This window comes from Canis lupus, chromosome 27 (genome assembly GCF_003254725.2).
Source record: "Canis lupus dingo isolate Sandy chromosome 27, ASM325472v2, whole genome shotgun sequence".
In the NCBI taxonomy this organism is placed as follows: Eukaryota; Metazoa; Chordata; class Mammalia; order Carnivora; family Canidae; genus Canis; species Canis lupus.
Genome location: NC_064269.1, coordinates 24788443 through 24932621, shown reverse-complemented (window position 1 = coordinate 24932621; position 144179 = coordinate 24788443). Strand labels below are relative to the sequence as shown.

Sequence of the window (144179 nt, the reverse complement as noted above, 5' to 3'; positions counted from 1 at the left end):
TATTCTGGTTATACCTCTGTCAGATGGGCATTTGCTTAGCCACAAACAGTGAGGATGTACTTACACATCATGAAAACATTTTCAGACAATTAATATCAGTGTTCTGATACTTCAATTTGTCTTTTTAAAAACAGAATAAGCTGCTTTGTGAGTAGTAAGTTTCTTTTCACAGGAACTACTCAAACAGAGGCTGTTGAGGTTTACCCTTGAAATATGAAAATAGGGATCCCTGGGTGGCGCAGCGGTTTGGCGCCTGCCTCTGGCCCAGGGCGTGATCCTGGAGACCCGGGATCGAATCCCACGTCGGGCTCCCGGTGCATGGAGCCTGCTTCTCCCTCTGCCTATGTCTCTGCCTCTCTCTCTCTCTCTCTCTCTCTCTGTGACTATCATAAATAAATAAAAATTTAAAAAAAAAAAGAAATATGAAAATAAACTCCTTGTTAATTTACATTTGATAAGATCTACAGCCCTGTGGAATCTCAATCCAAAAGAGCAAAGAGACAAAGCCAGTCCTTTGAATTTGGGGATGAAAACTCATGTCATTAAAAAAAAAGTTTTGCTTTTAAGAATGGAAATATATTCAATAATTATTTCTATAACCTCAACAGCACAAATATCAAACACCTCAACCTCCACCAGGAATATCAGCATGACATTACTTTATATGGAGCCAGTTAAGGGTGATTAGATTTTTTTCCACATCTGCTGAGCATTCGTAGTAATTTCTATTTTAGCAGCTTCCAGTGATCTAAAGTGGAATAGAAGCCACTGTGCATCTTTTGAAAAAGTATAAATATCCAAAATGTTGCTGACTCAGGAGAATTGCAGATGCCCTCAAAACCTTGTACTGTTGCATGTCCCCCTCCCAGCTCCTGGGCCAGCCACCCGCTTCCTCTCTCACTACCTTGATGCCTTGCATTAACATCAGTCATTTCTTGTTATTGTTGTCTTGTGGTTTATAGCAGGGTACCCCTGGGGAGAAGCACTTGTTTGTTCTAGAATATCACTCGCCCTTTTTGTCTTTTTCTTGTGACAGAAGAGGAAGCAATATAAAAGGATATTAAAATTAAAAACAGAAGCAGCTGTTGGTCACTCGTGTTGGTAAAATGGAGCCACAGAGCTCTGTCCAGCCTTTATTGCAATAAACTCAGTTTAAATTGAAATGATAGTTTTTCTACTACTAGCTGTGTGACTTTGGGGAAAATAATTTTCACTGTGCTTCACAGAAAACATGAAAAAAAAAAGTGAGGAGCGTATAATCCTTCCTTCACAAGACTGTTGTGAGGATTAAAAATGTGATAGATGTAAAGCGTTCAGAGTAGCATTTGTATATAACAAGCATAATATAAATTTCAGCTGTATTTGCTGTGGTTTGTTCAGGTGGAAATAAAGGACAACAAACATGGAGCTGATGTCCTATCTTCTATTATGATTTTAGTGTATTTCTTCTGAGTTACTTTTCAGGAAAACTACTGATTCACTCAATTCACCGCAAGGCACTCAAGTCCCCTTTCCGATGATTGCATTTTCTTATACCTACCCATCAGCAAATTGAGGCAATTATTATATGGCTCCTTAGCTTTCTTCACACTTGACAGTTTGACATCCCTAAAAGCCATCTATTTTCATAGTAAATGGAGGATTATAAAGTTAATACGCTAAGGTTAAATACAGCTCACAAATTTAACACCAATAACACTGTAGAAGCCAGGAACTATCCAAATTACAGAGTCAATAAATAATAACCAAGAGTTAATGCTAATAGAATTAATCTGACAACTCCAAGAAACCATAAAAATGTACCTTTTCTCTGTCCAAACTACATGAAGCAACTATATTCTGAGAAATACTTAAATTTTCGTGCAACTGAGACGTGAATCTATGTGAAATATGATAATGCCCAATTAGACAGGATTTTTTTTAAACTGGCCATTTAAAGTTCCCTAATTCTTTTCTCTTTAGATAAACGCACGTTTTCAATTTGGTCAGCATTTTCATTATTCAAGAAAGAGACCTGAAGGCTCCATGACTCACAGGTTTTTCACAGGAATGCTGAGTGGCAATGACAGAAGTAATAGCAGCTGAAAAATGAGTCTCCCAATGGATTTTCAGAGTCTTTGGTTCCTTCTTCCCCTGGGCCCTAGACAGAGGTGTGGCCCCTCTGCACTATGTAAGCCTCCAGGTTCTTACACATTTGATTAGAGGACATTAGAACTTGAGTAAATGAGGTCTGAGCAATTACTATGAATATTAAAGGATGTAAGGTTTTTGAGAAAGTGATGCCATAGAAGCCCAGAGAAGATAGGGGTCCATGCAGAGCAGAGTGGTAAACAGTGTCCAGAGCTGCCGAGACTGGAACAGAATTGCTCAACATGACCAATTTTTTTAAAGATTTTATTTATTTATTTATGAGAGACACACAGAGAGAGGCAGAGACATAGGCAGAGGGAGAAGCAGGCTCCCTGTGGGGACCCCAATGCGGGACTCGATCCCAGGACCCTAGGATCATGACTTGAGCCAAAGGCAGATGCTCAAACACTGAACCACCCAGATGCTCTGCTCAACATGCTTTTTAGTCAGCTCCTGGATCTATAGTTTAGGTCATCAACCTTGTAAGCACAGCTTCAGTGGAAAGGTAGAGGTAGAAGTCAGATTTCCATGGATAGAAGAATGAATAGCAAGTGAGGAGGTAAAGAGGACTACTTTCTCAAGAATTTTGTCTGAAGAAGGGAGGGCCAGTAGCTAAGGGCCAGCATAGGGAAGAGTGGGAACAAATTTATGTCAAGATCAAGATAGGAAAGTTGAAAAATAAGAGATGGACTAGAATTGGGAGGAATTCCAGGAGGAAACTCATGAATGAGATTTACAACTGAACAAAGAGACTGTCTAGGGAAAGGAGGAGGGCATCCCCATCGTCTGGCAAAGTGGGGAGGAGTAAATAAAGTTTGAAATAGCTACTGAGAGGAAGGAGAGAGGGAGCCCACCAGAGACGGGATGAAGTCTACTATATATTGTTTGCCATCCAACTGAGATCATTATAGCACCAATTTTCAAGAAAAAGGTAGATGGCTAGCCTGGCCCAGGGCTGGGATCTTGTCAGCTGGTGTGGCAAGAAAATAGATTTCAAATTTTCCTAGCTAGGTCACACAATCATGTAATTCCTAGAAATAGATCAGTTTTCTGTATGTGTGTGTACGTATACACTTACGTGTAGATCTCCTAGTAGTTCTGTTTCTCTGGCAGGTCCCTGACTGATAGACATTAGTGGTTTATTCAAGGGCACACTGCTGGTTAGGGATAGAGCCATTCTCCTGACCTGGGCAGTCTGAGCCTTGAACCAATGTTCTTAACCCACCACCCTACTCTGCCTCCCTGTAATTTGAGTCATTAGTGGTCTAATTGAGTATTTGGGGCTTGACCCTGAGGAATAAAACAAAGAAAAAGAAAAAGAAAAAGAAAACATACGTGAATGAAGAGGGATACAATATAAATGAATTCACTGAGTGAAGGGACATGTAGAGCAAGGAGAATAGTACTAGATCCTGGAGGGGAGATTTTGGGTTATGCTGGGAAATGAAAATGAAGAATATGCATTTGCTTAAGAAGAGAAGAGCATTCCAAGTGAAGTGTATGATCCACAGAGAAGCCCAAAGCAAATCACATAGAGCATGGCTATGGTAAGCTTCCAAAATGAAAGTTAATGAGCAAAGAGCATGAAACCTATATTACTTATCAATTGCTGCATAACAAACTGAGGTCTGGAATCAAGTGAAAACTGACTCTCACACAAGTCTAGCAGTAATGCTGGCTGTCTGCTGATGACTGCTTTATGTGGTCTCTTCATATCAGCCATTTTAGCTTCTTTTTTTTTTTAGATTTTATTTATTTATTCATGAGAGACAGAGACAGAGAGAGAGAGAGAGAGAGGCAGAGGGAGAAGCAGGCTCCATGCAGGGAGCCCAATGTGGGACTCAATCCCGGGTCTCCAGGATCATGTCCTGGGCTGAAGGCGGCGCTAAACTGCTGAGCCACCTGGGCTGCCCCCATTTGAGCTTCTTTAAAACATGGTGGCTAGATTCCAAGACTGAGTATTGACAGTGAGAGGGAAGAGAGAGAAAGAGAGAACTGACTATATTACCTTCTTATGATGAAGCCTCAGAAGTTGGGTAATATCTCCTGTATTTATTCAATTTATTCTATTTCCAATTTCAAGTGGAAATCAACTAAATCACCTCTTGGTGGGAAAAGGCAAGGTCTGGAGAGCATGTGGAACTCAAAACATTCCAATGTCAAATTTGGAAACTACAGTGTGCCACACAATAACTTACAGCAGATTAGTCCCATTGTGAGCTGGACCATCAGGTCTTTTAAATGCTTACTGATAAAAACTTTGTGGGGCGGGGGGAAAAAGGCTATATCATCCTCCTGTTTGTTTATAGTTCCTTCATTCAATATTCTTCAAAAAGTGGTCCAGCTTTTAAACCAGATCATTTTATTTCACACTTGAATCTCAGAAACCTGTAACACATAGGCACTTTCTCTTTGAGTTTTGTCATCACAAGTGAGGGAGGGAAAGCTCAGAGCTAAGCAAGTGAGCACAGCTAGTGTGGTCAACACCCAGCTCATGCTGTAGGCTGAACTTGGAGCTAGGATGAAGCAGGTAAGGTAGTTCTCACTCGACCTAGAAAATGACTTCCATTTATGGCAGAAGCATAAACAGAATCTGAACATGTATGTTAATTCTTCTTCCTATGGGGGGCACATGAGCCTGGGTTTTCTATTCTCATTAAGTGGTGCCATGATGGAAAGTTCTATCATTACCTTCAAACAAGAGAGGCTTAGAGACACAACAGACTTCTCTTTTTTTTTTTTTTTTTAAGATTTTATTTATTTATTCATGAGAGACACAGAGACAGAGAGAGAGGCAGAGACATAGGCAGAGGGAGAAGCAGGCTCCATGCAGGGAGCCTGACGTGGGACTCGATCCCAGGTCTCCAGGATCCCGTCCTGGGCCGAAGACAGCACTGAACCGCTGAGCCACCCGGGCTGCCTGCAACAGGCTTTTCAATCTAACACGCGTGATTTTTTGCTCTTGGTCTGAGGTTGTTGTCAGTGCTACACGAGATTTCTAAATGCATTTTCTTCGTCTTACACTAATTGAATCTTGGCCAGCTGTCATTCCATTCAGTATCTGTGCACTTTGACTCACCTTGTCTCCAGGACTGTGCTAAAAATTTCACATTCTGTCTAACTTTTCTAACTGGAGTCACTGACTTTCTCATGTATTTTCTGACAGCAATAAATGAACTTTTCCCATATATTTTTGTACTAAATTATTTTTTTCAATGCCTCCAACACCAGAGTGATTGACTTGGCTTTTTTGCTTAATTACTTCTACCTACTGCTAATGTTCTAATTATTAATATCCTAATAATAATCTAATATCAAGAATATGGGAGTTTTTAGAGAACTGATAGAAACTATCAGAAAGTTTCTGGAAACAAGATAAAAATCAAAGGAAACAAGTAAAAGTATTTTGAAAACTATAATGCACCACTATTCAAATAATCACATACACATATGTACATGCAAACACATATTATATATTTTATATAGATGTGCACATACTCAAATGTATATATGAAACTTCTCCATTTTCTGTAGACTTGCATAAATATTTATTAAATACTATGTAAAGGAGACAGTGATTGCAGCTACCTTCTGGTAGTTGAAGCAGAGGAAGCCAGGAACCCTAGGAGAGAGTGGTAAGAGCTAATAGAGTGGGAGGGGACAATTCATATAGACTCCTGCAGGATTTTAACTGCATTCTAAATGTAATGAGACATCAATGCAGGGTGGTGGAGTTAATGGAGAGAACTTGATTGGAGGAAACCTGTATTCTAGATATTGCTATTACAATAGCAATAGCTGGTTTGGGGTGCCTGGGTGGCACAGTCAGGTAAATGTCAGACTCTTGGTTTCAGCTCAGGTGATGATCTCAGGTTCCTGGGATCAAGACCTATGTCAAGCTCCATGCTCAGCGTGGAGTCGGCTTCAGACTCTTTCTCCCTCTTGCTCTGCCCCTCCCACTCACGCGCTCTCTCTCTAAAATAAATAAATCTTTTTGAAAAATGTTACCTGGTTTGTTATTGTTTAACTTTTCTCTATATTTGTTCTGCGGATGATAATATTTCAGGATTTCCCAGGGTTTCTGAACACTTGTATTTGAGACTAGTCTTGAATATCCTTCCCTAAAAACAAAGGATGAACTTAATGACAGAAGACTGGTCCAGATGACCTGAAAACCCTTTCTAGGCATATAATTCAATATATTATGCTTCGGGAAATCTCCACATATAGGGAGCAGGGCACCTAGCAAAAGCATCCCATCTCATCCTCTCAACTGGTGGGTGGTGTCTTTCATGTCCCCAATCAGGAGACAAATCTCTTATCACTTCCATTTCATGGATAGCAGCTATACAGAATCAAAAGCAATAAAGACTTATATGTTAACAGTTGATTCAGCATATAAATCTCTTACCCATCCTACATTTCACTTACTCATCATTCATCTAATAATGAATTGCACTGAATCCTTTGTTAGATTTCTCTAATTTGTTGTTCTTCTATTTTTTAAACTTTACCAAAAAATGTCCAAATTAAAAAAAAAAAAGAAAGCAGTTGACCAATGAGAGATTATTCAAAATATTCATTATATACATTAGCATACATGTGTTTTAAAATGTGACACGTAATTAGTTTTCCATAATGTAGGATTCTGGAAAGCTAGTTTATAATGAATAATGTATCTGGAAGTGCATGGCCATTAACTGAACCTCTGGGGCTTTGCAGTTTCAAAGGAGAAAATATATTCTTTATAAAATTGCATGGCACTTTCCGTGGCTGCAGAAATACCAGTAATAAGTAACTTTGATTATAATAATAACAAAAATTTGGCAGCATACTTAGCAATTTTTAGTAAATGCAATACATTCATAACTGGCAGGATATGATAAGTATTCCTAAAGAGGTCTTTAAATATTAAAATGGACTTCTTTCTAACCTTGTGATTCTGATCTAGAAGTAGAAATTCAAATTTTGCTGGGAAGAGAAGATTCCCACACCAGTGTGAAGCATTAGCATCATGCCATGTATATGAAGGAGTCCTTAAGACAGCTTCTCCCTGTGTCATGTAACCAAATGGAAGGTTTCCTGAGGCATCAAACTACGATAAATCATCCGTTCCAAAATGGTTTAGAAAAAAAACAAAAAAGGAATGCCCTGATTTTAGTTAATAATGTACTCTATTGTTCTTCCTCAGTTCTCTGGGGAGTATCTCATAACTCAGGGAAAGAAACAGGCAGGAAGCAATTAATGACAATAGAGTCAGATACTTTCAGTAAGAGAAGAAACAAAGTAGAAACCAATCCTGATTTTCCTTACTCTACTTTCAGTTCTTTGACTGAAAAAGCACGTCACTATAGCCAGGACAAGGCCTCCTGAAACACAGTGAGATGTATAGTTTAGTTTGAGGCCATGGAGATGAATGGGGTAAGTAGCCATGCTGAGCACCGCCTCTATATATTTTCAGCTGGATAGTGTGCATGTATTCAGGCTATCTGGGGGTTCATGGAGTTACTCCCCCAGGTTGTAGGCACTGGCTTCAGGCTCAGAAAGGAGCAGTTCTGTATGTACAAAGTGGCAATTCAGCCACACCTGGAGATGGGATTCTGAGGGCTGTGCACAGACAGATCTTGTTTGACAACCAAGATTTTCAAATTTTTGCCCAGTGGGTCATCCGCAGCTAAGCCAGATACTCCCATGTTGGCTGGAGAGTCTGTCTGTGGCTTCAAGCAGAGGTCTAGTCTCTATTTGGCTCCTCTGAATATTTTCTAACCTTGCAGAGTCCAGAGGCCATCCCTTCCCTACATCCTAGGAACTGAGCTATATAAAGTTTAAACATACGTTTCTTCTTCCTGCATGTAAATCCTCTCAAAAATCCTCTATTTTTTCTCTCTCTGATAACAGTGTTCTACCTACTGTATACCAACCAGTACAACCAGAGAGAGACAAGGGCCAGCTAAATGTGGCAAAAATCCTCATACTTCACATAACACATCCTCTGACATACGGCTTTGCACTTCTCATCAATTATCCAAGGAAGGGCTGGTTGGGAGTCTTACTGTTTGACCTGGATCTTGAACCCTCTAAGACTAAGTTGAACAGGAACACCTGGGTGACTCAGTGGTTGAGCATCTGCCTTTGGCTCAGGGTGTGATCCAGGGACCCAGGATCAAGTCCCACATCGAGTTCCTTGAGGGAAGCCTGCTTCTCCCTCTGCCTGTGTCTCTGCCTCTTTCTCTCTCTGTGTCTCTCATGAAAAAATAAACAAAATCTTAAAAAAAAAAGACTGGGTTGAACAGAGTCATTGTGTTTTTTTTAATAGTTCAAAAATAAGGCTCAAGGAAAAACTGGCTTGCCCAAGGACACAGAGTATAGACAACAGTTATTTATTCAAGTATTCAAAAATTATTTATTTATTGAGTACCCACATCCTATTTTTGAAACTTCAAGATGTATACTTTTTCACATTTTGACATTTCTGAAATGGAGGTTAGTCTTAGAGTTGCTGTCTGCCAGACATTAACTGCCATACACACCAAAACTCACAGAGGGAATTGTCACCATCAGAACAGAAAATCTCAGAGAAGACAATAATTAAGCCATCTTTTAAGAAATACTGCTGCACCAACACTCCTGATGGCTCAGAGAGGGATAACTACGTGGGAAATAGTGTATATTGGCAACTTGTCATTGAAAATTGATACTGAGGACATGGGCTCACAGGGAGAAGTTGCTTCAGGAACAGCTTAACCAATTTATTTTGCTTATGTCCTCATTTTTAGAGTGTGCAGTAAGATATATGATAAATGTCTGATCTTTCTAATTAGAACTAAAAGATCTCTTCAGTAAGTTAAAACAAAAAGTCTAAAGTGACAAGATGGCATTGTCCCATAACTTACATGGTGGCATTTTTATTTCAGACATACATGAAATGGTGGTGAATCTTACAACTGATGTCATCTTAGATTCAAAAACATATGGTATATTCCTGGCTCTCTTCCAGATGCTGGATATTCAGCCATAAAGAAAGACAGAGTAACGTCTCCAAAGTTTAAATACTAAGAGGATAATTAAAAAACAAAAACAAGGACAATCTCTAATGAGTAGTAAGTGCTAGGTAGAGAATTAGAATTAGGCTTCTTCAGATGATCAAGTTTCTCATCTTGTGGAGGTGACTTTAAGCTGAAGAAATAATAAGAAGATGGGTGGAAGAGCCAAAACCAGAAGAGTTTCCTGAATACCTGTATTCTTGCCAGCATACCATGGCTTAATGATAGTGCCAAAGCCTATTTTTAAAATTTCACTCTGGTGGCATTATTTTTATGTCAAAGTGAATGTGGACTTTAGAGCAAACTACTTCATCTGGTCATTTCAAATGGAAACATAACTGTCTTAGAGAGGTGGTATTTTATGCAATGAAACCTATCCAAATTTCAATACAATAAATCATGTTGTGAGAGTGAATCTTGGACATCTCTGTGAGAGGGAGAGAAAGAAAGAAGGAAGGAGGAGGGCAAGGGAAGGAAGAAAGGAAAGAAAGAGGAAGGAAGAAAGGAAGGAAGGAAGGAAGGAAGGAAGGAAGGAAGGAAAGAAGGAAGAAAAAGAAAGAAAGAAAGAAGAAGAAGAAAGAAAGAAAGAAGAAAGAAAGAAAGAAGAAGAAGAAAGAAAGAAAGAAAGAAAGAAAGAAAGAAAGAAAGAAAGAAAGAAAGAAAGAAAGAAAGAAAGAAAAGAGGAGGGAGGAGGGGGGAGAAGAGAGGAGAGAAGAGGAGAAAGGAAGGCAGGCAGGCTGGCTTAATGCCAACTTTCTTACCCATTAATACTTTTGCCAAAGTTTTAAATAATTAGAGGAAACCACTATGATAATTGAAGATTATCAATTTGGAGTTTGGGCAAAGGGATAACTGACCTCACTTGGCTTTTTATTCTTTCCCAGATTGATTATTGTTTAGGTAGCAGGTATTTAAAGCCAGGATGTTTATAAAAGAAATCAAATAAAAGCTTCTTGGTTAGTGACCTTTTAAAACATCACACTGAGATCCCAAAAACAAGCCTACAAAAGAAGTGATAAAATGTTCAAAGACTTTGGAATACTGATCAAAGAGTAAAATATTAATAAAAAAGATAAACAAGGTAGCTTCTAGATAGATTAAAATTCAGCATGACACTAATATGGTAACAAGCTATTAAAGATACATCTTTATGCTTAACCGTTTATCTTGGACCCTAAAAAAATAGCATTTCAAGCTTTTTTTAAAAAGAAGAAATAAAAGCTTTCATTTATTTTACATGTAATAAATATTTACTTTCCCCTATTATGTACCAATCACTGTGCTCGCTTGGTGGAACCCTGAACATGCCAACATTAGTGGAAGCAATATGAAAGCCACTGTAAAGAAGTTATTAATAGTTCAAGACCTAAAATCTGAAGGGTAAAGTTGTACTTGTGTCCATCCAGCTGAGTATCAAAGGAAATTGGTCTATAGTGGGGGCCGTTAAGTGGCAATCCCTTAGGTTCATGCCTTTGCAACATGATGAGAATCAATCTGAAAGGCCTCTCTGGAAAATGCCCAAGGCAACAAACAGCAATCAGCCCGATGAACCCAGCTGCTACCCACCTCCTTTTACCCATTATGAATTGATGCTTCAGCTTTTATTTCCACTGTTACAACCACTTTGGTAAATGATGTGTTTGTGCCATTGTGCAGAAGAAAGCCTTATAGACCAAGAAGTATTTCTAATATCTATACTGGGCACCAACAAGAGCTGAGTACTATATTTCAAAGTGGAGGATTAGGAAACTGATTAATTTAAATTCAGAGGAGGCCCATCAAACACAACTAAGTGTGGCCAGGCAAAAATAGAAATTAATTTCTCCTCAATTTCAGAGACTGACAAAGAGATGGGGATGAGATCTGCAGATAAGCCAGTTTCCCTAAAGAAGCCTAACAAATGCCCCCAAAGCAGACAAGAATAATTTAACTAGATGACTCTGCTATTAAAACCTAATATATATGCGCTTGTGTCTTATAGGGTATGGAATAGTTATCTTTGTCCTTATGCCAAAAAGAATCCATCTTATTCCCTCAACCTGATCTCTCGTAGTTTCATTGAAAATCTTATCTGCGAGGATAAAATGCTTATGTGACTGACTGCAATGCAAAAGGAGAAAAACTTGTCCTTTTTTTTTTTTTTTTGAGAAAAACTTTTCTAACCATCATAGATTCTGGATCATTATTCATTCTAGACTTCATCTGTCATCTTCTCTACAGATATAATCAATTTTCTTAAACAATCTCAAATAAATAATTTCCTGTAAAAAAAAACATTATTGCTAGGAATATCAAGCTTTCCAATTAACCATTTATACTTAAAGTTATTTTTAAAACCATAATGAGGGGTGCCTGAGTGGCACAGTGGATTGATCGACCAACTCTTGGTTTCAGGTCAGGCTGTGATGTCAGCATTGTGAGATCCACCCCCACATCAGGCTCTGTGCTCAGTATAGAAATTCTGCTTGAGTTTCTCTCTCCCTCCCCCTTGACCCCTCCCTCTAAAATAAACAAATCTTTAAAATAAAAATAAAAACCATAATGAAAACACTATATTGATATACTGGAGGAAAATCTTTAAATATACGATATCTATTTTTGCTGTGGGCAGTATACTTTTTACTAATTGATATAATTAAATTCTACAGGTAAGAGTTAGGTCTGTGAAACATCTAAAATAATTCTATTGTTTAGCAACAAAAAATAAACCAACCTTATCAAAAATTCTAAATAATTTTCAAGGCACATTACCAACTCAATAAGTGGATATAGATTTAAATCAGCATTTTGGAAATATTTGTCAATTGATATCAATTACCCTGTAATAATTAATCAATTACCAAGAAATTATACAATTTGACAAGAAATAATTTTCAAATTCATTATTTTCATTTTATTTTGAAATTCACAAGGATGTTGTAAATTAGGATCCTATTTTCAAGTGAGATTATTATGCTAAATGGCTTTGCCAAAGCTTAATTGTAATAAGTAGAAGATCTGGCATTAAGGCCAGTTTTTCTGACCCTTAATCCGGGATTTTTTTCACTATTCTGTTCTCCTACTATCTCTAAAACTCATTCATTCATCCAGTGGTTCTGGTGCTCTGCTAGAAACTATGGTACAGTTCTGAGGAAAAAATATTGTGAACCTAGAATTCTTTTTTTTTTTTTTTTTTTTTAGGAGGAAGGGGGAGAAAGAATCTTAAGTAGGCTCCACATCCAGGGAGGAGCCCAATGCAAGGCTCCATCTCATCACCCTGAGATCATGACCTGAGCTGAAATCAAAAGTCAAACACTTTGGGATGCCTGGGTGGCTCAGCGGTTGAGGTCTGCCTTTGGCTCAGGGTGTGATCCCAGTTTAGGGATTGAGTCCACATCAGGATCCCTGTGAGAAGCCTGCTTCTCCCTCTGCCTCTCTCTGTGTCTCTCATGAATAAATAAATAAAACTAAAAAAAAACAAAAGTTACTTAACTGCCACCTAGCTTCAGAACCTAGAATTCTATAGTCAAATTTTTTTAATAAATTAATTTTTTATTGGTGTTCAATTTACCAACATACAGAATAACACCCAGTGCTCATCCCATCAAGTGTCCCCCTCAGTGCCCGTCACCCACTCACCCCCACCCCCCGCCCTCCTCCCCTTCCACCACCCCTAGTTCGTTTCCCAGAGTTAGGAGTCTTTATGTTCTGTCTCCCTTTCTGATATTTCCCACACATTTCTTCTCCCTTCCCTTATATTCCCTTTCACTATTATTTATATTCCCCAAATGAATGAGAACATATAATGTTTGTCCTTCTCCGATTGACTTACTTCACTCAGCATAATGCCCTCCAGGTCTCTCCACATCGAAGCAAAAGGTGGGTACTTGTCGTTTCTAATGGCTGAGTAATATTCCATTGTCTACATAGACCACATCTTCTTTATCCATTCATCTTTCGATGGACACCGAGGCTCCTTCCACAGTTTGGCTATTGTGGACATTGCTGCTAGAAACATCAGGGGGCAGGTGTCCCGGTGATTCACTGCATCTGTATCTTTGGGGTAAATCCCCAACAGTGCAATTGCTGGGTCGTAGGGCAGGTCTATTTTCCACTCTTTGAGGAACCTCCATACAGTTTTCCAGAGGGGCTGCACCATTTCACATTCCCACCAACAGTGTAAGAGGATTCCCTTTTCTCCGCATCCTCTCCAACATTTGTTGTTTCCTGCCTACAGTCAAATAAATTAAATTGAAAGTGAAGGTGGAATAAAAACAATTTTAGATACAAATTTTTTATCAAAAGATACAAATCTGAATAAATTTACATCTAAAAAATGTACTTGAGATGCAAGAAAGGAATGATATGCAAAAACTAGTAAGTAGACATCAGAAAAGTACATTGGTAACATCAATAAATATTTATAATATAAAAACACTATAATTTGTATATATTTTAAAATGTTAGAATTAAAAATTGTAGACAACATTAAGTCCTGGCTTATTTGGGAGAAGGACAGAAAGGCTCTAAGTTTAGACTTGTTAGAGAAATAAAATGTTAAGTATATGTATGTGTGCTAGGCTGAATAATGGACCCCAGAGATAATCATTTCCTAACCTCCAGAACCTGTGAATAATATTTTATATGACAAAGGGACACTAAAGATAGAATTAAGGATCTTGAATTGGGACAACACTGGACTGTGCACATGGCTCTTAAACGTAATCAGAAGTGTCCAAATAAGAGATCTGATGAGAACAGAGACAGAGGCAATGTAATGATTGAAGCAAGATGCTAAACATCTGGCTTTGAAGATGGAGGACTCAAAGGTAGAAATGGAAAGGAAACAGATTCACACCCTAGGGCACCTGGAAGGAGCACAGCCCTGCTGTCACCTAGGTCTCAGCCCAGGGATGCTGCTGTCAGAATTCTGGCCTCCAGATCTAAAAAACAATAAATGTGTGTTGTTTTAAACCACCAAATTTGTGTCAATTGTTACAGCAGTCATAGGAAACTAATACATGAAAAATGTTGGCATGATAACTAAAAGAAAAATGTGGAATATATTATTTATTTTCTAAGAATACATATGCCTCCACTTGTGTTTCTAAGGGTGATTTTTATTAAAAGACTATTTCTGGGCACTCAGACCACTCCTTCCCACTCTTGTTTGGTAGAGACAAAATTACTTCTCTGAATGCCAGTTTGGGAAAGGCAATTTGTTGGTTTTCAAGCTGGTCCCTGCATACAGAGAGAAAGGAGAGACTGAACAAAGAGGCAGCCCACCCCGGACTGGCAGGGGATGGTTAGTAAGCAAGGAATCTAGCACAGGAGGCCTACTGCAAGATGAGAAAATCCCTGCACCTGCCCACCAGACTCTTAGTTTATATGGAGGACTTAGCTGGGTTCAGTCATGGATATTGTCCAGATGGTCTCAAAAACCCCTATTCTCTAGAGGCTATGTTCTTGGAACAGCTCCTACTGTAGGAATGGTGGGCAAAACATACACTCCAAGGACAGGGTGGGGAGGTGAGGAGCCTCTGACTGCCCGGGTCCAGCTCATGAGTCAAGCAGTGGTCAGATCCTCTCAATGACCTCCTCCAACAAAACTGAATACTTAGCTCAGCCACTCTTCCAATCTCCTTCCTCTCTTGGGATCTGCTTATCAGGAGAGAACATACATTCTGCTCTGCTCATCCCCCTCAGCACTACTAGGAGCCAAGTAATTCTGCTTCATTCAGAGACATGGATTAAAGTCACATTCTCCAAAACCTTCATGAGTAGTAAAAGTGGCATTTGACCTCCGTCTGCCTCACTCTCTTGTCTCTCTCAGTTGCTTCAGAATATACATGGGGAAAAACAAGATATTACATATTATATTATATTATATATTATATTTTTTGAAATCTGAATTTTCAAACTGATAGTGAAAGAAAAAAGTGGAGGACTTGATGAATTCAACAGAAAACACACAGAGAAAACAAAAAGAAGCAAGAGAATGGTGGACCACACATAAGAAGACATAATCAGAACAAAAATCCACAGAGAATTTAAATATAATGGGTTGGAAATGTTGGAGAGGATGTGGAAAAAGGGGAACCCTCTTGCACTGTTGGTGGGAATGTGAACTGGTGCAGCCACTCTGGAAAACTGTGTGGAGGTTCCTCAAAGAGTTAAGAATAGAGTTACCTTGACCCAGCAATTGCACTGCTGGGGATTTACCCCAGATACAGATGCAGTGAAAAGCTGAGACACCTGCACGCCAATGTTTATAGCAGCAATGTCCACAATAGCTAAACTGTAGAAGGAGCCTCAGTGTCCATTGAAAGATGAATGGATAAAGAAGATGTGGTCTGTATAGACAACAGAATATTCCTCAGCCATTAGAAACAACAAATACCCACCATTTACTTCCAGTGGATGGAACTGGAGGGTATCATGCTGAGTGAAGTAAGTCAACTGGAGAAGGACAATCATTATATGGTTTCATTTATAGGGGAAATATAAAAAATAGTGAAAGGGATTATAAAGGAAAGCAGAGAAAATGAGTGGGAAAAATCAGAGAGGGTGACAAAACATGAGAGACTCCTAACTCTGGGAAATGAACAAGGGATAGTGGAAGGGGAGGTGAGCAGGGGATGGGGTGACTGGGTGATGGGCACTGAGGGGGGCACTTGATCGGATGAGCACTGGGTGTTTTAATATATGTTGGCAAATCAAACTCCAATAAAAAAAATAGTAGATAAATAAATAAACAAACAAACAAACAAATAAAATGGGTTGGGGAAAAAAGCATACCAGACAAAAATTAACCCAAAGAAAACTGGCACACCAATTTTCATATTGCTCAAAATATGAGATTTTTAAGAAATGCATTTGTGGGAATATATTTCACATTTATTAATAAAAGACACATTTACATTGGTAAAAGATATAAACAACAAAAATGATATGAAATCATAAAATTACATAAACCTAAATTCCTAGACTCAAAATACAAAAAGTAAAAGTACCTAAATTATAAAGATAAATCAACAACTGCATAAGTACAATGGAAAATGTTAATGCTACATGTCAGTTTGTTATTGCTGCACAAAAATTACCCCAAAACTCTTTGGCTTAAGATAACTGTCATTATTATTCATGAAACTGCTCATTAGCTAATTAATTCAATTGCAAGATGAACAGTTAAGATGACTTATCTTTGCTCCATGAAGTCTCTCATCTTCTAGCAGACTAGTCCCGGCTTGTTTGCATGGCATGGTAGAGGTTCCAGACAGAAAGCAGGCATACAGTACGCCTGTGATCTAGGCTCAGAGTAGATGCATCAATACTTCTGCTGTATTCTGCGGGCCAATGCAGGCACAAGGCCAGCCCAAACTGAAGACATGGAGATATAGATTCCACCTTTTCATGGGAGGAGCTATAAAGTCAGAGTTTCGCAGAGGTCATTTTTTAGGGCCATCAATATAATTGATACACCACATTTACCTCTCTTAGAAATTGATAATCAAGAGGACAAAAATATTGGTAAGGATGTAAAAGAATTAATAATTAGTTAACAAGCTCCATTTTATAGATACTTGCTGATAGATGATAAATGGATGGAACAGAGGTATATATAAACTTGTATGCAACAAATAAACAAATTTTCTTTCCAAGTACATGTGAAAGTTATACAAAAGGAACAGAAAAACAAGGAATTTTCAAGAATTTCCAAAGAATTTGTCATTTAGATCATAATATTTCATCACCGTGCAACTTAATTAGAAAACAACAAAATAGGGCAGCCCGGGTGGCTCAGCGGTTTAGTGCTGCCTTCAGCCCAGCACGCAATCCTGGAGATCTGGGATCGAGTCCCATTTCGGGCTCCCTGCATGGAGCCTGCTTCTCCCTCTGCCTGTCTCTCTCTCTCTCCCTCTTTCTCTCTCTCTTTGTGTGTGTCTCTCATGAATAAGTAAATAAAATCTTAAAAAAAAAGAACTAACAATAATAGCTATAAATGTTCAGATTTAAAAGAAATAAAAACACCGCATACAACTTGTGGAATGATCAAAGAGCAACCACAGGGAAATTTATAACTTTAGATACAGTTATCACGAACCAAGACAATAAACAAGCTTAAGCATTCACCCCAGGAAGCTGATAAAACATAAAGAAAGAATGAAAAAAATAATAATAAACTTGATTGCAATCATTCAGAGAATATTCTCTGACCACAAAGTAGTTATGCTAGTTTATTATTTGAAGTAAGACATACTATAACATATACCTAAGTACTTAATGTATTTTCATACAAATCTGTACTTTTTTTTGTAGGTTGGGGGGAGTTTCATACATAAGTACTTCATAACCTAATACTTAGGTTATTTGAAGATAGACTGTGATAAGTTAAAAGTATATATTAAAAAGTCTAGAACAACCACTACAACTTTTCTTTTAATTCATGAGAGAGAGAGAGAGAGAGAGGAGGGAGAGAAAGAGAGAGAGAGAGGCAGAGACACAGGCAGAGGGAGAAGCAGGCTCCTTGCAGGGAGCCCAACATGGGACTCCATCCCGGGTCTCCAGGATCATGCCCTGGGCTGAAGGCGGCGCTAAATCCCTGAGCCACCCAGCTACCCTAAAACTTTTTTTAAAAAGAAACATAACTAAAAAAAAAAAAAAAAAAAAGAAACATAACTAATATGCCAATAGGGAAGATATAAAATGAAATCAGAAAGAACTTAAGGGGGGATCCCTGGGTGGCGCAGCGGTTTGGCGCCTGCCTTTGGCCCAGGGCACGATCCTGGAGACCCGGGATCGAATCCCACATCAGGCTCCTGGTGCATGGAGCCTGCTTCTCCCTCTGCCTGTGTCTCTGCCTCTCTCTCTCTCTCTCTCTGTGACTATCATAAATAAATAAATAAATAAATAAATAAATAAATAAATAAATAAATAAAAAAGAAAGAAAGAACTTAAGGGCATTATGCTAAATGACATTAAGTCAAACAAAAAAAGACAAATATAACATTGTGTTACATTACTTACATGTGAAATTTTTAAAAATCAAACTTCTTAAATTCCACATATGAGTGAAATCATATGGTATTTGTCTTTCTATGACTAACTTACTTCAGTTAGCATTATACTTTCTAGCTCCATCCGTGGTTGCAAATGGCAAGATTTTATTCCTTTTTATGGCTGGAAAATCTTCTATTGCATCCATCGATATAGCTATAGATATGGATAGGTACCATATCTTCTTTATCCAATCATCAGTCGATGGACACTCTGGTTGTTTCCATAATTTGGCTATTGTAAATGATGTTGCAATAAACCTAGGTATGTATATGTCTTTTCAAATTAGTGTTTACATATTCTTTGGGTAAATACTAAGTAGTGTGATTACTGGATCATAGGGTAGTTCCATTTTTAATTTTTGAGGAACTTCCATATGTTCTCCACAGTAGCTGCACCAGTTTGCATTCCCACCAACAGTTCACAAGGGTCCCTTTTTCTCCACATCCTCTCCAACACTTGTTGTTTCTTGTGTTTTTAAGAAACAAAACAAATGAACAAAGGAAAAAGAGAGAGAGAGACAAACCAAAAAACAGACTCTTAACTATGGAGAACAACAGGTGGTTACCAGTGGGGAGATGGGTGGGAGATTGGGTGAAATAGCTGAAGAGGAAAAAGAGTACATTTACCTTGATGAGTACTTAGTAATATACGGAATTGTTGACACTATAATGTTTATACTGGAACTTTAAAAAATAATTTTAAAATATCAAACTTTTACAGTATAGCAATCATAGGCAATAATACTGTATTATGAACATTAAACTTGCTAAGAGACTAGATCTTAATTATTCCCACCAGAAAAATGAGATGATAATTATGTGAAGTGAGAGGGTGTTAGCTAACACTACAGTGGTAATCAAATTGCAATATATAGGGATGCCTGGGTGGTTCAGTCAGTTAAGCATCTGCCTTCAGCTCAGGTCATGATCCCTGGGTCCTGGGACTGAGACCCATGTCTGGCTCCCTGCTCGGTGGGAAGCCTGCTTCTCTCTCTGCTCTGCCCCACCCCCCATGCTCTTTCTCTCAAATAAATATGTAAGATTTTTTTTTAAGTTGCAACATATAAATATATCAAATAAACATGTTGAACACCTTAAACTTATATAATGTTACATGTCAATTATATTAATAAAATTAATTGTTAATAAACTAATAAAATTTAAAAATAAAAACGCTAAATTCATAAAAGCAGAGTAGTATAGTGGTTACCAAGGGCTGTGCATTGGGGGAATTGGGGAGATATTGCTTAAGGGCACAAACTTGCAAACAGTAGATAAATATGTCCTGGAGATCTAACACAGAGCATAGTGATTATAGTCAATAATACTGTACTACAAACCTCAAAGTTGCAAAAAGACTGTATCTTAATTGTTCTTACCACAAATAATATATCTGGAAAATCCAAAACACTTGGAAATTAAACAACATTCTTTTAAATAAACCATTAGTCAAAGAGGAAGTTCAAAATAAATTATAAAATATTTTTAATTTAATGTAAATAAGAAAATACACCAAAATTTGGAGAGCCTATTAAAGTTTAGAGGAAAATGTATCAGATTAAATATTTATATTAGAAAAGAAGAAAGGCCTCAAATCAATGATCTGTTTCCACCTTAAGAAACTAGAAAAATAAGGGCAAATTAGACCAAAAGCAAGTATAAAGGAAATATTAAGATAAAAGTAGAATCAAATAAATTTGAAAACAGAGGAAAAACCAATAGAGAGAAATCAATGAAGCTGAAAGCTGGTTCTTTGAAAAGATCAACAAATGAAATGAACTTCTAGATAAATTGATCAGAAAAAAGTGAGAAGCCACAAATTACCAATATTGGAAATGACAGGGGACACATCACAACAGAAGCACAGGTATTAAAAATAAAGAAACAATATTAAGTTTTTACCAATAAATTTGACAAATTAGAAGAAATGGACAAATTCCCTAGACACAAACTACCAAAGGTTACATAAGAAGAGATATATACTGATAAAATCAATTTATAGTCACAGACAGACCAACAAAGAAAACCCAAATTTGCCAGCTTTAAGGCAAATTGTCTTACACATTTATGGAATAAATAGCATCAATTACAGACAAACTTCAGGAAAATAGAAAAGGATGGAGCATTTGGTTTAATATTTGAAAATTAACAAGCATAATCCATCACATCCACAAACTAAAGAAGAAAATTAATATGATCATCTCTGTAAGAGAATAAGCCTTTGACAAAATTCAAAGAAAGTCTTGGGAAAATGCACAAGTGACATCCTACTGAGTAGTCAAAGACTGTATGACTTTCCCTGAAATCTGGAAGAAGACTGTGATCCCCATTCCTACCGTTCCACCTTCTACTTAATATTTAAACCATTTATATTACCCTTAATATCTTAACTAGGTAATTATTAATAAGGCCGATTTAGTAAGGACCAAGAAAAATAAAATTCCTTCGGAGTCCCCCTGCACAATCACAATGACTGCCTACATAAAAATCCCATATGCTAACCAAAAAACCCCCCAAAAACCCAAAAAGCTACTAGAATCAATACATAGCTGAAGAAATCAAGATCAATGTAAAAAACCCAATTCTATTTGTATACACTAAAAATAAATAACCACTGAAAAATTAAAAGTAAGGCAGTGTGCGCCCTGCGGTCCTGAGGTTCTGGGTCTTCAACAGTGTTTACACAGAAGAGACCCAAGGACATTCCTCCTACCAGCCTCCCATCACCCTGCACCGTTTTATCCCAGTGGCAACCTTCAGAGTCATCTTCTTGGTCACCCTCTGCCTCTGGGAACACCCTGAGCTTAATTCCTTATTACCTATCAAGCCCAACCCATGAGCCCCCAGGTTCCTCAGAATCATTCGGAGGTGGAGGCTGCCGCCCTCCACCTGGCCAACATGCACCTGCAGGCCTCCAGCACCCACCTGGCTCTGGGCTTCTCTTCCCACTGCAGCAACCAGGGGCTCTGGAGTCGGTGAGGCCAGTTGGCCCTGAACGTCCCTAGAAGATGTAAAACCAAGGTGAAAGCCGGCTCTCCTCCATGGAGACCACTTCCTGGGTGCGGAGGTGAAACTCATCAAGGGGGTGACCACCTGACTCCCCTCCGCAGGCCGGTGGGTGTCTCTGCCTCCTGGGGAGCCTCCGGAGCCCGGCGGCCTCTGAGGGGCCCCTGAGGCATCAACCTGGTGCCAGGCCTTGTGCCCAAGCCTCTCCCTGCAGCCCAGAGGCAGCATTTTCCCCACCCTGGGGCCCTCCTCTCCTAAGCTGTGGACCAAATGGAAACAATAAAGCTTTTTGCAGAAAAGAAAAAGGAAAACTAAAATAGTACCACTTATAATAGGACGGAAAAACAGAGTGCTTAGATATAAAGCCCCCCAACATACACACAACACACACACACACACACATGTGCAAGATTTGTGTGTTGAAAACTACAAAATATTGATGAAAGAAATTAAACAAAACCCAAATGAAGAGAAATAGCATATTCATGGATTGAAAGATTCGGTATTAAGTTGTCAATTGTCCTTCAACTGATCTATAAATTCAACACAATTGCAATTTTAAGAAGCAGGTCTTTTTCATATAAAGTTATTCTAAAATTTATATGGAGAAAGAGAGGAACTGAAATCATCAAGAATATCTTTCAAGAGTGTGAATTAGGTTTTAAAACTCACACTCCTTGATTGCCATACGTACTATAAAATTAGAAGAATCAAAAAAAATTGGAAGAATCAAAAAAAAAAATTGGAAGAATCAAGACCATGTAATATTAGAAAAAGGATAAGTATGTAGAACACATGAGAGAGTCTAGAAATAGACCCGTACATCTATATGATGTGGTCAGGTAATGAATTTTCAACAAAGATGCCAAGTCAATCAAATGTAGAGAAGTTCGCCTTTTCAACAAATTGTGCTGGAGCAATTGGACATCCAAATGCAAAAATGGGGGGATGCTTTAACCCATACCTCACACCATATATAAAATATAACTTGAAAAGATCGTGTACCTAAAGGTAAAGCCAAAACCTGAAATTTCTAGAAAATCTTTGCAATATTGGATTAGGCAAAAATTTCTTAGAACACAGAAAACACAAACTACAAAAGAAAAAAAAATGAAGCCGACTTCATCAAAATTAAAAATATCTGTTCCCCAAAAACAATGTTTGAAGAATGCAAAGTAAACCACAGACCAAGAGAAAATGTCTGCAAAGTACATATCAAAAAAAAAAAGCAAAAAACAAAAAACCTCTGATATCTAGAATTTATAGGAAATTCTCACAACTCCATTGACAATTGGGTTTGAGTAGTAGGAATTGAAACTTGGCAGGCTTCCTTGGATGGACTAGACATGGAGGAAATAGACTACCTGCTAAAGAATCATGCAAAGCGTTGCAGGAGTCTTGGCTACTTGGACGTCATCGCGGCCGGAAACCAGCCTCTTCTGTTCCACCGTGCGGAACCCGTTCCAACAGCGACATCATGTGGCAGCGAGAAGCAAATGCAACAGTGTACCAAAGAGCCTCCTGTACTCTTGGGTGGGGAAGATGCCCTTAAAGTTCTGGGGACTGCATTGAGCCCCTAGGGGTCTCGGACATTCTAGAAGTGGGAACGACCTCAAAGGTGGAAGATTCTGATTCATCCTAATTGGTTGGGTGGGTATTCAAAAAAGTTAATTAGAAAAATAAGATATTCTCAGTACTTAGAAATCCTGAGTTTGTGAAGCATTTCATCTTACTATAAATAGCACTCTATTGTAACTTTATACTTTATATATAGCCATAGTTTAAATTTGTAAGAGTTTTGTATTAGTTTTCTATTGCTTCCGTAACAAACTATGGCCAACTTCGTGGTTTAAACAAGTTTATTATCTCACAGTTCCATAGGTCGGAAATCTGATATCTCACAAGGCTGAAATCAAGCCATTAGCAGGGCTCTGTTCCTTTCTGGAGGCTCTAAGGGAGAATCCATCTCCTTGCTCGTTTGAGTTGTTGGCAAAATTCAGTTCCTTGCAGTTGATAGAACTGAGAACCCCATTTTCTTGCTGGCTGTCAGCTGAGGGCCATTTCTGGAGTCTAGAGGCCACCTACATTTCTCAGCTTGTTGCTCTGTTTTTCCTTCTTCAAAGCCAGCAATGACAGGTTGAGTCCACCTCTCATAGAATCTCTCTAACCTGCTCTTCTATCTTCCTCTTCCACCTTTGAGGATTAATATTTAGAATCTAGGAACCTTGCAGATAAGCATAGATAATTTTCCCATATCAAGTTCTTACATTTTGATCACATCTGCAAAGTCCCTTTTATCTTGTTAGGTAATATATTCACAAGTTCTGAAAATTAGGCCGTGGACATCTTGGGGGTGGGATTATTCCACCTACTATAGGTTTATTGGTGGTTTTGCCCCACAAAGATTTTTTTAAGTAATCTCCATACCCAATGTGGGGCCTGAACCCACAACCCTGAGATCAAGACTCATGTGCTCCACCAACTGAACCAACCAGGCACCCCTGGATTTTTTAATATTTAAAAATCTAATCTTAAAAATATTTTTACTTTCCTGCTGGGGAAAAGGCAAATTTCTAGGATAGCATTTACCCATTTATTCCTAACCCTTACTTCGGCCTATTCCTTATTCTCCTCCATTGATTCTATACTAAACTGGGGAGCAGTGAGGGGGTTTCAATGTTTCAAATTTCATACTCCTTAAGTAGTATAAAGTTCTGGGGACTGCATTGAGCCCCTAGGGTTCTCGAACATTCTAGAAGTGGGAACGACCTCAAAATTTGCAAAATATGAAAAATTTCAAGTATATGCCTATTTTTCTGGGGAAAAGTTCAAGTATCTAGATCAGATTCTCAAAGTACTCTGTGAAAGACACCCCCCCCCCCGGGGCGGGGACAAACTACAAAACTGTAAATAAATGTTATTTTCATAACAACATACATTTTCATGCCTCCACACCCACGAATCTTGTTCCATGAAATTGAGTGGTGTAGTGGAAAGGGTATAGGCTTTGGGTCTCCCTCAGGTATCTGACTCAAGCTAAGACTGGCTGCGTGTGATGGCATTTATCGAGTAAGAAATAAGGAAGGGTATCAAGTTTAATGGGGAGCCTCTAAGATGAGAGCAATTCAGGATGTGTTTGATGAACCTTCAAGATAACCAAAAAATCAAGGGGAGATCATCGTAACTAAGGAAATCTAAGAAAGAAGAGACAGTCATATTGTCCATAATAAAATTAAATGTTTGGTTATGGTAAAAAGGTACCAGAAACTATGTTGATGGACAACATACTTGTCACACACCTGGCGAATTATCTACAAGAAAAAGTCAACTCCCAAGAATAGAAATTCAATTTTCACAGAAAACAGCAACTCAAATTTTTTAAATTGCTTTATTCAAAATAGCCAAAAATGTTGTCCATATGTAGATGCACCTAGAAATCACTACACTAAGTGAAAGCTATTGAGCCACAAGACCCCGTTTACACAGAAGGGGAAGTGGACTGTTTGCAAAAGGACAAAAGGAAAACCTCCTGGGGTGATGGAAATGGTTTGTTTTTTTCATGTGTGTGCATGTGTGTGTGACAGAAATGTTCTCTTATGTGATGGGGATGTTCTTTACTTTGGACAGCTGAACCTATTGGTTATAGCCCCATGAACTGTACACTTAATTTTACTGAATGTAAATAACTCCTTAGTAGATTATTAATAGAAATATGAAAAAGCTTGTCAGCAATCCAATACTTGTATCATTGTCATACAAAAGGCAGAGGAACTGGAATCCATATGGTAATGGGTTAGGGAAGAGGAGGTAGAGGACATGGGGTAGCAAATCTAACATTGGTTAAGTTGTATAGTTTACCTTTGGAGCAGCTAGCAAATTAAAGAGATAGATAGGCCTCAGTCTTTCCAAAAGAGTAAGTCACAGCCTATCTGTTCAAAATGATCATTTTGAGAGAATCCACATAAAACAGCAGCAGCTCTTGGGGTATAGGGCAACGTTAGCTTTTCTGGAAGGAGCCCATCTTGGCATGAGCTGATTAAGCTTCAAAGGTAGAGAACATGAGCAAATGGCCCATGTGAGCAGAGAGCAAGCCTGAGTAGTTAAGGAAACTCTAGTTTTTCTAGAAATCAGCCCAGGCCTTTGTTGAGCATACAATTGTTCATATCAACTGGAGCTAATGCCACCCAGCTACTTTAAGAATTAGTAATAATGTTTGAAGTGCCTGGGTGGCTGTTGGTTTTAGGTATCTGACTTTGGCTCAGGTCATGATCTCAGGGCCTTGAGATGGAGCCCCCAGTTGAGCCCCACCTTGAACCCCACATTGCATCAAACCCCCAGTTGGGCTCCACACTCAGCAGGGAGTCTGCCGGTCTCTCTCCCTTTGCCCCTCCCCCTGCTCGTGTACATGTATGCGCTTGCTCTCTCTCAAATAAATAAATAAAATCTTTAAAAAAGAATTAGTAATAATGTTTATCTCTATGCATAGGATATGGCACAAAGTACTCAATTAGTGATATAGTAGTATTCCCCTGCCTAGAAAGAACTCTAAAACATATTCAGCAATGTTAGATGAATGAATGGATGGATAAAATTGGAACAGTCAATTCCAATGAACTGTGTATTTTTCTGAACTCAATTTAAATATTACTTCCTTTTGGAAGCTACCTTCATCCCAAGCTACACACATTTTCTCACTTAATAGTGTAGTTTCAAAGCCAGATTGCCTCTGCTTGAATCTTGACTCTATTTATTGTGTCTCTGGGCAAATCAAACTCTCTATTCAGCTTCCTCACCTATAAAATAGGGCTTAACTATAACATCTACCTCTACCCCACAGGATTTCTGTAAAGATTAAAAGTATTAATACAAAAATATGTTTTTTACGCTGCCTGGCATAGAGTAAGCATTCAGGAAACATTAACAATTGTTACTGTGTGTGTGTGTGTGTGTGTGTGTGTGTACATTTTACAAATTATTTACTTGTGTAGCCACTGAAAATAAGCTCCATGATCATAGGAACTTTGGTGTGTTTTGTTCACTGTCTAAAACTGTGCCCTCAGATCTAGTAGGCATTCAGTGGTTGCTGAATGTGAATACCTACCTATCAAAGACAATGGAAGTGCAACAAGAATAATTACAGTAGAAGCTAACTGAATGAATGTTTGGTAACTAAAGAAATGAATAGAGATGATCATATGGAAAGTGATTTCAGACTTCCAGCAGTACTACACTACACAAATGAGGCAAACGAAATTTAGGAATATTCCAGTTTATAAACTTTTTATTTAAAAAATAAAATTATAAACAAAATACAGAAAAATATTGACACCTGTGATAACAAGGAAATGACTCCTAATCTTTTGGGTAGTTTATTATCCTGAAAGAGCAAAATCATGAGTTTTATAAAGAAATTTTATTGTGCAAAGGAGGAATGTACTTTTTAAATTTCATTTATAATAGGTATTTGGCATTGACAAAAAAAAGTATTTGTATGTATACATTCAACATTTTGCAGCATATTTACATTCAAGTTACATTTCCAAATTCTATGCCAAATATAATCTAACTCACCATCAAAAATCCCTAAGATATAATTCTGTTTATTTGGTAAGAGTGCAGTATGATTCTATTAGAAATAATTTTATGCTCCTACTAGGTCAATTGTACTTAGCTACTTTGACCAAATTCACTGACCTTTTCTTTCCAGTGCAAGCCAAGCTTATTTTAGACAAATTAAACACTAACAAAATTTGGCCAGTTACAAAGTTATATAGTTAATTTTCTTCTCCCTCCTTACGTTAAAAAAACTTTCAAAGGAAGGTCACGGGCTCTAATAAATTACTTCTTCTTTTACAGTAGTTAGGACATAGTATGGATACAAGTTGCAGAATTTTAACTTCTTTTTAAAAGATGGCTGAAGCACTCTTCCCTTTTGGTTGTTACTAAATTCCGAATTCAGTTGTTATCAAAATAAAACTTGTTAGGAAGCCCACATAGTGTTCTCAAAACTTTTCTCCATTTTTTCCCACACATTCCTCAAATCAGATTATTTACTCATTGACAATTTGGAAAATTTCTTGCTTACTTTCTTTCAATTACACTAGGATAGCTATTATAGTTTCTTGATAATCTTACCATTTGTGTTTCAAAGTATGATTTAATTAAAGTCAACATAAATTACAAATAGCTTCCATCTACAGTTCTCTGAGAAATCTATCTGAACTTAGTGAAGGGTCAAGATTCCATGGGGCCTGACCAGGCTTGGCGAACAGAAAAGATTTGAAAATTCCCATGCCTCCAAGAGATCCCAGATAAATCAAATCTACTCATAATATACCAATTTCTTCTTAATTATCTCAAATTAAGTTCACCTTTAAAAGTCCAGTAAGATAATTAAAGACAAAACAATGGAGACAGATGAATTTCATTTACTTGAGCTCTTTCTTTCTAATTTACTTCAGGTTGTAACTTCTCCTCCAGTACATGATGGCTGGCAGTTGGCAGTAGGCTGCTGAGTTGACACCACTTCTAATTCGGATTCACGAACAAAAACCACTGCATCACCACTTACATTTATAAGACACTGTGCCTATACAAACAATAGGACATGTTCAAGCACCAACTCAACAATCTGCTCATAATTTTCTATTATTTTAGGAGCAACGCTACATAGTTGAAAAAGATAGACAACCCAGGAGAAAAATGAACAAAGGAAAAGAAGGCAACTCATAGGAAAGGACACTCATACAACCCCATTGATAAAATTACATTTTCCAAAAGAAACTTTAACAATTCTAAGTCAGTTAATATGAAGAATACTGGTAAAAGAAATTTATCCTAAAATTAATCCTAAACAACAATCCTTTGGCCCTACTAACAGAATTATTTATTGGGAATAATAATTGGAATGTACTCTTCACCAGTATACCAGTTAGAACTGGAGAGATAACAGTCCAAACTAAAGGGTGTTTTTCACAGTAACTTAGGAGCAAAAGTTTTATAGGTACTTAAGAATACTCAGGATATGAAACCAGCATCTGATCTACGTATGACCATTAATATATTCGTTAAAACATGTTTTAAGCATCTAGAAAAGGTTCTAAAGAACAATTCTCTTTGGTGGGGGATAGGGAGAGAGTGGTAGATGAGAAAGCCATGGAGGAAATCCTCAGGTTCCCCCAAAAGAAGTTTTTAACTACAACTCACCTGGTTTTTATTTGGATTCTCCATGAAGACACACTGCTTCATTATGTAGGAGACAACAGCATTCCCTCCTAATGCAGCAACATGAGCTCTCACCATTGCAAACACTTCAGCAATAAAAGCGTGGAGAAAACCACTGACTCCTCCTTCCTGGAAAATAATATACAAGAAAATCAAACTATGTATATAAAATGCCAAGTAATTTATATTAAAACATATTAAATGATCTTAATATAATGGATGATCGTTTTAATTTCATTTTAATTTGTTGCATGAATGAACAAACCTTTACTGAACACATATCTGTGATGGGGATTTTTTTTTTGAAGATTTATGTACTTATTTATTCATGAGAGACACAGAGAGAGAGGCAGAGATATAGGCAGAAGGAGAAACAGGCTCCAGGCAGGGAGCCTGATGTGGGACTCAATCCCGGAACTCCAGGATCACACCCTGAGCCAAAGGCAGACACTTAATCGCTGAGCCACCCAGACGTCCCTGTGACGGCGATTAATATCCTACAATACAGATAATGAAACTGAAGTCAGAAATGTGTCATTTGCCCTTGACTAGCTAGGACCATGTAGCTACCAAAAAATGGCAGAGCAGGAATTCAAACTGTTTCTCCATCTTCAACATTTCCATCAAATCATTCCCCTCACTCACAGAAATTGATGGTAAATATAAATAATAAAACTTGTCTGCTCTCCTTATCTCCCATTCTGAAGCATATTCCAGGTACACTTGGCTTTGTATCCATTTCTCAAACATATCAAGCACTTTTCCTGCCTCAGGGTCATTATGCATGCTGGTCCGGAAGGCTCCTCACCCAATTTTCCACCAGGATAACTTACTCAATTACTCAGGTCCCTGTTTATATGTAACTTCCTCAGAAAAACCTTCTCTAACTATCAGATCTAAATTCAGTTTCCCTATCATACTCTGATAACCTCTGTGGTATTTCTTTGTATTACTTACTAACACTAGTAATTATACATTAGTTCTATGATTATTTGCTTAATGCTCACCACACTCCAGTTCCACTACCCTGTAAATCCCAACAGGTCAGAGACTGCTGCCTGTTTTGCTCATAATTATATGCTAACACCTAGTTCAACAGGTGCACACACTGAGTATCCCACACATATTTTTCAGGGAATGAAATCCAGTAGTTTAGAGAATGTTTTCAGTGTTCAAAAATAAAACAGAAACCAAAGTCTAGCTGAGAGCTTAAAAAGCTTTACAACCTAAGTTTTCCATGAATTCTACTGGAGGTTATTTACAATCTAGGAAGAAATTTCCAACTTTAAATTGGAAGTTAAGGGCAAAATTTAGTATATGTGCTGCAGAAGTGAGCACATAAGGGCAAAATTTAATGCACTGTTAGAAAACACATTTGACCAGATCATACATTTCTAAAAAAGCCCGAGGATCCTACATATAGATCCTACACATAAAGGCAGTTCTCTTTGTAATTAAGGAATTGAGGTATTTCAGCTTACTTCCAACTCAGTCATAGCTCAGTACATGTTTTTTTTTCTTTTACGTATCTGTTTTCCTCCTGCCTTTTAAATCTCAGAATTCTGATAACAGAGTAACAGAGACTACAGAAGTGTAATTCTTAAAAGATTACATAATTGAAAGCAAATAACGTATCAAGCAGTGAATAAATTTGGGATATTATGCCATACAGTTACTATTACAAAATCTCTGTTGAAGGGAAATGTACTATGAAGTAACATTTTGGGATATGGCTGCGTAAGCAGTAGAGGAGGCACTTAGGATATACAATATTATGGACTAAAATAACGCAATATCCATGTACTACTCGGAGCAATTGGAAAATTAATTCACCAATCTATCTAGCTTCTCACGCCCAACTTTCTTTGTCAAACTTAAATGGGCTCAAAAGTGTTACCTATTTTAATTCTACATTAAAAAGGGTTTTGAGAATATACTGATAGTGTCTTTTCCATTTCAATACAATTAGAATATGATTTAAAAACTAATTTATCATAAAGGAAACATCTATCAATCAGTCTGCCGGAAGTCACTGCCTCATTTACACCAAAGTACTTATGTCTATTCTGCCGGGCACTGTGCCAGGTACAGGATGGTGAGCATGACATTAAAAAATTGTATGAGGGATCCCTGGGTGGCGCAGCGGTTTAGCGCCTGCCTTTGGCCCAGGGCACGATCCTGGAGACCCGGGATCGAATCCCACATCAGGCTCCCGGTGCATGGAGCCTGCTTCTCCCTCTGCCTATGTCTCTGCCTCTCTCTCTCTCTGTGTGTGACTATCATAAATAAATGAAAAAAAATAAAAATAAAAAAAAATTGTATGAGAATACTCGTAAAACAATCAATGTGATTCATCATATCAGCAAGAGAAAAACCAAGAACCATATGATCCTCTCATTAGATGCAGAGAAAGCATTTGACAAAATACAGCATCCATTCCTGATCAAAACTCTTCAGAGTGTAGGGATAGAGGGAACATTCCTCAACATCTTAAAAGCCATCTACGAAAAGCCCACAGCAAATATCATTCTCAATGGGGAAGCACTGGGAGCCTTTCCCCTAAGATCAGGAACAAGACAGGGATGTCCACTCTCACCACTGCTATTCAACATAGTACTGGAAGTCCTAGCCTCAGCAATCAGACAACAAAAAGACATTGAAGGCATTCAAATTGGCAAAGAAGAAGTCAAACTCTCCCTCTTCGCCGATGACATGATACTCTACATAGAAAACCCAAAAGTCTCCACCCCAAGATTGACAAAACTTATACAGCAATTTGGTAGCGTGGCAGGATATAAAATCAATGCCCAGAAATCAGTGGCATTTCTATACACTAACAATGAGACTGAAGAAAGAGAAACTAAGGAGTCAATCCCATTTACAATTGCACCCAAAAGCATAAGATACCTAGGAATAAACCTAACCAAAGAGGTAAAGGATCTATACCCTAAAAACTATAGAACACTTCTGAAAGAAATTGAGGAAGACACAAAAAGATGGAAAAATATTCCATGCTCATGGACTGGCAGAATTAATATTGTGAAAATGTCAATGTTACCCAGGGCAATTTACACGTTTAATGCAATCCCTATCAAACTACCATGGACTTTCTTCAGAGAGTTAGAACAAATTATTTTAAGATTTGTGTGGAATCAGAAAAGACCCCGAATAGCCAGGGGAATATTAAAAAAGAAAACCATAGCTGGGGCCATCACAATGCCAGATTTCAGGTTGTACTACAAAGCTGTGGTCATCAAGACAGTGTGGTACTGGCACAAAAACAGACACATAGATCAATGGAACAGAATAGAGAACCCAGAAGTGGACCCTCAACTTTATGGTCAACTAATATTCGATAAAGGAGGAAAGACTATCCATTGAAAGAAAGACAGTCTGTCTCTTCAATAAATGGTGCTGGGAAAATTGGACATCCACATGCAGAAGAATGAAACGAGACCACTCTCTTTCACCATACACAAAGATAAACTCAAAATGGATGAAAGATCTAAATGTGAGACAAGAGTCCATCAAAATCCTAGAGCAGAACACAGGCAACACCCTTTTTGAACTCAGCCACAGTAACTTCTTGCAAGATACATCCACGAAGGCAAAAGAAACAAAAGCAAAAATGAACTATTGGGACTTCATCAAGATAAGAAGCTTTTGCACAGCAAAGGATACAGTCAACAAAACTAAAAGACAACCTACAGAATGGGAGACGAGATTTGCAAATGACATATCAGATAAAGGGCTAGTTTCCAAGATCTATAAAGAACTTATTAAACTCAACACCAAAGAAACAATCCAATCATGAAATGGGCAAAAGACCTGAAGAGAAATCTCACAGAGGAAGACATAGACATGGCCAACATGCACATGAGAAAATGCTCCGCATCACTTGCCATCAGGGAAACACAAATCAAAACCACAATGAGATACCACCTCACACCAGTCAGAATGGGGAAAACTAACAAGGCAGGAAACCACAAATGTTGGAGAGGATGCAGAGAAAAGGGAACCCTCTTACACTGTTGGTGGGAATGTGACCTGGTGCAGCCACTCTGGAAAACCGTGTGGAGGTTCCTCAAAGAGTTAAAAATAAACCTGCCCTACGACCCAGCAATTGCACTGTTGGGGATTTACCCCAAAGATACAGATGCAATGAAACGCCGGGACACCTGCACCCCGATGTTTCTAGCAGCAATGTCCACAATAGCCAAACTGTGGAAGGAGCCTCGGTGTCCATCGAAAGATGAATGGATAAAGAAGATGTGGTCTCTGTATACAATGGAATATTACTTAGCCATTAGAAACGACAAATACCCACCATTTGCTTCAACGTGGATGGAACTGGAGGGTATTATGCTGAGTGAAGTAAGTCAATCGGAGAAGGACAAACATTATATGTTCTCATTCATTTGGGGAATATAAATAATAGTGAAAGGGAATATAAGGGAAGGGAGAAGAAATGTGTGGGAAATATCAGAAAGGGAGACAGAACATAAAGACTCCTAACTCTGGGAAACGAACTAGGGGTGGTGGAAGGGGAGGAGGGTGGGGGGTGGAGGTGAATGGGTGACGGGCACTGGGGGGGGCACTTGACAGGATGAGCAATGAGCACTGGGTGTTGCTAAATTGAACACCAATAAAAAATAAATTTATTTAAAAAAATAAATAAAGCCTCTCTCTCTCTCTCTCTCTCTATCATAAATAAATAAAAATTTAAATAAATAAATAAATTAATTAATTAAATAAATAAATAAATAAATAATTGTATGAGGATCCCTGGGTGGCTCAGTGGTTTAGCGTCGCCTTCAGCCCAGGGCGTGATCCTGGAGACCTGGGATCAAGATCCACATAGGGCTCCCTGCAAGGAGCCTGCTTCTCCCTCTGCCTGTGTCTCTGCCTCTCTCTCTCTGTGTCTCTCATGAATAAATAAATAAAATCTTTAAAAATAAATAAATAAATGTATGTATGTATTTATGTATGAGGGCTGGGGGAACCTGGGTGGCTTAGTCGGTTAAGTGCCTGACTCTTGATCTCTGCTTAGGTCTTGTTCTTGGGGTTGCAAGTTCAAGCCCTGTGTTGGGCTCCATGCTAGGCCCAACTTAAAAAAAGAAAAGTAAAAGGGCTATTATTTTTAAGGAAGTGTAGAAACACTGATGGTGAAACAATGGGGAAAAAAAGCATAATTAAGTCATCTTTATAATGCATACACTTAAAAAAGAGTTTTTTGACTGAAGAGTTTATTGGGTTTCATACGTATTCAATAAAAAATTTCCCTATTCACAATATTAATTTGCTCTAGCCTTATTTCATAACCTAAGATAGATGTAAATAAAATGTTCTTGAGTTTAAATTCCTTTGTAATAAAAGATATAAAAGGCTGACTTTGATTCTTAAATTTGACCACATCAAAATATTGTAACTACTGTTACCCAGGGTAAGGTAGAATTTGAATAAATGGTTTCACATGTACTTTTGGAGGGATGTGGAATAAAATGAGCAGCTGCATTCTTTTTCAGGGGAAGCAAATAACAGAGATAAACTATTCCCATAGACATCCATCTATAATATAGACCCCATGATTTCTAAATGCAAATCCTTAAAAACTGTTATTTAAATGTATCTGGCAAAAAAAAAAAAAAAAGTATCTGGCAAGTAACTTACTTGAGAAAACTAAGCTGTTCTTTCAGGCTGTTTCAGTATATGTGTTGCCAAAGCAAGCACTTTCAGGCTGTTTTAAATCTCTAATCAAACATGGATCAATTTGCTTATTTTATTTATCACCTGATAAGGATCTGGGATTTCTAATAATAAATGAAATTAAAGCCAACATAACTCTTGTGATAATACTGTGTGCTATATGAAATTTAGTTAAGTCTAATCCAGAATCAATCTATACAGGTTATTGCAAAATAACAAAAAAAGTGTGTGTGTGCACACAGGTGTGTGCTTTGGCAAAAAATAACGATCTGAAATTTGCTTTTGTTACTAATGTCTTCAATCAGAAAATTCACAAAAACAATGTTATAAAATTACCTCACGAAGAGAAGTGGTTTCCCGAATAAAAAACATGTTAATTATCCCAAGATATTTAGTTATTTTTGCTCCAGGAATGAAAGAAAGAGGTGTCATCTTAACAACTCCAACTGTAGAATTTGCACAAGGTGGAGCTGAACGGTTCCGGAAATTTCCTTCACCCATAGGACTTGCTTTTTCAACTGTCACAGCTAAATTTGGAGAAAGAAAAAAAACATCAAGATCAGGTGTTGGTAACTTAATTATTCCCTAAGGTTTCCAAATAAGTGGTGACAACATTCAGCTGTCTGTGAGGCTAAGCCATGTCATGAAAGTAAAGAAATTATCATGCACTGCATGCAATTAAAAAGAGAGGGAAAGAAAAACTTAAGTAGAAATGCTGGAATGGAATTCTTTTGGAAGAAAAATGGCATTCCTGCAAAAGAAAATGTTGATGCGGTGTAGCTACACACACAATGATTGTTATAAAGTGAAGAAAAAGAAAAAGCGGTAGAGCATTAAAAATTATCTGCTGTAGGAACAAATTATTACAAAGAGAGTGTGAAAGTTGTTATATTTCCCAGTGCAGTTTTTTCCATCTTTTGCAGACGACTTCTTCATTGTCAACTTGTAGATAAACCTTACGTTAACTAGTTGTAATAGGTTTTTTTCTCCAAAACTTTCTGATCAAACTCATAATTTTAAAAACTTAAATGACCTTGGCTGTTTAAAAGTTGACTGCTTATAAAATAACATGAATAATAATAGCTACCACTTAACAAGTAACTACCATAAGCCAGATATACATATATGTATATGTATCTAATCTTTACAACAACCCAGCAACATAGGTATTATTATCCCCATTTTACACATGAGGAAACTGTGGCTCAGAGAAGTTAAATAACTTGACCAAGGTCACACAGCTATTAAAATGACACTTCTAGGATCCCAAACCAGATCTGGCTGGTTCCATATCCTGTGATCTTTCCTTTAAAAGATCCTTTCCTTCCTTTTTAATGGAAATTCTTTTCACTCAAATACATGGACTCAAAGTCTACCAAAACACATGGAGTATAAAGAACACATAGTAATGATCCAGATTCTAGCAGTGCGATAAGAGTTAACTCCTTTTAATTCAGAAATACCTCATTCTTTTAGCCCTCTGGATATCACTCTTAGTAAACTAACACATGCCATCTACAACATATTAGCTTGGACCCTGGAAGAGTATCTCTTCAGTAAGAGAGCTCATTTCCTTCCATTAGAAGGATATAATATCTATTTATACACTTTGAAGAATATTTTCACAAAAAAGTAAAATTTTGAAACACAACTGTACAGTTAAAAATGAACAAATCACAAAGCTCTTCAATAACTTTTGCTAAGTGACCATGAGAGTCTGCAGCTTTCACACTCCATCATGTGACTGATTGGCAATGTTATTACTGGGTAGTAAGGTCTAGCCTTCACCACTGGGAAATCAGGGATATGCTTCTCAGATCATAATGTGGTAGAAACATCCGCCTACTTGTCTTAATTGATCCGCGCCTTATGGTCTGAGCTTTCAGTTTAATGAGCTCTATCCAGCTGCTGCATCTGTCTGCAAAGGAACTGTAATCAACTGACGTTGCTGAAAACACAGACAGAAAACAAAAGAAAAAACAAAGAAAAAATATGGATGACGTCTCTTACTCGTCATAACACTCCTTCTGATGATGTAATTTAACTGTAACTTAGAAAAAGAATGGTCCTTTTCAAGTCAGATATGAGAGACAGTAAAGAGTCAAGCTTTAGACACTGATTTGTCCAAAACCAAGTTCTCAATTAGCTGGCTGAGCGTTTTTGGTAATGTCATAGTTGTGTGGTCTCTTAGGGGAAATGGAAGCAAGGCCTAATAGAAATAACAGTGAAAGGACCATATAGTGCTTTAACTAACTTTATTTCCCATTTTTTTTTAACTTTACAATGTTTTAACTGTCTATATTTTAGGACTTTATTTATAATCCAAACTTTGTGAATAATTCTCTTCCCTACTTTTACTCTAAAATCAAAAAAATAATGCGAATCAAATGCTGAAGAATACATTTTAAAAATCACTAATTGATTTATCCTTTATTAAAACACATTCTTTCTACCATCAGTTACAGGAAAGCCAAAGGGTCACTTTGGTCAATATTCTGTTTTCACATCTAATTTTGGCAACAAAGCTTCTGATGACATTGACTGGGAAGGCAGGTGGGAGTCTAACAAGTTATCCTTTTTAAAAAAAGTCTTTTACCACTACCGAGCTAAAAAATAATATTAAAGCGCTAAAATTTTATTTTTAGAAACAGGGAAACTATTAAAATGCTAAAAATGTTATTGGTTTAATTAATTAATATTTTTAAAGACACATTCTAACTACAATAAAGCCACATTTTGGTGTCTATTCCACTGTCCAGTGCATTTCTCCAATGTCTGTATGTTTATGCACCACACTAGAATTACACACCTCTGGTGACTATTTGCTTAATTAGACAAACTCACCTCTCTGTGCAGCTGGTATACCTGAGTTAGAACTTGCACTATCCAGGTGTTCTAATAAGACAATATGAACAACATTAGCTTGAATGCTAAGTACAAGCCGGTATCTCTTCTTTGCTGTTTGTCAATACCTCTATTAGCCAGATGAATACAAGGAAATATTTAGGGCTTCATTATAAAAGCAAACCAAATAGAAGTATTTAGGTTTTTATGCAGTTTCTACCGATATATGAAAGCTAGCTCAGTTAATAAATATCATGCCAAGGAAGATTACTTGTTACTGTAACATAAAGAGTTTAGGAAACATTATAGACATAAGAACATATAGACATAGTAACAAATGTTAGTAGGATGAAAGCAGGGTGAGAAAACTGAGCAGAGAAAAGCATCAATGTATTAGGAAGAAAATCTGAAATGAAACATGGAGGGAAATGTTTGTTGGGGTGGGGGAGGGAAGAGCCAGTAATATTAAAAATTACAGACCAGGCAATGACCTATGTCTCACAGATAAACACAAACTGCTTACTAGCCATAACCTTTCCCCTCACCACCAAACCCCCTCATTCAAGGACTTCACTATCAACAGCTCCATCTGGTAGCATCAAGACATCACAGAACTAAAAAGTGATGTACCCCACAGAACAAAACTAGATCCCAAACTGGAAATCACTCCCTTTCCAGTAACCTCATAAAAGGAACATCCAGAATTTTCCTTGGTATTTTGTATTTTTATTATTGCTATTTAAGGTATTGTACAAATTTAAACAGTACCATAACAAAAACTTTCATAATCTATTTGTAAAGTTCTGACTCTACCTACACTACCATACTTGAATTTTGATTCAAAAATTTTTGTAACTGAAAAAATAGTGTTGCCATGTTAGAAATAACACCTAAAAAACACTGAGGATGATTTCGGTCATCCAGTTTTCTTAGAAATTTATAAATTAAGTAAAAACATATTTTTATCTGTTTAATGTGTTAATCTTTAGGTAATATTCTTAAATTAATAAACATTACACCTTTTTAAGATAAGATTTATACAGGTTTCTGCTAACTAGGTGCAACTGGATGCAATGTTCCATACTCTCTCCTCTTCCCATTTTTATAATGCAACTGACCACTAGGTAATACTGGAAAGTGTATAGTGACTGGCATTCCTCTTATAATACCACAACGCAGGGTTCACAAAATGACTGTAAGGATACCATGCTGTGGCTGTGCCCTGACTGCCCTCAGACTGTAGGTCTAGGCAAGAAAAAGTCCTCCCTGATTCAGGATCTTGAGGAGCTTTAGAAGCCCAGAAGGAGACAGAACCTACAGGAAGGTGACCAGAACAGAACTCACATTCAGAAGCTTACCACATGTCTAAGGACAGCTAGTCCAGCACTGAAAAAGGCCGTAGTGCAGAAGCTGGGACAACAAATGCCTACCCTAAGCTTACAGATGCCAGGGAAGTCCCAGGGCTCTATGTCTTATGCAGTACAGACTTGGCGAGTGTAGACTTACAGAAAATATAGTTGGCATTAGGAATTCTGTGCAAGTTTTTAAAAGGGGAACGGGGGGAAAAGGCTTAAAAAAAGTGAAAATTACTAAAATGAAATTTACCTTCTATATCTCAGTATTATGTGGGTAATATGAAACTTCCTAGTAGCAACTGTATATAATCTAATGACAAATGTTCATAAAAAGAGCTTAAACATGTAAAAAGTATCTGTTCTAATCTCTAAATAGCAAGTGAAAAAAAAATAAAGGTATATAATGATTTGTAAAATATGTTTTTTTAAAAAAGAAAAAACAATATCTTTGCAAAGACTGACAATAAAGCTGGTTGAGGGTAGCTGCCTCTTAGAAAGTAAAATGAATGGAGAAGGGAGCTTGATTTTGGACTATATAATTTTTTTAAGATTTGAATTCTTCACCATGTACATTTATTACTCCCCTCCTCCCAAAAAAATTTTTTTACAAAGGGTGGAGGGGGAGAAAAGCTAGGGAAAATGTCTTTTTCCTGCCTCCACATATGAATGTATTTGAATTAAAATCTGAAAAAAAAAAAAGTTTAAATTGCAGCTATTCTTTTTTTTTTTTTTTAAGATTTTATTTATTTATTTACAAGAGACACAGTGAGAGAGGCAGAGACACAGGCAGAGGGAGAAGCAGCCCCTCCACGGGGAGCCCAATGTGGGACTGGATCCTGGATCCCGGGATCACATCTTGAGCCGAAGGCAGATGCTCAACCACTGAAGCACCCAGGTGTCCCAAATTGCAGCTATTTTTAAGGGATAGGTTAAAGATGATGATTTTTTATCTCACTTAAAAAGAGCAGGTTCATCCAACATGTTTGCTACGATCTTAATATTTCTCTCAGAGAAAAGGCCCAAGATGAGATGGTCCTGGGAACAGATGAACACCGACACCTCAAACGTTTGAATACCTCAGATATTTAATGACCTCAGATTCTCAGTCACTCTGCCATTCCAATTACAGTTTGGCTTCCAAGGTAATATGCTTTTCAAAAGGGAAGGGACTGCAAGTATTAGCTGCCTGGGTCATTGGTAAACTAGCAATTATGGTGAAAAAAGAAACCCATATGCAATCTCTAAGTCAAAACTTAAAAAAAAAAGGAACATATTTCATATTCAGGATTAGAAGTCTTATTAAAATCTTTTGGGCTTTGTTAAGGAGTTAATGTTCATTGTCAGCCGTTTGTATATCTATGTTGAAGAGTTTGAGACAAACACTTATGTTAGGTTCCCCCATTCTACATGCAGAAAGTCTCAATCAAGCCACACAGCAACCTACTTCTTTTACAATTTCCTTTCCCACTGGATACAAGAAAATGATTATTTTTCCTTCATTAAGAAGTTACCAATAAGTGATAACCCTGTTATCCACAAAAGAACAACCATAGAAAGTCAGCAAGGCAAACAAAACAGAAGGTTCTATTATATTCCCTTAGTACATTCTAACAATATTTAACAAGCCCTGTTGGTGTGGGAAGGGGGGACTAACCTAGGTTAAATGCAGTTGAGAGGAAATGAGTGTATTGATGACCAAAAAACAAACAAACAAACAAACAAACAAAAAAACAATGTGGTAAGGATTCTTCCTCCCTCAATTATATATGCTCCAATGCCTCTGATGTTTGAGACTACTCCATTCTCCTAAATAACTTGTCATAACCATTCAGCTGTCTATGATAAAGCTCTATACAGATTACTTTATTTCATCATAATTTACAGATCTCCTTTGCTCTGAATAATTAAAAAAATATGAGATAATCTTACCTGGTTATTTTAGAGAAGTACTAAAACTAAAAAAAAAAAGTTCCTGAAACCTCTCAAGATTCTCTGGCAGATTAAAATATATGCAATCTGGAGTGCCAGGCTGGCTCAGTTGGTATAGCATGCAACTCTTAATCTTGGGGTTGTGAGTTTAAACCCCACGATGTGCAAACCTGCTTAAAAGAAACTATATGCAATCTGAAGTCTTTAAAAATGTACGATTTAGTTATTTAAACATTCTCAGATTTTTTTTTATTTTAAACTTTTTTAAATGATTTGTTTTATTTGGGGGGGGGCATGCACAGGTGCAGCGCAGGGGTGGTGGAAGGGGACAGGCAGGGAAAGAATTACAAGCAGATTCCCCACTGAGCACAGAGCCCAACGTGGGGCTTGATCCCACTACCCTGAGATCATGACCTGAGCCCAAACCAAGAGTTAGACACTTAACCCACTGAGCCACCCAGGCACCCCTAAACATTGTTTTTAGTTATTATGATAAAAATTTGGTTTTATGTCTCTTTAGGCATTTCCATCAATATATAATGCACTGATTAGCTATGTCCTAGAACTATAAAATCTTGCTTAATGATGGAGTTAAATTATGTGTATAAGCATTCTGTATAAACCCTGTCCATAATGGTATTCAAATATTGGTGGACTGATAATGAAATTGCCATATTACAGCTAAGAATCATTAAAGCACAGAGAAAAATATAAATAGCTTCAATTTGGATGGTCCACTAAGGGAAAAAACTCAACTTCCCTCACAATTCATACATTAGATGACAAAGACAATGTGCTTCTCTATTTGGGTCATTAAAGCTTCCAACTAAAGGTGTACAATAGCCTAAACCACTTGTTTTCTTCAATCCCCATCTTGTTTTCCTGCCTGTTTCTAGGCATCCACTTCTCTCTCTCCCATCCTTTAGGTCTTCTCTTCCAAATAAGGCCATTTTTGCCAGTAACCCAATTCAGTTTTCTTTGCTGCTTACTCCCTCTTCCTCAGACTCTGGATTTCACTGAACTCAAGTTGCCTTGAAGAGGCAAAGATTCCTTATCCCTACTTCTCCATTAATTCTTTCCTTCCTTCTCTCCCATGTCTGGGATGAGTTCCTCATACATTTTCCCCTCCTTAATTTCTATTTCCCTTCAATATCCTTCCCCTCAGTGTCTCTCTCCTTTCAGGACCTCCTACTAATTGTTGGGGCCATTGATAACATGGAATTTTTATTTTGCCATTTGGTCATAGTGACAAAATACATTTTAAAGGGAGAGAAAAAACAGACATGCGATGAATTGTTAATATATAAAGATGCTTTTAGTTAGTGCAAAGAATTATATAATAGTTTTAAGAATTTAGAACCATTCATTGGCAAGATAAAACAAAAGCTAACTTTTGTAGTTTTTATAGATTTATATTTCTAATCACTCATTTAAAATAATGGAAGGCAAGTCACTAAATTTAAAAAAAAAAATCAAACTATCTTTTTAGAATCAAATTTGGCTTAACAAAAAAATAACCCTTACAGCCTCAATAAAAAATAAAGATAAAAAAAGTTCAAATGTGAATACCTAATTATGGAGTACAATGTATTGAGGGTTTTATTTTTATACTGAAATCCAGAATTTGATCTATACTTGTCACATTAATCAGCAGCTGCTTAGTGGAAAGCCTACTCCTGCCAGTTTATAGTTTATGACATTGAATATGAAGCTACCACCCCAGCATAAAGCAAAATGAAAGCAGGAACAAGGTAGGTATAAAAGACCTTTCTTCATATGGTTTTATCCAACAGTATATAAAATCTAAATTAAACCTTTTTAAAGGCTTAAACTCTCAGAATTTTAATGAAAACTATTATCCTATTATAGATTAAACTTATAAAGTACTTGAGATATATTTCTAGTGGCATATAATTCACACACATTTGTCTAAGATCATAAGACCCACAGTATGGTACCTGAGATTTAGGTCTTTAGACATATATCAAAAATAATATGCTAACCTTCTATAAAAAAGCTACATGCATAAAATTTTTGAGATTAACTATAGTCTATAAAACCTATTTTTTAGCTTTTCACCCAGATTATTATCACTCAGATTCTCCATTTTTACTGTATTTGTTCTATCATTTTATAACATTTTTAAAGTTTCTTAAAACCATTTCAGAGTAAAGTAGTATTCAGAAAACTATACATATTGATGGGAAAAAACACGAGAGTGGTATAAAAATTTTGTTATACCATCCTTTTTCTCATCTTACAGCCCCATATAAGTATTTTTACATTGATGCCACATCATCTGTGTTCCTCATAGTATTCATCAAAAAATTTTTATGATGTTCACATGATAATTTCCTGGAAGAAATCACTCAGGCTCAGCACCTTTTAATATTTCAAATCAGAAAAATCAAGATACCTAGAACAAGGTAACGAAACCAGCCATAAATTTGAGACATACATCAAACTATTTTGTTACCTTGAGAAACAAAACCAAATATAACAAAAGATGAAAGGAAAAAATTGAACATGGATGGACAATTCAGGCCCAGGCTTACTCTACACAGTGAATTAGGATACATGTAATTGAAGCATCTTTTCTTCATGTAATATTCACTCATTTTCAGTAACTTAAAAAGATAAGGAAAGGTTTATCTACAAGTTAAAAGATGGAAGTATTAATAAATATACTGTGCATAGCTCTTGAAACTACTCTGCCAACATAAAAGAAATAAAAAATTTTTAATCACCGTGTTTATAGTAAGAACATGAAAAAAAATTAGGATACAAAGTTTTCAGAATTAAAAAAAAAAAAGGATAAAGCTCCATCAGCTTAGTTAACTGACCTAACAAAACTATAAAAACTATATATTTATTTGCTTATCAGTATTAGTAGTTGGCTTTTAAGCCCTTTATGGTTGCATATAAGTAGAAAATTTTTTTGAGCATTTATTCCTAGTACTCTTACCTTCCTCTCTTGCCTGTTACATCTAAATCACTAAGCTTAACTTTTATCATATATTTCTATTCTCTATTTAAAACCTTCTTTCATGTTAAAATGCTCAATCACTAAATTCACGTATTACACTCTATTACATCCTTCAGACCTTTGTCAAAACCCATCCTATCCTCAAATCTTCCAAAATAATTTGTGGTAACTTTTTCAAGTATATTTAGTATAGCCCATGTCCTCCTGAAAAGATTTGAGAAAGCAAAGACAATAAATAAGCATCCAACATAAGCTACAATTTACACAACTATTTATAGAAAAGGTACAGGTAAATCTTTTAGTGTTTACTGATTATTTTAAAACATAATGTTCAAGGAAAAGCATATAGGTTTTGTAGTTAAGTACTTCATATATAAAGTTTTCTATATATTAGTATTGGATGTAATGCTCTTGAACATTAGGAAGATGATCATGATGGCAGCATGATATGATTCAGTGGTTTTCAAACTTGTTGAAAATCTCTCTTACAACAAAAATCACATATAGAAAATCAGTAAGTAAAAGCCTACTGAATCAAAGCTGCTCCAACTCAGCAGTAGGGGTTCCAGAGACCTATCCTCTCACTCTCCCTACCCTCTTTTCCCTCCCTACCTTGTAGAAGGCCTGAGGCATCTCTGAACAAACTCCATGTTTTGGAGAAGCAGAGTTTAAAAATTACTGGTTTAACAGATGTGAAGATATTTGGAAATTTTTAATTTAACTTAAACATTAGCTTTTGATTTTGATTCACTGGCTTTTGACTTGTTTTTAATAACAGAAACACATTAATTATTGAAGAACCATAAATTATAGAAACCCAAGGAATCAGAGAACTTTAAAGGATAGAGAGAATCTTAATCTTTTCACATTTTACAGATGAGGGACTGAGGTTTATTGGTTTATTAGAGGATAACTGGCCTAAGTTCTCACATTATCAGCAGCAAAACTGGGATGAGAATTGAGGTCTGCTAACTTTATTACTCCACCTTCTGGTCCCTCTTCACACTATAAAATAAACTGCAATATTTTAAGTACTGTTCAGATATGACTTACTCTACTCAAATTCTTCTTTTGTTGTTCTTCAGTTCAGAGTATCATTTGTACAAAATAGACTAATGACCTCAACAAGCACTAATTTTAATTACCTTTGAAAACATTTTGAAAGCTACTGCAGAAACTGCAAGGTATAGATATAGATATGACAAATTTACAGAATTTAAATCCAATCTTCTGCAGAAATCACTAATGATTAACAAGGTAAAACTGAGCTAACAGAGACCCTATCTCCATAAATATATATACTCATAGATTAGCAACTAATCAAATCTTTTTAGTGTTTAGATTTTTGGTTTGGGTTCCTCCTCCACACCCCACCCGTCCCACTGCAGGGTAAGGATAAATGAAATGACACCTTAAAGTAATTTGGAACTAACCCTGTGTTAAATACAAGTTTCTGTATTAAAGTAGGTGTTTTTAAAAAAAATTGTCTGAAAAAAATAAAAAAATAAAGAAATTCTGTCTGGTCAGTTCAAGGACAATTCTTCACAGTTCTTTTTGTTCTAGAAGCTATATTTAATTTATAAAGCTGAACTCAGATTATCTTTGGATTTGATGTTTCATCTCTATTCTTTCAACATAGGAGTTGAACTATGCTAAAATTCCCTATGGAGTTCTAAATTAGAAAATTTAATTTAGATTAAAAAAACAAAGAGAATCATAATCACCATGTTATGAAGTTCAGAATCTGAAAGTAGCTTATCTTTTCATCTTTAAACGATGAGACAAGATCTATTTATCTACATAGATAAACAAGCCTTGCCCTGATTTAGTAAAGACTCTGTTCACATACATGCAATGTGAATATAAAACTATTCTATACTAATTTGGTATCAGATAAACTGATAAGTACAAATCACAAAAAAATGTCCCTGTGTTATTAAACTGTAATAATTAGAAAAGCCAATTTGATTTGAAATTACAAATAACATTTCTCAGAATAAAAAATTTACAAAAAAACACAAGCTGCATGTATTCTATATATAATGCTACGAAATAAGATACAGTTAATTCTGAAAAATCTTTTAATAAAAATTGCCCTGAAATCAGAAGAGAAATAGAAAATACTACCCCTCATTTTTCTCCAAAGACTGTATAGATCTAAGTAGACTTATTGCCATTAAGAGACTATCATTTTGCATTTGAAAATATGCCAGTATCTTTAAGCACATAATAATGTTCCTCCATAGTAACCAAGACACTCAAAAGAGAGCTCATCCCTTTCTCACTTGTAGTACCCCACCCAAATTCCTCCACATTTCTTCTGAAGAAAATCAGTATTTTGTCATCTATGAAAATCTAAAAATTTTTGTAAAGATTCGATTGTGGCTGGATAAAACCTTACCAGATATCATATAAATGTCAATATATCACATGTGAATAGTCACTCTGGGAAATTCAGATCTCTGAAAATAAAACTTTACTACATTTGAAGTATAAGAATGGAACATCACATGAAACATTACCTTAATAATTTATGATGAGATTACTTGAGAAATTAAAATAAGAGGAATATTACTCTCTCCCCTTTATGAACATGAAGAAACAAACAATGAGGGAATGAAGAATAAACCTTCATCTCAAGATTAAGACTGCCTATAATGAAGAAGTAAAAGGAACTAGGAAATAGGATTTGTGTTTGCATTTCCCTCACTTAACCAACCTTTAGCTGGTGGAAAAGGATGAGAAGGAAGTGAATCTGAACAGAGCTCCAGTGGAAACTGCAGAAGTTCTTCATTATCTGTAGAGGCTTGAGAGGCAAGAAAAATACTAGTTATTTAGTAATGATCTAGTATCAATTTTTTAAAAGTAAGAATCTGGGTTGAAATATATCTATTTCCCCCACTCCAATGTTTCTGGTTATTTTCTTCCTGGCTTCTCCCATGGAGACACTCCACCCGCACAATGTTGAGACATGCTATCTTCCCTGATAGGATTGTTTTTTAAGATTTAGAAAAAAATACTAAGTGTAAATCTCTTAGCACAATGCCTTGCAAATAATAACTAAATAATAATAATAATAATAACTCAATAACTATTATTCTATTCTTTCTACCATACTAGTTCAATGATACTTAAATCAGTTATTTTCTATCTTCTTTGATAAATATCTGAACACAATCATTTAATATATCTCTATTTGACATTAATTCAATGTTTTACATGTAGAATGTAATCACTATAAAAATTTAGACTAATCATGAATATTTTATTTAGCTGGTAAGTCCTTAAATTTTAGAAAGCATACTATCTCCCTTCTCCTTTTTTTCACAACACATAAGCGGTTTTTAATAATTTGAGTTTCTTTGGAATATATTAAGAATGTTACTTCCTAGATTTTACTGGAAAAAGCACAACTCTGAGGACCTTTCCTAAGAAAAATACATGATGCTTACTACATCAATTATGTTCTCAGATGTCTTGAGGACCTCTCCAGAGACCTCAGAAAAAAAAAAAAACCTCTAAATTACTGCAGAATATGCTATAACCTAAGTCTAAAAAATAACAGCATTCTCTATGTAAACAAACACCAAACGCCTATTTGTGAAGAATACCAAGTCAAACATTCTTATTCACAAAGTTATCTTGATAAAAGATAAACAGAAAAAGTGACAGTATTGCTTCTTCAAGAAACAAGTGACTTATTTAATCAACTTTTTTCACTGAACTATAAATGTAGACAAACATGAACTATGCTCCCATCCATCACAGGTTTACCTCTTTGCAATGACTTTTCAACATGTGTTTTTGTGGTCTGCAAAGCCTGATTTTTGTCAAAAGTTATTGCAACTGCTGTGACTGTGACCTAGAATTACAGAAACAATATTAGCAAAACAATCGTCACCAAAATAAGTTTCTCACAAATCTTCTTCAGTACAATGGAACAATTTATACTAACTGGCTAATTCACTTTTGCTGGTTAAGATTCTCAACCAGAATTACAGATAACCTCAAATATTTAGACTGCATTTGAGTCTGACATATATACTAAACCCAGATATTCCAGAAAGAGCTCAAGTACCTTCTCTAAAATATGGGGACTGGAGAAATCCCATGTAAGTACGCATCCTATTGTATATGTGCTAGAAATATAATTCTACTTTCGGATAATTAGAGTTTAGAAAAATAAAATATACATGATCTGATTTATTCTAATATATTTGTTTAAAAATATTTGGAAGTAAAATGCTTTATTCAATTATGGCAGATTTATAATATTAAGACAAATCAGAAAAGCTAGAAATCTTAATAAGTTGAATCTTAATTACCTGTATTAATTCATCTTCAGGCAGAGATACTGTAAAATTTACATGGCAAAGGCAGCAGGGGATCATAGACCGCAGTTTAAAATACAGGCTCTACATAACAGAAAATATGAGTAATATCACTTCTTTGAATTTAAAAATTTTTTAAAAACGGATTTTTCACTGCACATTATATCAGGGCAAAAGGAAAGTTTAAGACAAAGCTGGTCCACTTCTATTTTGTATATTCTTACATTTTAAATATTTAAGCAGATAATAAGATTTAATCAGCTTTATCGATGTCATAAAATATAAGAAAAATGGTTTTTCTAAATTTACAAATATACAATAGATTTCTATGAAGCTTAAAATTATAAAATAACTTAAAATATATTTTTTTTTATAGTGTGGCATATCAAGATGGCAACTTTAGCATTTTACCAGTTGAGAGAGTTAAGATTTACATAATATATAAGTAAAAATCATTCAGCTCACACTTGTGTAAGATATTCCAGACAATATACTTTTCTTTTTTAATTTCATAATTCTTAGGTGTTTTAACTAAAATATAGTTAGTCAAAAGGTTCCTACCTTGAGCAAATTTTCACAGAGATCATTAAAGTTCTTATTAAGGGCTTGATTAGTCAGGTTAAGGCTGCTTAATCGGATTACTCTTACTGATGTGAACATCTAAATACGGGAGATATAATTGCATGTCATTTTATTATTTTTAACTAAATAGTATAACAGTTGATAAAACTGCCAAATAATTAATAATAATAAATAATGTGATATGAAAAAGGCTAACATTTTAGTTGCAATAAGGAGGTCAAAGAGAAAACATATTAAGGAACTTGCTAAAATCACATACATTGTATTTATTGAAAATTATGAAAGGTTTACCTGTATTTCAGATGTCCAGTTATTTATACCAGGCATAATTTCTGTATTACAACTATAAAAGCCTGTCAAAATAAATCATAGTTAAACTATATAATATTTCATCTACTTTTATGTTGAAAAATAACATTTTTCACTTATTACATGGAATTCTAACTATAAAATCCATTTATTCTTTTTTCTAAAACATTATTACCTTCAGTAAACTTTAGAATATCTTAATAAATTATCAGTTTGGTTTCTTTTCCTTTTTTTTTTTTTTTTAATGTATGAACATAAAAGGATTAAAAATCAATTAAGCTAAGAGAACCTGGGTGGCTCAAGTTAGTTAACCGTCCTCAAGTCAGTTAAGCCTCTTGATTTCAGCTCTGGTCATGATCTCAGGGTCCTGGGATCAAGCCCCATGGGCTCTTTGCTCAGCAGGGGGTCTGCTAGAGATTCCCTCCCTCTCTCCTTTCTCCTTGCCCCTCCCCTGCTCACACAAGTGATCACTCTTTCTCTCTCTCAAATAAAAAAATAATCTTAAAAAAAAAATCTAGTTCCCCTTTTTAAAAAAAAATATTAGTTTTTAGTAATCTCTCCACCCAACATGAGGCTGGAAATTATAATCCTGAGATCAAGAGTCACATGCTCTACTGACTGAGCCAGTTAGGAGCCCCCTCAGTTCACCTAAGTCCTAACATAAATATTTTTAAACAATGGTTCTAGCTTTGGGGCAGCAAAGTAAATAACAGGATGTGACGCTGATAAAGCCTTTAAAATAAAGTACTTTTCTTATTTTTTAATTTTTTTAAAATAAAGTACTTTAAAGTATTTTAAAATAAATTCAGAACTTATGAACTAAGATGTATAAAACTAGTCTCATCTCAATTTTTTCTGTTCACCTGAAGGAGGAGGAACATCAGTAAGTAGAGAATGTACGTCTTCCATAGCATCAGTGTCATCAATCTGAAAATAAAAAGATTAGAGCTATTACGTAAGTACTAAATATATAATAATTTCAAAATATTAAAAAAATCATTGTTTTTATTATTTACTAAATAAATAGAAACATAAGAGTCAAGAAAAAGTGGAGCCGTTATTCCCTAAATGAAAATTCAAAACTTGAAAAAAAAAATTCTAATCTCTGTAAATTTCTCCACAGTAATTATAAATACTTCTAAGTAAATATTTCACATTATAAGTATATTCAGGTAAAAAGAGAGCCTTTTCTCAAGCCTTTATGAGGACATCTTTCAAAAGGCTTATTACAAAGATACCATAAGCAATTATTATCTCTACCTGTATAAGTTAATAAAGAGAAATTTTAAGAAAAATGATCTTTTGACTTAAATACAAAAATGCTTTAAAACTGAATTACATAGGGATAAATTTAAAGGTACATCTAAAAAAAAATAAGTGCAACTCCTACTCTTCTTACACCACAATATTCCATTGCAAATAACTATGTCTAGTTATTTATTATCCAACTAGACATATACTGAGATTCATCAGTACATCGTGGGTCTGAAGGACTCACACTTCAACCTTTGAGACTTTAAGAACTATTTTTAACATTACTTTAGCTACAGTCATGGCCATACCTCAATCCACTATTCCCCAAAACATTCCACACCCAAATCCAACTACAATGTTCTGCCTGTCTGTTCCTTCTCTTACTGAATCTGCACTTTGTTCTCCGCTTTCCACACAGATCTGAAGCACTTTTGTTCTCTACTTAGTCAGGATCCAGGACCATAAAGATCAATTATGCTCTAGAATGCTGGAAAATTTGTTAGACAGATTCCTGGGCTCTACATTGAAATTTCATTCACTAAGTGTGAAGTAAGGGCCCCAGAATTTGCATTTCTCATAAGACTCCAGATACTGCTGCTGCTATAGGCAGTCACAGCACCCTTTGAGTAGCATTACTGCAAACAAGACCATGGAATTTTTTACCTCCTCAGTCCAACATATTCTTTTACCAACCTCCATTTTGTTTTTCATTCTCAGATTGTAGAAAAATAGGAGAAATAGGCACATACTCATACAGTTTGAGTTTTCTACAAATTAACATTCTCACCTGTTAATTAAGCCTTGTGCATCTCCCGTGGCTGACATCCTGATCACATTCATGGACACTGTTCTAGATTCTTCAAACTTCCAATCCCATCTCAATACAATTTTACCATCAGCTTCCTGCTTTACTAATATAAAGGCATCTGATTTTTTTTCTCTCAACTGGCACTTTACCAGAACATTTCCGAGTATCCTCATTTGTTTTCCTTTCCTTCAATACCAAAGGAAGATCATCTATCTCTATCAAAGCTAACTATTTACAGGGGAGGGCAGAGGGAGTAGATTTGTGAGGTAGGAGACTCCATATATCTTCTGCGCCACATGCATTCTCCAGGAAAGTTGTGAGTGTATTTTTATAATGAAAGTTCAACTATACCTTCTGAATTCAGTAAGAAAACACTATACTCAGCATTTGGAGTGCTATGATACCACATGTAAAAGGATATGATTATACTAACATGTTATAAGACATGAAACAAGTAGATATAAGTGAAAGAAAAGCATTTTAATTTCTTAAATTCCTTCAAGTTTACAAAAGCTCTAAGAATTTAGCATTATTTTTTTAGTTTAGCATTGTTTGAATTTTATTTCAACCCACACATTAATTTTTCCAGAGCCACTTGAATTATTGTATCTGGTATTGATCAAAAAATATTACTATGTTCTAATATTTTCATATTTGTTGTAATCACTATAATAAAATTTCTTTATATATTTATAACAGTTGTAATGATACAAAATCACATCACATCAATTTAGGATCTGACTGTAAAAATGTATATCTTCCAAAAACTTGAAGAAATTAGTCTAATGTAGTATTACCTCCAAAACAAAAGCATCTTTTTTCCCATGTGAAAGGTCCAACTCTGTAACTTCATCAGAGCTTTCTGACTGAGATCTTAAAAGTCTTGAGCGTTGTCTAGGTTCTGGAATGGGTGATCCTATAATCTCTTCTGATACCTCCTAAAAGAAATACAATTGCTTTATATCATATAAAACTGTCTTTTTCAGGGATCCCTGGGTGGCGCAGCGGTTTAGCACCTGCCTTTGTCCCAGGGCGCGATCCTGGAGACCCGGGATCGAATCCCAAGTCGGGCTCCCGGTGCATGGAGCCTGCTTCTCCCTCTGCCTATGTCTCTGCCTCTCTCTCTCTCTCTCTCTCTCTGTGTGACTATCATAAATAAATAAAAATTTTTTTAAAAAACTGTCTTTTTCAGTTTTGGGGTTATTTTGTAAACCGTAGGGTTTTTTTCCTTTTTACGGAAGTATAATGGACATATAACTTTGTATTAATTTCAGATATACAACATGATTCAATACTTGTATGCTTCAGTTCGGTTTTAAATATTTTTATTAATAGATAAATATCTGTAAAGAATAAAGTCTAAATATATTCACAGCCTATATTTAATTATAACTTTTATGACTAATTATCTTTTTGTAGAGTACGTGGATATTTCCTTCTATGAATAATAGCAGTCTTGATACACTAATTGATAAACACATAGAGATGTGTCACAGACACAGCAAGGCAATACTGACATCTAGTGTACAGAAAAGACACAACAAGTAGGGAATTGGCAGTCCTTCCAGCTCAGAAAGTATTTTCTACTCAGCCTTTAAAAGACCAAACAGCCCAAAAATAATTAAAAAAATGTAGTCCAGGGACACCTGGGTAGCTCAGCGGTTTGAATGTCTGCCTTCGGCTCAGGTCATTGATCCTGGGATCTGGGATTGAGTCCCACATTGGGCTCCCTGCATGGAGCCTGCTTCTCTCTCTCTGCCTGTGTCTCTGCCTCTCTCTGTGTGTCTCTCATGAATAATAAAACATTTTTTAAAAAATGTAGTCCAAAAAAAAAAAAAAAAATGTAGTCCCCAAGGGGCACATCGGTGGCTCAGTGGTTGAGTGTCTGTCTGTCAGCTCAGGTCGAGATCCTGGGGTCCTGGGATCGAGTCCTGCATTATGCTGCCTGCACGGAGTCTGCTTCTCCTTCCGCCTATGTCTCTGCCTCTCTGTCTCTCATAAATAAAAATAAAAAATAATAATAAAAAATAAAATAAAATAAATAAAATAAAATAAAAGTAGTCCCCAAAAAGGATTCTAACTTTCCATCTTTTCTTACCCAGTGGCAATTTTTCAAAGCTCCACATGATAAAATGAGGAATATGATAAACGTGTGCATGTACACATTAATACATATATTATGCAGATATTTGCTATGCAACTTACTAAGCTAAACAAACTTTGGTAGCTACAATGATGATCTTTTTGAGGATGTAACCCTATATGAGTTTGCAAGCTTTTACCTATTACATAGCCAAAGATCAATGCTAACTAGAGATTCTAAGTATCTGTTGGCTACAAGGACTATCAGGAGAATGTGACTATGTGAGCACAAATGCAAAAAGGCCTACACTATTGTTGGCATAACAGAGCTATGTTTTTAAATAACAAGGAACCTAAAATTTTTTCAAGAATGCAGTTTTAAATGTTCATTGCTAGCGTATACCTTACAGAAGACTACTATTTCATAATAGCTATCTATAAAGTAATTTCACATTCATTTCTCTTATTTGTACCCCAAATTACCTTGCCTTGTGTAATTTTAACAGGGTACCTATTATAATGACTACAAAATGAAAAAGAGCTACAGTTCAGAGGTAAAGTAGTTTGCCTGTCCTTGAAAACTAGTTAAGTGACAAACCTATCCAGATCAGTTTTTTTTACTCTGAGTGTAATATTCTTCCAACCAGATAACATCTTTCTTTTTTTTAATTTTTCAGTAGTTTAAAATTTGTTTATGCTTCTGTTCATTACATTATAGATCTAATAAAAGCCAGTATCTGTTTTTTTTTAAATACAATGTTTATTTTTAATTTTTATTTATTTATGATAGTCACACACAGAGAGAGAGAGAGAGAGGCAGAGACACAGGCAGAGGGAGGAGCAGGCTCCATGCACCGGGAGCCCGATGTGGGATTCGATCCCGGGTCTCCAGGATCGCGCCCTGGGCCAAAGACAGGTGCTAAACCGCTGCGCCACCCAGGGATCCCCTCTGTTTTTAATATATCTTAGATTCGTAACGAAGTTTTTACCACTAATACTGTTTATTATTCTAAAAGTTTTTTTTTCAAAGATTTTATTTATTTATTCATGAGAGACACAGAGATTGAGAGAGGCAGACACACAGGCAGAGAGAGAAGCAGGCTCCACGCAGGGAGCCCGATGTGGGACTTGATCCCGGGACTCCAGGATCATGCCCTGAGCCAAAGGCAGGCATTAAACTGCTGAGCCACCCAGGGATCCCCTATTCTAAAAGTTTTGCACCTTATTTTGATACCTTTGGTTGACTAAATGATCTCCACTTAAGTGGTACTACTGCTCTACATTAGAAAGATTTTTCAGTGTTGAGAAAAAAAAACAAGTACATTCACTTCAACTGGAGCTACCTTTCTTTCCTAAGAGAAGAAACACACTGATGTATATTTTCAGGGTAGGTATACATTGTTTTAGAAACAGAAAAGACAAAATTGTGATATGAGTAGTAGCTTACTACACTGAATCTGTCAAATTCTGAGATGTTATGCTGAAAGACTATAATGCACTCAGTATCTGAAATAAGGAGAGATATATTAGAAAATTCATAGATTGATAAATCTTTTTGTATCATATTCAACACATGAAACCCATATATGTTGAAATTTTAAAAATCATAACAGATTTATCCCCTCCTCTACAATCTACTACTGAAACAGGAAGCTCAATAAATATTTATTGAATAGATGAAGTAATTTAATTCACATTCTCTAAACATGTCTGACTTTAAAATGCTTATATTAAAGACAGACAGACATGCAAAAACTAAGTGCAATAATATGGAACAGCCCCATGACAGAAGCATATACAAATACAATAGTATACAGAGATACTTCCTATGAGAGGTCAGCATGGGAGCATATAGTTGATAAATACTGGTAAGTAAAAGAGTTCAGCTTATATCACAGGGCCCTAACATAAAGCTTTGCAAATCATTTTCCACAACAGACATAAATACTATTAGTAAATGTTCAAATATCAAAACATAATTATAAAAGAAAAATAATGTACTTCAAGCATCAGTAAAGGGCTGTGTGGAAAGCTTTAAAAAGGCTATTTAAGCATTAATATATTAACATACTAACTTTCTTAGTGAATTTCAAGAAGCTCTGTATCAGCACTGTTCAATAGAAATATAAAGCAAGCCTCATATATAATAAAATAAAAAAGAAATAGAATTTTAATAAAATTTTATTTAATTCACTATATCCAAAAGATTACATTTTCAAAATATAATCTATATAAAAAATACTCATGAGATAATTTACATTCTTTTTCATATTAAGTCTTCCAAATCCAGTGCGTATTTTATACTGATAGCACCTCTCAATTTGGACCAGACACATATCAAGTGCTGTACAGCCACATGTGACAGTGTCCACCACACTTAACAGTGTAGCTCTAGGTCATATCTTTAAAATTCCTCTCAACTTAACTTTGCTAGAAAGCTGTAAGTCTCAAACTAGAATGCAGATGCACTGTCCCAGACAAGCAACCAAAATTCTGACAGTGTGTATAAAGTCAAATAACAATAATAATGTTATTCAAACATGTTCCTTTTACATAAGTATTTCATTATCAAAGACTCATAAAAAACAAATAGATTCATTCTAACTCCGACACTTTCTTCTTTCATTTAAAACTGGCTATAAGGCATCCTCAGAGTAGGAGAAACTGTGATATCTACTACAAACTTGGTATCAAAGAATGACTACGGAAGTTACTCGTAGAAAAATCCTAAGAAACTAAAACTGAAAAATGGGGTATTCTTTCACATTTTTATCTTAAATAAGCAATCTTTCTTTTTTACCAAAAATGAACGTTTAAACTATTTATTTAATCATTCAGCAATATTTATCAAGAGGCTACTACTAGGAGGAACTATGCTAGGCCTCAGGAATACAGCCTCAAAGAAGCTTCATTCTTCTGTATGCAACAAGCAGTTATAAAAATCAAAAACATATTTTCTCGTGTTTACACACACACAGATAAGAGAAATAAAAAACAATAAAACACAGAAGGTGGATAGAAAGTATCAAAAATTGATGGGAGAGGACAATTTTCAAATCAGGTAGTCAGAGTCAGCTCCCTAAAAGGAGACATTTGAGTATGATTGCAAAAGGAGGTAAAAGAAATGAGTAATGAGGAGAGCAAATCTTAACAGTGAAAAAAAATTTGTCCAAAATAAGGTAATCCCAAAATAAACTAACCCCTAACAATAACATATATTCACAATATAGATTTATTTTACTTACCGGAGGATTGATTTCATATAATTCTTTATTCTTAGCAATTGTGTCATTTATCTTCTTTTGCATATGAGATATATGCTGTTCATAGGAGCCATCATTAGGAGTCTTCCCAGCAATCTGAATGCCACCAGGCGTAGGTAAAGCTGCTAAATACACACCTGTGGCCGACTTGTAAAAACAACAGGGAAATAATCAGAAAAAATATCTAAAGAATAATAGTCCTTAAGTCTTCATACTTAGGAAAACTATCTTTGCCCTACAGGAGAAAGATAATTAGCATCAGTGCACATATGGGACATATGTTGGAAGAGAGCAGAAACACATAACTGGTAACAGGAATTGGTTGCTTCTGATGAGAACCTTGGGTAAATAGGAGGGACAGCAATGAAAGAAGGATTTACTTTTCACTGCATACCCAACTGCACTTTAAAATTTTTACCTATGATTTCAAAAAATAAATTGCACTGAAAAAGTGTAGGAAAAAAAGATTAAAAATTATTAAAAAGTAAAAGGGAAACTTTTGCAAAGCAAGTGAGGAAACAACTTCAGGAAGGACAGGAAATTTATCAGCAGCAATATTATCCTTCCTTCAGGAAGGACAGGAAATTTACTCAAGATCACACTGTCAATAAACATGGAGAAGAGATTTGAATGTGTTTCTGACTCTAAAATCTAAGAACTTCTCATGATATCACACTACATCCATAATTACCAAGAAAGAAAATTTTACTTAATACGGATTCATTTTAAATATTTAATTAAATGACTATTAATTTCTGACTCTAACTGTACCACATGCCATCAGTACTAGAAAACTATTAAGGGAAATACAACACACGATATTTACACACACACACACACACACCCCTATGTACATCCACATTTAAACATGCTTATTATATAAGCAAAGCAAAAGATATATACAAATATAAACATCAAATTGTTTACACAGAAAGAGTGGAATGTAGACAAGAAAAGACATTTAACTCTGGATATTTGTGTATTTTGAACTGTGTGAGTTATTATTTTTTTTTTAAAGAGAGAGTATGACTGAGGCTGTACTCGCAAGTGAGATTGGGGTGGGGGGTTACACACTGAGATCATGATCTGAGCTGAAATCAAGAGTCAGATGCTCCTGTGTGAGTTATTATTCTTTCTAATCAAATGCCAATTTTGTAAAAACCCACACTAAAAAGGGTATGATATTCTATGATGAACTCTGTGCAGTAGATGACATGAACTCTGTGCAGTAGATGACATTGATGCTCAGAAGCTCTCTCTCCTGGTTTGTTCATTAGTGACCATGACTATGTCTATGACTCAGTCTCTGATGCTCAACCTCAGAACACCCTCCTGCCATATGAAGCCTTAGCAGAGTATCTCTAACAGGTTCTTCACTGTACTCACTAATGAGGTAACAGCCCAGAATGGTTGAGAACACAGACTCTGGAATAAGACAAACCTGGGTTTGAAATTCAGTTCCAGTACATCATATCACTTTGGACAAGTCTCAATCTATTATAGCATCCATTTGCCCCTCTTGTCAAGATAATATTGCATTACTTCTGGGGTAGCACAGTGCCAGATATCCAGTAGGCAGAGATCAATTATCATGGAAGCTACTCTTGGGGCCTTGAGTTTTTGGGTTTTTTTTTTTTTAAGATTTTATTTATTTATCATTAAAGACACAGAGAGAGAGAGAGAGAGAGAGAGAAAGAGAGGCAGAGACACAAGCAGAGGGAGAAGCAGGCTCCATGCACGTAGCCCGATGCGGAACTCGATCCTGGGTCTCCAGGATCACGCCCTGGGCTGAAGACAGGCTCTAAACCGCTGAGCCACCCAGGGATCCCTTTAGGGCCTTGAGATTTAAGTGCACAAGCTAAACCACAGCACAAAGATCAAAATCACAAACAGTATATAATGAGTGTCACTAGTAGTCAAGAAGGAAAAGATCAGCAAGAATAAGAAAAGGCAATATTTCAGGCAGGCATCAAAAAATTACACCAGTATCACAAACTAGTTCCCTAGAGCTCAACCATTAGAAGTATTTGATATGTTTGCCACCATGCTTTTTATTTTTTTATTTATTTTTTTAAGAATTTTTTAAAAATTTATTAATGAGAGACAGACAGAGAGAGAGAGAGAGAGAGAGCGCGGCAGAGGGAGAAGCAGGCTCCATGCAGGGAGCCTGACGTGGGACTCGATCCCCGGTCTCCAGGATCAAGCCCTGGGCCAAAGGCAGCGCTAAACTGCTAAGCCACTCAGGCTGCGCTCCACCATGCTTTTTAAATCTTTGAATCTGAATCAAGCTCTTAGTTCCCACAGACACCCACCAATAACTAGTTTTATATTCAGTCCAAATTATACATTTATAATAATTGCTAAGCATGTGAGTTTTTAGATGAATGAATTATAATGAACACTTTATTCAGTTAATCTAGATATCAAAAATTTTAATATAAATCAGACTACTTTAACTAATTGTTGCAAATTTCTCTTGTTAAAAAAATCGTGATTACCTGATTAGTTTATCTTTACCACACAATTACCCCTACATTCAGAAATTTACATAATTGTAAATGTATGAACAGGAAATAGTTTAGCATTTTATCTACAAATGCATACTGAGGAAAAAAAATCCAAGTTCTATATATTTCTTAAAATTAAATTTTTATGTATCTCAGAAATATGGCAGAGAATTCCAATTTGAAAAGTGCCAGTGTCACAGATGAAGATCCTGGCTAAGGAAGTGTCTAAAATAGGAGAGGATTTCCATAAATACTGTGAATCAGTTTCTACCTGATAAATATGTATTTTGCAGGCATCTAGTTCTCTGGGTCTTAGATGACTTACAAAGACAATTCTTGCTTTCCCCAGTGACAACTTGTAGTCAAAATTTATTTTCTAATAAGTCACAGTGAACGTAAAGCTGAGATAAAGAGCGTCCCACTCCCTCATGAATTTTCATTTTCTATTTTTATAAGTAGGCTCAATGCCCAGGTAGAGCCAAATGCAGGCTCAAACTCACGACCATGAGATCAAGACCTGAGCCAAGATCAAGAGTCAGAGGCGTAACCCACTGAGCCACACTGGTGTCCCTCTACTGCCTCACAATTTATCAACACTTAAGAAACACAAACTTAAAAAAAAAAAAAAAAAAAAAGAAAAAGAAACATATACTTTATTGCACATTCCACAGTTGACCATAGGTGCACATTTATGATGAAACATTTTCTTATCCAGCAGTAGGCAGAGTTTTATATGTATTGCTTAATTTTCTCCATATAACTAAAGATTGTTTTAGCCTAGTGGTCCTCCCCACTCAGGAGTGACTCTGCCCCCAAGGAACATCTAGTAATGTCTGGAAACATTTCTGGATGTCATACTAAAGGGAAGCCATTAGTGTGCAGAGGCCATGGTGGCTGCTAAACATTCTGTAATATACCAGACAGCCCCTAACAATGAATAGTTTTCTAGTCCCAAACGTCAGTGCTGAGGAAAAATCCTGTTTTAGCAATGTGTAAAAAATAATAAAATACAGAACAATGATGACCAACTTACTAAATAAGCTACACATGATAATTTTCAGAAATTTGACTACTGAGATTATGATCAGAATATAATAATATAAATATAAATAAATTTTATATATTAATTTTAAACAGTGATTCATATATAAATGTAAAAGCCTATTATCAGACTTTTTACTTCTTATAATATCCCCAACCCTCCAAGGTCTTAATACCAGTTTCTTCAAATAAGTCCTTTTAAAAGACTCTTTGAATCACACAAAACAGAATCTACTAAACTACCGGAATCACAAAACCAAACCAAAACATCTAAACTTACCGCTAAGCCCATCAACATATTTTCACCCACTGTGATCTGAATTCTCAGTCCAAATAAAGCGTTCATTCCTTTCAGTTTTAGTTTATTCATTAGCTGTGTATGTACTTCATATTCCATGAATGGCAACAGATTACTGATAGCTGTGGCATTTGCTTCTGCCTGTGCTTTCTTTTTTAAGCGACATAATCTGTTAAGGAAAATAAGTTAGTCACTAGATGGTATTCTTTTTTTTTTTTTTTTAAGATTTTATTTATTTATTCATGAGAGACACAGAGAGAGAGAGAGAGGCAGAGACACAAGCAGAGGGAGAAGCAGGCTCCATGCAGGGAGCCCGACATGGGACTTAATCCTGGGTCCCCAGGATCATGCCCTGGGCTGAAGGCGGCGTTAAACCGCTGAGCCACTGGGGCTGCCCACTAGATGGTATTCTTGATGCCATCTTAAAAACTGTACAATTTTTAAAACTTTCTGTAAGTGTATTTGATAAAATATTTGTTTCAAATGGGCTTATTAAGTTATATCAATAATCTTTTCTGCCATTTTTTTCATTGTGTATGCTTTTGCTAAAAGTCCTACATTAATAAATGAAAAAGAAAAATTTCAAAATCTCTAGAAATGAAGAAAATACCCATCAAAATCACTAGAGAATATACTTTAAAATCTTAGAGGTTTCATAACTCCATGTGGTCATATGAATGTATAGCAAAAAAAATTAATTTACTCATTAAAAGCACACAAAACTTTCCTGAGTATCTACCATGTACCAGGCACTGTTCTAGATGGTGAGCACTGATCAATAAACAAAACACAGAGTTCCTGTTCTCGCAGTTATATTCCAGTGGAGGAGAGTGGGAATAAGCAAAGATACAAGTTAGCCTCAGACTATGTTGAAGAATCATTTATTCCCACTTATTTCACCTGGTTCATTTTCTTTAGACATGAACTAAAGAAAATGAACCAGGTGAAAATAAGTGGGAATAAACTAGAGAGAAGGCCTCATATGATCTGGCCTGAGATCATAAAATCAAGATGGAACCAGGAGAGTTAGAGAAAGACACTTATGAATGGGGTTAGCATATTAGAAGATCCAAAAAGAGACTACGACACTAAAATGAAGTGAGCAAGTGTGAGAGTAGTACGGATGGGGATGCAGTTAAGCAGGGGCATGATCATGTTAGGGGCTTAAGGGTCATGGTAAGGAGTCTGATTTTATTCTACCAGCAATGAGGAAGTCCAGATAGCTTTTAAGTAGTAACATGATCCAATTTATGTTTTAAGATATCGTATATATTACTACACACAGCATGGAATAAGTATAACAGAATTAATGAGGGGATGGTAGCCAAAAAGCAATTTAGGTGACAATGAGAGCTTAGACTAAAAACGTAGCAGTAAAGATGAAGAAAAGATCCCCAAACTTGTAAACTGGACTGTTTAGGCTAGTAGTTATCAATCTTTAGCTTGAGAGCTCATTAAGAAACAATTACTAGCCCCCCATCCCTAGAGTTTCTGATTTAATAGGTCTGGAGGGGGGCCTGAGAATCTGCATTTCTATAAATTCTCCCAAGGATGGTGATGATTGTTCTAGGGATGACACTCTGAAAACTGCTGATGAACATGAACTCCCTTCTACCTAAAACAAACAAAGAATAAACTGTATAAATTATGAATTTTCAGAATCTTCTTAAAAGCATCACAGGACCAGGACAAGGGTCCTCATAAGGGGACAGTATGAGGAGGTTCTTTGTGGTAGTGGAACACAGTTCTGCATCTTGACTATGGTGGTGGTTACACAAATCTACTTTGGAATGAAGTTGCATAGAACTACAAATAAACACAAATACATAAATGAATGCAAGTTTAAAAAAGTGTAAAAACTGAGTAAGGTCTGTAGGATACTTAATTAGTATTACATCAATGTTAATTTCCTAGTTGATATTCTACTATAGCTATGTAAGATGTCACCAATGAGGGAAACTGGGTGAAGAGAAAATTAGTAGTTCAATTTGGAACAAATATGAGATGCCTACAAGACTTCAAAATGGAGTATGGTACATGGGATTCTTTGTACCATTTTTGCAACTTCCTAAGAATCTATCACAGTCTAAGGAAATAAAACACAATGAATAATAATGAAAAGAAATAACTGAATACAAAAAAATAGTTATTAAAATTATCTGTTAAAGAATCAGTGACAGGCTATAACATTTAATATTAGATTTGAAAAAATAAAAATAAAAAAATAAAACATCTAGAAATAAAAATAGATTATGAAGGGACACCTGGGTGGTTCAGCGGTTGAGCGTCTGCCTTCAGCTCTGATCATAAACCCGAGGTCTTGGAATCAAGTCCCACACTGGGCTCCCTGTGAGGTGGCCTGCCTCTCCCTCTGCCTGTATCTCTGCCTCTCTGTATCTCTCATGAATAAATAAATAAAATCTCTCTAAAAAAAATAGACTGTCAAAAATGTAAATCCCCAATTATTGGTCTTACTATAATATTAGAGATAGCTGAAGAGAAAATTAAAGAATTGAAAGATAGATAAGAAAATATCCAATATATGACATAAACAAAAAGATAGAAAATACAGACAAGAGAATAACAGACCTAGAAGAAGCAGTGAGAAAGTCTAACATTTTTACAGTATCAAGAAGAGAGAAGAGATGAAACATAGAACTAGTATTTGAGAGGAGATGAAACATAGAACTAGTATCTAAAAACTTTCTAAAGCACATGAAATAATCTACAGATTCAAGAAATTCAATATATAGCAATTAAGATAAAAGAAGTCCATACCTAACATTTCATAGGGAAATTGCAGAAAACCAAAGACAAATAGAATAGCACATATACAAGGGGGGGGAGGGTATCCTCAAAGGAATAAAAGTTAATCTAATAGGTTATTTCTCAACAGTAGCAATGAAAGCCAGAAGGCAAGGGAAGGGTATCTTTAGTGTGCTGTAGGAAAATAAATGGCAGCCCGAAATATCTCTTCAAGGTAAGTAAATATTTTCAGATAAGCAAACATAGATAATTTACCACCAGCAGACCCACCAAAATAAATACTAAAGGATATTAGCAAAAGAAAAACAATCCCAAATAGAAGGTCTAAGATATAAGATGAAAGCAAAAGTAAATGAATCAGAATTATATCTGAAAATAAAACACAACATGACTTTGTAAGATAACTTTGATGGAGAGAGGTTAGGCAGGAGGGGAGTGTCAAAGAACACCATATTTGGCATGAAGAATTGGATAGAGTGATTGATCGTTCATTAAAATAAAGAAGGCTAATATGAAAAAAGTGGAGAAAATTAGTAGTTCAATTTGGAACAAATATGAGATGCCTACAAGACTTCAAAATGGAGTATGAAAGTATACAAGCCTGAAGCTCAGAAAAAGTTTGGACTACAGTTGTAAATCTGGAAGTCACAGACTTATAGAAAGCACACACCTATCGGAGTTGATGAGTTCAACTGGGGAGAGAGCTTTGAGAAGAGGGTCCAGACCCATGGCCCTTCAGGGATCAAGAAAAGGAGAAAATCAACACGGACTGAGGATTATACATAGAGGTAGGAAAAAGCTGGGGTTCAAGGAATGTGGCCAGGAGTACTATGAAGTCAAAGAAGTATGAAGGAGAAAATGATGTGAACTGTGTGACTGCTGCTGAGAAGATGAGGACAGAACTGTTCAATGGATTTGGTAACCTGGTAGTTGTTAGTGACCTAGACAGTTATAGCTGCTCCTGTATGTCAACCACAACTTAGCATTTCCTACTCCAGCACATTTTAAAAGGAACTGTTAACAGCTAAATGAGATAATGAAAGGAACACTACATGCATGGCACTGTTCTTTAAAAGAAAAAAAAATCAATTTCTAAAATGTATTACATATTTAATATCCTTAAAACAGAGCCACAACAGGTTACTTAGTAATCCTCAAAATAATAAACATCTGTACAGAATTTAAATGTTTAAAATTGTCTTTACATATAAACTTATTTTAGTTTTATAAAGAGGATATTCTTTCTCCCAATTTTCCATGTGATTAAATAAATACAAGATTCGGGTATCATTGCCCAGCCTGCCCAGGATCACACCCGTAGGAAACAGCATAGAAGACATGTAAAAAACAGATCTGACTCCATACTCCATACACTTTCAGAGACCTCAAATACAGTTTGCACAAATATACCTTGCTTGAATAAGACAGCCTTTTCCAATAACTGTTGCATCTATTGGGAGGTCTATAGTTGTAAAGAGAACATCAGGAACTTTTTGTTTCCTGCAGTTATAGCAGTATGTGAGATGAGCTGGAAATGGCATATTCAGTTCATCATATGGTATATGGCAAAATCCACAGCCTGCAGGCAAATTTTCTTCTAGCCTATATGAAATATCAAGAGAAAAAAATGAAGCATTTTTTAAAATTCCATGCATTTTCTCAAAAACCTATTTTTCACATACAGTACTTGTATACAAACTACACAACTTCTAGCACAGTAAGCTATGAGAGTACCACTATGACTATTAAGAATTAAAGATGACCATCAAATGCAAATCATACATTTCCATATGAGAAATAAGACTTACACAAGTAGTCACAGTATTCCATCAATTCATATTTTTAAGGATGTCCCACCTGACAAAAGCCACTATTATCCCAAAGCTTGTTCTTTGTGATAGAACATAAAAACAAGTGGTTGGATATGGGGGACATTTTCCTACTGTGACAAATATAACTCAAATACAATTATAAAAAAAATTCCCAAGGGAAAAAAACCTCTTTAACTAGACAATCTAACAACTTCAAAAAAAAGATTATGGTTAAAAACAAACCTATTTAAAAACTTAAAAAATCAAGAGACGCCTGGGTGGCTCAGCGGTTGAGCGTCTGCCTTCGTCTCAGGGCATGATCCCAGAGTCCCAGGATCAAGTCCCGCACCAGGCTCCCTGTATGGAGCCTGCTTCTCCCTCTGCACCGCCCCCGCTTTCATGAATAAATAAATAAAAATATTTTTAAAATAAAATAATAAAAATTTAAAAGTCAAAAATAGGCATAATCTGACATTTCTAATTTCCAATGACTGCTTTAACATTTCTTGAGAAATCATAATACCTGTTTCACAAATAATATACATATCCTATATAAACCAGAAATGATAACACAACCTTCCCGATCACTGTGAAATGTTTGTTATAATAATGTTGGCTATGAATTCGTTTTTGAATGATTTAAGTATTTTTTTCACTCATCAGATCTGAGGAAATTCAGAGAACAAAAATGGAAGCAGAAGGAAGCTTCATGGAGAACTCCAGACTTTCACACAGCTACACCTTCTAGGGCTCTAGAAAGATGTGGATTCTCAATTTGCTCCAATCTAAAGCAACCTTTTGAAGTTGAACCTTGGCAAATGGACAAATTAAAAAAGAAAAGGAAATTCATACTATACTATGAGTCAGGCTTCTTGCAGATTCCTTGTACATACTATTTCACGGAATTGATCCACCATAACCTTCTAAATCAAATTACTCTCAGGTATTATTCTTTTATTGTTAAGATGGCATTCTAGTACGTTAGAAGTAACAGGGAAGTCAAATAGATCCTAAACAGAGCTGTGTGACCTTGAATAAGTCATTTAACCTCTCAGAGCCTCCCCTATAAAACCAGAACAATATCTACTAACAAAGGCTCTTTTTCTTTGAAGATTAAGTAAGAAAACATAGCTAAACACACCCCTCCCCAAAATACAAAACATCCCTGTTTTGTTTGCTGCAAACAGCAACAAAAACTAGTTCTTCTTGGTCTGAAACCAACCTGAGACATTAAGTAACTTGTTCAGCCATAGTAAATACTTAGTAGCAGACCTCAGATTCTAAGGTCAGTTTGTTTGAATCAAAGCCCCTGTTACAAAGGGGCAAGAAAGGATGAAAACTGGAATAATTTTTAACTAACTATCTCACAGAAATTTGAACATAAGTGATATAATATCATAGGAATAAAAACAGAAGTATTTAAATTGGAAATATGAAATATACAAAAGGGATTGTCTCTGAATACTGAGATCATGGAGCATGTTTTCTTCCTTCTATTCCTGTATTATTTTTCAAATTCTTATAAACAGAAATAATTTTATAGCAGGAAAAAAGACATTTTCCTCTTTTACAGATAGGGACAGTATCTGTTGCACAGGATTACCATATAAAAGAATTCATTGTATCTATCCAAGCCACAATACAAAAATAATCAATCTGCAAGGGGAAGGTCATTTGTTCTATTAGGCTTCTATCTACTCAAGAGAAATCTACTGACATGTGTGAGAACTATATTGCAACACTGGGACAACTTACCAGCCAGCAGTTTTCTCAATAGAACACTCTGATTTTTAATATACTTCAAAATGTTGCACCTCTATTTTCCTATTTGTGATGACTTTCAATGCTCTGTAATATATTACAGTCAAAATCCATTTTTGATATAAACTAAAGAAGAAACCAACCAAGGTCTTCTGTTTGCCTACCTGAGCCAGAATATTTTTCTTATACAGAGACTTGCAAATTTATACTATTTGCTAACCTTTTCTGACCTATACTATTCATGACCTTTTTCTATGCCAGAGGTAAGACAAAAGGAAAGGAAGAGAAAAATAAAAAAAATTTTTATACTGTCACAGACAAAAAAATATATACTTGAAATTCTTTGAGAGTCAGACATGTATTTTATCAAGATACTCAGAAAATTATAATAATGTGTGTCATATAATGCAGAATTCAATTCATCTATGTTGCTACAGGTTATGTAAAAATTAGTAAAGTGTCTGGTCCTGATTTCTACATTGTACCACTGTAACCCATCCTTATACAGAACTATCCTGGCTGTGAAGTTAAAAATCAACTTCTCCTTTTTTTGCCTTTAAAGAAAATAAGCAAGGCTGCCATGACAACCTCTGTTCCAAACAGCCTTCCACGGTGCCATCCTGCAGAAATCTAGGGTTGAGTACAGCTGCTGTGCCGGATGCAGATAAAATACAGACCTCTTCACTATAAAGGAAAAAAATATAAAATAGTTAATATCTGCAGGCAACCTAGCTTTGGAAAATGTTAAATATCAAAATGATTATGAGGGTGACAATTTAAATTCAAGTTAGACTCCACTAAATATTAATAATATCATAGGATTATCTCCTATCCTAGAACAAAAAATAGAAATAATATAACATTATTAAAACAAAAAGAGCAAGAATTATTACTTAAAAAGTATAAGATAAACGGTATAATATTAATGACAATAAATTTCTTTAAAATATGTTAAAACTGATAAAGACAGGAATATTTCACAAATTTTTTTTAAGATTTTATAACAGGAATGTTTCAAAATGAAAATAGCAACAAATTATACTGCTGAATTCAGCAGTAACCCATAAAACTATATTAAAGTACTCTATAAATGCATATTAAAGTTTATTACCTAAAAAAATAAAAAATAAAAATAAATAAAGTTTATTACCTTAATTTAAGTTTACCTTAAAAGCTTATTTATGTAATTATCAATATCAATATTGCTAAGCTTAATTTAAACTTAATAACAAAAGGTATCTGAAACAAGTAATATCCAAAATATACTAAATGGAGCTTAAACTACATCATTATAATGCAGAATAAAAAGTAATTTTCAAAGAATTCTTTGGAATTCTTAAACTACGTAATAGTTTACTACCATCACCTAATTTTAAATAATCAACAAAATTACTGAATGAGATCACCCAAAGCTAATGAGAAAATGGCAGCCTATGGACAAAATGATGGAAACAAAGTATAAATAAACCAGAAGCCTGAAAGGACATGAAACAAATGGTCACTTGATCTGTCACTGAGTAGAGAGAGGCCAGGCTCAAAATGTTCAAGTGGGCACTGAGAATGTCAAGAAATAATGTGGAGCCACTAAAAGTGCTGAATTAAAAAAAAAAAAAAAAAAAAAAGTACTGAATTAAGGAACTATGAGGGCAGAAGTACATTTCAAAGTTTTTTGTTTTTTTTTTAAGATTTTATTTATTTATTCATGGGAGAAACAGAGAGAGAGAGAGAGAGAGAGAGAGAGAGAGAGAGATTGGGGAGGGGGGTGCAGAGACACAGGTAGAGGCAGAAGCAGGCTCCATGCAGGAAGCCCAACGTGGCACTTGGTCCCGGGTCTCCAGGATCACGCCCTGGGCTGAAGGTGGCGCTAAACCGCTGAGCCACCCGGGCTGCCCACTTCAAAGAGTTTTATCCAGTAATAGTAAATAGGATGGACTAGAACAACAACAACAACAAAAAATTAGTAAAGTTAAGATTTAAATACAAAGATTTTTTGAGGTCCAGTGAGAAAAAAGGAGCCTTGATATATCAGGTGAATTCAAACTCCTAAATAAATTGACTCATTTCTGTAGACCCTTGCATCCATCTGCGACCTATCTCCTGCCACTCTGAATCTACACCACTAGCCTTCTTCACATTCTATTCTTCTAGCGTGGAATATTCCCTTCATGCCTCCTCATTTATATAACTCACACTCTTCCCCTGAGATTTAAAGTTTCAGTTACTTTATTAACACTTTCTTCTAATCTTACTTCTGGATCCCTCTGGATCCCATAGCATCATGGGATATTTCTGTCATAAAATGTGTTAAACTTGTCAAAATCCTCCAGTAGAATATGAATCTGATAACAAGAACTATGTCTTTCAGGGGCGCTTTCGTTAAGCATCCAACTCTTGATTTCAGCTCAGGTCATGATGTCAGGGTTGTGGGATTGAGCCTCAAAGTCAGGCTCTGTGTTCAGCCTGACTTCTCTTTCTCTGCCGCTTTCCCTGCTCTCTTTCCAAGTAAATATATAAAATCTTTTTTTTTTTAAGATTTTATTTATTTATTCATGAGAGACACAGAGAGGCAGAAAGATAGACAGGGGAGAAGCGGGCTCTGGGAGGGGAGCCCGGTGCAACTCTTGATCCCAGGACTCCAGAATCATGACCTGAATCAAAGGCAGATAGATGCTCAACCACTGAGCCACCCAGGTGCCCCAATAAATAAAATCTTAAAAAAAACAAACAACAAATGAACAAAAACCACCTTTTAACGTCTTTTAAAACCGTAACACTAGGACCTGAAAGCATAGGGCACTAAATCTATGAATGAACCAAGCTATCAATGGGGAGTAGGGTGGGAAAAGTGTAACAAAGTTATTAGTTTAGCAGAAGTAGAATAGCTACAATGGGGACAGAAAGGCCCAAGGATATCATACCTGGTCTGCAAGGGAAAAGAAAGGGCCCTAAGAAGAAGAAACAGCATGGCTCTGTAATATCTACTTTTACTGGAGTCTAATTATTTTTCTCTAATAATAATGACCACTATATTGAACAAGAGAATTACCCATGTTACAGCTGACAGTAAGAATTACTCAAGATTAGGTGGAAAAATAAAAACAGCAGAAGGTCAAATGGTTTCTAGATGATATCTATTATAAACTTTTTGAGGGGCTAAAAGTAGGATTCATCAATGACAGCAAGTTAACTCAGAACCTGAGTAAGAAACTGGGCAAAGTCTTGGTTAAGGTAAGAGTCAAAACAAAGCAGGTGTAAATGTACAAACAAGATGGGTGGAAAACATTAAGTTGTGGTCCAAAAGTGAATACTTATAGTTTCAAATTTTTAAAAGGGAACAGCTTTGAGCAATAATGAGGTCCAAAATGTGACTGAAAGTTAAGGGCGGTGCCTATGTAGCTTAGTCAATTAAGCATCTGCCTCTGGCTAAGGTCATAATTCCTGGGTCCTGGGATTGAGCCCCCATTGGGCTCTCTGCTCGACTTGTGCTGTCAAATAAATTAATAAAATCTTTAAAAAATACAGAAAGTTAAATGGGGGGAAAGAGAAGGACTTGAGAATAAGAAAGCACATGGTCAAGCTGTTGGAAGGTAATCATGTTCAACTGCAGGAGATAGCAAAGAATTAAGAAAGGCATAAGAATGCTTGGAGGTAGGAAAGTCTGAACTGTAGAATGGCAAGGCCTTTAAAGGAAGAGAGGTGGTTCAAATGAAAGGTAGAAGAGAAAAGAATTGAGAGTAAGAGTATGGAAGTCCCTTCCTAACTTGGCAGAGCTAGGAAGGATGATGGAAGAGAAAATTAAGCTACGATTAGTAAAAGAAGACAGAGTTTACAGAAAAACTTTAAAAGACAAATGGCAGTTCATTTACAACACATCAAGGGTCCAAATATTCCAGAAGAAGGAGTCAGTGGGGTCATAAAGTCAAGTCAGCCTAAAATTAATTCTTGCTATGTGCCAGTATCAATTCTCATCTAATTCTTCAATAGTCTTAATTGATAGGTGGTTATCATCCCCATTTCAACATATAAATGGAGGCTCAGAGGAGTAGTTACTTTCCCGTTTCAAAGCAATTAACTGGTAAAAATGGCATGTGGACCCCAGTCTAATGTACTCCAAAGTTTACTTTCCATAATTCTTTTTCCTATACTTGCATAAATTTTTTACCCTTTCAGATGACAATCTGTAAATTACAGCATCTAGAAAATCAAGTTATTATCATTTACCAGATGCTAGTTGATTCACTGTAGCCCACTACAGCATGACAGCCTAATGCTTTAGCATGTGATTTTATTTCTTGTCTGATTTCTGCCCACCACGCATCTCGAGTTTCTGGTTCATCTGAAAAATAAATTTTAAATCAGTTCACTACTCAATAGCACATTGTCTATACGATAAAGAAATGTTCAAAATAAATGTACTCTGGAAGGCAAAGACATACTGGTCTACAACAGATTTTGAATCTAACTTCACATGTTAAAATGTTATTTCTCAAAATGCTTATTAACATTTTCATGTTACTTCTGAAAAAGTTTAACACTCTAAACTTGATTGATAAAAAATAAGCCAACTAGTTCTATTTGCTTTATTACTTTAGGGGACATCTATAGGGAGGGATGTATTTTATTAGATGCAACTTAAAATGTCAACACAGAGCTTCCAGATTCTAATCCTAAACTGAGAGGATATTCTATGTCTATCTATGTCTCACTCACTTCGCTCAGAGAACATTTTGAGTCATACCCATACATTTAATTTAAAATTCTGATTTCATTTCCAGGGACCTATTTTTTTTTTATAACCCACTATATTCTATATTCTTACAAGGCAACAGTTTGTCAATGTTAAAAAAGAAAAAGCCATGTAGCCATCCTTGTGAGTCCTAAAGCAAAGTAACAAGAAATGAAGGGACTAGCCAATTTAAAATAAAAAAAAAACAATACATTTAAAGATTAACACAAATAATTTGGTTAATGAAAACTAACCAAATATAAGGACGAATTTCAGTTAGTACATTGTAACTTCATATATGGTTCTATAATGAAGAAAATGCCTTAAAATCACAGCATTGCATTTTATTACCACAGAAGAGTCCAATATTGCTTGTAATAGAGCATTATAAATGGAGCATCTGGCACACATACTTCCTAATCACTTGCATTTAGCGGCAAACTACTGGTGAACAGCAGCTGCAAATTATAGTAACATTTTATGAGCAAAGACATTAAAAACAGAAACAGTCTATAATGAGCATATCCTAATTTGTTTCTTTTTGTGGCCAATTCCATTTGGGAGCAATTTGGGACAGAAAAAACTTAATCTAACTCTAAACAGGATGCTAACCTCTTATTGTGAATTTTCCACATAGAAGGCACTATTAAAACCGAAAATCAAACAATCCATAAACTTTCTTTTTTGAATTTCAGTACATATCCAGTTTTCAAAATGTTTTTTAAAAAAGAAGAAAAAGTAGAATTATACTCACTAGTAAAATACTGAAGACAGCAAAGTAAAGAAAGGTTAAAAAGCTTGTTATAGCTGACATTCCTATGATGTAATGTTGTTTCCTCCACAGGGAGGAGATCAGCAAAAGGGAGAAATGAAGAGATAATAGCCAGAGCTACAAATGATGCCAGTCAATTCTTGTAATAAAGTTTTGGATCCAAGACAGAGCTACACTAAAACTTTCTTTCAGAAAAACAAAACAAAACAAAACAAACAAAAAAAAAAAAAACAAGGAAATGCAACCTCTAGGAAACTGAGGAAAAGATCGAAAGACGGGATAAAATAAAGAAGAGAAATAGAAAAGACTACAATATGGTGTTAGCAATCAATATTATGAATTAAGAAATGTGTAACACAATTAGGTAACCCTATATTGCACATATGCTATTATGCTAAAGAATTTCTTCATATTCCCCCTGAAATATAGACATTAACAGCACAAATACACTTTCAAATCCATTCTCTTTTTAAGGCACATATGGTTCCAAAACAATTTGGGCATCTATTTAACATCTTCCTTTCCTAATAAGGGAATTTTTACCATAAGACAAAAACTTAAAAGTTGCTCAATCTATCAAATTATTTATGATTCTCTAAAAATGGATATCATAAATAATAAAAGAAATATTATCTCAGTTTAGAAAATAACTATTTTCCCTGAAAAACTGTAATAAAGTTTTGCTTTTCTTTAAAAACACTAGTAGGACCTGCTATTTACTTTCTAAACTCTTCTGGAAGTTTAAAATATTACTTGCTAAAGCAAATAATTGTATACTATGCTTTTATAAAAACAGATTTTCTCATATTAGATTCTCCTACATCTGTGCCACAAGTAATACATGGCAGCCTTTCTGTTTTAAATTGAATTTTACAGAAAGTGATCCATGACATTGTTTTTTAAACTAATTTAAAAAATGGAGGAAGTTACTTATTTTAAGTTCAGGATATATTTATTTAGAAATGGCTAGCATGTCTACATGGAAAAGTATGTAATAATTACTATGAAATACATATAACCACATAGAATACAAAGTTTATTTACATCAAACTTACCTTGGTATAACACTTAAAATAATCAGTTAATTAAACCAAACACTATGAAAGAATAAGTGGCTGATTTAAAAAAAAAAAATAAACAAAACAAAAAGCTGAATGCAGCGCAAGTGGAGCATTCATACTCTTCTGACAAGGTCACAAGCAGCCTTTATTTTGACACATGAGCCACACAATTGCACATGGGGATGCCATTGTTGTATTTAATAAAGTATTTACAAGTTTAATAAAAGCTAAAGTTACATAACATGGGAGCTAAGGAAGCAAATGGCATATGTCCACACTCCAAAGAATTTGTTAAATTTTGTTTTTGGCTTAAGCAAAAGCTCAGAGAACAAAGGGTTTTGCAAAGCAGATTCAGCAGACAGGAGCCAGAAACAGTGGATATTTTGGCGCATGCTTGGATCAGGTGACAGTACAGACTGAAAACTATGGCAGCTCACTGAAATGGTTACAGAAAGTAATGGCCCTAGATTCTAGGTGAAAGCAAGGCAAGCATACAGTAAAGAGCATTTCATCACAAACTAGGAATTGAATTAACAATAATTATCTATAACTGTAAGCAAGAAGCCAAAGGATGAATTTGTTGGCTATTAAATTTAGGGGTTATTTAATTAAAATAAAATTAAGAATAATCAATTTATTTAATATTAGAAAAAATTAAATTTATGTTCAAAACCTATATTATATTTATGCCAGAGATTAGCCAGAGAATATTCACACAGTAATGATTCAGCCTAACTTACTATAACTGAAAATTCAGAAATATCACAGTATTTAATTCTATAGTGGAATTTTTAAAGCTTAACAACTGTTAACTGTATTCCTCTAGGAAACACACTAGTTGAATTTGAATTGTTTTATTCACTCTCCAGAGGTCAAAACTGAGGATTTACCATACTCCTGTAAAAGGCAAAACAAAGAGTCTGGCTTAAAAATTTATGGCAATTATGCATGCCACTCATAAAACTGGATACAATTTAGTCATTTGAAGGATATACAGCTGAGATGTGAAGGTCTCAATTAATCAACATTTCAAAGATGCAAGAAAAACGTTTCTTCTCTAAAATACCATGCTCCTCCCAAAAATCCATAGAATTACTTATAATTTTAAAAAGATCTTATTTTAGGAGATACTAAAATTTATTTATTTTATAAACTATATTTCATACAATGTTATATTTTTCTTCTATGGGTCAAAACTCCTCATAGATAATATCACAAATCTTTCTTTTATAAAGTAATCTCTATATCAACTTGGGGCTCAAACTCACAACCCCAAAATCAAGAGTCACATGCTCCACCAACTGAGTCAGTCAGATGCCCCATAAATCTTTTAATATATCCTTTTATTCGTAGTCATGAACTGAGCTCTAGATCAATACCTCACTAATGCTTCTTTTAGAGGTAATGTCTGCACACTTGGGCTGACATCACAACTCATTCATTTTACTACTGTTACTTTTCTAGAGCATGGCCATAGCTTGATATCTTGCCATCTTTTTAACATTTTATCTTATTTCTGAAGTGCAAGTGAAACTGGTAAAGATTCCTAAAATGGAAGTAAATGCTTATATCTCAGAAAGTAAAGAAGTGAACAATTCAACATAATATGACTTTATAAAACTGAATCTCTTTGAGATTTTAGGCAATAACACACTTGCAACTAAGAAACCCTGACTCCCTAAATGTTGAATTTAATCCTATTTTTACATAGCTCTGGAAGAGAAGAATGAATTCTGCCCTTGAGAATCTTTGAATCTGGCTTAAAGAAAAAAAAAAAGGAAATGGACAATATCCAATCTAATTTTTAAATAAATAAGAAGAGATAAAGTGTTAACTGAGCTCAAATAAACATTTTTAGTACAGTGATAATCTATCTCATTAAAGGACAGCATAAGAAAGCCACATTCTTAAACACCTTATAGTATTATTCCAACACAAAACAACTTTTTGAAGATAAATTTCCCCTAGTGAAAAAGAAATTAGTTCAGATTTAAGTATGTATACAACCTCAAACTAGGTGGGGATTCAACACCAACTTAGGAAGAACAGTCCATTCACAGAGGAAATGATATGCAAATTCAGAGAAGACACCAACTTGCAATAATTTGGGATGTTAGGATGGTAACTGGGATATAATCCATGTTAGATCAAACTGAAGTCTTCATTATTTATAAAATAAGTCAGATATATAATTCCTCCTTATATGTGAGATTTCCCTCTTTATATATAGATTGTATATTATATTTACATGTCACATAATACTGTAATTAAAATCCAGTTATATTAGATATATAGAGAGCAAAATTTCAAAAGTAAGAAAATTATACATCTGACTTTTTACAAATAATAAAGAATGGATAGTAATCAATATCCAGTTATATTATATACAGACAGAAAATTATTACATTTATATGTTGTATTACATATACAGAGAAGCTCGCACATCATACATGGCTATGTTTATGTCTTCTTGAACTCTATATATCTACCTCCTAAAACTCTTATTAAAATTCTTAAAACCAAAAGCTGCTAAAACCAACTACTTTGGGTTTAGTTTTGCACATCTGCTCATGAGTACCTCCCAGATGTGGTAAAAATAACTGCTGCGATCATCAGTAGAATTCAAGTTCTAAGAAAGCCTATCTCCATTTAACTACTACACACATGCACACATACACACAAACACGCACGCAAGCACAGCAAAATAGTATAAGAAATAACCTAGATTAGGTATATAAACAGGCTGTCTGGGAACAATTGTGTTCCCAATCCCCAACATCATACTTAAGACATGGTAGGCACACCACAAACATCCACTGAATAAAAAGATTTTTACTTAAAACTGAAAAAAAAATCTGGATTATCAAACTGCTAATCACTTTGTTAAAATTAAGTATGTTTAATGTAATAATTATACTTATTTTCTTGGTTTTATTGGTTTTTGCCCCCAAAGGAAGGTAAATTTTCTAAACAACTAGAATTCAGATAACTAACAAAAAAAGAGTAACATTTTCTAAATTCAGACCACTCAAGTAAAGCTTAGCACTAGCAAAAATGCATTCATTGTAAGACTTTAATACTAGCAAAAACTCATTCATTGTAAGACTGAGAAAGTTGTAAGTAAAATACGTCCTTAAATTTACAATCTAAATAAAACTTTCTAAAATATTCTCAAAACAAAGGAAAGTTACCTAGTTTCAAACAAGCTGTCCACTAAGTAAACCGTTCACTCTTAAGTCTAAGCTTAAGTCTAAGCTTGGAAGCTATTTTTTTTCAAACCACATTATATGTCTTCTTCATATTTCCTTTTATGACTTCCTGAAAAAATATCTAACCTCACATGCATCATACATGAAAAAAGAATAACAAGTTTTCCTCAACTACACTGAGACTATTCCTAATTAAAAGTTATAACCATAGGCTATGCAGAAATACTTTCAGTGGTAAATTCAGAAGAATAAAAAAAAAAAAAGCATAGCCATCTGAGAAACACTGAGCTATGATTTTTAAAACTTACTCTTAGAATATTTTTTACAACTCAATTTTCAAACAGACTTGGGTTTCTAAAACGTAGGATTCAACTACTCATTGGGATTTTAGACTTGTAGCTATGTGGGATAATCCTAATCCACCTCTTTCTCTCAGCTCAAAGTTGCCAAGACACTGCTTTACTTGCCACATTCCACTAATTACCAACTCCTATGATTTCACATTTAAAATATTTTATAAATTTATGTTAAGAGTATAAGCCCTGAAGCCAGAGTAGTTAGGTTCACAGTATAGCTCAACAAGTTTGTATCTTACTTTGGGAAAATTGTTTCGTTTTGCTCATCCACAAAATAGGAAAAATACCTACCTCATATCTATGTTTTGAGAATTAAATAACCTACTACAATAAACCACTTGGAAGAGTGCCTGGCACACAGTAAGTGCTCTATAAACTTTAGCTCTCCTACCATCACCAAATCCTAAATCACCTATCTGGCCAGGAATACTGCAGTCAACTAAGTAGCTTCCCTGTCTCTTGTCTTGCTGTCTTTAAATCCATTCTCCATCCTATAATCATGATCTAAAACAAATGTGACTATGGGATATGCAGTCTTATTCTTATGCAGCCTGTTCCTGGCACGTCACACACAGAGCTGCAAATCCTGCTTCCTCCTTTCTAGTAGAAGATTCATCTTGTCTGTCGTGAAGTCTGTTACCAGGACAAAAACATAGAAGCAAGATAAGAAAAGGTAATACTGTAACTTTAAAATAAATTTTCAGGTAATTGAGTTTTCTTCCTCCTGCTTTACAAAAATATTTTCTATCACTATAGTTAACACAACCTAAGACAGCAAAGCAGGAGCAAATGGGAGACACACACACACACACACACACACACACACACACACACACACACACAAAGCTCAATTAACCAAGACATTCTATATTCAAGGGCAAACAATAGGTATGGAGTAACTACGTAAATATCATCAAACAGGTAATGGCTAGGGTCTTGTTTTGCAACGTACACCTGAAGTTTCAGAACTACATTCAAAGGATGGAACAATATGCTTCTAAATATACTGTCTGAAAAATAAATCTTTATTTTTTTTAAGATTTTATTTATTTATTCTTGAGAGACACAGAGAGAGGTGGAGACGTAGGCAGAGAGGGAAGCAGGCTCCCTACAGGGAGCCTGATGTGGGACTCAATCCCAGGACTCCAGGATCACGCCCTGAGCCAAAGGCAGACGCTCAACCACTGAGCCACCCAGGCGCCCCTGAAAATTGTATCTATGTAAATCTCTTATATATCCTTCAAACTGAACTCAAGAATTACCTTTCCAAGTTTCCTTGCCACATAGTTAATCACACCTTCTTCCTCTTTAATTCTGTATCTTGTATCACACCACACCACAACACACAATAAACCATCAACTTATTTTTTCTAACCTTCCAGAATATGATCTTCATGAAAACAGTGACTGGCTGGCATCCTTGCATGCCTATTATCTAGCAAAGTGCATGGCACAAAATTGATTCTAGTAGATGCTTGCATGATATATATTTCATGAAATATTGTTGTGTGATAAAAATGCTTTCATATATCTTTCTACACTTTAATATTTCTGAAATAAAAATATCTAAATAATTAATCAATATATTTAATATGGTAGTGGTGTTTCTCCTTTCTCTTGGAAAGCTTTTATTAAATTGGTGATACCTCACATAATAAATGGTGTCAGAGAATTCAGGAAACTCAGTATTGATGAACAATTTCTAACATTAATAAAAATCATATCAACAATAATTTTTCTTACTGACATGATCAATTCTTGATTTTCTATGGTAATACAAGACAGTAATCGCTAATTTATTCCCTAATTACAGAAAAGAATACATTAATTGTTGGTATATATTTATCAAATATAACATTCTTAACATTATTTTTCAGAATTATCACATTATTTTTCTTAACCTAATATCAAAATCAGCCTGATTTCTGAATATGTACCATTACCATAAAGATTCTAATATCTCAGTCAAAAGCACAGAGCTATGAGAACATTAAACTGAAAGTGTCAGCTTTGATTTTAATATTCTGTTTACTTATATCCATCTTTTTTTCATACACTTACTACCTGACTTTATTTTAAATGATGGCAAGATATACTGCTTCCTCAACCATGTTTCTCCTCGCCAAATTCTGCAATTCTGCTTATGGGAACAAAGTATTATACCTATAAGATTTAATGATTAAAAAAAAAAAGATTTAATGGCTTTTCTACTTTCCAAGGCTGTTCTCTCATCTAACACACATCTCACCCTAAACATCTTTGCCCTGACAACATTTAAGCTACTTATATTATTAACGATCAGTCTATTCCAATATCCTTTTCTTACATAATTAAGCTTCTTCACTGCCCATACACTAATCTGCCTACATTTTAAAAATACATTCTTATTTTTATTAAATGAATCTAGCAGGGTATTTTTCTCACTAAAAGCTAAGTATAACGCATTACATTAAAAATGATTGTTTTAATTCTAATCAATATGATAACATACTGGCAAAAACTTGGATAGGAGATAGAGGTAATTTCCCTGAAGACTTACCAAATGATGTCAGTCTAAATCTGCAAAGGTTAGAACTGATCAGATTGTTTACTACACTAAACTTAGGTAAATCTGCATGATGTACATGAGATACTTCATAGTCAAACATGCATTACTTACATCCGAACTTATATCCTGGACTCCTAAGAACAAAAAAAGTTTAAAATATTGAAAAGATTATGGGATATTATCTAAAATGCTGAGTCTCTTGGTGTTTTTGTTTTTCTGTAAATAGATATACTGGTAAAATCCTTTAGGCAAAATATCAGCTCCTGATACTGAATCAAAATGGTTCTATTATTTAATTCCAAAAATAAATAGCACAAAAATTTAGATAGTTATATTAAAAAAATATACTTTTACCAAAAAGAAAAATTGGCTTTGACTCTAAACCACATCATCAGCTGTAAATTTACCTTAGTTAAGTTTCTCTAAAACTACAAACTATATCCATATGTAAAATTACTTAAAAAGAAAAATCATATTCTTATGTGGAAAGGGAAGGAAGGGAGCTTATGAAAGCTGTTAATCTCCCCCCAAATCTGCTCTTACTTACCAAATTTTGAAACACTTCTAGAATTATAAATAAAAATGGTAATAGCTATACTTCTATAGTATTTATAGACTACTAAATATATTATATTCAAATTTAATTTAACATTTAAACATACTTTAAGCTTATCAAACTAGCCATTTAACACTTACAATATATTTAACAATATTTCTTTAATCGTAAAGTTAATGTCTATGTCATTTACCTAATATGAAAAAACTGCCCAAAATGTAATAAATATAATTTAAATTTAGTATTCTGAAAGTTAATCACCTAACAAAAGCCATTTGTAATTTATGGTATTTCTATGGTTTTGGTTAATTCATTTTAGTTAACACGTTTTTATATTTGCATTTCCCTGGAAACTATAAGAGTTGTAACACATGTACTGCAGAATTTATCTGTATAACTGAATTGACATTAAACCTATTTAATCTAAAACATTTCTAAAAACTTCACTGAGCTGCCATAATTTTTGTCAGCATATGTAGTACTGAATGACCATCAAAATACCTGAATTGAAACTATTCCAGTCTAGCAGTTTGTAAGATCTTGTGTTACCCATAATTCCGACAAAGGCTGAGTTCAAAACAGCAAATTAGTAGATCAGTTTTAGGTGCAGAATAGTAGGGAAAAAAAAAAAAAAAAAACACTACAAACAAGAACATAATTGACAACACCACTCGACAGGAACTGGAAAGACACAGACAGCAGAGTTAATAAGAAGTAGAAATAGAAAGAGAAGAAGGAGCATGCTATAATAATCTAATATCAACTAAAGTTGAGTTGTTTAAGATAATGACCTTGATTTTTAAAACCACTCCATTCTTTTCCGTGTTTAATATTTAAGAAAGGAGAAAATTCTAAGAGCTAACTCGAAATAATAATAATCCATAATTAGCAGGTGGTAGTGGTTTTAAAATAAGATTTTTTTCCTTCTATGCTCAGTGTAAAATGAAAATTTCCCATATTCACTAGACAAAAAAATAGCTGCAAGATTCATTTGAAGGTGCAAATACAGCACTTTAAACATTAGCACATGCATCTCGATTCATCATAAGTTTCTCTCAGCAAAGTAACTCAGTGACATAAAATTAATACATCATCATCATGGTAGATGCTAATCTAGAGGGGTTTTTTAACATTCAGCTTTTTTCAACAAACTAAATCTTTTTCATAAATAATTATTTATGAAATATTAAGAACATCAATAAAACGTTCTTAAAATCTTTTATGCATAATACATATATAAAACCCAAAGAATGTGATATTTACATCAAAATACTGTAATAATGAAACCATTAGAATATATAGTCGATTTGTATTTAACTGAAAATAAATCAAAATTAAAATATAATTTATGTATCATTAAAAGCATTTATATTATATGCCCATAATCTTTTGGAAAATAAGTACATTAATAACTGAGAATTTGTAAATGCAAATTGAAAAAAATATTCCAAAAAGGGGAGCAAAGTAAGAGAATGAATAAGCTGATAATTGCAATACACAAAATGTATTCTGTAATAAAAATTCCTGTTTTCTTCCCTGGGCCTAGATTCTTACATTTCTCACACCACTAGAATACACTGGCAAGAATGATAAGCCCAAAAGAAGAGTTTTTTGTCAAAAGTAATGGGATTTTAAATACAGCTCTCTACTTAAACTTTTTTAAGTCACCCTTGTTTGTTCTCCCAGACTCTATGGCTTACTCAGAGTACATGGAAGCAACAATAAAATCATAATGTTTTCAGTAAACAGAAGATATCACCAACAGTTAAATATATTCCTGAAACCATTTTTGGAGCTTATCAGTGGGTGCAATCTATTAAAATATTTGAGTCAACAGGCCAAAGAAACACAGGCAACAAGCCTTGGGCCACACAGTTAATGTCAGGTATATTAACTCAGTAATTCCTTGAACTTTCCAAATAATACAAGTTCCTAAACAAAGATATGGAACTTGAAGTCTCTAATGTCTCAATACATTAAACTGGCATCAATCTAAATATGTCTTTAATTACTACAGAATAAAGAAAAGATCTCAAATTGACCAGAAAAAAATAAGAAATAGTGGGAAAAAATAATAAACCAGAGAAGAAAAAGAGAAGACTAATGCTTAAAAGATGTATTTGTTCAGCTTTAAGAGTTAAATAATCCTAGCTATTATTCTTCTGAAAATCTCGTTCCAGCTCTGGAAAAAATTCCATTCTGTTTCTCTGGAATTATTAACTGAAATGACATCAAACCACAAGGCACAGGTTACATTTTTTCTTAAATTTAAAAGAATGGTAATGTTCTGAATCCCCAAAATCACTATCTGCAATGTTTTGCATAAAATAATTTCGAAAAGTTTTACTTTTTGTAGCTATTAGTACAAGTGTCAGGAAGAGGTTATTGGAAGTGACAATTTAAATTTTTCAAAAATATGTACGTATATATGCCAAATAAAAACAGTAACATAACTTCAGCTTTAAAGTATATCATCAAAATAATAAATGACTTGAGCAAATTACTAGGAATCCAGTCAATGAGAACTGCAAGAACACTCCATATGGAAAGTTTCTACCACATTTATCATGTATTTGGGATTTTAAAAAACCATCAAAGCATTCCTAAACCAAGGGCCTGAAATTGAAACTGATTTGATGCCTTTCTTCTTTTATGATCATGATCCCATGTTTTAAAGAGGTGAGCTACCATTCTTATTTGTTTACTTATATAGAATAAATAGCTTCAGAAAAGAAACCGAAAATACACAGACAGCACTATTTTTTTTTAATTCTTAGATACTACACAATGTTTATAATTACATTTCAAAGGAATACTTCTTTTAGGAATAAGGAAATTACTAAAATAACCTACAGAGAATTATTGCTAGTTAAAAGAATTAACATCTTATGAAAATGGTCAAATTGCAAAATTTGCTACCTGCCTGGATCAAAGAAAAAGAGCTGACTCAAAAGTTACTTAAGGATTCCTTCAAAGTGATGCTTTGGCCAAAAAAAATTAATCAAGATTTCTTTCTTTACATAAAAAGCTAACTAGAATATACTTCTACTTATTTGATTTTTTTTCCATTAGGGTTACTGCAAATACTTAAAGCAACATGCGCCAGTTTATATTTTCTTTTTCATTTCTCAGTTAGATTTGACTTTTTTTTAATTATAAAAATTAATTTTAATAACCACAGTTTAAGTAAATGCAATACTGAAAACAAACTTTTAAAGGACATACCAGGATTGTGGATACGATCCAAAAGCTTCACAGAGCGTGCACTAACAACACCCCCAACATGCACAAGAAATCCAGGAGGAAATGCCGTCAAGGTAAAAAATGGAAATTCCTAGTAGAAAGAAAGGGGGGAAAATATAACTGACCATGTGTAAAGTACAAAAAATGTGTTTGTTAAAAAGTCTGATCCCCATAGATTATATTCATCCTATGAAATATGAATCCTATCCCTTAACAAAAGGCTACCAATTAGTTACACATTATACATGCTTTGTAATTAAAAGTTTTCTTAGATGTTTAGAGTTCCTAATCCTTTCCCCATATATATCATGTTATACAATATCCAAACACTCTCTTTATCGATTTTCAATGAGAAAAAAAGGCTCTCAAAGTTTTGGGATATTTGAACACACTCTTCCTTCCTCTCTATCTCCTACTCAGAAGCAAATTAACAGGGAGATGCAAGGATTCTCCTGCCCTTCTATTCAACCACTACTTCTCAGTGGGGCAAAATCCCCCTGACGTACACTTACTCAATTCCAGGCTACTGGTAAAGACTCCTGGCCTAGTCCAAGAGATCAGTAAGAATGTGGGACTGAGGGAAGAGTGAGAGAATAAGCAGTGAGGGTTAAGACATTCATGGAAATGTGAAGGGCAAATACCAAGCTTTACTGGGTAGAGAATCACTGTGTAAGATTATTTACTCTATGAACACCAACCCCAGCAGGAGAGAATTTTAAGTACATAAATGTATGTTAAGGAAAAGGGAGAAAAATGTAGATGACAGAAAGGGAGGAAATAAAATTCCAGGAGTTCTTCCAAGTTTCATTCTCCTGTTCTCTCTCAAGGACATCAATATCATCAATTTAGAGGTAAGAGAGAAATGGGAAAACAGAGAAAGGAAATTCACTGAAATAGAACCCAGGAAAAAAGGGAAGCTCTTGTGACTCTCCAAATATAGAGGCCTCTCATATTACACAAAATTGGATGCAAGCAAGGAAAATTTAATATGTGCCTCATCTGGCTATAAGATTAATGTAGCTCACTTAACCAGAAGTCACTTACCAGTAGCCTCAGCTATTCAGAACATAACTGAGAGCTGGAAAATAAGCAAAACAGCGCTCTCAACAGTCAAAAGAACTGCTATATATCCAAGTACTAAAACTTATTTACTTGACTCATAAGAAATCCCTATAGACTATATCCATACTATGTCATACAGTAATTAAAAATACATAATTTTAGGAACATATTTTAAAATCTAGCAATATCTTTTTTTTCTGGACCATAGCAGATTAAATGTAGCAAATAAAAGCTAAGAGATAAAGACATACAGAATATACTACTAGAAGCAGGCACATGTAAAACAGCAAGGTTACTGACTGGTTGCTTAAAGCACAGAGAATACACTCACCAAAGCATAATTCACAAAGCATAGCAACTTGGAGTCATGTAGCACAAAGGCAAACAGTCCTGCACATTTGAGTTACCCATGAAGATATAGTATAAAATATATAGAGAATTTAGAAATAAATTCAGTTAGAATTTAAAAGTAATATTTAAATTAACAAGGGTAATAAAAACCTAGGCTACATTTAAAAAAAAAAAAAGTAAAGACCAATCTGTGGAAATGGATAGGTTTGGTCCTGCTGATAAGCAAAAAGGAAGAAAGGGAGAGGCTAGGAGGGGAATTTCACTTACATGTATTATAAAATGTTTAGTCAAAATGTCTCATTTCCACCTGAATTTTTTAAATATAAGTTTTAAATGAGAAACATACAAGTAAGCTTATGCTATCAGAAACTTAAATATCTTACCTATGATTTTTTTTTTCAATTTTAAGTACACGGTTTTTAAATTTCCTCAAAGTACTGAAGCATAGCATAAAAAAGCACTTTACATTTAATCTTTATACTTAAACTTTTTAAATATTCTAGACAAAAGACACTGAAAGTAAAATTTTTGTAAGCTAAATGGAAATCTGCACATCTTTCTGAAAAGAAAGAAGTTCAGTAAATTCACATATTGGAAAATATCTGCATATCAGAATTTAGGAAGGTTTAAAAATGAACCTAAATGATTTCTCTACTTGCGATTCTGACTCTTCTCCAGAAGATGAGATAAAGGGACAAGAGGAAAAGTATCATACCAGAGTTGCTGGTCATAGAAGAAAAAGTAGGGGAATGGCTGTCCAAAGAGGCAGACACCTACTCTGTCAACTTAAACTGGCCTACCCGTCCAATCAGCACACTTACTTTAACACACAAAATCTAACCTGGAGCATGTAAAAATGGCATGGCTATTCAACCAAAACTCCATCTTCAGATAATTCTTTCAGAAGAACTACAGCTGATACCCATTGTTAAATACCTATCATCTCCAGCCCCAATATATAGTGACTACTAGAAGTACTTACAAAAGTGCCAGCCCTCTGTGAGCTATAAACCTGGTTTCTTGAAATTTCTGATTAAAACAGTGAGGCAAGGAGCTGGTTTTAATTTCTAGTCTATCATTATTCCTGATAAATGTATAGGTTCTCTTCCACTGAAAAGAACAGCTTCCTTAAGATCAGCCAAGACTAACCCTTTTAACACCTAGATGGGAGTAATGTTTTAACATTTAACTAGAATTTTTCTTAGAATATATTTAAATAGTTTATTTTTTAATCAAATAGTCCCTTTAAAAAAAAAATAGTCCCTTTATTATCCCAAGAAACCAGAGTTAACTTTTGAGATTAAAAAATATTCCAGGAAAAAAAAAAATTCAAGAGGGGCAGCCCGGGTGGCTCAGCAGTTTAGCACTGCCTTCAGCCCAGGGCATGATCCTGGAGACCCAGGTTCGAGTTTCACGTCGGGTTTCCTACATGGGGCCTGCTTCTTTCTCTGCCTGTGTCTCTGCCTCTCTCTCTCTGTGTCTCTCATGAATAAATAAATAAAATCTTAAAAAAAAATTCCACGGGCAGCTCGGGTGGCTCAGCGGTTTAGCGCCGCGCCACCTTCAGCCCAGGGCCTGATCCTGGAGACCCAGGATTGAGTCCCACACCCGACTCCCTGCATGGAGCCTGCTTCTCCCTCTGCCTGTGTCTCTGCCTCTCTCTCTGTGTCTCTCATGAATAAGTAAATAAAAATCTTAAAAAAAAAAAATTCCATGCCAAATTCCTACTATGATTTATTGTATAATTTTACTCCACTTCTAAAAAGGTCATAATCTATCAACAGAGTTTGCTTTATGCCAGTGTTTCCCGAAGTGTGGTCCATACTAATAGGTATTTCACATAGAAGATTTCATTGTAAAATATATTTCGGAAACCCTAGGTTAAACCAAGTCAACCAGGTTTCTTTATTGAAGAAAAATATACATCCCAGCAGCTGAAAAGTAACTTCATTTTTCTTACAGGTGAAAGAAGAATCATACTGAAAAATAAATTTGCTTTACATCAAATAGTTCACAGGTAGAACCTAAATCTAATCAAGCTTTTACCTCTACATCTTATCTCCTAATCATCTGACCTCTATCACCAAGATTTTATCAACTTACTTTTCACTGATTTTGTGAAAGAAAAAAGAGAACACTTCTTTTTTTGAGAACTGCTACTTGATTAATCCATTAAATAAAAGATGTTGGACAAAGGTTCTCTTTGCCTCAAGAAAAAAAAGCCATACAATTTATTAAAGGTGGCAAGGGGTATAAATTAATATTTTAAAAATAAATATAAAAATGGCATTAAGTATATCATATGTTCACCTTGATGTAGTATTCAACTTGGCAGAGTTAAGTCATATCTGAACACATATGGGGAGAATTCTTCATACTTCTGTACAAATTTTTTCCCAAAACAAAGACATACTAATGGCAACTCACATTAGTGAATGGGAAAGCTAAAGATGATGCTTGTTCTATTTATTACATACTCAGGATAGGGAGGTAATCTCATTAACTCAAGTAACTACTACAGGTTAGGTATATAAATATATTGCCAACTCAGGTTTTACAAAGTTGTAAATGAAAACTATATAGTTCTCCCACAACTTTACCGCTAATTCCATAAAGATTAACTAGTAATGTATGCCCAACGTGTCCAAAACTTTAAGAGTGTTAAAAAGCACATCTGAAAACATAAATTTTATCCAAACTAAATCTGAAACAATTTTTATTGATTAGTGTTTTTCTATTATAAAGCTAGATGTTTTCAAAAGTTCTTAATATAGATAATACAGTCACAGGCAGACATATGGGCAAAATCTCTGATCTCGTATCAGTTTTTCTATTCTTATGAATTCTAGAATGATAATTACAAGGAAATATTCCTAGTGTAAGGAACTCTGTAGAGAATGTAAAACTGGAGTGGGGGGAAGTAAGAGCATTCTGGCCTAAAAAATTAAGTGAACACATATCTCACCCTGACTCACTTCTCTGTTTTCAGTCTCTTTCAGTATTTGGTTTTAATAAATGGTTCCACTGTTTAAGCGGGTTTTTGCATGACAGGAGCTGGTATGCCTGCAAGGTGTTAAAGTAGCTCAAGGGCAACTGCTGCCTGATAAGGGGATAAAGCAAACAGCTTGTGGTGCTGAAGTCTCATCAATCTGTTTAGCTCAGCTCTCCTTTCCCTCAGCCTGGTCTAAAAGGCAAACAGTACATACAGATACTTTCCACATAGGAAAGAAAGTCTAAAAAAAGCAAACCGTTCTATTGTTTGTAGTAATAGAATCTAAAAACACTATTCTCAAAAGCTAATCTCTAGAGAAGAAATATCTTTGTTTTATAGAATGCATTTATAAGTATTTACTAGGTTTTACCTTTTTTTTTTTTAATGCTAGTGTAAAATAGAACATGTAAAAGAAAATTCTGTAAATGCTATAAACTTCCAAATCAGACACAATGAAAGCTGTGGAACTGTGCCTTAAAATAACTAACATAACATATAAATAATCATGCACTGTATTAGTTAAGTAGGAAAAAAAATGAGCCTCATAGTGCTAATAAGTTAAAAAAATTGCATTACGGAAAGAAATAAAGCTGGCAACATTTGTTAAAGCTTAAATAAAACAAATGATCAAGATTAAAACTAGAACAGCTACCAATACAAGAAATAGGCTCTCACACATGTTCAGAAACATACCCGCCTTCTACAGAACCTATGAGGCGATCCTCCCTTAGCAATGAAGTTTACACACAAAAAAAAATAAAAAAAAAAAGAGAAAAATCATCCAAAAATTTGAACTATTTATTTCCCATTTAACATAGTTAACTAAAGATTAAACTTATAATAATTAAAAGACATGTATTCACATACCAAATACACATTGTTTATGTTAATCTGTAGAAATACCGAATCTGTGCATTTCTTACCCCTCAGAGATTGGCCACCCATAAAAATAATCACAGCATATAAATATATTAATATACTAAAGAATTATCTTTCTTTCTTTCTTTCTTTCTTTCTTTCTTTCTTTTTATGGAGGCTCCATGACCAGCATAGAGCCCTGCCTTCACAACCCTGAGGTAAGACCTGAGCTCAGATCAAGAGCTGGGCATTTAACTAATTGAGCCACTCAGGTGGTCCCAAGAATTATCTTTAATATACAACTAAAATATTTTTTTCTGGAAAAAGTCTACTATTTCCTTCTATAAATTATAATTTTAAGATAAAATGAGAAATGATTTCATCATTCAATGGCTATTTCCAAAAAGACTATTTCTAATAAAAGATGGGAGGATAAAACAAAAAAGTTACAAAATTACTCCAAATTAAAATTAATTATTCATAAACAAATTTCTTTGATATCTTAAATAAATTTTTTTGGACTTTGAAATTACATTACAGATACATGATCAAAACCATATTATATAACCATATATTAAGTTATAAATACACGGAAACATGTTAATAAAATCATATTAACAGTGTAAGAATAAAGAATGTTGAGTGTCTCTTACCCTTTGTTCCAGTGCTGATTGAGTCTGTTGTCTTAAAAGAGCTTTAAATGGCCCCCCTTCTTTTCCAGCACTACCACTTCCCATTCCTACAGAACATCAGTACATAAATAACAACCAAAAAACAACTATAGAAACAGAAGGTTTAACTGCATTCATTTTTATAAATATCATGAGTCAAAATCTCTTAAAATGATCCAAACATTTAGAGTACTTGACATGGCAATTAGCACATATTTTACTCTATTTTATTCACAAAGTTTTCTTTAGAAACAAGATGTCAAAACCATACTGATCACAGCTAGTTTTAGACTCAATCTGTTCTAAAACCTATTTTTTAAAGTATGTTTTAATGTGATGAATTTTTGTATAATATTCAATTTTTAAAAGTCGAGTCTTCTAATACAAAATAATCAAGATATTACCAATTACACTTGACCCATGAACAACACGGGTTTGAACTGCACAAGTCCACTTATACATGAATTATTTTCAATAAATACTGTACAGAACTGTAAATGTACTTTCTATTCCTAATGATTTTCTTAATAACATTTTCTTTCCTCTAGTTTACTTCATTGCAAGAATACAGTATATAATCCACATGACAAAATATGTGTTATTTATGTTATCAGTAAGGCCTGTGGTCAATAGTAGGCTATTAATAGTTGAACTTTTGGAGAATCAGAAGTTATATGAGCATTTTCAACTTATGCAGGGTCCTATTGCTCAAGGGTCAACTGTAAGCTTACTATGGTAACAATTTAAGAATACTAAAAGAAATAGAGAAACATCAAATGTTTGTTTAAAAGTAAATAAAGAGAAGCACTTTTAATTGGGCTTACTAAAAATATTCCAAAATTCTCTGAGAGCATGAATTTTAGGCAGTTTTGAAATATAGGCAAATCTAATTTCTGATAACTTCCCATTCCTAAACATAACATTATGACAAAACACTATTAACATTCATAGTTTTCAAATACTCATTTGCAAAAATCAACATAATATACCTTTAAAAACTAAAAATCAGACATATTAGACACATCACAAATGTACATAGTTATGAATGAAAAAAGTATATTTCCCAAGCTCTTAGATGTATTTTTTAAAGGCTTAATTTCTCATTTCTTTCCCTACTTTATCCTTTTGATAGTACCAATTGATCAATTATGATAAAAAAATTATAGAAAGCAGGGGACAGATAAGAAGCCAGTGCTCTATAAACTGAAGTTAACAGTTCAATTCCACCCTTTCAAAACTGAAGATACATACAGTCAGATTTACTGCAATGACTTAAAAAAGAAACTAATTTACTTATACATTTTTAGCTGTTCTTGGATAAGGAAACAAAGGTTAGCATATGTATAGTCCCATTCTGTTCTTTAAAAATAAAAAAAGAAAGCATTTTTCTTGTAGTAATCTAAATATGGTTTTTAGAGACTATACAATACTAAACATAGAAATGAAACTAAGATCTTTATATGAAGCATACTGAAAGCCATAAAATAAAATGTAATTTTGTAGAGATAAATAAAACATCTGAAAATATAGCAGAATATTTTGAAAATTAATGCAATGGACAGAAAAAAATGGATAATGAAAGAATATCACCAAATGAGACTTAAATTGATTCAAACAGAATAATTACTACTGTAGCCATATGGCTGAGCAATATGATGGTGCAGGACCGAAGTGAATGGAGTTGGTGTGAAGGGAAAGAAAGTAAAGCGTCTAAAACAGAAATTCTAGTAATGAGAGCCTAAAATCATTGGAAATAGACAGATCTATGTCCTCGGACATAGAATTTTTTAATAAATAAAATAATTTCAGAATATTCATAATTATCTATCAAGTAACCTTCAATCACGTCCTCACAATCATCATAATCATTTAACTCTGTCCACCAATAAGAAAAATAAGAAGTACGCCCTATGTAAGATACCCAATACTTCTTTATAGTATGAAATAATTAACTGTTTTCAAAGGTGATTTAAAATAAAGGGATTAAAAAGCTGACATAATGTGATCCTACCAGAAGCAGCCAGGAACAGCTCTTCACTGAAAGAAACACTTTTCCTCAGAACTGGGCTGACAGGGCTAGAAGGATGAGGGGGAAGGCTAGATTCCGAGAGGAGGAGACAGGACTTTTTAAGATGAAGGGAACCACAAGAGAGAGAGGGGGAGCTAGGACACAGGTAAATCCTAGGCCCCTGTAAGTAAGGTGCTGTGGAGGAAAGTAGCAGAGAAAAGATGCAGATTCAGAAGATGACCAGAAAATGCAGAATAAGGAAAGCAATGATGAAACAAAACATAACAGTAAAAATGGGTTTTAAAATGCTACATAAATTACACTAAGCATATGAAGTCATTAGCAAGACCATCTACCCAACACAATATAAATAAAAGGTATAGTCTAAAATTTAGCCAAACCTTTATAAACTTTGCATTTGTAAAAATTTTTTTAAATCATTAACATGGGATTTTATACCATTCTAATCACTTGGGAGCTGATTTTTCAAAAACACCTAAATTGCCTTTTTTTTTTGCTTAAGAATGTATAAAGTTAAAATGTACATCTTAAACATTTTTTTTATTTTTATTTATTTATGATAGTCACACAGAGAGAGAGAGAGAGGCAGAGACATAGGCAGAGGGAGAAGCAGGCTCCATGCACCAGGAGCCCGATGTGGGATTTGATCCCGGGTCTCCAGGATCGTGCCCTGGGCCAAAGGCAGGCGCCAAACCGCTGCACCCCCATCTTAAACATTTTTAAAGCTAGAAACTTATTGCCTCAAATATAAACATGATTTAAAGTGGCAAAGTACAGTTCTTCAAATGTTACTAAAGTTTATCACTAATGAGTATTTTAATTGAATACCCATAAAAAAATAGTACCACATTAAACAGTTGCCATCATTAATCTGAAATATTAACTTCTTCCTGTCCATCTTTGAGATATTACTACTTTTCTTTTTCCTCTAAAATTTTAATTATTCAAGTCTGATCATAACACTGTTCACACTTAAAGATTTGAGTATGTAAGGGGTAAATACTCTCAAATCACAAAAAATATACATGGTTAAAAGCCTTTTTTTTTTAAGTAAAAATTAGCTTGAATCAGTGTCAGATCAATACTCTAACACTAGTATTCTAAAATTCCAATCCTACTAATTGAGTACTTGAAAAAAAAAATATGAAAATAAAACCTGTAAAATGCCAAAAATCAGAACCTACAGAAATATCCATTTTTTAAAATTAGACTTATCTGAAAAAAAAAACAACAGTTTAACTACAAATAGAAAATGAATTTTCTCCATGCTTTATTTATTTTTGGTTTCCCAGTTTACATATAATAAATCAATCATAATCAGCCTATCCCCACTATTTCTCAAGAGACTGATTTTATATACAGATAAATTTGAAAGCAGAGAATTATGAAATGCATATTCAATTATAGTTTTAGAAATTTTTAAAAAATCATAATTTTGCCATTTCAAATCTCTTCCAGAACACTCCTCAGGAATATTCAAAGGTATTTAGGGATTGAGGATAAGGCCAAAATACTAAAAATCGTTAATGTTCTACAAATATATATTAACGATAGTGAATAGCATATGCAGTAGAAAAACAAAATAATTTATTTAGAGGCAGCTAATATAGAAATACATGAGAATAATTACTATTATAAATGAATCTTTAAAAACTAGAACTTTGGAGCTAGAAAATCAAATGCAAAAAAGTTTTCATTGATAATTGCCTACAAGAAAGCTAAGGGAAGACAAATCTCATTCAATTAAGTTTTATTTGACCATCTTTTTTAGACTTGGTCTTCTGGTGTATTAAAAGAAAGGAAATAGACCAAGGAAATACTTTTAAAAATTTATCTGTGGCACGGTAAAGAAAAATAAAGTTTAAAATATCAGAAAGTTACCTGGAATACACAAGTCGCCAAGAGTCAAAGCCTAAAGAAATATTTTTAAGAAAACTTATTCTTCAAATACTATCCTAAGCCTTTCTTGTTTTGATAGGTATGAATTTGAAGGCCAGAATCTCACCTTTTATTTAAAAAAAAAAAAAAAGAAGAAGAAGAAGAAACTACACTTTGGTTCAGTTTTTATGGCATAAATATGGTTAAGATGCCACACTCCATAGCTTTACTATCAAATATCTCATGATTTGGGGGGCCTGGGTGGCTCAGTCGGTTGAGTATCCTACTCTTGATTTTGGCTCAGGTCACAATCTCAGGGTTGTGGGACTGGCCCCACATAGGGCTCCATGCTCAGCAGGGAGGCTGCTTGGATTCCCTCTTTGCTCCCCACCACTCCATGTGCACGTGGGCACATGCTCACTCACTCTAAAATAAATATTTTTTTAAATCTCATGATATTTAGGTGTTATTCATGTTATGTTTACATAAATAAAAAATAAGCTATTCTTTTTAAAGAATTAGGTATTCATACTTCTCTTCCTCACATTTTGTGACTACACTTATACAAATAGATACTAAATCTATAGGCTTTCTTTTTAATGTTCTTTCTTTATTTTAGAAGTGGCACTGGCTATTGAATTAATTTCTTTTCATTGTTTTCATAAAATCTAGGATCATTTTATAAATTTCTTTCCTAACACACAAAAGTTTATTAAAGATGGTAAAAATGACACAGAAACTATGCAAGATGTTTTCATCAATCTGGTGAAAAAACCACCAGACAAAAACAATATTTACAAAAATTGCTAACTACTAACTTTTTGACTTTTTACATTTTACTTTCCTTAACAATACTAACTTAATGATTTAAATAGGTTAATTCTACTTTAAGAAGTAACAAAATATTTTGACTTTTTAAACAATTTTTATCATAAAACATTCATAAAAACTCACAGAAATTATTCATCAAAATACAAATAGGAGAGGGAAAAATCATAAATTTCAAACATTGAGAAATATGTAAGAATAAGTAAAAATGCTACTTTCTAACCTAAAGAGTAAGAATAGCAAAACCAAACATTTTAAATAGCACAAAGTTAATAAATAGATATATGCACTCCAATATAACCATTTCAAATGTTCCAAACTTTTTTATAATAAAGTCTTAGAATTAAACTCAGAAATAGACAGAAAAATGAATTTGAAAATGTCTCCACTGCATGAGGAATTGGATTGCAAGCTACTAGTATTACTTTCTATTCAAAAGCTTTAAGATGTTATTCCTCATAATATGATAATGAAATGAAAAATGTCTACATGCAAAAATAAATTCTGGACTTCATATCCACACTGATTAAATCAACAAATGGCAGATCTTTGAACAAGGTAATTTCTGAACTGTATGAAATTTCCATATTTTAATGATAGTAACTGAAAATGATCAGTAGTCACATTATCTTTTAACTTAAATGCCAAAAACAGGAGGAAAGCCTTGGATGGAAAGCTAATAAAGAACAGAAACAAATTTGAAAGAAAAAAAAAAAAAGAAAAAAGGAAAAGAAAAAGGTGGGTGGAAGCGCCTTACCAGTTTTGGGTGTCAAACTCAAATCTGTGTCAGAAGAAGAGGACTGTCGACTGTAGGACTTGGAAGGTGAAAAGGAATAAGTTTGGTTTTTCAGAGGGGTTGAGGGTCCTGATGAGTGAGTATTGGGATTGGGATCTTCATTGAAGGGAATCCTGCCAGAAGAAGGTGGAGAAATATTAAGCAATCATGTGCCAAAGGACTTGACGGAAGGCAGCATGATCCAAACACCAGGAAAGTATTGGGCAGGGCCAGCAGTCATTTCTTAAGTGTGGAGCTGGGTATGAGGCCAAAGACAACCAATTGCTGTTTAACCATTCATCATTCTCCAGATAAAAAATTATCTGCACTGAAACAGTTAATAAGCCAAGTAAAAAAGCAAAGAAGCATGAAATGACAGACTAAGGGGGTAAAAAATATTAAAAGGAAAAATAAAAAGAATAAATACATGACTAAAATACTTTCAAATAAACAATGCTTTTTTAAGTTACAAAAAAAAATGATGCTGCAAATGGTGTGTGTAAATATTCACAATTGTTTTTATATTTGCACACACAGATATCTTCAAAAGAAAAATGTTTCCTTATCCTATAGCATCAAGAGTGCCACAGCTAAAAACACAGCAGTGAAAAAAAATGAATACAGCTACACAGAACCATTGCATTTTGTGCAGAAGTTGCTTACCTGTTTTCCAATAGCTCTCTTCCACAGAATAAAACAGACCCTACTATGTAATAAGTTTTGTACATAAATAAAATAAGCAAATCAAAAGCTTTGACAGTTATTTCATTTAGAATCCAATCATCAATTTTATTTCTAACCAAATGCAGAAATAATGGCAAAAATACATACTGGAGGACTCTCCTAAAAACTTACAGGATGCCTATGTAAGATAGGGTTCTTACAGGATCTATGGAAGAGACTTTGGAAGCTAGAAGAACATTTTCACTTCCAAGTAGTTACAGCCTCTGTGGTGGCTAAATACTGGATTTCTTCACTGCAGCTGGACTTCAAGTAAGAAAAGGAGGAAGCAAAGACCTGTGGTACCTGCCTACACTATGCTACCTGCCTGCCTGCCCTTTGCAGCCACTCTGTCTGTGGCCTGCTTTCCCCAGCTCTTGAGTCTGAGCAGTCTCGTACCAGTATAGATGAGAGTGGGAACAGACACAGAGAAGTTCTGAGTAAGTCGTGAGCCAGTAGCAGTGTGAATTGGGCTGTTGTGAGTCGAGCGGCATCCATGGCTTGGAGGATGAACCAGCGGAGACCTGAGGGAATTTGTAGTCAAAGTGGAAGAAAAGAAAACAATACATACAACAGATAGCAAAGTTATGTTAAAATAACTTCAAAGGAGCTTTAGTTAGGGGAGAGGAATTTTTAATCCTCAACATGCAAAAATCAAATTTTAATTTAAAAAGAATTGCTAAATACTAACTTGTTAGGATACAGTTATAGTTTTAAGGGATCAGATTAATAATTAGGACTGTGAATAAGAAAAACAGCAAGCAGAAATAGTGGCATTAAATAAGAAAAAGACTAAGATTTGGATTCTAAGTTGCTTTAAAATGCTTGTTATTATTTTGATCACCAGAAAGCTTACTACACCCATAAAAGTGAAAAGTCAAATATAAAGTTCTTATATTACTTCTGAAACTGAATTGATGTAATGACATTTTTCTATTAAAAAAGTTTAACAGAACTATTTCTGTCTATAATCACAAGACATTGGTAATAGAAAATATGAAAAATGACAGCATAAAAAAATGAACTAAATGGATACAAGCAAATATAAACATTCCAGGACTTCAGCACTCCAAATATAGTGCTTTCCAGACTACACTGGAAAACAAAACAAAGCAAGGGGACACTGCTTTTCAAAACACATTAATAAAACAATGTAGATAACTTTTGTCTAGCTCTCAAAGAGAATATATTATTTAAACTTAAATAGAATTTATTAAACTACATTGTGAATTGAAATTTTATAAGTATCAACTGATATCCTACAATGGATCATATCTATATGTAAGTATAGGTATATATTTAGATCACATCCACAGATACATATTCACGTATAATATTTAAATTTCCAAAAAAAAAAAAAATTTAAATTTCCATGAAGAAATTTTGCTAAAAGGACATAGTTACATTGAATGGAGAAAAATGACAGACAACTAAGAATCCTGTACTTCATATTAGCAATTATTTCACTAAGCAGTGCCTTTGCTTATGCATAAAAAGGGGAAAGAATCATATGTGAATACACTCTAAAAAACTATCCTATCCCCATTTTTTAGAATGCAAACTAAGCAGATCAAGAGCTCAACTCTTCCTTGCCTCTTCTTTTCTACTGGCCAGTGAACATTACCGACAATCACAATTTGTCACAGTTCAAATATAAGCTATCATTAACTGGCAATAATGGTCTTTCACAACATCTACAGACTATTTTCTGAAAATATCACTGGTTTTACAATAGGACAATGTTTCTGTTTTTGTTGCTAGTTTAAAATAAAAATGTGTTTAATACAATTGATAAAAATCAAACATTTCATTGATGACCTATTTGTATACAAACAACTGAATGAGGTTTTATTTTTTTTTTTCTTTCTCTGAAGTCACTGATGAAGCTAAAATTCTAAGAATCAGTGCTGTAGAGGAGAAATTACAATTAATTTCTCTTAGAGACTACTTTTTTTTTTTAAGTAGAGAAGCAGTGGATTGTATTTAAATGCACTCTCTACCATCAAGATAGCTCAGCAAGGAAATGCCAAAGAGATTTATATTATCCATTACAATAAATATCTGAAAGGAAAGAAAAACCCAATGGAGTAGAACACACTATTTTTTTTTTTTTTTTTTTTATGATAGGCACACAGTGAGAGAGAGAGAGAGGCAGAGACACAGGCAGAGGGAGAAGCAGGCTCCATGCACCGGGAGCCTGACGTGGGATTCGATCCTGGGTCTCCAGGATCGCGCCCTGGGCCAAAGGCAGGCGCCAAACCGCTGCGCCACCCAGGGATCCCAGAACACACTATTAATAAAGGTAAAATAAAATGAACACTGTAAAAGGTTCAAATTATCACATCTAATTAAAATCCAAATACAAGAGAGTATCACTATATGTATTCTTGGAGTTCTAATTCTTATCAGCCTCCTTGTATTAAAGATATCTTGCAATAATACCCTAGTGACATTTCTAATATTAAATCCATTCAAACAGGAACATAATCCAAACTATCTTTTATCAAATTCCTGTCTAGAATCAACATTATAATTAAACATCATAATAATTATAATCAGTTGAATCATAAAACAATTGATACTAGCACCCAAGTTGAGTCATAATCAAAAATACAAAGAACCTGGATGAAATAAAGCAGCCAGAGTACTGAGTTATTTATTTTTTAAATAGCATGACTGAGGCAGTAATAAGATGCCTTTCAGAAAATCTTAACGAAGCAATTTAAATTCTTCATGTTGTGAATATTTGACAACTTAAGGCAGATGGGCTACAACAAAATTGGAAAAGGAGAACACTTACAAAACCCCAGAAGATTTACATTAATGGAACTATTCCTAAATGTAGGTAAAACGTACTCCACTATCAATATATCATTGTGTAAGAAACCAACAGATAATATAGTATTATTCTCTTTCCACTAAGTAATTTAGTGAGAAGAGGAAAACTTCAGACATCACATAGGCAAAAGTCAGGCCCCTTCAGGCAATTTAGATAAACCCGGAGGATGGCAAGAAAAGGAGGGACCTAGGTCTTCACTTAAATTTGATGTGGAAAAAGAAAATAACTGAATCCCTCAAAAAGTTAAACCTGCAATCTGATTTTACCTGTGGCAGCAAGCAGTTCATATCTTTTTAAGACATATCTTAAATGGAATATAAAGCAAATTCACTCTTCAATTCATTTAAAACAATTCATCTCACTTGTCAAGGTATTTCCCAATAAAATCAAGCAATATATCTAATACTGTGCTCCCTCTTGTGACTAAAACTTAATCTAATAACTGAACGTATTAGAAGGCCAACAGAGAGGAACAGAATGTATCTGAAGGCCAACAGAAAGGAAATAATTAAACAGAAAATAAGCTTAAGAGGAAAATCTCACTTTAAAAAATATGGTTAAAAAAATATATTGTTAAAAAAAGTTGAATCACCGTATTGTACATGTAAAACTAATATAACACTGTATGTCAATTATTTTAGAATTTAATTTTTTTTAAAAAAAGATTGTGATTGTTTTTTAGTCAACCTCCTCTTGGCTATTGCTAATCTGGGAAGCATTTTGGATTTTCTGACTACAGAATCCTGACTCCCTGATGATATAGGGCAGGGGTCGGCAAACTATACCCTACAGGTCAAATCCATCCTGCTATCTGTTCTGTAAATAATCAGGTTTTATTGGAACACAACCACACTCATTCATTTGCATACTGTCATAGCTGTTTTCATGCTACATCGGCAAAGCTGAGTAGTTATTAACAAAGACTAAATTATTTACCTATATCTTCTGGTCATTTACAAAAAATGTGTTACCCTGGATCTAGAAGAATCTCTATATCAGTGGGTCTCAATGGAAGTACTACTGGTATTTAAGATGGAACAAGTCTTCATTGTACAGAGTTGTCCCTTGCTGTACAGAACCGTCAGCACTTCTAGTCCTCAACCAGGATCTTCCCCCTCACCCCAATCATTATGACAGAAAATTTTCATTTTAAACATTCCTTGTAGACAGCACCACCACCTCGTTGAGAATTTTTTGCCTTAGACACAAATGATAACACTTAAGCCAAATCCAGCCAACCAAAGTGTTTTTGTTGAATCACACTCTGTTTTTTAAAAATGTATGAGCCTAAATTCCTTTAGATCAGGATCAGTAAACTCCTTTTTCTGGTAAACAAAGACAGAAACTATATGGCTAGGGCGTGTAATATTTACTATCCAGCCTTTCACAGAAAAAATTTGCCAACATCTGCTTTACATGACCCTTAGTACTCCCTATTTAATTATACTCTAGTATTTTATTTATATAAACTGTCTGGCCTTCATAGACATTTGCATTTGAGAACCCTGCAAAGGTCAATCTTTCCTGCTATACTTTTCCTTTCTATGCTATGTTGGTAACAATAAGCATAATTGGATTATCAGGTATAATAATGGGTTTTAAGCACTCCCCAAAGAATAAATAAAAATTCCATAAATATCCATTTTATGCTTTAAATATAGTGCCTAAAGATCTGAAATCAGTTTGGTTTTACATTATTTAACTTGAGTTTCATATTAAGACACTATAAATAAAATATTAGGAATAGCTAAACAGATTAAAGCTTCAGGTTTTCATAGTTATCTCTGATAATAAAAATTACCATATGAAAAAAAAAATCACCATAGGGAACAATGTATGTTAAACAACTCTACCAGAATATTTCAAATCAAATGAAAACATACAGGTAAAAGATAAAAAGCTCCATAAGAATGATTCATTGATTCATACTTACTCCTTCATTTCTTTGGATGGAGAATTACATGCAGGAAGGAATGCTGCCGGGCTACTTAGTTTATCCAGTGTACAAGCTGTTCCTATGGCTCGTACCACTAACCCAGATTCGCCTTCCAGATCAAAACACTGTAAGTACCCAACAACTGCATTTCCTCTCATTTCAAGTACTTTCAAGCCAATCTTCCTCTGCAGTTCACCTACAAAAAAAAAAAAAAAAAAAAAAAAGAAAATTCATTCTGCTTCAGATCTTCATATTACATAATATAAAGCTGGATAGCAATAAAAAAAAAAGAGTAAAAAAAAATCATAGATTTTTAGAACTTGAAAAGAACCTAAAAGATTATCTGCTCCAGCCTCCTACTTTCAGGGAGGTAAGACATTACTAGTTGCATTTTACAGATGCGATATATTAAGATTCACTCATTCATGCATTCATTTACCAAATAATTTTTGGTTGTGTACTATGTGCCTGGCATTCTTCCTTTCTTCTAAGTGCTAGAAATACAGAGGTGAACAAAAAAGATATATTATTTAATATATTAAATATAACATTATATATTATATTAAGTATAAATATACTTATACTGATTTATAAGTATTAATAAATATATACTAATATAATATAAATGTATTTATATTTTATATTTAAAACAAATTTATTATACATAAGTATAACATTTGTATTTATTAAATATAACATGTATACTTATTGTCTGATATACATGTGAGAGTGTGTGTGTATATATATATGTATATATACACATACACACAAACATATATACATATAAATTTTAAATGGTAAACAAGTTCTTCAAAGAAAAATAAAGAAAATAGGTTAAGAATGGTAGGAAGGGGGGATCCCTGGGTGGCTCAGCGGTGTAGCACCTGCTTTTGGCCCAGGACGTGATCCTGGAGTCCCGGGATCGAGTCCCACATCAGGCTCCCTGCATGGAGCCTGCTTCTCCCTGTGCCTATGTCTCTGCCTCTGTCTCTCTCTTTCTGTGTCTCTCATGAATAAATGACCTCTTTTTTTTTTTTTTAAATAAACTCCTTAAAAAAAAAAAAAAAAAAAAGAATGGTAGGAAGAAGTAGAGAGAGCTAAAACAAGTTGTCAGAGAAGGGCTATGAAAAGGCAACAAAAAACATTAAGAGGTATTACCTAAACTCTGACTACAAATAAATACTAGAAAAGGAAAACTAGAACCCAGTTCCTACTTCCTTGCTCAGGGTTCTTTCCATTATGCCACTTCATGAGCACAAATTCCTTTTACTACCTAGTTAAGAAGGAAGTATAAGCTTCTGATTCAGATTTCCTCTTATAAGGTGGCAGTACATGTTTGTCCAGAAAGATAGGGTAGGAAAATCAGTCATGTATAATCTATAGCTTTCATTGTGAAATTTCAGGTAGCATAAAAAAGGAAATGAAAAACATAACAGTGTTAATTAAGTCAGTAACAAAGTTGGGTTTTTTTTTAATACCTGACATTAAAGAAATGAGTCTCTGTCTGGCCTCATTTGATGCCCTTGGTGTACGAATTCGATCAATCCATTGATATTCTGGGTCTTCATTGACCACAAGCTCTTCTACAAAGCCATGAATTATTACAGCTCTATAACACTTTGGAATAGATGTTGCTGTTAAAAGAAATTGTCCATTATGCTTCTATTTATCATAAGGTTAAATTCAGTTTTTAAAAAACGTACAACTAAGTTCTTACCTTTTGGATATATAATACAAGAACACCTTTTACTGTGCTAATTTCAATGTAATTATAATGCTATACTTTCAGTCTTCTAAATTCCATATTATTCTTAGAAATAATCATTTTCTTTAATGAAACCTCTTGTCTTTCTCACAGTAAACAGTAGATATAAACTGTATTTTTATAATTTAGAAAACAGCCACAGACAACCTTAAATAGTATTCAATACAAAGTTTAAAAATCAAAGTGAAAGTCAGCTAGGTAATCATTATATAGTAAGTTAAGTAAAAAGTGGGTAAAAAATACAAAAAACTTTATTCAAAGCCCTTGGAAAAAGTTCTTCTGTACAACACATAGTGCAGCCTCAACAATCAAAGCATTACCTTTCTGACATAATCTGAGGAGTCCTATAGCCCTGCAATTTCCAATAATCCACAGCCATAAAGCCAACTGGTTCAATAGTCACTATACTATGTAACAAACTAATTTAATATATAGAACACCAAATGTCATTAGATTTAAAATAAGATCTATTCAGATTCAAAAAGGGGAGAACCTAGAGGCACCTGGGTAGCTTAGGTGGTTAAGCATCTGCCTTTGGCTCAGGTTATGGTCCCGGGACCCTGAGATCAAGCCCCACATGGGGGCTCCCTGCTCAGCATGGAGCCTGCTTCTCCCTCTCCTCCCCCTGATTCTGCTGTTTCTCTCTCTGGGTCAAATAAATAAAATCTTTTTTAAAAAGGGGTGCGGGGGGAGAACCTAAAACACAAACCAAACCAAACAACAAAGGGAGAACCAGAGAACATCTATACCAAATTAGTCTCTTAAAACAGACATCCATGCCTTAAAGTTAACTCAGCTACTTAGGAGTTTCCATCCTATTAACCCAGGCTGGCTGTGAGTGCCCACATCTGCCAAATACCAGCCCACATATCATGGCACTTGAGGAACTGCACCTGTAAATGCTGACTTAATTTTGGATAGCATCACACTGTCTGGCTATAGTGTTCTGCTCCTATCTTATTACAATGTCCTATACTAAAACACCATTGGAGGAGTACCTGACTGGCTTGGTTGGTAGATCATGCAACTCCTGGATCTCAGGATTGTAAGTTTGAGCTCCATATTGACTATAGTGATTACTTAAAAATAAAATATTTTTTAAAAATAAATAAAAATTAAAAAATAAAATACCACTGTATTTTTTGACAGTTATACGAAGTTCCATATAGTCATATCTTTTACACATTAACAAGGTAACTTGTTCTAATTTATAAAAGAAAAATGTAATAGGCAATAAAATATTCATTGCTATGAAAGTAGTAAGATAAATCTGTGAAAATTATATCAGAGCTTGTTTTTCATGGAGGTTGACTTATTGGTAGAAGAATAAAACCTGTAGGGTGCCTGGGTGGCCCAGTCAGTTAGAGTCCAACTCTTGGTTTCTGCTCAAGTCATGACCTCATTGGTGGTAGGGATGGAGCCCAGCATCAAACTCTGTGCTCAGTGGGGAGTCTGCTTGAAAATTCTCTCTTTCAAAAGAGAGAGTAAAACCTGAATTGGATGAGTGGCTGCAAACTTCTCCGTAAGTTGATGTCTGATAATAATGCTTTAAAAGGCCACTGGAGACTTCTGCAAAATACACGTCTACCCACCACAAATGCTCCATCTGTATTGCCTAATTTTAGATGGCCCATTTGCATTAAGTCTGATTATATCACACATGTAGCCTCATCAAATTTGTTTCCCCAAATGTAGATATTATAGAGTGTGGGATTTGTTTTCATTGAAAGTACAAGTCCATCTCTCCCGATGATGTTGCTAACTGCTAATAATCAGCTGACATCAAGGTAGCATATAGGCTACTGTTCAGATACACTGCATCACCTGTTTTATAGTATAGCATGTATAGCTTATACATGAAAGGTGCAACAAGGCAGTGGTTTTCTTTCAGTATGTGGCCTAGATGAACTGTGGACTCCTCCTATTCACCATACAGTTTAGATAGATTTAGGTATACTCCCTTAGTTGTTTGATTTTCAGTTAGGACTGTTGTAAATGCTATCACATTTTACATTTCCAGACCAAGTCACTCTGATCTCATTTCTCTAAGGATGAATTAATTTATAGCATTCCTGCAAAACACATTCCACCTTCATTTTCAAACTTGTTTCCAGTCATTCTTAGATATCTCAGATTTGTACTACTATGTAGTGCTTCTACAATCAATTCTCCACCTTTGGGCCCAATACTAATGTAAGATTTAAGTAAACAAGATTAAATTGTTTCATTAATACGTGGATTCTTCTTTAAAATTGTGGTTAAGAATCCAAGATCTTCAGCAGTCACTCTTTCTACTAGCAGTAAGCAACTGTTACCAGCAATGTTCCAGTCTGAAGTACAAGCCAGTGTAGGGTCAGAAAGAGTGGTCTCCTTCCTACTGCCCCACAAACTCCTCTGACCTTATGGTCAATGTACACCTCATGCTCCAATGGACTATCTAACAAAAATTTCTATGAACTTATAAAAAACTAATTTCATTTACTTTAAAATCAGATAAATAGTCCCCAAAGCTACAGTTATTGTTTCTGAAAAATTAACAATTTTCTTTTTGGCATTAAAACCAAAGTATAATAGATTTTCCATTAGGTTTCTGAAATATTAATTTGATTCACTATATTTAACAATTAAATTTCCTGTTAAATGAGAAAATGCATTTACTTACTGCAAAAGAATTTGACTCCACATGATGACTGCCTAAATCGATTTAAATCGTTGAAGAGGTCTACTTTGACAACTACATTGATTTCCCCACGGATACCTAAAATTTCAAAAGGGAAATCAAGTTTTTACCTTAATAAAACAAAGCACAATTAAGTAACTCAGCAAACGAATATCAACTGATGAATCTAAAATAACGTATCAATCATAACAGCAATGCTGTTTTCCTTTGTTTCCTATTATTTTTATTCTAAGTAGTTTCTTACATTTTCTGAAGCACACGTATACACTAGAGAATGAATAAATTTTTCATTTTTACTGAAAGTCTCTACTTATTTAAATCATGAGTAACTAGAAGGAGCTGCAATTAAACTGATGACAATAATGATGATGATAATAACATCTGAGCACAGATAATGTTCTAAATGCCTTACATGTAGTATTTCATAGTTCTCATACCAAGCCAGTAAGGTAATTTCTGTAGTATTATCATCCTCATGTTATAGAGGAAGACATTAAAGTTTAATGAAAGTTAAGTAATTTGCAGAGTGTCAATAATAGTTAAGTAGTACAGCCAGGATTAGAAGTCAGTTCTTAAACTGTCCTATCAGCTAATTCTAGAATTTCATTTAAGACAAAAGTTTTATTCTTTTTCAATGAATATAGTAAGTTGAGCTAAGAAATTTGAAAAATAAGGGATTTTCAGAACACGCCCTAATAAATAAAAATGACCCAGTCTCTATCTCTAACATTTATTAAGTATTTTTACTGGACTGTCTTGATTGCAAGTCAAGCAAATTCATAGTTGTGGAAGGCCTTCTAAAAAGAGTGACTTGCTCATTTACCCATTGAAATAATAATAAATTATGTTCCTAATAGAGGGGCCATAAACATACTAAGCCAACTTAATACAAAATACTTATATATATAAACATATATAAACCAATTTAATAAAAAGTATTTCAAAAATTCATTCATTCATATTGTTCCTGCCTTTAATCCAAACCCAGATTATTTCTCCAGTGGCCTGTTTTATTAGTAATATACTCTGGGACTGGATTTTATTTCCTGACTACAAAGATAATATACTTACATTGTAGAGAATCATAAAAAAAGCAAGAGGACAGAGCAGCCCGGTGGCGCAGCGGGTTAGCACCGCCTTCAGCCTAGGGCGTGATCCTGGAGACCCAGGATCGAGTCCCACATCAGGCTCCCTGCATGGAGCCTGCTTCTCCCTCTGCCTGTGTCTCTGCCTCTCTCTCTCTGTGTCTCTCATGAATAAATAAATAAAATCTTTAAAAAAAAAAAAAGCAAGAGGAAAAGTAGGATTATAGTCCAGAAATAAAACTATCCAAGAATAAACATTTTATCAGGGCGCCTGGGTAGCTCAGTTAACTGTCCAACTCTTGGTTTCAGCTTCAGTCATGACCTTAGGGTCTTGAGATTGAGCCCCATAGGGCTCTGTGCTCAGCACGGAGTCTTCTTGAGATTCTCTCCTTCTGCCCCTCCTCACACTCTCTCTAAAATAAATAAACCAATCTTTAAAAAAAAATTTAAAAAAGAATGGGGTGCCTGAGTGACTCAGTCACTTAAGTAACTGCCTTCAGCTCAGATAATGATCCCAGAGTCCTGAGACTGAGCCCCAAATCAGGCTCCCTGCTCAGCGGGGAACCTGCTTCTCCCTCTCTTCCCCACTCATGCTCTCGATCTCTGTCTCCCTCTCTCTCAAATAAGTAAAATCTTTTTAAAAAAAATTAGTATTTTATCATGTCTTCTGTCCATTTATCACATATCACATACTTATAATCTTTTTATTTTTTTTATTTTTTTATAATCTTTTTAAAACAAATATGGAATCATCCTATAATAATGTTTTATAATCTGAATTTTACAGAATTTTACAATTTTATAAATCATACACATTTCCTTATGCCACTGTACTCCAAAACACGCATTTTGTTCTAACTGTATAATTCAAGGTCTATGTATGCTCTAATTTATTTAAGTATATCTTTTCCAATTTATTTTACCATTGCAAATATTAATATAATAATAAAAAATAGTATCACAATATACTTTTACATAAATCTCAGTTTCTTATTCTTATAATAAGCTGCTATCAACGGAATTGCCAGGTCAAAAATAGGCAGAACAGCGCTAGACTGTAAAGAGAAACATTTGCCAGTTCCTTATGGGTCCATTTGCCTTTCTAAAAAGATGGCATATTTTCAGGCTGGCAGTTCTCAAACTTTCTGATGACATGATCACTTTTACAATCTTAAAAATTATTGAGAACTTCAAGGAGTTTTTGTTTATGAGTCATATATCAATATTTACCATGTTATAATTAAAACTTAAATTGAGAGGGGCTCCTGGGTGGCTCAGTCGGTTAAGTGTCTAACATCAGCTCAGGTCATGATCTCAGCATCCTGAGATTGAGCCTCGTGTCTGGCTCCCCACTCTCTGGGAGTCTGTTTCTTGCCCTCCTTCTGCCCCTCCCACCACTTGTTCTCTCTCTCCCTCTCAAATAAAATCTTTTTTAAAATTTTAAAAATCAAAAATTAAAAAGTCAAATGAAAATTGAGAATGAAAATTAAAGTGAGAATTTTGAAAAATACTTACAAAAAATATTTACTATTATAAACATTTTTATAAAAATTACTATAAAAATTTTTATGAAAATTACTATATTTTGAAAAACAAAAAACTAGTAATAAGAATAACACATTTTTGTAGTTCTCTATAATATTTAGCTTCATGAAATACAGTTAGATTCTCATTTCTGCTCTGCATTCAATGTGTGGTAATATATCATAAAACCTCTAGAAAACGCCACTGTACACTTGTAACATGATTTTTAAATAATGCATTTACTATGTTGTACAAATTTAGCAGAGATTACTTCAAATTATGTTCAGAAAAATAACACTTCTACCAACAATACTTTATGACTATTTATTAAAAAGAAAACTTTTTTTTAAAGATATTTATTTTAAAACTAGTAGTACAGAAGTCTTTAAGGAAAAATTTTTTGAACTATGATTTATTTTCTTACCATGGATGGTGTCATAAATTGGAAACCATCCTGAGATGACTGTTGCAGCCTCACTGTAGAGTAAAGGATCAATATCAATGTACACTTTACCAATGGCATCATTTGCACTGTAAGTGTCATGGTCAAGAACTGTGATCTGTAGAGGCTCATCCTGTAAATCTTCATCATCCACCTAAAAGTATACCTTAAAATTACATCTTTTCATTTTTAAATCTTCATTACCATAAATATATACATATACTAAATGTAAAAGATCACTTATTTCTAGGGAAAAAAAAGATTTATCTCTAAGCACAAAGGTAAAGGAATTACACACACACACACACACACACACACACACACACATTATAATCCTTTTTTTTTTTTATAAAAGATGACAAATTTCAGGGGATTCCTGGGTGGCTCAGTGGTTTAGTGCTGGCCTTTGGCCCAGGGCGTGGTCCTAGGGTTCCAGGACTGAGTCCCACATTGGGCTCCCTGCATGGAGCCTGCTTCTCCCTCTGCCTGTGTCTCTGCCTCTCTCTCTCTCTCTCTCTGTCTTTCATGAATAAATAAAATCTTTTAAAAATAAATAAATAAAATAAAAATAAAAATAAAAGCTGACAAATTTCTAAAGAAATTTGAAATTTTCTAAAGAAAAAAAGTAAAGTTTGCGCCTGGGTAGCTCAACTGGTTGGGTGTCCAACTCTTGATCTCAGCTTGGGTCTTGATCTCAGGGTCATGAGTTCAGACCCCCCCATGTTGGGCTGCACACTGGGCATGAGGCCTACTTAAAAAATAAATAAATAAAAGTATGGTTTACCTCCAGGCACAAAGATAAAATGATTAACACCCAAAGTTTCTATTTCTTTTTCTACATATTATCCTGTGTTTTACTACTAATATCCAGCAAAAATGCTTAAAGAATGTCATAATAGAGTCCATATATTATTCACAGGAGAGTAAGGATGATAAGGAGCACAATGATATCATTTCTAAAGGCAATTTCACAAAACAAACAGTAGGAAAACATATTATTTAAGAAAAAAATTAAGTTTATGAATTAAGTGAAATAAATGTTTATTTTCTCTTTTTACTTATTCTTAATTACTTATCACATGCCAACCAACAGCTAGAAAGAGGAACTACAATGGAGAATGGAGTGAACTAAATGTTTCTACCCACTGAAAATCTGTATCTGGAAGTCCTAATCCCCAGTATAACAATATTTCGATATAGGGTCTTTGGGAGGTTATTTAGGTCTTAAGGGCAGATTCCTCACAAATGGGATCACGTTACAAGTAAAGATGGGGAGAGATGATTCTCTGCCAAGTAAGGACACAGGAAGAAGACTGCTATCTACAAATCAGAAAGAGGGACCTCAGCAAAACAAAACTATGATGGTATACTATCTCAGACTTCCCTGCATTCAGAAATGTCGAAGTAAAAGGCTATTGTTTAAGCCACTCATTCTATGGCATTCTGTTATGGTACCCCAAACTGAGGCAAAGCATGATACAAAAAACATTTCTCCCTTATGGAAGATATGTTCATATTTCAGCTGCCACACTCTAGATACCATGTCATCCTCTAATTTGCCAGTACTCCTCATCAAATGCAATGGCTAGATGGAACACAATCTTACTGATATTTGTAAGGATGGAAGATAAAAGGATTATTATATCCTATTACTAAAATATACTTCTTAAACATAACCTATGAATGTTTGTTGTTACAGCAGACATACCACTCTGTTCATTAAGACAGAGTTTGTCATTAATTAAAATCTCTACATTCTCCTTACATATGCTTTGGTCAAGTGGTATCTCTGCAAATCCATATAGTTTGATTAACTTTTTAAAGTTAACTATGAAATATGCCTTTCCCCATTCCATTTGTTTTTGGCCTTGGGCTAATAACCCAACCTCTGAGGATTATTTTAAGAATTAAAGTACAAGAAAGAGGGCAGCCCTGGTGGCGCAGTGGTTTGGCGCCGCCTGCAGCCCGGGGTATGATCCTGGAGACCCGGGATCGAGCCCCACATCGGGCTTCCTGCATGGAGCCTGCTTCTCCCTCTGCCTGTGTCTCTGCCTCCCTCTCACCCTCTCTGAATGAATAAATAAATCTTTAAATAAATAAATAAATAAATAAATAAATAAATAAATACAGTACAAGAAAGAATTGTTATTACTGATACCATAATATAACTGGATGATTTGTTTTTAAGAAAAAAAAGGATACTTCTCTATGAAAAATATAATTAAAATTTTATGGATGAAATGGCATAATATTTTGCATTTGTCTTAAAATCCCTGCCAAGTGTGGGGTGGTATAACAGATAAAACAAGAACAGTACAATGCATAGGTAAAAGTAAAGGTAAATGATAGATATGTAACCTATTTTTATGCATATTTGAAAACATAGTGAAATGTCAAAATAATCACTTTGATTTCCAGTTCATTCTGAATCACATGTCATCAATGGCATCTGACACTATGACATTAACTTATATTCTTAGTAAAAGGGAAAGAATCATAAACTAAGCCATTAACTGCTGCTCCAAAGACATTCCTCCAATTTTTACCTCTATTAATAACATTTTTTGTATACACTTATTTAACCATCTACACATTTACCCAGGAGTACCCTCATCTTACGTATTAGTACACTACAGTATTCCTTCCCTGACACTACAGGGCTCTATACCAACCAAGCGACTAGAATTCTTGATGATATATATAGATAGTTAATAATAGAAATAATTTGAAGAGAGAAGTTCAGAAATTAATTTTAATTAATTTCAATAAAGTAATTAAGGATATTTCATAGATTAAATTGAGTCAATATCAAATCATGAAATATTATAAAGACTTTCTCAGAAATGTTTTAAGTGTTTAAAAATTCTAGTTGCACAGCTACATGCCCAGCTAAAAGACTAAATTTCCTAGCCTTCTTTGTAACTACTAAGATATAAGCATAAATCATATACACTAGATAGGGTAAGGAAAAATTTCTCAAACAGGGCTTGCTCAGCTGAAAAATACATATAAACCCATCACCACTTCTCCTATAATCCATTTCTTTTTTTTTTTTTTAAGATTTTATTTATTTATTCAAGAGAGACACAGAGACAGAGGCTCCGTAGACAGAGGCAGACATAAGCAGAGGGAGAAGCAGGTTTCCTGTAGGAAGCCTGAGGCAGGACTTGATCCCAGGACCCTGAGATCATGAGTCAAGCTGAAAGCAGACGCTCAACCACTGAGCCATCCAGGTGCTCTTCCTATACTCCATTTTACTCAGCTCTTTCTTCTAGCCTAGATCACCGATGTGATCACTGGAACTCCAGCTACTAACTCGGAAACTAATGTGATCATCAATATGGAAGCAACAGGTGATAGATGAGGGAGAAAAAAGACAAAAGGATCCTGGGTCCCAAATCATTGCATGGAGCTCCCAAATATCATTACACTGCCTGGCCTAATACTTCTTTTACATTAAAAAAAAAAAAAAAGAAAAACTAAACATCCATTTGTTCATGATATTTGAGAGTTCACAACATATAAACTAGTATCAATCACAACAGACAAACAAGGTTAAAAAAGTTTATAATTAATGTTAACTATAAACACAAAGTTTAGGAACATTTTTCACACAATATACATTATTACTATAAGTACTAGCCAAAATAGTAGTAAACTTAGTAAATTTTAAGGGAAATGGCTGATAAATTTAGTTACTAAATCTCAACATTATAAAAGCCCCTTATTTCAGAAAAGTACAAAGATATTATTTTTTAAAGTTATCTACGCTACTTCAGTATTCTGCAGCTTTAAGAATTACTAGTACTGCATCATCAATAAAATGAAATTAATAAACCCAACTTAAAAATGAGCAAAGAACCTAAACAGTTTTCCAAAGACATACAAACAGCCAATAAACACAAGAAAAGAGGCTCAAAATTATTAGTCATTAGGTAAATGAAAATCAAAACCAATGATATATCACATCATATTTACATTTTCCACATTAAACTAGTCACCAAGTCCTGTGAAGTCTACCTTCATAATGTCATCTCTAAATATCTTTTTGGGGGAGTAAAATATGAGGGGTAGTTCAAAGTAAAAGAATCACAAATGGTCCTTAGCCATAAAAATTCATGCTACCTCATTCAGGACAGAAATGCATATTAAAATTACACTGTAAATGTCACTTCACACCTATTAGAATGGCTATTAAAAAAAAAACAGAAAATAACAAAGCTTGACAAAGATGTAGAAAAATTAAAACTCTCATACATGCTGGTGGGAATGTATAATGGTGTAGCCACTATGGAAAACAGTTTGGCAGTTCCTCAAAGAACTAAACATAAAGGGCACTGAGTGGCTCAATGGCCGACGCCTTTGGCTCAGGGAGTGATTCCCAGGGTCCTGGGATCGAGTCCCACATCAGGCTCCCCATGGGAGCCTGCTTCTCCCTCTGCCTATGTATCTGCCTCTCCTTCTGTGTCTTTCATGAATAAATAAGTCTTAAAAAAAAAAAAAAAAAAAAGCTAAATATACAATTTACCGTGTGACCCAGGAATTCCACTTCTGGGCATATACTCAAAAGAACTGAAAACAGGGACTTAAACAGATATTGGTACAGTAATGTTTATTGCAGTAGCCAAAAAGTTAAAACAACCTGAATGTCCATCAACAGATAAATGGATAAACAGAATGTGACACACACACACACACACACATATTATTCAGCCATAAAAAGTAAAGAAATTCTGATACATTATTCAACATGGATAAACCTTGAAAACATTATGCTAAGTGAAACCCAGATACAAAAATACAAATATCATATTATTCCACTTATATCTAATACGGGCAAATTCAAAGAGACTGAAAGTAGGTTAGATATTACCGGGGCTCAGAGAAGAGGGAATGGGAGTTACTGCTGAATGAGCAGTTTCTGTTTGGAGTGATGAAAAAGTTTTGGAAATAGTAGTGATGCTATCACAACATTGTGAATGTAATTAATGCTACTGAATTATACTTAAAAATGGTTAAAATGGCATTATTTTTGACACACACTTTTGAATACAATTTTTTTTTAATTTAATCTGTATACTATTCTTTTTTTTTTTTTTTTTTTTTTTAATTTATTTACGATAGTCACAGAGAGAGAGAGAGAGAGAGGCAGAGACACAGGCAGAGGGAGAAGCAGGCTCCATGCACCGGGAGCCCGACGTGGGACTCGATCCCGGGTCTCCAGGATCACGCCCTGGGCCAAAGGCAGGCGCTAAACCGCTGCGCCACCCAGGGATCCCTAATCTGTATACTATTCTTAAGTGGGTTTTGGTGCATGCTAAAACCCAAAGACTATTACAGTAATAATAATATGATATTTTAAAAGATTCTATTTTTTTTAATTTGTGTTCTTATATTCATACACTGTATTTTCTTAACTATAAACATTATTTTTTAAAAAATTCAATAATCTAAGTTAAGCAAAAAAGAAAAGTATTTTTATGGTGTAGGAGAACTACTACACCAGAAATAAAAGGTACTCCTATCATTCCTGGGGGAAGCTATCACATCCAAAAAGTATACTAAAAAATGCTGACATTTAAAAACTTACCTCAAGGGGTGCCTAGGTGGTTCAGCTGGTTAAGCATCTGCCTTTAGCTCAGGTAATAATCCCAAGACCCTGGGACCGAGCTCAAGTGGGGTCCCTGCTCAGTGGGAAGTCTATTTATTCCTATCCCTCTGCCCCTCCCTCTGCTTGTACTCGCTCGCTTTCTCTCAAATAAATAAAATCTTGGGATGCCTGGGTAGCTCAGCAGTTGAGCGTCTGCCTTCAGCTCAAGGCAGGATCCCAGTTCCAGGCTAGAATCCCAATCCGGCATCGGGCTCCCTCCAAAGAGCCTGCCTCTTCCTCTGCCTCTCTCTGTCTCTCATGGATAAATAAATAAATTTTTAATTAAATTAATAAATAAATAAAATAAATCTTTAAAAAATAAAAATTTAAAAAAACTTACCTCAAATTTAAACCATTCTGAGTTCCACTGAGGGTTAAGGGACTTGAGATACACATCTGTTTTAAAGGTGGTATTACCAAATTTTACCTAAAAACAAATAAACAATCCAAATATAAACATCAAAAATGCGAATAAAAGTACATTTTAATGTCAGCCAAGCAATAACAAGATTAACCATAGAGAGAAAAAAAAGACAACTATCTCCTGAAACAAAAAGAAAAGAAAGTACAGGTGGGTTCAATAAGTTTGTAGGTTACATCTGAAATAAAAGATTACCTACTATTCTGGTTGACTAGCTCTACACAAAAATTAAAAACAGACCATTTTGTCAATATGAAAGAAGGAGTCAATATAGCCTTCAGGGAACAAAAGCCCAGACAAAAGAGGAATCTTGATGGCAGAGGACCAGCAAAAAATCAGAAAGTAAAAAAGTCAGCTGACTATCCTTTTACCATTTCAGCTTGGGAATCTAGAACTAGAGCCCATTATTGTAAGAACTTGGAAATATATCCTATTTTCCAGCTTCCCTATTTTGTTTTTGTTTTTTTTTTAAACGCTTATCTGTGCACATGCATAGTGATCAGCAACAAACCATGATCATTAAGGGTTTTATCCTCAGGAACAATGAAAGGGATTGGATTGGGGAGACTACCTTACTTCACAACCAGTCTTAGCAGACACTAAATCACAAAGATCTGAAAATAATTAAGAAGAAGGGAATAAAGAATGAAGAAAGCAGACCAAATCCCTGGGATTTGCTTCCAACTTAGAATGTATATTATGAAATCTGACTGAACTTGAGAAGTGGTCAGGAAGCTTAAAAGCAAAACAGCCAGGGAACTACTTCCTAGGTGGCCTCATCTTTCCTAAATCTGATCTCTTCCCTAATTCTATTAGCTATTATCATTATCTTTCCTAACCTCTAAATTCACTAAAGCCTATTCCCTTTAAGACAATATCCAGCACACAGTTTTGCACACTGTAGATTCTTAGGAAATGCTAGTTCAAGCAGATAGTCTATGAAGCCTCCTTTCCTTTTTGAAAGAAATGTCCTTTCTCCTTCAGTATTATATTTTGCTGATTTTACTGTTTTATCAGTCCAGGAAATTTTCTAAAATCAAAATATCCAAAACAATAATTATTTTTATCTTCTGTATTTTTTTCTAGGTGTTTTATCATTTAATTTGAATTATCAGACATGGTACCAACCATTTTGGTACCTAGGCAGGTTAGTTAGAGGGTAGAAAAGGTTAAAAAAATTATGTGAAAATAATAACTTCTGGCACAGTAAAGAATATATGAAAGTCAAAGATAAATAAGAAAAAGTATCTGCTAAATATATACTAAAGAGCTATTTTCTTCCATTTCTACTATGTTTCTATAAAGCAATATGAAAAAGATCAACAACCCAACAAAAAAAAAATAGGCAAAAGACCTGAACAGACAATTCAAATAAATGGAAACATAGATGTTTTTATTTATTTTAATATACATGCTTTTAAAACACAGTTAACCTTTGAACAACATGGATTTGAACAGCACACAGCCACTTATAGGTAGAATTTTTTCAATAAATATACTGGAAAATATTTTGGAGATTTGTGACAAATTGAAAAAACTCACATACAAACTATGTAGCTAGAAATATAGCAAAAAAACTAAGAAATAGTTATGTCATGAATGTCTAAAATATATGCAAATACTAGTCTATTTTATCATTTACTACCATAAAATATACCCTATTTATATAGTTAAAATTGATCAAAACATACACAGAAATATGTAACAGACTACACATGATGCCTTTAGCAGTTCAGAGAAATGTAAATGAATGTAAAGATGCGATATTAAATTATAACTGCATAAAATTAATTGTAACATATACCATAATACTGTAATAATTTCATACCACCTTCTGTTGGTACTGCCATGAGCCCAAGTGTTGCTAGTATCTGCTTTAAACACTAATACTACCCATCTCTGCATGAGCGGGGTTCACCTCTCCAGTAATTTGCATACTGAAGTACAAAGTGACCTCTTGCAGTTCGTGCATATTGTTCATTGAATGGTATTCATTGAATGGTATTCATTCAATACCATAAGCCTGGAATAACATCATGGGACCCATATGAAGTACCACTAGTGCTGTTGTTTGAAGTGCTCCCGCGAATCAAAGAAAAGTCATGACGTTACAAGAAAAAGCTGAACTGCTTGATATGAACTATAGAGGTCTACAGCTGCACTTGCCGGCTACTTCAAGAGATAAATGAATCCAGCATAAGGGCCATTGTAAAAAAAGAAAACTCATGAAGCCAATGTTGCATCTATGCCAACAGGTGCAAAAACCTACACTTTTTGCAAAATACCTTTTTATCTCATATTGAAAATGTCACTTTTATATGGATGCAAGATTGCTATTAGGAAGGCATACTCAGGGACGCCTGGGTGGCTCAGCAGTTGAGCATCTGCCTTCGGCTCAGGGCGTGATCCTGGAGTTCCGGGATCAAGTCCCACATCAGGGGACTCCCTGCATGGAGCCTGCTTCTCCCTCTGCCTGTGTCTCTGCCTCCCTCTCTCTCTCATGAATAAATAAATAAAATCTTTAAAAAAAAAAAAAAAGAAGGCATATGAATCGAAAAAAAAAAGTGAAGCCATTATATGACAACGTAAAGCAAAAAGGAAGGTGAAAGATCTAAAGCTGAATAGTTTCATGCCAGCAAAGGATGATAATTTTACAAAGAGGAGCAGCTTAAAAAATGTCAAGGTAACAGGAGATGCAGCTCCTACTGACCAAGAGGCAGAAACAAGTTCCCAGATGCCATCAAGAAAATCACTGAGGGAAAAAAAAAAAAAAAAAATCACTGAGGAGGACAGCCCGGGTGGCTCAGCGGTTTAGCGCCACCTTCAGCCCAGGGCCTGCTCCTGGAGACACGGGATCGAGTCCCACATCAGGCTCCCTGCATGGAGCCTGCTTCTCCCTCTGCCTGTGTCTCTGCCTCTTTCTCTCTCTCCCTCTCTCTCTCTGTGTGCCTCTCATGAATAAATAAATAAAAATAAAATCTTGAAAAAAAAAAAAAAGAAAAGAAAATCACTGAGGAGAAAGGCTATCTGCCTGAACAGATTTTTAATGCAGACAAAAGTGCCCCATTCTGGAGGGGAAAAAAAAATGCCACAAACGATACATATTAGTAAGAAAGAGAAAAGAAATAAGCTCCAGTTTTTAAGGCAAGAAGAGATAGGCTAACTCTACTGTTTGTGCAAATGTAGTCAGGTCTATGATCAGAACCACCCTTATCTATAAACTGCTAACCCTCAAACCTTGTCTATCGAAAAGATAGATACCAGTTGTCAGTCTTTCAGTTGTACAAGAACGTCTGGAGGGATCCCTGGGTGGTGCAGCAGTTTAGCGCCTGCCTTTGGCCCAGGGCGCGATCCTGGAGATGCTGGATCGAATCCCACGTCAGGCTCCCGGTGCATGGAGCCTGCTTCTCCCTCTGCCTATGTCTCTGCCTCTCTCTCTCTCACTGTGACTATCATAAATAAATAAATAAATTAATTAAAAAAAAAAAAAAAAAGAACGTCTGGACAACAAGAACCCTTTTTCTGGACTGGTTCCATTGATGATTTGTCCCTGAAGTCAGGAAATACCTTGCCACTAAGGTATTAGTGCCTTTTTAAAGTTCTTTTGATATTGGACAATGCCTCTGGCCACCTAGAACCCCATGACTCAACACCAAGGGCATCCAAGTGGCCTACCTGCCCACAAACAAGATTTCCATAATTAACCTCTAGATCAGGGGATCATAAGGACCTTTAAAGCTCATCACACATGGTATTCTTTGAAAAGGATCGTCAACACCATAGAGAATTTTGATAAGAGAACATTATGAAAGTATGGAAGGATTACATCACTGCAGATGCCATCACTGTTATAGAAAAAGCCATGAAAGCCATGAACATGATACAATAAATTCTTTTTCTTTTTTTCTTTTTTTTAAGATTTATTTATTTATTTATGATAGACATAGAGAGAGGCAGAGACACAGGAGGAGGGAGAAGCAAGCTCCATGCAGGAGCCTGACAAGGGACTCGATCCCAGATATCCAGGATCACGCCCTGGGCTGCAGGTGGCACTAAACCACTGAGCCACCAGGGCTGCCCAATACAATAAATTCCTGCCAGAGAAAATTGAATGTCATACGGGACTTCACAGGATTAACAACAGGGCTAATCAAGGGAATAATGGGAGAGTTTGTGGATATGACCAAAAAGGTAAAGGGTTTCAAGATTTGGATCTTGGATAAATTTAAGAGCTAATAAACACCACACCAGAAGAATTAAAAGAAGACAACATGATGGAGAGGAATGTTTCTAAACCAGTGCCAAACAATGAGAAAAAGCTGTAGAAGAAGCAGTGACCAAAAACAAAATGACATTAGACAATCTGGCAGAAAGGACGGGACTATTCAAGACTGTTACTGATTTCTTTTACAACATGGACCTTTCTAGGATCCTAGCACTAAAACTAAAGCAAACAGTGGTACTGTATAGAAGTATTTTTTAAAAAATGAAAAGGCAAAAATGTCAGAAATTACAACATAGTTCACTAAAGTTATACCATGTGTGCCTGCCTTTACTGCCTCCCCTTCCAACTCCTCCACCTATTCCACTTCTGCCACCAGAAACTGCAAGACCAACCTTTCGTCTTCCTCCTCCACCTACTCATCATGAAGCCAAGGATGAAGACCTTTATGACAATTCACTTCCACTTAATGAATAGTACCTAATCATTATGCTGCACAGTTAATAAATTTATCTGGTGTGTATGTGTAAATGTCTTCATGTGAAAATGTAATAACTATACAGCAAGAGCCATATGAGGTATTTTTATGTCATCATCAGTACCTAAGTAGTCATTGTGTGCAAGAATTGCATGAAGTGCTTAGTCTACACTTACACAGACATAGGTGAGCAATACTTAGTACAAAATTAATCATATTAGTTTTCTTACTGTTTTATAACTTTGTTTTCAAAGAATTATGTAACTGCAATATACCTCTCTCATAACTGGAGAAACTGCATATCAGCCCATGAGCACAGGTAAGTGTTTCTTTTTTAAGTTACATTTCTAATACTGTATTATAAATATGACTGCAATACAGTAGGCCATAAAACTTTTTTATGATTCACTTGTTAGTGTATTATGAAGCATTCCTACCAATTATACCAGGCTACCATAAAGCAATCATACTGCTGCTTTTTTGTTATCAATGTATAAATTATACTTGTAAATAAATATGAACTTTTTTACATTATCTTTTCATTTTTGATATCTAGTGTAAGATGTATAACATCTACTGTGTTTTGTATCATTTAAGACAATATTGACATAGTTACTGACTATGCAACTGCCCCTAAAAGGCCTTGCATGGTTCAAGAGTCAACTATATATCAAAAAATGATAGAGAAATGCAAACTAAACCACTATTTTTACCTATTATGTTGGCAAACAGTTTGAAAACAGTATTAATGAGGTCTTCTAATAGTCTGTTGGTGGGAATATAAATTAAAACAATCTCTAAGAACGGCAGTTTGACAACGTATCAAAATGTTAAATGCCTATATCCTTTAATTTCATATAGGAGTGCACAATGACATGTGCAAGCAGCATTATAGTAGCAAAAGACTGGAAATAACCTAGATATCCACCAATTTGGAATTGGTAAATGAAGCATGGTAGAGCCACAAAGTATAGTGCTAAATAGAAGAATGAAGCAGTTCTCTCCACATGGTACAGAACAATCACCAAAATACACCTTTCTTCTGTGGAACAGCATGTATGGCATTCTTTGGGAGAAATAAATGCCAAAATCTTATAAGTCATATGATATACACCTATATATAGTATAGATTATTTTTAGTAGGACATATAACAAATGTTAACAGTGACCACTAGAAAGAACAGAATAGGTTTGGTAAAAGAAACATGGTGTAAAAAAAAAAAAAAAGAAACATGGTGTGAGAGAAGTTGACCTATTTTGTGCCGTCTGAATTCGGAACCATGCACATATTTTTTCTATTTGTAACATGTATCATTTTAAAACTCAAAAACTTAAAAATTCAAATTAAAAATCATAATAACTTTATTTTGATTAAAATTGTAGAATTCTGGATTCACTTCCAGGAATTTATCCCATAAAAGCACTTTCACATGAGTATCCATTCTAAAAAACACTAAAAAAAATCTAAATAATCATTCAACACAAAAATTATTGAATAAATCACATGCATTGCTGTTAAAGAATGGAGCTGATTTTAAGTACTGTCATGTGGAAATGTCAATGACACAATAACTGAAAAAAACAAGTCACAGAATATATAAAGCAAGTTTACATTTGTTTTTTTAAATGTAAGCAAATTTTCTTTTTTTTTTTTTTTTTTTTTAAGGAAAGGAGGGGTAAATGAACACATGCTGAAGAACTAAGAGCAATTATTACCTGTGAAGAAAGGGCTGACATGGTGTAGGGAATACAGTATAGTGTAATAAGTACAAAGTACAGAAGTTTTACTTCTGAGTTGTTTTTAGGGTTTTTTTAAGATTTTATTTATTTGAGAGAGAGCACAGAGGGAGAGTAAGAGGGAGAAACAGACTCCCCACTGAGGAGAGAGCCCGATGCTGGGCTCTATCCCAGGACTCCAGGGTCACAACCTAAGCCAAAGGCAGGTGACTAACCTATTGAGCCACTCAGGCACCCCACTTCTGAGTTAGTTGAACCTATTGTAATGTGAGCTATTCATGTATTACTTCAGTAAGTTTTTTTTAATTTTCCATCACAAACAGTAAAAAATTAAACTTAATGGGGAAGTGAAGGGGGAGCCAGGGGAGAATAGAAGTTACTGCTCAGTTTCTCATTTAATTTTAATTATATTTTAATATTCAAAACATTAAGGAAATAGTACTTACTTTACCTAATAACTGCTTTATTTGAAGTAAAACACTGTTAGGATTATAAAACCTTGTTTCAAAAGACAAAGGTTTGGGTGCAACTGCCAAAACTACCACATCAGGGCAGCCCAGGTGGCCCAGCGGTTTAGTGCCACCTTCAGCCCAGGGTGTGATCCTGGAGACCCAGGATCGAGTCTCACATTGGGCTTCCTGCATGGAGCCTGCTTCTCCCCTCTGCCTGTGTCGCTGCCTCTCTCTCTCTCTCTCTCTCTCTCTGCGTGTGTGTGTGTGTCTCTGATGAATAAATAAATAAAACCTTTAAAAAAAACAACAACAAAATTACCACATCATTCTTTATTTTTTTTTCTTAAAGATCTTATTTATGTGAGAGAGAGAGCATGGGGGAATGGGGACAAGCAGAGGCAGAAGCAGACTCCTTGCTAAGCAGGAAGCCCAATGCAAGGCTTGATTCCAGGACCCTGGGATCATGACCTGAGCAGAAGGCAGACACTTAACTGACTGAGCCACCCAGGCACCCTACTATATTATTCTTTAAATTATGCGTTCAGCCTTCTTCAAGACTGTCCCACTATACTGTACTGCTATATTGTGCCTTTTATTCTTCTTTTGGTCAACTATTCATTCCAGATATAATAAAGATCTGAGAGCTCCCAAACTACATTAAACAAACAAACAAATAAGATTTTAGAAAAAGAAAAAGGTTTGAATGTGGACTTTGCCAAATTGTGATGATTCCTCTTCTACTAAAGAAGAATCATAGTTCATTTGGTCTTATTTAATTCAAAGGAGATTTTATTACCCAGCAATTAAATGAATGCCTTACAACTTTGTTAAAGAACATCAGAGATTTTAATGAGATTCCCTAGTAAAGTAAAAGCATTCTTTCCCCACTCATTAGCTAAATTACCTTGAGAAAGTTATTTAATGTTGCTTCCTCCTCTGAAAGGAGGATTGTTGTATCGTAGAAGAAAATGCATTTAGAAGCCTAGCAAAATGTCTTGTATATCATTAAATATTAATTTCCTTTCATCTCCCTGTTCCCCAAAAGGCTCCTGGATACACATAAAATGGTAATAAGCTTGCCAAACAGTTTGTAACATGCACATTAATAATGGGATAAATTTCCATTAATACTTCTCTTCTACAGAACTTCATCATCTCACCCATCTTGAAGACTCCTGCCAAGAGTAATTATCTTAAAATACTACTTGGTGGGGCGCCTAGGTGGCGCAGTTGGTTAAGCGACCAACTTGGCCTCAGCTCAGATTATGATCCCACTCTGGGCTCTGTGTTAAGTGTAGAGTCTGCTAGAAACTCTCTCTCTTTCCCTCTGGCCCTCCCCCTACTCATTCTCTCTCTCTAAAATAAATAAATCTTTAAATACCTACATACATACTATTTGGTCTTCACTAGCTTCCTAATTTCCTCACGCTGTATATAGTAGAAATTCCTTCCACCAATGCAATCACAACTGGTATCTGATCAGCTCATCAAATAATTTGGTAATTTGGTTAAATCAAAGAATCATTAAAAATGATACAAATGGGGCACCTGGGTGACTCAGTGGGTTAAGTGTCTGCCTTCCACTCAGGTCATGATCTCAGGATCCTAGGATTGGGCCGAGTCGGGCTCACTGCTCAGCAGGGTGTTGGCTTCTTCCCCTGCTTATGCTCTCTCTCTCAAATAAATAAATAAAATCTTTATTGCAAAAAAGATACAAATGGTAAACATTTTAAGATAAAACATATAAATATTCATTCCTCTATATTTGAATGTATGGCTAAGGCCTCTTTGAGTAAGGGTCCAGGGTAAGTTCTGCATCATATTTTTTGCATAAACCACACCCATAATGTACCATCTGTGATTTCCAGTTTGCGTTTTTTTATGTGGTGGTAGAACTTAAAATTGCTTGTAAAAATATATGAACACAGAATCCTAGTTTTCTTACAATCTAATTCAAGAGTAAAGTTTAGTGACTGTATCCATATGTCTTTACATAGCATTATCAACTTCATTTTCAGTCTTATTTCATCAGTTTACATAAGGTTTAAATAAATTACAGTAACAAATAGAGTTACTAAACAGGTTTGGGGAAAAAACATAACTGCCTCTTAGTAAAATATTACCAGCCAACTGATGGGAGGAGCAGGCACATTGGAGAATAATCTATGTGGGGGGCAATGTGGGGGGTATTCAAGAATATGCTTATGGAAGGAATGCAGTGCACTGGGAACTATGATTAAGTTAGTTAATGGAAGTTGTTTAAGAGAGCTTCTACTGTACAGACTCCTCCTCCCTAGTTTTCAGAACGTTCAATAACCTGCATCCCCCCTTAGCAAAAACTTTTCCCCCACAAAAACCCTTCCACGTAAGCTCTATCCCTCTCCTTTTGCTTTTACCGAGTTTGTCCTATTCATCCAAAAAAATGCCCCTTTTTCCTCCTTGCCTATATAAATTTTACCATCCTCCAAGCCCAGCACAAAGACTTCTCGTGAACAGTTCTGGCATCATTATCTCCCTTTCCTATGATCTTACACAGTTACTTGTCTACATCACACAATTTATCCCTTTATTATATCGTAATCCTTCATTATCCCCTTGTTCTTGCATTAATCTTTCCCTTCCTGACAGATTTTCCCTATTACCACACAAATATGTTCTAGTATCATCTAGCTTATCTTAAGTACTAAAAGTTACATACTCCCCAAATACCACACTATTTTTCCTTTCCTCTTCACAGCCCCATTTCTCAAAACCGTTGTCTATTCATCCACACTTCTTCCTCATCTCCCTTTGTACTTTAACCCTCTTTAACTCATTACAGTATGAGATTCCTTGATACTCCCCTTCCCAGGTTCCCATAACAACCTCCATACTGTCCAATCCATTGATTTTCCTGTTCTCTTTACTTGACCTCTCAGTGCAATTTAATGGGAAGAGGCTACCTCTTTCTAAAAACCCTCTCTTGGCTTCTGAGACATTATTTTCCTGATTTTTCTCTCTCCCCGTTCGCTGATAATCTGCTTTCTCCCCCTAGTCCTCCTCCTCTAATAAACATGTTCATGTCAAGTTTTTCTCAAGGATCCATGCCTCCTCTCTCCCCCTAAATCAGAGGTCTACAAAAGGGAAAGGCCAATTCCTAAGGGAATTTTAGATATTTCTATGGGGATATTTGTGGGGAATAGTTCTAATACTTAGAAGGAAGGACAAGAGAAGCTAGGTACCCTGTAATACAAGAAATAGTTCCCTACAATGAAGAGTTGCCTCCTGTCATGACTTTCAAATGTTCTACCAGATAATCACACAGGATTAAAAATCTAACTCATTTTACAGATAAAAGTATTGTAATGGGGGGAAAAAAAGTGTTGTAATGCAGTTTTCATTTACAAATTTGTCAAGAAATACAATCATTATGTAAATTAAGGGGAAATTCTGCTTTTTCCCAGGAGTATTTTGGAAAATCAGATAGCAATGAAGACCTATCTGAGATGTCAAAACTGCACAATTGTCTCTGTATGAGAAGTCAGATTCATGTGATTTTTACAGATAGGTGAGATACTCCCTATCTTGTATCCTTGCTTTATTTTCTCTAAATTCTCGCCATCTATCAGTTTATCTTTTAATTATCTTCTTTATGAACTCCATCCTCCCACTAAAATGTGAGTTCCATAATTAAAGAAATTTTTGTCTTATTCACTACTATATCCCCAGCACACTATACTATATACCCAGTACTGTGATGGATATATTCAAAGGCTTAATAAATTTCATGGGCTCAATCTGATTACTTTGTACCTTCTACTGTGATCATGAACAAGTACTTCTGTATTAAAATGCGTACTAAAAATATTCTCTCATTTGTCATACTAATAGAGTAATATATTGACTTTTTTTTAATTGTGAGAATAGGTTACATTGGCCATAAATATCATGCCAGCACAATAAAGTGTGGATTTCAAAATACCTAATAAAGGGGGCACTGAGTCTCACAGAATGGAAAAGCACTGGCCTATATGAACTCATTTCTAACTTGCACCTCTCTTCTGAACACCATATTCACAAATCTAACTTCCTTGGGGACAACTCCAATTAACATCTCAAACCCAACACACTTCAATGGAAATTGATCCTCCACCTACTCAATCAATCTCTACCAATCCACCTGAAGCCTCAGAAAATTACCCCAAAGATTCCAGACAGCTACAAATCATCTTTTAGTTTCCCTTTCCCGGGTCCCCTACTCCAGTCAACCAACAAATCCTCTAGAGTCTATCTTCAAGGTATATCTGGAATCCATTCACTTCTCTCCATTACCAAACCAACATCTTGGTTCTTACCTTCTCTTTTCTGAGCTTTTTTTTTTTTTTTTCCTTTTCTGAAGTATTATAGAATCTCCTAATTAGCTGTCTGCTTCAGCTTCTTTCCCTCTTCAGTCCATACTTCAGATAGCAAAAAAAAAAAAAAAAAATCTCAACAACTGCTTCCCAAAGAACTTAGAATAAAATTCATAGTCCTAATCATGGCCTCTAAGATCTTGCACGATTGGCTCCTTGACTAACTCTCCAACTTTGATCTTACACCACTGTCTCCTATACTAATACATGCCAGCCATACCCATCTTCACTTCCTAATATACTCCCAGAGCAGCTGGCTCCTCAGTTGGTCTTTGTCTGATTGACACTTCCTCAGAGGTCTCCCGATTACCCAATCTAAAGTAGATGTTCCCTGTTACTCTCTATTGTCTTCTTCCATGGCACTCAATACAATTGCCTATTTAATCATTTCTTTACATTTTAATGTCTGTCTCTCCCACCAAAATATAAACTCCTTAATATTAGGAACCAAGTCTATTTTGTTCACCATCATATAAGCATCAAGCTATACCAGTGACTAGCAATGGGCCTGGTAAATAGCATTCAATAGCTATTTGCTGACAGAAGGAATTAAGCCATTATTGGGGCACCTGCATTGCTCAGTGGTTGAGCGTCTGCCTTTGATTCAGGGTGAGATCCCAGGGTCCTGGGATCAAGTCCTGTATCAGGCTCCCTGCAGGGAACCTGCTTCTCCCTCTCCCTACATCTGCCTCTCTGTGTCACTCATGAATAAATAAAATATTTTAAGATTAAAATTAAAAAAGTCATTCTTGAATAAAACCCCTCCCTCAGCAGCAAAAACCATTTATTACCAAGACATGATGATTTTACCTATGTCCCTCATGTTTTTCTCCTCTAATCAGTTCCCACAGCCATTCTTGACACGCACATATTGCCTGGATAATCTTACCACCTTCTCAACTCATCTCCCTGTCTCATCTCTCATCTGTCCAGTCCATCAATAACATTATCACACAAGTCCTCCTATAAACAACCTAATACAGCATCATATTTCATTTCTTCTTAAAAAGTGCTTTGCTGGGACAACTGGGTGGCTCAGCGGTTGAGCATCTGTCTTGGGTCAGGGCGTGATCCCGGGGTCCCAGGATTCAGTCCCACATTGGGCTCCTCTGCCTGTGTCTCTGCCCCCCCTCCCGTGTGTGTGTGTGTGTGTGTGTGTGTGTCTCATGAATAAATGAAGTGAAATCTTTAAAAAAAAAATTGCTTTGCTTACCCCTGCTTATAGAAAAGAAAAATTATGCAGTACAGAACATGAGATTTAGCACCAACCTACCTTTCCAGCCTCATCCCCTATAACCTCTACTGCCCAATTACTGCCTTTTACTCCAGACACATCTCAAATTAAGATAGTTCCGTAAACATACCATGTACCCCATTCTGTGCCTTTGATGTTCCCTCTACCTAGTAAAATCCTGATCGTCATTCAACGTTCAAGGTTCAGGTCAAATGTCATTTTCTTAGGAAAACTTCCTAAACCTTCAGAGACAGAATGAAGTTTCTATATTGTACAACACTCATCAACTTGTCTAGAGAGGTAATGTTAGCACGGTGGTTAAGAGAACAGACCACAAGTTTATTTATTAGGTTAAGAAACCCTAGGCAAATTATTTACTATTCCTAGGCCTCGGTTACCTTAACTATAATACGGGATAATAGAATAGCAGGCCTGTTATGAGGAGTTAGAATTAAAAAGTAGTTAGCAAAGACCTATAATGAGACTCAACACGATAACTATTAATTAACCTAAACTGCATGAGTCAGTCTCTGAGCTACCTGAAAGCAACTACGCTTTGGTAATCCGTGTATCCCCATTACCTGACATCTGGCCCAAGAACACACTCAGCATCTGGTTCTCAAGCGAAAATGAAGCTGGGATTAAGAATTACCACAGCAATGTTGAGGGGGGGGGTAAGAAACTGCAGTTATTAAGTCAGAGAACCTTTAGGGAACATCAAGAATATTTTATGTTGAGATGAAAGAAGGTTGTTTATTATCCTGTAGCTGTCAACTCTAAGCATTACCAGCCCAGATGATTATCATTCTAATGCTCTGGCTCATCAAGTCAGGTTTTCTTTTTAAGATTTTATTTATTTATTAATATGAAAAAGAGCGCGAGCAGGGCAGAGACACAGGCAGAGGGAGAAGCAGGCTCCATGCAGGGAGCCCGACGTGGGGGTCTCCAGGATCAGGCCCTGGGCTGAAGTGGCGCTAAACCGCTGAGCCACCCGGGCTGCCCTCAAGTCAGTTTTTATTACAATTTTTACTTGGCTTCCTTCAGACTCTGGGTTATTACTTTCCGGGGCCCTAGGCCTGTGCTAATTTGCATGAGTTTTAAACTAATCATCTGGCTTAAAAAGCAATTTTGCAATTGAAATCCATGGCACTTAATTGGCTTCCTACCTCTAGGCACTAAATTACCCTAAAACAGCTCATCGGATCTACCAGTCTATACAAGAGCAGAAAGCGCTGGGGTTGTCTTTTAAGACTTAACACTGATGACTCAGAGAATGTTACGCTCAAGAGTGCGATCGCCTCGCCTTGGAGACCTAGCAAGTGCCCATAACGGGCTGTATCTACCATCCTGACGTGATCTGCATTACTTTGGTTTGAGAGGCCACCCCTCCTTAAACAGAAGAACGTACACAGGTGTGTGTGTGTGTGTGTGTGTGTGTGTGTGTGTGTCTGTGTGTGTGTGTGCGCGCGCGCGCGTTCTGGTGGCTGCGCGGCCACGCCTCGGGATCTCCTGCCGACTGGCAGCTGGCCTGTTAGGAGTCCTGACCTCAGGGTCACCCCAGCATGCAGAGCAGGAACTGCCTCCCCGCGCGGCGGAGGACGCCGCAGATGCCCGGGAGCGGTGCACCCATCACAGGGGCTGCAGTCTGGGCAGTCGGCCCTCCAGGGAAGGCTGGACGAGCACCGCACAAAGGACGGCAGTCGGAAGGAGAGTGGGCTGACGAGCTGGGGGCGAGGTGGGTAGGCTCCTGCACAGGGGCTTGACTCTCCCTGTGTTTTGAGGGACAGGACCTTGCACCAACCTCCACGAAGGCATCAGTCAGGTCACTAGCTCGGTCCATCACTGGCAAATGGCGCCCGGCCACGATTTTCACCTTCAGCTTCCCAGGCATCTTCCCGGCCTCGGCCTCGGCCTCTTCTTGGGCTCCTGCAGAAACAAACAAGCGAGTCTGCGCCGAGCTCCGCGCCGGGCGGGGGAGGGGCGGGAGCGCGCAAGGAGCCGCGCGCGCAGCCGGGGGCGCGCGGGATAACTGATAGCGGAGGGCGCGCCACGCCGCCGATCGCCACTCACTCTCGGATGAATGAGGGGGCCGTCCCGCGCGGGCGCTGAGGCCTCATGCCGGAGAGGCAGCCGGAGGAGTGGCCCCGGAGGATTCCTCTACCCCGGCCCCACAGCGCTGGCGAGAGAAGCAAAAGCCCATGAGCATCCCGCGCAGGTTCTGCCAACCCGTCCTGGTGTTTTCCTCCCCCCAAAATGGCGGCTCTCGGGGCGTGAGGGAAGCATCGATCTTTCGGCGCTCGGCCCGCTTCGCCGAGGAGGAATTAAATTCGCCGAGAGCAGATGGAGGGGGCGGGGCGGACTGCACAGGGAAGTTGGTCGAGCCCTGCATCATCCACCGAGCCGGCGCGGCGGGTCGGCGCCTGCCTGCCTGCCTGCCTCGGAGCGGCCCGGGTCGCGCAGGGGCGGGGTGCCCGGAGGTCTCGGTGGCTTCCCGGCTGCGAGCGCCGCATTCTCGAGGGGTGTGACCGAAGGAGCGGCGGCGCAGACTGCTAGAGAAGCGATTTCAGGCGGCCTGTAGCCACCAGTCCTCCTCAGTGGGTTGTAAAAATCAGTTTACCTGGTTCTGCCTGGAAGGGATGCAGTTCTTGTCGCATATGAAGGAGGGTAAGAAATTTCAGGGACATCTTGGGTCCTGGTCAAGTAAGTATTGCCTACATAGCAACATTTTTTATTTTTTCAGTCGTATACACGTGTTACTGTAGGTCTTGGGGAAAAACAGAACTTTGAAATCCAAAGCCACCGAAGGAGTTTCCCCTGCATGCCTGCATAGGCTCAGTTCGTTTATTAAGCGTCAACAAGCCGACGACCTGCTTTACTGGCCGGAGGTCAGGACCTCCTACCTTTTGAAGTTTCTAGTCAACTGCAAAGAAAGAACCAGCCGAGCTTAATGAAACCGCTTGAACAATCGGCCTAATTACATGTGTAAATAAACATGCAAAAAAAGAGGCAAAATCTATAAGAAACCCTCAGGAAAAAATTTGGGAAACTGAGGCACACGCACGGGATGTGACACAAGTCCCCCTACGCCAAATATGGAAAACAGCATTAACAGTATATACTATATCAAATACCAAAATCACCATTATCAATTCCCATAGAAAGTTTTTTGTTGTTGTTGTTGTTGTTGTTTTAACCACTGGATTCAACAGGATTGGAACATGACCAAATGATTTTTTTTTTTTTTTTTTTTTAAGTGATACACGTTTTCTCTAAGATACTTATCTTGGTTGCTTGGGTGGCTTAGGCCTGATCCTGGGGTCCTGGGATGGAGTCCACATCCAGCTCCCTGCTCCATGGGGAGCTTACTTCTCCCTCTGCCTATGTCTCTGCATCTCTGTTTGTGTCTGTCTCTCATGAATAAATAAAATTTAAAAAAAAAAAGATTTCTTTATTTGAGAGAGAGAAAGCATGGGGGTGTGGGGAGGCAAAAGGAGAGGGATAGGACCCAGAGCAGATTCTGCACTGAGCCTGGACCCCTTTGCAGGACTGGACCTGAGGACCCTGAGACCATGACCTGAACTAAAACCCGAGAGTTGGATGCACAGGCTGAGCCATCCTGGTGCCCTAAACTGATACACCTTTTTTGTTTTTTTTTTTTTAAGATTTTTTTTTTTAATTTATTCATTTATGAGAGAGAGAGAGAGAGAGGCAGGCAGAGGGAGAAGCAGGCTCCACGCTGGGAGCCCGATGTGGGATTTGATCCTGGGTCCCCAGGATCACGCCCTGGGCCAAAGGCAGGCACCAAACAGCTGAGCCCCCCCGGGATCCCCTGAGACACCTTTTAAACTTTGAAAATACTTAACAGGGCAGCCCAGGTGGCTCGCGGTTTAGCGCCGCCTTCAGTCCAGGGCCTAATCCTGAAGACCCGGGATGGAGTCCCGCGTCGGGCTCCCTGCATGGAGCCTGCTTCTTCTGCCTGTGTCTCTGCCTCTCTCTCTCTCTCTCTTTCTGTGTCTCTCATGAATAAAATAAAAATAAATAAAAATAAAAATACTTAACAGGTTGGGGCATGTGGATATCTCAGTGGTTGGAGCCAGTGACTCTTGATCTTGGGGGTGTGAGTTTCAGCCCTACATTCGGTGTGGAAGTTACTTAAAAATAAAGTCTTCTTTAAAGGAAAAAAAAAAAAAATACTAAACAGGTTAATTTAACTCCAGGCAGTGGTGACGCAAAATTCTCTTTTAAAGGCATAAGTTCGGGCAGTCCAGGTGGCTCAGCAGTTGAGAGTCTGACTTCAGCTCAGGGCGTGATCCTGGTATCCAGGATTGAGTCCCACATTGGGCTCCTTGCAGGAAGCCTGCTTCTCCCTCTGCCTGTGTCTCTGCCTCTCTCTCTGTGTCTCTCATGAATAAATAAATAAAATCTTAAAAAAAAAAAAAGATAAACAGATGGGGGGGGAGAAAAGAAAGAGGGAAACAATCCATAAATGACCCTTAAAGATAGGAAACAAACAGAGTTGATGGAGGGAGGTCAGTGGAGGATGGGCTACATGGATGATGGATATTGAGTACTTTTGTTATGAAGAGCACTGGGTGTTGTATTAAGAGATGAATTGCTGGATTCTACTCCTGAAACCAATAATGTACTGTTAGTTAATGTACTTACTAACTAGAATTTATTTTATTTATTTATTTTTAAAGATTTATTTATTTATTCACGAGAGATACAGAGAGAGAGGCAGAGACCTAGAAGGAGAACCAGGCTCCTCACAGGGAGCCCAATGCAGGACTCGATCCCTGGACTTCAGGATCATGCCCTGAGCCAAAGGCAGACAGATGCTCAACCTCTGAGCCACCCAGGCATCCCAACTAACTAGAATTTAAATCAGAATTCTAAGAGAAAAAATTTTAAAAGTACTGAAACATTAAAAAAAAATTAGAAAACTGAAGTTTTGCAACAATCTTAATGGGAAATAATGCTTTGTAGTACAAAATGTTGTAATATAAAAATATATTTGCAAATTGTACAATTAGGGGTTAGCTATCTCAATCTCCTAATTAGTATCAAGTACAAGTATAAGGTACTTGTACATACCTGTTGCCTAAGGCTTCATTAACAGGAGATTATAATTAAGATGTTTCCTGAAGACTTTTTTTTTTTTAGTGGAATTAAGCCTGACTTCAGTTTGTTTTCTAATAATTATACTAGTTTGTTTTAATTAACGCTGGGAACAGTGTTAACTTTCCTGACAAATCTATCATGATCTGGTTCCTAATTAGCTTCTGTAGCGTCACACTGCTCCATTCTTTTTGCATCTTAGATCCCATAATAACAAAAGTTAACATATATTGAGTATTTGCTCTGTACCAGCCACTAAATTCAGTGCTTCATAGCTTTTAAAGCTCTCTAAAATCCCCCCCAAAAAATAAAAATAATAATAATAAAGCTCTCTAAAATCCTATAGAATAGGAATTATCAGCCTTCATTTTATAGATGATGAATTTGAAGCTTTGTAATGCTTACTTGATGACTACCCAAAGCCACAGAGCGGGTAATGTTGGAGGCAGGATTTATATCTAGGCAATTTGACTCTAAGAACCCCTTTTTAGGGATCCCTGGATGGCGCAGCGGTTTAGCGCCTGCCTTTGGCCCAGGGCGCGATCCTGGAGACCCAGGATCAAATCCCACGTCGGGCTCCCGGTGCATGGAGCTGCTTCTGCCTCTGCGTGTGTCTCTCTCTCTCTCTCTTTCTCTCTCTCTCTATCATAAATAAATTTAAAAAAAAAAAAAAAAGAACCCCTTTTTAAAGGCTATGTGTAGTTTCCTATAAGCTATGCTTTTTTCCCTCTTTCTCATAGTCATCCTAGCAAACATTTAAATGTTATCTAATGTCTTCCCTTATTGCCTTCCTGATAAACATACTCTTCACTTCCACTGCTATGCTACCACTAAATCTAATATATCTATTACTGTGCAGCCCATATACATAATTATGTATCTTTCTTTATCCTCTGTTAAACTTTGAGCACCTTGAAGGGAAGGACTGTTTACTGTCCATCTTTCAATTTTCAGTTTCCTCTCTGTGCTCTTCTTGTAATCCACAAAAGCCTGTGCAATTAAATGTTAATAACACATATACATTTACTGCCTTGCTCTCTCTTTTCTGACTTCCTAAAATATTCCTTTGAATCCCTCTCTACCCTTCAAGGTTAAACTTCTCAAGGATTTTGATGCCCTCTCCTCACTTCACAAACACTCTTAAAACAATTTTTGACTTTGGGGTGCCTGGGTGGCTTAGTCCGTTGAGTGACCAACTCTTGATTTTGGCTCAGGTCATGATCTCAGGGTTGTTGGGCACTGTGCTCAGCATGGAGTCTACTGGAGATTCTCTCTCTCTCCCTCTCCCACTCCGATATGTGCATTCTCTCTCTCTCACTGTCTCTAAATTAAAAAAAAAAAAAAACAACAACAACAAAAACACAACCATTTCTGACTTTAGCTACCACCAATCTACCAAAATAACTTCCTCCGCAACTTTCTCCAAAGCTATCAATAACCAATAATTTAGATTCCTAAATCTAGTGGACAGTTTTCATTTTACAGGACTCCCAGTAGCATTTGACATTGTTAATCATGTTCCCCTTGAAATGGTTTTCTGCTTCATATTCAGATACCATGCTTCTCTTATCTGTTGCAATATATATGTATTTGCCTTCTAAACTTCCTCACTGTCCTTAACAAATAGGGATTTTCTTCAGGGTTTCAGTTCTTGGACCTCTTCTCTTCTAACTATACTGTCTCCTTGATGATCTCATTCAATTAGTTAACTGAATAGGTAGAAATTAATTTCAATTTCTATTTATTTAGCCGAGGATTATGACATTTTTATCTTTAGCCCACAACCTTTTTCTGGTATCTGGACCCATATATTCCAATTTCAGGCTCCAATTTCTTTCTTTTCTTTTTGGATTTATTTTTATTTATTTATGAGACACACGGAGAGAAAGAGGAAGAGACATAGACAGTGGGAGAAGCAGCTCCTCACAGAGAGCCCGATGTGGGACTTGATCCCAGATCCTAGGATCACACCTTGAGCAAACACCCAACCGCTAAGCCACCCAGGCATCCCCAGCCTCCAATTTCCATTTGGAATATCAAAAAAGGGATCCCTGGGTGGCGCAGCGGTTTGGCGCCTGCCTTTGGCCCAGGGCGCGATCCTGGAGACCTGGGATCGAATCCCACATCGGGGATCCCGGTGCATGGAGCCTACTTATCCCTCTGCCTGTGTCTCTGCCTCTCTCTCTCTCTCTCTATCATAAATAAATGAAAATTGAAAAAAAAAATAAAAAAAAAAAAAAAACGTTTGGAATATCAAAAAGACTTTAAAGTTAACATCCAAAACTGAAGTTATTTATCTCTCCCACAACTACAACAACAATAATTACACCATCATCAACAACAACAACAAAATAAAAAACCTGATTCTTCTCTGCTATGTTACCCATCTTGAATTACGGAACACCAGCTACCTAGTCAAGTGCTCAAGCCGGAAACTCACTGATATAAATTTGAGGATAGATACACATGGCAACTTGAACTCTCAGGTGCTTTTACTTTGATTTCCTTCTAAAGCAGCAAATCAGTTGAGTAAAGGGTAAAAATGAGTTAAATAGCTAGCTAGGTCAGCTTATCTTCCCATTGGTTCCCTTGTATCGCATAAAGGAGTGTCTCATGTATGTAAGGCACAATGGCCACATTAAGTAAGACATTCTCTAGGGGATCCCTGGGTGGTTCAGCGATTTAGCACCTGCCTTCGGCCAGGGGCGTGATCCTGGAGTCCCAGGATCGAATCCCATGTTGGGCTCCCTGCATGGAGCCTGCTTCTCTCTCTGCCTGTGTCTCTGCCTCTCTCTGTGTGTGTATCTCTCATGAATAAATAAATAAAATATTTTTTAAAAAGTTCTCTAGATTGGAAGATTACTGAAGTGAAACACATTGCTTCATATCAGTACCCATCAATGCACTCAGTGATCTATGTCATCTAGGGGTAATGGAAGGTTATGGACTGACTTACTGTACCAGCACCAGGACAAGCTCTTCTCATTTGTACCTGTACTGCAATGCCTAGAGGCTTTCCACTTATACCTACTTAAGGCCTTTGTGGAAAACCCTAGCCACAATTGACAATTATCTTTGACTCTTTCTCTTACCCTTGACACCCAATTAATCACCAAGTCTTATTGTTTATAACTCCTAAGAGATTTCTCAAATCCATCTATTTTCCAGTATTATTTCTCACCTGGAAGACTGCATTCCCCACTTCCACTCTCACTTTCATCCAATCCATTCACCATAAAGTAGTGCAAATGATCTTTTTAAATAACAAATATATTTACATCACTCTGTTGTAGGGGAATTTTTTGCCAAAGATCCCTTATTCTTTCTTGTCAGACCCTTTTCTATATAAGAAAGTAAAAATGTTCAGAGATTCAAGAGCAGGACATCAGAAGTGGATTTTTCATTCATTTTTGCCTTGTTGGGTTTTTTAAAGTCAAACTATGCCTACTTCCCCTTATGTTAATCTATCACCTAGCACTTGATCATTCCATTTCAACTGAATTGTTGTTCAAATGAATCATTCCATTTCAGTATCTACAGACCGAAAGTAGGTCTCAATTCGCCTCAGTTCATGGAATCTAAGTTATATGCCTGACCCTTTAAAGTTAACACTGTATTTCTTCTAACATACCATTTTTCCTTTGCCAATTAGGTGGCACTAGTAGAGTTTTTATGATCCTAAAAGCCATTATCTTCACAGAGACACTAACACTTAAGTTAATTGGATTTACATTGATACATAATTTCCTAACCCTTTTGTTAACTTCAAATCTCCTGTTGTTAGAGGGTCCAGTAATCCATCTAATGTACCTTGGAAAGCAAAGCTAGAGCTCTATATTTACTAAAGTTGTCATGAGCAAGATTCAGCTTCCAATGTGGACAAGCATTATTCAACAGAAGAGTGCTGACGAGTGGTTACTAATTACTACAATTGATGGCAAGAAAAAAAGTGAGCTGAGTTTATGGCTAGCACCTTGTATAGCCTATGGTGAAATGAACCCTATCCAGTCTGTTCTAGATAGCTGGATAAGGGATTTTTAAACAGGTTATATGTTGCTTCCCACAGGAGGGAGTAGTTTTACATATTATTGGTGCTATAATTACAGATAGCCACTGCAATCAAGATGGAGTGAAGTTGAAATTTTAAGTGGTTTCCATAAGTAATATGTAAGTCAGTTACATATCTTTTAATATTGGAGATGTTAGGAGTTAAAAAAGTAAATAAATAAAAATGTTGGGACTTGAATAAATATTCCAAATTTAAATCCAGCTACATACCCTGGGACCTTACGTACTGCTACTCCCCTAGTGTCTTGACCACCAGGAGATGCTTCCCATATGAATAAAGAAACTGACCCACCACCTCCCCCAGCTAAGGGAGGATTTTTCAAACATCCCCTAATTCATACTACTCTTCAGTACCTGTTTACTGCTATTTAGTTAAAAACCAAAAATTAACATCTAGACTATAAGACTCTGTTAAATCATGTTATCTGTCCCCTACCAACAATACTAGCTTTATTTTCATGACTCTTCCACTGGCCTATGCCATCTGCATTGATCTCCTTTTGACTACAGGGCCCACCCTCCCCCCACCCTGCTGGGTGTTTTGAGGTATTTCCTCCTCTGCTAACCACTAGACAACTGGGGGATGGGGAGGAGAACTTAGGTGTAAAATAGATCCTGGAACTGGCAAATGGTGGTAATTTGCCTCCAGTGAGTGAACACTCCCCCTCTTTCCTTCCTGTAACACAGTTTTTGCAAACAAAGTATTTTTAAATTTCTATTTTTGTGATCATATTTTCCACAACAGTATAAAGTCCTGAGGCATAAATGAACATCATTGTCTGGCTGAGTGCTGCTTTTATTGTCGTTGTTATTGTTAGGTAATTATAAATTGACCCTTTATTTGATACTATCTTTCCCACCACTGGAATAAACCATACATACTATCACTTGTTCCTATTCCTCTAGAATGAGCCTTCTCTCCCCCCAGCCCACTCAAATCTTACTGCCTCTTTATATTTGTTGTTTTTTTTTTTTTAAGATTTTATTTATTCATGAGACACAGAGAAGGAGAGAGGGGCAGAGACACAGGCAGAGGGAGAAGCAGGCTCCATGCTGGGAGCCAGACGTGGGACTCGTGGGACTCGATTCTGGGTCTCCAGGATCACGCCCTGGGCTGAAGGCAGCACTAAACCACTGAGCCACCGGGGCTGCCCAACAGTTTATATTTGTACAAGGCATAAAATGTAAACATTGATCTCCAGAAGGTTCTGATCAACAGAAGGTTACAAGGCATGTAGATAAAACATGTATACATAATAAATATAATTATAATGAATGACTATATAGTAGTGGGTATTAACTGAATGGTTTGGACAATAAAATATTAATAGACTTTGTAAAAATAATTTGGGAATGATTAGGGAAGAAACCTCATATAGAAGGTAGAATTTGAATGGAACACTTCTAGATATGTGGGAATTCATTTAGAAAAAAAAATTTTTTTAAATGCTTATGGCATAGTGTAGAAACTATGAGTAGGCTAGTTTGGCTGGAGTTGGGATTTTTGGAGAAAAATGATAATTAGGAGAAAGATAGGCTATGCCTGGAAATATATATAGCAATCAGAATTAGGAAGGAGATGATTCAATAGATAAGGCTTGATGATCAAGAACTTTCTTGGGTAGGCAAAGAAAGCCATTGAAGAATTTTTTGGTGGAAAAAAGCATTAAAAAAAAAAAGGAAAGAAGCATAATTGGTGGAACAATATTTTGGTACAATGATAGTCACATGAGGATTCAGGATTAATTGAACTGCTGGAGACTGAAAGCAAAATATTGCTGTACTTTAATTATTAAATTAGCATGAACATGGTGACAGTGGTAATAGAAACGAGAGTTGAGATGGAAATCATTAAGGAAAAATTGATAAGAATTAGACACTATATATCAGGGAGAAAAAGGAAGAAAAAAATGCTTCTGTTTCAAAACAGAGTAAAAGAAATGGTGGCATCATTACTAGAAAAAGTGAAGTCTGAAAGTTGAGAAAAATGAGTCTGATTTTTTCCATGTTGAGTTCCATGAAATCTTGCTCAACTATTTTAATCTGTTTTGCCTACCCTAAAACTTGGTGACTTAATAAGAATTCATTATGCTGACAGTTCTGTGGGTTGGTTGGATAGCTCTGAGAGGGGAAACTAAAGAGACTTCATTTTTAGAAAGATTCCATCTCTACTGTTTTTCTGCTAGGCTGCATTTCCTCATGTTCCATATTTCATCTTACATCTGAATAAATCAAAGAAGCTATGTTCCCACTCCAAGAAGGAAGCAGGACAGTCATTCTTTGAATTTCATCTTAGGACCCCAAACACCTGATGACATCCAAGAAGAACTGGATCTCAAATGTGTTCCAGTACATTAGCGTTGAACAAATCTCAGCTGACACTGATATCAATACCCTCTACCTTCAATGATATGTGAAATAACACCTATTGTTCACCTGTCAGTCCACCTTTGGTCAGACCCTACCCTGGATTCCTGAAGGAACATACACCCTGTACCCTTTTCCAGTTTAAACACATAACCCCAAGCAATAAAGAGACTCACTCTCCTTTCCTTTCCGAGTCTCCCAAACACTCCATTTGCTATACTCTATCACTTATACTACTCAGTAAACTCTGTTTTCACTTCCTCCTAACTTGAATTTTACTTCTATCTTGTGTGAAGCCAAGAACCCTCTTGGCTGGTCCTGTGGGACACCCCCTGGGTCCTCAGACGCAACCTGCCTATGTCAGTTTTGTAGGTTTTGCTGGACCCATTCATGTAACTGCATATCTGTCAGGTCTCGGGTCTCTTCTGCATGGCTTGCCATCCTATGGCAGGATAGATTGGCTCTAACATGGTGGCCTCAAGCAGCATTCCAATAGGGCAAAAGCTACCTGCTAGTGAAATTTATTGCCTTCATTGTTTCCAAAGTTTGAAAAGTACATCTCTGGTCAGGACCCATAGTCATGAGCTAGGCACCTCTTTCCTTGAAAAGTGACCTTGATGCCTAAAATGACATCAAATTCAAATGTTTTGTTTTTTATGTTTATGTTTAGCCTACCCTGAAAGGTAGGCTTTCTTTAATTGAAGTGTTGCATAAATACAAAAATTCTCATGACACAGAGTAAGATACAAAGACAAAAACATCCTTTATACTCTTTTCCTTCAACTTTGTCTTAGTTTTTAAAACTTATATATTGAGAATCAAATAATCCTACCCTTGGGGCACTTTGAACTTTTTAAAAAAGATTTTATTTATTTATTTGAGAAAGAGGGAGAGAGCACACGAGCAGGGAGGAGGATGTGGAAGAGCAGGCAGGAGGAACAGAGGAAGAGGGAAAAGCAGACTCCTCACTAAGCAGGAAGCCTGATGCAGGGCTCACCCTATGACCCTGGAATCATGAACTGGGCTTAACTGACTGAGCACCCAGGCACCTCAAAGGGGCACCTTGAACTTCTAAAACAGTCTATCAAATCCATCTCTTTCTAGTTAAAAGGTAGATTATCTAATGTTCCAAGAGTCCTTGTCATCCACAACTTTCCCTACTTTTTGTTTTTCTGACTCAAGAAATAGAAGTGATGGTTTGAGATGTTCCCTGAGGATTAGTAGTTTTGTGAAAAATAAGCACGGATTAGCAGAATGAGGACACTTAGTCAATTTCCTCAATTACTACAGGCTTAGAGTAGCAACACATGAAGATTTAATAACTAAGAGGTAAGGAAAAAATAGCTGATGGATGACATTGGAAAGTTGCTTGGAAATTTTTTGCTTGGGATCAAATAGAATAACTAAAGAATGAAGCTGATCATAGGATATAATACTTTGATGTTTCATTATGTAACAAGTTAAAATCTAAATTTAGTAGTTATTTTTAAATACTTTAAAGAATATTTTTTTAAGGGATTCCTGGGTGGCGCAGCGGTTTGGCGCCTGCCTTTGGCCCGGGACGCGATCCTGGAGACCCGGGATCGAATCCCACGTCGGGCTTCCGGTGCATGGAGCCTGCTTCTCCCTCTGCCTGTGTCTCTGCCTCTCTGTCTCTCTCTGTGTGACTATCATGAATAAATGAATAAAATCTTTAAAAAAAAAAAAAAGAATATTTTTTTAAGTAATCTCTACACTCACCATGGGACTCAAACTTACAACCCCTAGATTAAAAGTTGCATATTCCACCAACTGAGCCACCCTTGCATCCCCTAAAATATTTTTTATAGTCAAAATCATAATTGACTGAATCAAAGTCTCATTTCAGCTCTCTTATCTTACCAGGGTGTAACCTATTTACAGACAAGAAAACACTGATGGGCCTCCTTGTCACATGGTAATGGTGACTGGAATTACAGAAATGGTATCTAGGAGAAAATAGGTACCTTGTTCCTTGTGGCTTTTTTTTTTTTTTTTAATCATTCTCTATTAAGTCATTACAAAACACACAGGTGTTGCTTAAGACATGTGGTACTTCTGAGTAACAGAAGGAAAACTTAGCAAAAACTTAGGATTTCTAATCTTCTGAACAATGCACAAATTTCAAAATATGAATGGAAGGAACACGTATCCACTCTATGAAATCTAGAAACTGCTACATCAGCTAAAAAAGAGCTTATCTGGAGCTTTTGTTCATCATTCATTGAGCTCTTATCAGATTCCTCACTAAGAGAGATCCAAACGCCCTTCTCATTCCTCAAGCTTCCAGATCTATCCCACCTCTGGTCAAGCTTTCTTACTCTGGAAAGAGCAAAACCAATACCTACGTTCAGATATCTGACATGGGGCACCTAGATCTAATTCGCCACCATATTAAACCTGGATTTTTTTTAATTAAACTTTTAAGTTTGAGATGAAACTTATATATTCACAATCCCATGTACCATTTGTCCAGTTTCCCCTAGTAGCAGCACCTTGGAAAACTCTAGCATAATAACATAACTACCACCTGATACTGTTAGCTCTTCAAAAGAATGTCTTATTGTTTCATGGGTTATCTAGCTCACCTGCACTCACCGGCCAGCAGGGGTAGCCTGCACAAGCTAATTGTATGACCCAGTTAAGTTTTGAATCATGCTGGAAGAACTGGGTTTGTCATATTAATCACGCTGAATGAAACTAATTATATATGTGTGAATTGTTCAAGTTTAATACCATTAAAGGAATGATTCTCTTTGGGACTGTGGGGAAAAGTACTAAGAAAAATCTTAGGTATTTTTGATGACTTATTGATTGCATTGTCTTCAAAATATACTCCCTTTTCCCATTCTGATAAACTTTCATGTGCAGTGGTATGGTGGGCAGAACTCTCACTATAGCACCAAATTTTCCACCCATATGTTATAAATGCCCTGATAATTCCTGGGACTGTGAATATAATGACTTTTCCTCTTGTAATTATGTTTTTCTATGGCAGAAGTGACTTTGAGATATGGAGATTATCTAGGTGGGCCTGACCTAACTATATGAACTCTTTAAAAAGTAGGGAGTTTTCTTTGGCTGGTTGTAGAAGGCAAAATTTGAGAACTGTGCTCTGGCTGGCCTGGAAGAAAGCAAACATACCATGTTGTGGAGTAACAATGGTGACCACGGGCTTCTTTCCGTGCCAATAGCGCTCTCGCAAAGTTGGTGAATGTTCCTAAAACCCGCTGGACTTTCTGCAAGAAGTGTGGTAAGCACCAACCCCTCAAAATGACACAGTACAAGAAAGGCAGGATCCCTGAGTGGCTCAGCGGTTTGGCGCCTGCCTTCGGCCCAGGGATGGTCCTGGAGTCCCACGTCGGGCTCCCTGCATGGAGCCTGCTTCTCCCTTTGCCTGTATCTCTGCTTCTCTCTCTCTCTCTCTCTCTCCCCCTCCGTGTCTCTCATGAATAAATAAATAAAATCCTTATTTAAAAAAAAAGAGAGAGAGAAAAGAAAGGCAAAGATTCTCTTTATGCCCAGGGAAAGTGGCGTTATGGCAGGAAGCAGAGTGGCTATTGTGGGCAGACTAAGCCAATTTTCCAGGAAAAGGCTAAAACTACAAGAAGATTGTGCTGAGGCTTGAATGTGTCAAGCTCAACTGCAGATCTAAGAGGATGCTGGCTGTTAAGAGATGCAAGCATTTTGAACTGGGAGGAGATAAGAGAAAGTGATCCAGTTCTAAGCTTCATATTTTGTTATGAAGACAATAAAATCTTGACATTATGTTCATTTCAACAAACAAACAAACAATGGTGACCACGGGGAAAAGACCTAACAGCAGCCTTTAGTTGCTCAGAGCGGGTCCCAGCTGACAGCCAGTGAGTAAACAGAACTTCAGTCCTGCAATCGTAAGGAACTAAATTCTTCCAACAATAGCAGTGAGCTTAGAAGTGAAATTTCCCCCAGAGCCTCCAGATAGAAACTCAGTCCAGCTGACTCTTTGATGTCAGCCTTGTAGTACCCTGAGCAGAGAACCCAGCCACCATGCCAGACTTCTGAACAGGTGATGAAGTAGATGATGAGAAACTCAGGTGACCCAGTAATGACCCCTCACAATTCTGTAGTGACCTCTGCCTTTGAAAATCAGCATACTAAAATTAACATTGCGAAACTAGGGCATAACAAAGATTTACAACATAAGGAAAATAAGAATAAATAAAATGTCATGTGGCCCTGACTCATGATGGAGTCATATATGGTAGTAGCAAACCCAGCAGAGCCACGTTTAATTCACTATTGTCATGAATAAAAACTTCTGACAGCTGGCACATATGTCATGTCTAAGCTTATGTCTCACTCTGTAAATAACTTAGAAGCCCCTGCTAAACCTCAACATTTCTTAATTATTTCTCTCTCTTACTTTGTTGCTTCATTTCTCTAAGGAAAGCAGATTTCTCACGGTTGTCGAGGTAACCACTTCTTCCTTTTATTTTCATGGGCACTTAAGAAAAAGTCCACTCTGTGCCTTTTTTATTTTTATTTTTCTTGCTAGGAAGACAAGTTCAGTTCCATTTCAAACTAAATAGCCACGACATAATGATTTTAATATAAATACATAATCTTAGCCCTCTTTGATTGAGAAGTCATATTCATTCATTTATCCAACAAATACCTATTGAGCCTTAAGTGTGTATCTTTAAGTTAGGCTCTGGGGTAAAGAGGAACAACATGATCCCTACTGGAAGAACATACAGCCTAGACATAGAGATGGGCTTCTAACAGAGAAATGCAATGCATCAAGTCAAATGTTATGGGAGAGGCAAGGACAAGGAATTGAGCAAACATTGGGGAATGGCTAATCCGGTTTGGGGTCGGGGGATTAAAAAAGGTTTCCCTTTCCTGGGTGGCTCAGTGGCTGAGCAGTTGGGCGTTTGCCTTTGACTCAGGACGTAATCCCATAGTTCCAGGATCGAGTCCCACATCGGGCTCCTGCATGGAGCCTGCTTCTCCTCCCTTTGCCTGTGTCTGCCTCTCTCTGTGTTTCTCACGAATAAATAAATAAAATCTTAAAAAAAAAAAAAAGGCTTCCCTGAGGAAGTGTTTCCTATTGCTACTGTAACAAACTTCCATAAACATAGTGGCTTAAAATAAGATATATTTGTACAGCATAGTGACTATAAATAATACTGTATTGTATATTTGAAAGTTGTTAAGAGAATAGATCTTAAAAGCTCTCATCACAAGAAAGGAAATATATGTGTGGTGATGGATGTTAATTAAATTTATCATGGTGATTATTTCACAATATATATAAGTATCAAATAATTGTGTTGCTTACCTGAAACTAATGTAATGTTATATGTCAATTATATAACAATTAAAAAAAAAAAAAAAAACATGGGGATGCCTGGGTGGCTCAGCGGTTTGGCCCCTGCTTTCCGCCCAAGGCGTGATCCTGGAGTCCCGGGATCAAGTCCCACATCGGGCTCCCTGCATGGAGCCTGCTTCTCCCTCTGTCTGTGTCTCTCTCTCTCTCTCTGTGTCTCTCATGAATAAATAAAGTTTTTAAAAAAAACAATTAAAAAAAAAACAGCACAAATTGTTTTCTTTCAAATTTCTGGTCATTGGGCACTGGAAGTCCAAAATCAGGCTGTCACAGGGCTATATTCCTTCTGGATGCTCTAGGGAAGAATCTGTTCCTTATCCTTTCCTACTTCCATAGACCACATACATTCCTTGGCTCATTGGCCCCCTTTCAGCAATGGCATCACTTTGACTTCTACTTCCATATCACATCTTCTCTTTCACTCTGATCCTCCTGCCTCCCTCTTGTGAGGGCCTTTGTGATTACATTGAACCCCTTCAAATAATCCAGGATAATCACCCTGTTTCAAAATTCTTAAATTTTCAACCTAATCATACCTGCAAAATCTCTTTTACCTTGTAAGGTAAGAGGTTCTTGGGATTAAGATGTGGATGTCTCCGTGGGCAAAGGGGCATTATTTAGCCTACCATAGGAAGTAACTAGATTAGGAGATTGAAGAGTCTTCCAGGCAGTGGAAACATTTGAAAAAGCTTAAAACAGACCTAGATGAGAGGATTACAGAACTTTATAGTTAAATGTCTTTGGCTGTAAAATAAGAGTATTTACCCCACCTCATCATATAGGATAAAATAATACACGTTAAGCTCTAAAAACAATGTGTTCATTATGTGCCCATGTGTAATGAGGGGGAGGAAATCTACAAAAGAGGCTAAAATAGTAAGCAGAAACCAGAAATCGTGGTAAGCAAGGACAGGCAGGTCTTGTTGAATTAACCTGAGAGGGTTTCATTGAAGAATTTTAAGCAGAAATGTGGCATCACTACACATGTATTTGAGTTGACTGTCCTTGCTGAATGGAAAACAGATTCCAAAAGACAAGATAGAGGGCAGCCCTGGTGGCTCAGCAGTTTAGTGCCGCCTTCAGCCTGGGGTGGGATCCTGGAGACCCGGGATTGAGTCTCATGTCAGGCCCCCTGCATGGAGCCTGCTTCTCCCTCTGCCTGTGTCTCTGCCTCTCTCTCTTATGTCTCTCGTGAATAAATAAATAAAATAAAATAAAATAAAAAAAAGACAAGATAGTGGTAGTAGGAAGTAGGGCTGGGACAAGGGTGAAGTGAGTAAAGAAAGCATTTGCATTGTATGCACAATTTAAGGAGGAACTAAAAGGCTCACTAAACAAGATAAATGATATTTTAATGCAATATACTTTTTTAGGATTTTTATTTTTAAGTAATCTCTATATATAGCATGGGACTCAGAGTTAGGGCCTTGAGATCAAGAGTCATACCCTCTACTGACTACGCCAGTCAGGTGCCCCAATGAATTTTTTTTTTTTTTAAATCAAAATTAATGGGCAGCCCAGGGGACTCAGCAGTTTAGCACTGCCTTCATCTCAGGATGTGATCCTGGAGACCCTGGATCGAGTCCCACGTCTGGCTCCCTGCACGGAGCCTGCTTCTCCCTCTGCCTGTGTCTCTGCCTCTCTCTCTCTCTGTGTCTCTCATGAATGAATA

At 35.8% G+C, this 144179-nt stretch overlaps 1 protein-coding gene and 1 pseudogene across 27 annotated transcripts; both read right to left on the bottom strand.

Moving 5' to 3' along the window:
* Positions 1–26480: 26480 nt before the first annotated feature.
* C2CD5 (C2 calcium dependent domain containing 5) lies at positions 26481–127485 on the bottom strand. Of its 27 annotated transcripts, none has more exons than XM_025455337.3 (29): positions 127367–127485; positions 112971–113057; positions 106963–107134; positions 103912–104007; positions 100963–101118; positions 99482–99680; positions 93972–94123; positions 90491–90682; positions 88462–88547; positions 87644–87676; positions 82528–82636; positions 79804–79869; positions 70296–70410; positions 66663–66758; positions 63913–64104; positions 59719–59905; positions 55873–56037; positions 51343–51483; positions 49347–49410; positions 48466–48527; positions 48154–48252; positions 47587–47676; positions 47036–47123; positions 45981–46067; positions 36992–37042; positions 35994–36095; positions 34484–34674; positions 28424–28570; positions 26481–27806 (listed from the first exon to the last, which is right to left on the bottom strand). In XM_025455337.3, the coding sequence occupies exons 1-29, from the start codon at positions 127454–127456 to the stop codon at positions 27675–27677; spliced, it is 3447 nt and encodes a 1148-aa protein (XP_025311122.3). In that variant the 5' UTR covers positions 127457–127485; the 3' UTR covers positions 26481–27674. The 27 variants fall into 27 exon arrangements, with proteins under 27 accessions (XP_025311122.3, XP_025311123.3, XP_025311132.3 ...); XM_025455338.3 differs by having other exon boundaries at positions 35994–36065; XM_025455347.3 differs by lacking the exons at positions 90491–90682; positions 93972–94123 and adding an exon at positions 95109–95233.
* LOC118352591 (leucine-rich repeat-containing protein 34-like) lies at positions 103022–103832 on the bottom strand (annotated as a pseudogene).
* Positions 127486–144179: the final 16694 nt, after the last annotated feature.

Excerpts from the sequence above, each read along its gene's own strand:
- C2CD5 (XM_025455337.3), bottom strand. The coding sequence starts at position 127,456 with ATGCCTGGGAAGCTGAAGGTGAAAATCGTGGCCGGGCGCCATTTGCCA. Across the intron at positions 82,637-87,643 it reads ATAGGTTCTGTAGAAGGCGG|GAATTTCCATTTTTTACCTT; the intron begins GTATGTTTCTGA and ends TCTTTCTACTAG. Across the intron at positions 28,571-34,483 it reads AAACCACTTCTCTTCGTGAG|GAAGGAGGAGTCAGTGGTTT; the intron begins GTAATTTTATAA and ends ATTATTTTCCAG.